Here is a 144,179-nt window from a genome sequence, read left to right as displayed (position 1 = left end):
ATCTATATATATATACACACACACTACCATAAAATTGGGAAAAGACAAAAAGATTGCACATTTTAGTGTGTTAATTCAGAGTTTTTCATACTTCTCCTAACTGTGGAGATAAGAATCTGGAAGGCCTTCATAATCTTGAAACTTCTTTGTTTAAGTCCTATGTTTGAACCAAAAAATCATGAGAATTTTGCATTGCACCCATAACTTTACTTTTAATGCAAAATGAAGTTTAAATGTATTTATCCTAGAGTGAAAATGACGCTCCATGAAAAAACTGATCAGGTTTTTTCTTGCAGTTTTTGTGCCTGGGGGCTGAGGGGGTGGGATAACTCATTCTAGTAGAGAAGAAAGTCAGTCTAGAGAGTGTGCAGTTCCTAAAATCAGTATAACTGACCGGCTGGCTGCTCTTGTGAAATAAGGCTCCAACTTTGCCCAAGATGTCTCAGCGCTTGATGGAAATCACAGAACAGGAAAGAGAACACGTGATGAGAATGTCATAGAATGCATTGGCTTCTACCATTATTTAAAAAAATACTGTTCATTTTACCAGTTGTCTTTAACATTCAAGTCCTAAAAACAAAAACAGTATTTTAAAAAGTAAAATATGAACTAGTAATAAAATAAGACATATTGACTGAGTACTCATTTTAGCACATCAAAACATCAGGTAAGACAGAAATAAAGTTTTTATTACAAAAGATTTTGTATATGTAATAATCTTTCTGATATTCTGATAATATTATACCTTTACTGCAAATGCTTTGTAAAATTTAAAATATTTACAAATGATTGTTAGAAAATGAATAAGCCCCAGATATTCATAAATCACTCAGGATGTCAAATTTAATTTTAAAATAAAGTGTTTCTTTTTTTTTTCTCCTCTTTAAGGACAACAAAACAAAATTTATAATACATACTTATCCTCTGGATAATAATGTTTTCCTTTAAAACATAATACTGTTCTCTTTTTACTGTTCTCTTTTAAGAAAACTGTTCTGACAATCCTTGAACTTAAGAAAAACTTTTAGTAAGCACTTAATAGTTCCAAATTTATTTATCACTCTGCTTTTTACAAAGAAAAATATAATTATCCAGTGTAAGAGGGAGGCACGGAGTAATAAAGATACCAACTGGTGAAATGAAATTAAAACCATGTGGAAACTTGGCAAGAAGTTCAGGGCAACCAAATTACAATTTAACAATTAATCTGGGTAACTGAGCAATCAAGAAAAATAAATTCTATGTTGTTCTAAACCAGTTACTGTTAAAAACTCTAAAATAATATCTTTTTTTGCAAGAGAATGTTGCTAGAGATGACAAGGTCTGGGAAGGTTTTCAGTGTTAAATGAAACCTTAAAAGGCTTCTTTTTCTTTTGCAATTATTCATTTCTTGGGTTCAGTGTAATGTGTTAGGTCACAAAGAATGATCTTATTTTATTTTCCTTTTCCCCTCAAAACATTTAGAGTTATAAAATAAAAATTATAGGAAAAAACTAACCTACTTCTAACCAAAGTGGCATTTTTAAAAGAACAAGTAGTTTTTTTACATTACAAAGTAACACAGTGTAGTAAATTACTGTATCTGAATATCTTATTTTTGTGCCACATTTAAATTATTGGAGCCAGGAAAAGTAAAAGCCAATGCTTGATTCAAAGAGATATTTATCACATTCTCTAAACTGATGGGAAGAATACAGAGAAACAATAGGGATTACAACTCTCTTTGATGAAGTCTCCCTGATTTGAACCTGTTTTTACCTCTTTCATAGAATAAGAGATAATCCCTCTGAAATAAATATTTCCCCGATTTAAACAAAAGATAATTGGGCAAAGTAAGGTACTAAACACATAATTAATGTGGGAAATAATAAATAAATATAAACAGATAAAACACTAAGATTATATCTCTCTTTTTTTTTCAAAAGAAAAAAGGTAATGAGCAGACAACCACTTGTAGTTTAGGAGCTGAAGTCTTCCTTTGACAGCCCACAGATCAATTAAATCCTCTTCAAATTAGTTTTGATGTGTTAATGTGTGAGTTCCCCATCCCCAAGTTTCCAAGGACCATTACTGGGGTTTTACGCTGGCTTTCCACTGAATCGTTTCTAGTGTTTTGTTGCATGTTAATGCGAGGTCATTTAAAGCTATGTCATTTAAAGCTATGTAAATACAGAAAAAAACAACTCTAAAGCAGAGCATTCCCTACTTTGCTTATTTTCTCACACCGCCTTCTGTCCTTCTAGTTAAGAAAAGATAGAAAATATTTGAGTCTTGCTTAATTGTTCTCTTTGATGGCTGGATGTGTAATCTTTAGCAATACTTAGATTATCAAAATATAGCAGGTGGTCATATCCTGATTTCCATAACCTGCTCAAAAACACCTAGATTCTCAAAATTGTTAACCTGTCATAGATCCTTAACTTTAATACGGAGTGACTAACAGGTAAAGAAAGAATATTTTAAATTTATGACTGGGTAATTCCTTTCACATATGATGGAATCCAAAACAATACCTCAGTTTTATCTGACAGGGAATTACTGTCACGTTCGCCTCCCCAGTGCTTCCTGTTGGGGGTGAGTGGTCTATTCTTGAGCATGACAAAGTCTGATTTCTGAATGGCTGGTAGTGTCAAAGGGCCATTAGTATGCTAAGCCTTTTAGTGGCATGGGATAGCTCCATCCTGCTTTCCTCAATTGTTGCAATTGGGCCACGTGACAAACTGATGATTTCAAGGCAAGCTTTGGAGTCTTGCTGTCTTCCAGAAATTAATATTCCTTCTGGTAATATAATCTATTGACACTTCTTGCCTAATTCTTTAGTGCCTGCATGGACGTACAGTCCTGGTGAAACCAGAGCAATGAGAAAAAATTTTTTAAAAAGATTCAGCAAACAAAATTGGTAAATTCCCTTATGATTAGATTCTAAGAGTTTTCCTAACAGTGTTTGGAAAAACTGTTGACAGTTTTTATCATCCCTATTTTAAAAAATTCTACAAATAATGGTGACATATTTTGAAAACAATTTTTCAAAACCAAATTTAATACAAAAATGTTTATAGATCTTTTTATTTTGTTTAGTCAACTCAATTGCTCAGCACTGACATATTTTTTGCATTTCTTGAAAATATTCTTTTCAGGCTTACTAACTGGTAGCACCCACAAAGAGTAGAATAAACATAAAATAATCATTTGAAAATTAAAAGAAGTGGACCAGATGATCTTTTTCTATATTGACTAGTTACTTATTATGTCTTATTCTGCAGTTAGCCGGCAGACCAATAAGAAAGTTTAGTGAAATACTACCTTTAGCTTCAAAGCAGATTTGGCAGATAGAACACTAGATTCATCTTTCGATTGTTCCAAAGGAAGAGCCAAGCAGAGGAGACTGGATAACAAAATTGATCAGTTTCTTGGCCTTGCAAGAGTGAAATCTATATAATGCATGTTATTTGGTTAGAGGGTTTTTCCAAGAATATCAGCCACATACATAGTCAAATACAAAGAGAAAATACCTACCAAACTGCAATGCAAAATGTGTTTTAGCTAATCTATAAATCTGCCTTTATTCCTAAAGGGTGAAAAACTGAAAATTATGAATATCTTGTCACTCTGAGACCTGGGATAGCAGAGACTGGCTGGCTTTTCAAAACAACTTATTTCTGGGAACTTCCCTAGTGGTCCAGTGATTAAGAATCCACCTTGCAATGAAGAGGACGTGGGTTTGATCCTTGGTCAGGGAACTAAAGATCCCACATGTTGAGAGGCAACTGAATCCATGTGCCACAAATAATAAACAGCCAAAAATAAATAAGTAAAAGCAAACAAAACACCTTCTTTTTTTTTTTCTAGGGCACTTGGCTAGGCCACACATTCCTGCCTTCCTTGCAGTTAGCTGTAATTATTTGACTGTGTTTCAGCTGTAGGGTATATTTACTTAATAGGATGTGCTTTACCACCAGACCTGGCCCATAAAAGTCTCCCATGTGTACTCTTTCATGCCCTTTCTCGGCCTGCCAGCCTGACTCAGAGCATGGTGACTTTGAAAACTTATGATAAAGAGGGCAGACCCACAAGAATTCCAGAAATGCTACTTACAGTAGTGCTTTACCTACAGTTTTACTTACAGTAAGTGAAGTGAAGTCGCTCAGTCACGTCCGACTCTTTGTGACCCCATGGACTGTAGCCTACCAGGATCCTCAGTTCATGGGATTTTCCAGGCAAGAGTACTGGAGTGGGTTGCCATTTCCTACAGTAAAACTCCCCACTAATCAAGAATACTTTCACTGGACTTTTGACTGAGAAATAAACTTTTATTATTTTTTTAAGCCATTGCACATTTCATACTGGAAGTGGAGTGCAGCTGAAAATGACAACTCCACAACTTGTGACGTTGGTTTAGTGGTTGGGCATCAAGCAGTGAGGATACTGATATTGGAAGCTGGAAAGATAGAGAACCCTGACACCTAGAAGCAAAACGTGACACCTAGAAGCAAAATAAACACCTAGAATGTGTTTGGAGACAAACAAACATATTGTTTGTCTCCAATGATAGCTTATTTTTTCTTTTTTAGGAGCTAGGGGAAGGATGAAGAGCAGTGCTGAGGCCAGGGAGTGGAAAACTCAGGGGAAACCTACCATTCCAATGATAGCTTAAAATGTTACTGAATCCAAGTTCCTACAACTCCCCACATGCACGATAGGCCAGTAAATCGAGAGAATTGTTGGAATAGTGACTTTTCTGAAAGAGAGCAAATGGAGAAGATGGTGGACTTGTGCCCCAAAGAAACATCTTGTCTGAGTTAGAATTCAGGCTTAGTCAGGCTTCTTACTGTTTGTTTGCTTTAATATTTATTTATTTGGCTGAGCTAGGTCTTGGTTGAGGCACACAGGCTCTTCAAATTTTGCTGAAGCATGTGGGATCTTCAGTTGCAGCATGCGAACTCTTAGTTGCAGCTTGTGGGATCTAGTCCCCTGACCTGGGATTGAATCTGGGCCCCCTACATTGGAAGTGCTGAGTCCTAGGCACTGTAGCATCAAGGAAGTCCTCAGACTTATTTTATACTAAAAAGGGAAGAAGTGAAGTCAAACATTTTCTAGTTCTGGGCCTGGTCAGCCTCCGGAGGGGATGTGGTACCTTCTTCCTCCCTGTAGTCATTCTCAGGTGGGGCTGGCCAGGATGTTTCCTGTGAATTAAACAAAGGTGGGTGTGGGCTACATCCCTTCAGTCCTGTCAGACTCTTTGTGACCCCGTGGACTGTAGCCCGCCAGGCTCCTCTGTCCATGGGATTCTCCAGGCAAGAATATTGGAGTGGGTTGCCATGTCTTTCTCCAGGGGATCTTCCTGACCCACGGATCTCCTATGTCTCCTGTATTAGCAGACAGATTCTTTACTACTAGCACCACCTGGAAAGTCCTAAACAAAGGTATTTTAGCTTAATGCTCATTACGTGGGAGGCAGGGTTCCCAGACATAGGTTATTAGGTATAATTCAAACTTATAGGCAACATCCCTTTAGTGATTAACTTGTAATAGGATACAAAACGCTCTTCTCTATTACAAGAGAAAGACTGTATAACCTCTGAATCTGTAGTACTAGTGGAAGTGACTGGAAAAAGTAAGCATAAGTACTTTCAGCAAGCTATCACAAGGAAACTGATGAACTTGGAAAAAAGAATATCATAGTTTCCAAACAGAGATGAAAGGGATGAAGAGAGTCCAGATATTTAGTTCCTCAAAGGACCGGAAAATTCAACTATTTCTAAGCCCATTGGAAGAGGACAAAAAGACTGACAAAAAGGGCTATATGGTAACTATATGTTTTAGTTTGCCTGGGATATTCATGGTTTATGCTTCTTATTTCTGCCAAATATTAATAGCATTAATATGACTCATTCTGGTAAATATCAGATTATAGATGCAGTTTCCTAACCTGGACCTTGAAGGTAGCTGGCTAGATGAGTGAGTTATAAGTCACTTCTGTCGTGTTCAACTCTTTGCAACCCTATAGACTTATAGCCTACCAGGTTCCTCTGTCCATGGGATTCTCCAGGTAAGAATACTGAAGTGGGTTGCCGTTGTCCTCCTTCAGGGGATCTTCCCAACCCAGGGGTCAAACCTATGTCTCCTGAATTGGCAGGCAGATTCTTTACCTCTAGCAGCATGTGGGAAGCTGGCTAGTTAAGGGGAGTGTGGCGGGAGGAGCCTGGCAGGTTGTAGTCCATGGGGTTGCAAGAGTCATACACAACTTAGTGACTAAACTACTAGGCTTCATACCTTGTTTTTGTCACTTTCTAGCAATATCCATGTTTTTCAAGTTAGTTTGTCCTCTGTAAAGTGCAATATTCTCACATGCAGCACAGCAGAAACATTAGTACATCCTAGGGATGATTAAGGAGAAGACAATGGCACCCCACTCCAGTACTCTTGCCTGGAAAATCCCATGGATGGAGGAGCCTGGTGGGCTGCAGTCCATGGGGTCGCTAAGAGTCGGACACAACTGAGCGACTTCACTTTCACTTTTCACTTTCATGCCTTGGAGAAGGAAATGGCAACCCACTCCAGTGTTCTCGCCTGGAGAATCCCAGGGACGGGAGAGCCTGGTGGGCTGCCATCTGTGGGGTTGCACAGAGTCAGATACAACTGAAGTGACTTAGCAGCAGCAGCAGCAGCAGCAGGGATGATTAAATGAAACTGTAAAGCACTTAACCTATTACCCAGCACATAGTAGGTATGTAAGATTTACTTTTTAATTTTTAATAGTGTCATAATAGGGGCTTCCCCTGTGCCCAGTGATAATGAATCTACCTGCTAATGCAGGAGACACAGGAGACATGGGCTTGACCCCTGGTTTGGGAAGATCCCAAAGATATAAAAGAGTGTAAAGGGAGTCCAGGATAGAAAAGTTACAGTATTTTTTAATACAGGCAAAGATGTTGTAAATGTAATTTTTTGGCCCAGCATGTAAGTCTCCTTTGTGTGTTTGTGAAATTATCACTTTCTGAATATTGATGAGTCATGCAGACTGCCTCTCACCAAGAAATCTGAGAATATCACCTGTTCCCAGCCCTCCTTTGCAGCTAGGATATAAGTATGTGATTCAGGCTCAGGCATTCAGACACATTTGCCCTGGATTCCAGATAGGAAGTCATTGATACCAAGGGCCCAGGGCAGTGGAGAAACTGTTATGGAGACAGGTGGCAGTAGCAAGAGCAGTGACACCCAGTTTTCATGAATAGTCGTAACCATGGTTCCAGCAGTGGGGTCTAGTCTCCAGTGATGCACAAACCTGCTGTGCATCTGGTTTTAACGTGGCCATAATAGGGTCTTCGGTGGGCTAGTTTCTGTGGCACATTTTGCTTTGATCTTGCTTTCTGCCTAGCTTCTTGTGCTATTGCCCCCTTTTTAATTTTTTATTTATTTATTTTTTTAACTTTTTTTTTTTTTAATTAGTTGGAGGCTAATTACTTCACAACATTTCAGTGGGTTTTGTCATACACTGATATGAATCAGCCATAGAGTTACACGTATTCCCCATCCCGATCCCCCCTCCCACCTCCCTCTCCACCCGATTCCTCTGGGTCTTCCCAGTGCACCAGGTCCGAGCACTTGTCTCATGCATCCCACCTGGGCTGGTGATCTGTTTCACCATAGATAATATACATGCTGTTCTTTCGAAACATCCCACCCTCACCTTCTCCCACAGAGTTCAAAAGTCTGTTCTGTACTTCTGTGTCTCTTTTTCTGTTTTGTATATAGGGTTATCGTTACCATCTTTCTAAATTCCATATATATGTGTTAGTATGCTGTAATGTTCTTTATCTTTCTGGCTTACTTCACTCTGTATAATGGGCTCCAGTTTCATCCATCTCATTAGAACAGATTCAAATGAATTCTTTTTAACGGCTGGGTAATATTCCATGGTGTATATGTACCACAGCTTCCTTATCCATTCATCTGCTGATGGGCATCTAGGTTGCTTCCATGTCCTGGCTATTATAAACAGTGCTGAGATGAACATTGGGGTGCACGTGTCTCTTTCAGATCTGGTTTCCTCAGTGTGTATGCCCAGAAGTGGGATTGCTGGGTCATATGGCAGTTCTATTTCCAGTTTTTTAAGAAATCTCCACACTGTTCTCCACAGTGGCTATACTAGTTTGCATTCCCACCAACAGTGTAAGAGGGTTCCCTTTTCTCCACACCCTCTCCAGCATTTATTGCTTGTAGACTTTTGGATAGCAGCCATCCTGACTGTATTGCCCTCTTTTTAATTGAGTTCAGTTCTCCAGACCTCCTGTGACTCTATTTGCTACTCAATACATTTTCAACACAGCTTCCCTCATGGCTCAGACGGTAAAGAATCTGCCTGCAATGCAGATCTGAGTTTGATCACTGGGCCGGGAAGATCCCCTGGAGAAGAGAATGGCTACTTATTCCTGTATTCTTGCCTGGAGAATCCCATGGACAGAGGAGTCTGGCAAGCTACAGCCCACGAGGTTGCAAAGAATCCGACACAACTGATGGACTAAGCACACACACTCTTCAACAATTTTGCTTTTCAAAAGTCACAATAGGTTTCTGATCCTTCCAACTAGGAATCCTGATAGATAAGAACACAGAGCAGGGTAAGAGGGAGTGTGTGGTAGATGTGGCGTTTTGGATCTTGCAGTTTTAGGTAGGGTGGTAGGCTGAATTTTTGCCAGTTTCTCTTAGATCCTTTCCTTAACTGCCCGGCTCTGCCATTTCATAAGGAACAACCTCTCCCAGGTTCTCTTGACTTCGAACTTTCGGGTGAGCTCAATTAATGGGAGGTACTGGCAGACTGGAAGGCAAGTTGGGTCTTTGTCCGCTTCCCCTCTCCCCTTGTGGGGTGACGTCTGACACTTTTCCCATCATTCTGTTCCAGTTCCTATTGGATTATCTCTCCCTCCATGACCCCAGCTCTGGCTCAGCCTCCTTTGCTAGGACTTCAGAGCCCATGGATCACCCCAGCTTTGGAATTCTATTCACACCACTTACTCCCTGTGGTGCTTAGCCCTAGGGGGGACAGCAGCTCCTGCTGATTCTGATATCTGAGTTGCCTCTTAATCCTCCTTGTTTGGCTCCTCAGCAACTCCATCACCTGTGTAAACAATTCCCTGAATTAAATTTCCTCTGTAGGAAACAGTGGTTTCTGTTTTCCTGGCAGGACATTGACTGATATGTGTGTCGAGGAAAGCCTCCTTGAAAGGTGACATTTGATCAAAGACTTAAGAGAGGAGGGAGTTACCCCTGTTGATATGTGTGCGGAAGTGTATTCCAGGCAGCAGGAATAGCGCAAAGACCCTATGGTGAGAAAATGCCTGGTATGTTGAAGAAAACAGCAGAGTGAAAGAAAGAATAATAGCAGTTAAGATAGGAGAGATCATGGAGCCTGATCATCTGATGGAGGGTTTTGATCAAGGGGGTATCATGAATTGTCTTATATTTCAAAAGGACCATTGTGGCAACTGTGTTGAGAATATATGATAGGGGACAAAGGAAAAAGAAGAAAGTCATGTTCAAAGACTCTAGCAGCATTCTAGGCAAGAGATGATAGTAGCTTGGACCTATGAGCTAGTAATAGAGGTAGTAAGAAGTGGTTCTGTTATAGCTATAATTTGAAGGCAGAACCAAAGGAATTTACTGGGGTGGGAAAGAGAAGACTGAAGGAGGATTGTAGTGATGTTGTCGATGTCTAACTAGGGATACACAAAATGACCAGAAGTCTTCAGGCATGGCGTGAGAAGCCATGGGCATGTGCTTTTCATATAGCTACACAAGCAGTTTTTCCCTTATGTTCTTCTGGACCTCTTCCAGGGTCAATGGTTGAACATCATTAATGCGGTTTCTGGGAACTGTTTTTAGGTCTTTGACTGATTGTTGTTGAATCTCATGTAGAGGGACCTTAGGGTCACTCCTTAGTATAGAATCATTTTTCAGAAATATTCCAAGATGTTTTTAGAACTAGTGTCCCAAAGAGAGAGAAGGGGTTTAAGGATAACTAGAAAGTTTTTAGCTTGAACAACTGGAAGGGTAAGATTGCCGTTGGCTAAGATGGGGAAGGCTGCAATTAAACAGATTTGGGGGAGATCAAGAATTCAGCTTTGAACATTTTAAGTTGGTAATATCTATTAAATACCCAAGTGAGAAAAAACAAGTAATAAGTGGAAATATAAATCTTTAATTCATGATAAAAGACTAAGCTGGAGATAAAGTTTTGGGAGCTATTGGTAAATAGATGATATTTAAAAGCTATGTGTCTGAATGAGGTTGTCAAGGGAGAAAAAAGAAGGCCAAGGATTGAGTCCTAGAACACTCCAGCATTAACAAGTTTGGGAGAGAAGGAGGAATCAGGAAGTGGAGTTTGAGAAGGAGTATTTACATGAAATGGTAGGTGTTCAGTATGGTGTCCTAGAAACCAAATGAAGCAAGTATATTGAGGACTTAGTAATGAATTTTGTCAAATGACATAAAGTCTTAGAATTGATCGCTGGCTTTAGCAACACAGAGGATAGTCAGTTCAGTTCAGTTACTCAGTCGTATCTGACTCTTTGAGACCCCATGGACTGCCTCATGCCCGGCTTCCCTGTCCATCACCAACTCCCGAGTTTATTCAAACTTATGTCCGTTGAGTTGGTGATGCCATCCAACCATGTCATTCTCTGTTGTCCCATTCTCCTCCTGCCTTCAATCTTTCCCAGCATCAGGGTCTTTTCAAATGAATCTGTTCTTCGCATCACGTGGCCAAAGTATTGGAGTTTCAACTTCAGCGTCAGTCCTTCCAATGAATATTCAGGACTGATTTCCTTTAGGATTAACTGGTTGGATCTCCTTGCTGTCCAAAAGGATATTGGTGATCTTGAAAAAACAGTTTAAGTGGAATCAAAGCATGACTGGGGTGGGTTGAATTGGGAATAGAATTGGAGACTGTGTATGGAGACAACTATTTAGAAAATTGTTATTGCAAAGAGATATGGCAGTAGTTGGTGGGATACATTGAGTCAAGATAAGTGTTTTTCTTTTTTAATTAATCAATTTTGGCTGTGCTGGGTCTTTGTTGCTGTCTGGGCTTTTCTCTAGTTGCAGTAAGTGGGGGCTACTCTGTAGTTTCAGTGAGTAGGCTTCTCATTGCAGTGGCTTCTTCTGGTGAGGAACATGATTTAGGGCATGTGGGCTTCAGTAGTTGGGGCACCCAGGCTCCAGAGTGCAGGCTCAATAGTTGTGGCACACAGACTTAGCTGCTTTATGGCATGTGGGATCTTCTCTGACCAGGGATGGAGCCTGTGTCTCCTGCATTGGCAGGAGGATTCTTTACCGTTGAGTCACCATGGAACCATCCAGTGTTGTTTTTCAAAATGGAAAAAAATGGCAGCATGCTTGTGAACTGAGGAGAATGTTCCAGGAAATAGTGAAAGATTTATGGTGCAGATGAAACAGAATTAAGGGGGCAATGTTCTCAGGAAGGTGATTCAGGATGGGATGGGATCTAGTGCACAAGTTGAGGGATCAGGTTTAGATAGGGGTGGGAATAGTTCATCCAAGGGAAGGCAGAGTATGTAGGTGCAGCTGCTGGTCAGTGAAATGGTGATGGGTATCTGGAAAAAAGTTCTTCTTCTTTTAATTTTTTCCCAAAACTTGTAAATTTTATTTTATTTATTTTTTATTAATCATCACATTTATCCATCCAAGGTGGACAAAAAACAAATTATTTCAACAGCTGTTTGAAAAAAAGTTTAGAAATAATTCAATAACAAGGGTGATTACATAATTAGTATATGAAAATCCCTATGTTTCCAATATCATTGGGAAGGGTTCTTTCAGCAGGATATAAACACAGATGATAAAAGAAAAACATAATAAACTTGACTACACAAAATTATTTTTAAAACTTTTCTGCAGTAAAAAAGAACAGCTCAAAACAGCTCAAAAGACAATTTAAAACTGTGTTACAAAATGTTTGTGACATACAAAAACTCATTATCTTATTTTCAATAAATATTGCATAAAAAAAGATAATTTAATATATCGCTTTCATGCAAATTAGAAAGAGAATTTCCTTCCTTAAGATATTTTAAACTATCACACTATTCTAGCTTTTGTTAGGACAAGACACTTCACTGCCATCTGTCAGAAAAATAGCATAACAAATATCAAAATTTACGATTTATTTTTAATTAAAAATTTTTTATTGGCATATAGTTGATTTGCAATGTGTTAGTTTCAGGTATATAGCAAAGTGAATTGGTTATACATATATATATATATATATATATATATCCTCTTTTTTCTTTTTCTTTTAAGATTCTTTTCCCATATAGGCCATTACAGAGTACTGAGTAGAGTTCCCTATACTAGACAGCAGGATCTCATTAGAATTGTTACCTATTTTATCTATAGTAGTGTGTATATGTCAATCCAGATCTCACTATCCCCCTTGCCCTTTATCCACTTGTAACTGTAAATTTGTTTTCTACATCTATGACTACTTTTTGTAGATAAGTTCATTGGAACCCCTCTTTTTTAGATTCTACATATAAGCAATATCATGTATTTGTCTTTCTGTGTCTGACTTACTTCATTCAGTATGACAATCTCTAGGTACGTCTATGTTACTGCAAATGGCAGTATTTTGTCCTTTTTTATTGATGAGTAATACTCCATTGTATATATGTGGGCTTCTGTGGTGGCTCAGTGGTAAAAAATCCACCTGCCAATGTGGGACATGTGGGTTTGATCCCTGGGTCAGGAAGATCCCTTCGAGAAGGACATGGCAATCCACACCAGTATTATTGTCTGGAAAATCCCATGGATAGTGGAGCCTAGCAGGCTACAGTTCATGGGGTTGCAAGAGTCAGACACAACTTAATGACTAAACAACAATATTCAATTGTGTGTGTGTGTGTGTGTGTGTGTGTGTGTGTGTGTATCTCACATCTTTTAAAATCTATTCCTCTGTTGATGGACATTTAGCTTACTTCCATATCCTGGCTATTGTAAACAGTGCTGCCATGAACATTGGAGTGCATATATTTTTTTTTTAATTATGCTTTCCTCTGGGTATAAGCCCAGTAGTGGGATTTCTGGGTCATATGGTAATTCTATTTTTAGTTTTTTAAGAAACCTCCATTCAAATGGGTATCTTTCTTTTTCTCCTTTGCCTTTAGCTTTCTTCTTTTCTTAGCTATTTGTAAGGCCTCCTCAGACAACCATTTTGCATCTTTGTATTTCTTTTTCTTGGGGATGGTCTTGATCCCTGTCTCCTGTACAATGTCACAAACCTCCGTCCATAGTTCATCAGGTACTCTGTCTATCAGATCGAATCCCTTGAATCTATTTGTTATCTCCACTGTATAATCATAAGGGATTTGATTTAGGTCGTACCTGAATGGTCCAGTGGTTTTCCCTATTTTCTTCAATTTCAGTCTGAATTTGGCAGCAAGGAGTTCACGATCTGAGCCACAGTCAGCTCCCGGTCTTGTTTTTGCTGAGTGTATAGAGCTTCTTCATCTTTGGCTGCAAAGAATATAATCAGTCTGATTTCAGTATTGGCCATCTGGTGATGTCTATGTGTAGAGTCTTCTCTTGTGTTGTTGGAAGAGGGTATTTGCTATGACCAGTGCCTAGAGAAGTTTGCATTCTCTTGGCAAAACTCTGTTAGCCTTTGACCTGCTTTGTTTTGTACTCCAAGGCCAAATTGGCCTGTCACTCCAGGTATGTCTTGAATTCCTACTTTTGCATTCCAGTCCCCTGTAATGAAAAGGATATCTTTTTGGGGTGTTAGTTCTAGAAGGTCTTGTAGGTCTTCATAGAACCGTTCAGCTTCTTCAGCATTACTGGTCAGGGCATAGACTTGTATTACTATAATATTGAATGGTTTTTCTTAGAAACGAACAGAGATCACACTATGGATGCGAGAGTTGGACTATAAAGAAATCTGAGTGCTGACAAATTGATGCTTTTGAACTGTGGTGTTGAAGAAGACTCTTGAGAGTCCCTTGGGCTGCAAGGAGATCCAACCAGTCAATCCTAAAGGAAATCAGTCCTGAATATTCATTGGAAGGACTGATGCTGAAGCTGAAACTATAATACTTTGGCCACTTGATGCAAAGTACTGACTCATTTGAAAAGACTCTGATCCTGGGAAAGATTGAAGGCAGGAGGAGAAGGGGATAACAGAGGATGAGATGGTTAGATGGCATCACTGACTCAATGGACATGAGTTTGAGTAAGCTCCGGGAGTTGGTGATGGACAGGGAAGCCTGGCGTGAGGCAGTTTATGGGGTCTCAAAGAGTCAGACACGACTGAGCGACTGAACTGAACTGAAAGAAAACTCCATACTGTTCTCCATAGTGGCTATACCAATTTATATTCTTACCAATAGTGTAGGAGGATTTGAGAAAAATTCTTCTCATTAATGAAATTTCTCAAGGAAGTAGAAGAGTTACCAGCAAGGAGTAAGGATAGGAGAAGAGGAAACAGAAGTTTGAGGAGAAAGGAGAATGTGTAAAAAAGTAAATGGGTTAAGAATAGATGAATATAGAACATAGGAAAGTTGGGATTCCCAGATGGCACTAGTGGTAAAGAACCTTCCTGCCAATGCAGGAGACACAGCAGACATGGGTTTGTTCCCTGGGCCAGGAAGATCCCCTAGAGGAGAGCATGGCAACCCACTCCAGTATTCTTGCCTGGAGAATCCCATGGACAGAGGAGCCTGGCAGGCTACAGTGCATGGGATTGCAAAGAGTCGGATATGACTGAAGCAACTAAGCATGCACACGCAATATGTTTGGTAAGTAGCATTAAAGGCCAACTTGAGGGTTGTGGTAAAGTGAGACAAGTCAGTATAATTTGGTGTTTTTCCCAGTTGTGTTTAGCGACATAGGTGAAGGTGCAGGATAGAAAGACAGGTGAATTTAACCTAGGTGGCAATTTCACTGAATACAAGAAAGAGAGAGGGACAAGGGAATCACAAGTGTAAGCAAGAAAATGACCATAATAACCATCCATGGAATTTAATCTGGATCAGTGGGGAGTGACAGAGCCCACACAAATACCCCAACACACGACACACAGTGAGGAGAGCCATCATCAAGAAAGTGAAGAACAGGGAAACCATGGTAGGATCAATACAGCGCTTCTGAAATCAAAAGATGGTTGGAGTATCCAGTCTCCTTCACCTTATTATTTGCTCATCACAGAGCTCTCGTTTACATGGTCTGAGGCTTCACATTCGCATCTTCATAGCAGGGTGATAGAAGAAATGGAAAAGGGGGGAGGGCAGGACAAAGAGGTACAATTACTGTCTATGTTTACAGGAGGTTTCCCAGAAAGTGTCACATGATACTTTTTTGTTACATTTCTTTGGTCAGAACTTGTTACATGGTTATTCCTAGCAATAAAATATTTATTCCAGAGACCAGTAAATAATGACTTCTATTCCTTACGATAAAGGGGAGGACATAGATTAGGTAATTACTATGTTTCTTTGCTTCTAAAATGTGAATTTTCCCCACATTTTACCTCTCTGAAAGCAGGATATATAATAGAGTTGGTATTGTGTCATGGTTTAATTGCTGGCATTTTTTATACTTAGTAGTACAGAAAAACAATACATTTTACAGTTGATGACATCTTATATTGGAAGAAAGATGACAGTATTTTGCCAAGCCAGAAAGACTGAATGTGAGGAACAGATTTGCTCTAGGTAAGAGAAAGGGAAAAAATATAATTAATTTGGTTTTTCACTTGTCAAGTTTGAGAATGACCCATAAACACTGAAAATTTAGGACTAGAACTCCAGGTTGTGATGGGGCATGTGATCAAATTTATGTGGGAAAATTCTTTGAGCTTTTAGGAATTTTGATTGTTTGCACACTTTGATTTCCAAAAATAATTTCAAGCAGTATTCCTTCACTATCGGTAGAAATTATTTTGTTTGTTGCCAAAGCCTCAGCAACCCTGCCAGATGTCATAATAATTTTATAAGATGATAAGGTATTAATTCAAGGTTTTCAATTAAATTAACTGTGAAAAATAAGATGCGATTTAAAATATTAGTTTGTAGCCAATAAGTGATGGTGGAATTTTTTCATGTCTATAGTGATTGCATGTGAAACTTCTGATAGAAATGTCTGGTTTTAATTTATTTTCTTCTGGATGCTTTATTGAAGACCCATGTGCAAAGGGAAAAAATTAAAACCAGACAACTTCAAATCCACTGTAAATTTCACATGGCATTAGAAAAACTAAACTAAATGTTTCTTTTGGCCACCATGCTTGAAATGCAAGCAAGAAGCAAAACAAATTCATATTTTAATACTCGTATCTGAAATAAGAAAATAGTATCTGTACCTAAACGTTTATTAAACCTAGTGGTAGAAACTAGTTTGGGTGAAATTGTTAAAAAAATAAATGCACACAGCAAATTATTTGCGTTCCATTTTCAGGCTTATATCCTGTATTTGAAATGTGAGAAATGAGGAAATGAAAAGGGTTATTAAATTTTTTTTTAAAAATGCAGGCCTAGTAAAAAGTAGATGTATGGTTTCAGGTCTTTTGCCAGTAACATTGACCCCTATCCCTAGTATCCCACCAAGGTCTTCATGAAATGGTACTTGATCAAAGATGAAATAATAGAAACCAATAAGATCTGTAGACCTGAGGCAAAAAGCACCTTGAAAACAACTTGTATCTACTTTTTATGAGCAAAAGTAGCAAAAAGGAAAGGCTCTTTCTCCTTATTTTTGATATTTTTAAAGTTCTAATTAGCTTCATTCATTCCTTTGTTCATGGATTCTACACTTTCTTTGGGTCCTGATATGTGTCCGGTATAGGCAAAATGATCTGCAAAAACAGATATGATCCCTGTCCTCAGAGAACTTACTTTACATTCTGGAGAAAGAGATGACTACATTGCATTATTGAAATTGCAGCATAGGAGGTGCTCTGAAGGGAAAGATATGCTAGGTGGGGCTATAAAAAGAGGAATTGACATGGTCGGGGAAGTCAGAGAAGTAATTCTTGCATGTGAAACTTCTGATAAAAAGAACATCAGTAACAAACATTTCCTGATAGCTCAGTTGGTAAAGAATCCGCCTGCAATGCAGGAGACCCCGGTTTGATTCCTGGGTTGGGAAGATCCGCTGGAGAAGGGATAGGCTACCCACTCCAGTATTCTTGGGCTTCCCTTGTGGCTCAGCTGGTAAAGAATCTGCCTGCAGTGCAGGAGACCTGGGTTAGGTTCCTGGGTTGGGAAGATCCTCCAAAGGAGGAAAAGGCTACTCACTCTAGTATTCTGGTCTGGAGAATTCCATGGACTGTGTAGTCCACGGGTTGCAAAGAGTCAGACATGACTTAGCGACTTTTACTTTCAACAATCTTTTCCACTACAGGGTATCTAACAAATGGAGGCTTCAACACTTAAGCCACTTATAACAAGTCTAGAGGTGTTTTGTTCAGGGTAGATTCAGAAGTTCAACAATGCCATAAAAGCCCTAGGCTCTTACCCTCTCTCTGCTCTCCCATCCTTTCTTGTTGGCTAGGTTCTCTTTTTTTCAGAACCCTGTTTTCTCAGAAGGAGCGTCAGATCTCTTGGCCTGGCCCATGTCCATGCGCTAGCTGCAAGCTGATGGAAAAGCAAGAATACAACATTTTCTTTAATCCTCTTTAGTAGGATTCAGGCTCTGTCATCAAGGAAGGGGGAGGTGGGAAATGCTTATAAGATACCTACATTTTCTACCACAGGGAGGGACTCGCATGCTGTGATCTGAAAGGCAAGGAGGGTGACTAGAGAAGAGGCAAAGAAGACCATTTGTGGCAAAGGTGACCATTTGTGAAAGGTTCAGTGCAGGACAGTCAGTAGGTAGACAGGAAAGAAGGTGGGGACAGATCGTATGGAGCCTGTCAGATCAGGTGAAGGGGTTTTTGTCTTTATCCTGAGGACACTGGTAAGCCAGTGGAGGGATTTATACAGGTGACATGATTATGTGTTCCATTTATATCCAAAGTGGATATAAATGCAGATTTCCTGCAGATTTCCAGGTACAGGGAGAGTAGAATTATATAGTTCACTAATTGTTGTAACTAAGTAAAATATCTTCATTTGGTTAATTGCAGAAATAGAATAATTATTCCTGGCAACATTCCTGGTTAGGAAAAGTTTACATCCATAAGTAGAAGATTGATCTTAACTACTGGACAATTTTCTCCCTCGTTTTATAATTCACATTTATTGTAGAAAGTTCATAAAGTGCTAAAACTTACAAAAATGCTAAGGAGGAAAAATAAAGCAGGGATGATGAATAGAAAGTGCTGTGGTGGGGTCAAAAGTTTAGACAGGGTAGTCAGAAAAGACATCATTGAAAAGGTGATTTGTGTGAGAGAGAGAAAGGTGAGAGATTATTCCAGACACAAGGAATAGCATTCTAGCCACAGAGAACAGCTAGCACAAAGGTCCTGATCAGATAAGGTTAGATAGTGAGTAATTGTTGGTAGTAAATTAAGTATCTTAGGTTGCTATTTTATTTAGCCATCATGAGCGGCTCAGGAGGAGTATTCTGGGAACCATGCAAGAAATGCAAGCAAAAGTTAAAGTCCACTCATATTTTAATACTCCTATTGAGATACTAAAATGGTATTTGGACCTAGACATTCTATTAAGCTTAGTGGTAGAATCTATAGTTTAGGTGAAATTGCTGGGAAAAAAAAAAAAGCACACAGCAAGTTATTTATGTTTCATTCTCGGGCTTACATTGTGTATGTGAGGTCAGAAAGCAACTCATGTATGGGTGGGTGAGGAAATCCAGCAGAAGGTCAGGAGAACCAGAGATCGATTCTATAGGAGTGTATTATTGGCAATGCTAGTTTGGGGTCATGAGTTGTGGGTATGGAGAAAAGGAAACCTTTGTGCACTGTTTGTGGGAGTGTAAATTAGAAAGCCATGATGGAAAACAGTAGGGAGGTTCCTCAAGAAACTGAAAATAGAGCTACCTTATGATCCCGGCTTCCTACATGGCTCAGTGATAAAGTATCCACCTGCCAACACAGAAGACACAGGTCAAGGCAAAAAAAACTGGAGAGTGAAGGTTTTGCTGGGATTGCAAACTCATAGAAGGAAGGTACTACAGTAGGTGGAAGTAGGTGGAAAGGTTGGGTTTAGGCCAATAGGACTAGAAACATGGCTATAGTAAGTTGCTCTTATGAATATTTGGACAGATCATATGTTACTCCTTAAAAAAGAAAACATATTTATAAAAATTTAATCTAAAATCAAAGTCACCCTTAGCCTTAAAATTCTCCTGAAATAGAGAACCCAGAAATAGCCACACACAAGTATGGCTAACTGTTTTTTTGACAAAGGTACAAAACCAATTCAATGAGAGAAGGACAATCTTTTCAATGCATAGCGCTAAAACAATTGGGTATCCACAGGTAAAAAACTGAACTTTGACCTATACCTCACACCTTATTAACTTATAACTTAACTCAAAAACTAACTCAAGAGTGGGTCATAGAATTAAATGTAAAAGGTGAGGCAAAAAAAAACCCTTAGAAGAAAACAGAAAATCTTTAGGACCTAGGGTTGGTAAACAGTACTTGGACAAGATACCAAAAGCAACAGGATGGGGGTTCAAGAAACTAAAAATAGAACTACCACATGATCCAGCAAATCAACTTCTGGGTATGTATCCGAAGAAAATGAAAACACTGATTTGAAAAGATATATGCTCCACTATGTTTATTACTGAAAGATTTAAAATAGACAAGACATGAAAGCAACCTAAGTATCAATCAATAGATGAATGAATAAAGAAGGAGTGGTCTATATATAAAATGGGATATTACTCAGCCACAAGTAATAATGAAATCAGGTCATTTGCAATAACATAGATGGATCTGGAGGGTATTATGCTAAGTGAAATAAGTCAAACGGAGAAAAACAGATAGTGTACGATTTCACTTACATGTGGAATGTAAAATATAAAACAAATGGGCAAACAAAACAAAATAGAAACAGACCCATAGATACAGAGAACAAACTGGTGGCTGCCAGATGGGAGTGGGGTAGGGAGACAGACAAAATAGGTGAAAGGGATTAAGAGGCAGAAACTTCTAGCTATAAAATAAAGAAGTCACAAGGATATAATGTACACATAAGGAATACAGTCAATAATATCATAACGACTTTGTATGGTGATAGATGGCAAATGGTCTTACTGCCATATTCATTTAATAAAGTACAAAAATATTGAATTACTGTTAAACACTTGAAACTACTACAATATTGCATGTTAATTATAATGCAACAAAAATAAATAAGTAAAACATGGAAGCAAAAGAAAGCATAATTCATAAATTTAAAAACGACTAAACTGGACTTCATCAAAATTAAAAATATTTACTGAGCAACACATCCTGTTAAGAGGATGAAAAGACAAGCTACAGATAGGAGAAAATATTCGTGAATCACATATCTGATAAAAGACTCATATCTGGACTACATAAAACCTCTCAAAATGTAACAGCAAAAAACTAATAATGTAATTAGAAAATGGGCAAAACGAGAGATTGAACTGAATGGAATACTCATAATGGCAAATAAACACATGAAAAGATATTCCACATCATGGGAATATAAATTAAGATCTTGATGAACTCTCATTACACACCTTTATTTATGTTAGCTGAACTGAAATTTAAAAATACCAAATATTGGTGGGGACACGGAGAATCTGGTTCTCATACAGTGGTAGTGGGAATGAAAAATGGTACAGGTTTTCTGGAAAATAGTTTAGCAGTTTTATTAAAAAAACAAAATATACATTGCACATTTGAGCATTTATCCCAGAGAAATGAAAATTTTTGTCCACACAAAAACCTGTACATGATTGTTCATAGCAGTTTTATCTGTAATAGTCCTAACCAAAACAAAATGTTCTGCAGCAGGTGAATGGTTAATCAAACTGTGATAATCCAGAGATATATATATCCTATTCAGTTTGTTTTTCTAGAGAATTTAGACTAATAACCTACAGAATACTACCCAGCAATAAAAAGAGATGAACTATTGTTAAACACGGTAACCTGAATGGATCTCAAAGGCACAATGAAGAGTGAAAGAAGCCAATGTCAAAAAGTTATATATATGAGTCTATTTACATGCATTCTTGAAGTATGAAATTATACAGTTGGAAACAGTAGTAGTGGCCAGGGGTTGGGAGGTGGGTATATAAAGAGTAGCACCAGGGGAAATCTTTGGGGTGATGGAACAGTTCTGTATCTTGATTCTGTTAAGGGTTTCATGAATTGACACATGTGATAGAATGACAAAGGAATGCATAAACACTTTATATCAAACTCAGTTTCCTGGCTTCCATACTGTACAACAATTATATAAGACATAATCAATGGGGGAAACTGGATTAAGTTTGTATAAGAGCTCTCTGTACTGTTTTTGCCACTTCCTGTGAAATCTATTTCAAAATTAAAAGTTTAAAAGAAAATTCTCTGTGAGATATCTCTTCCTCCATCCTTCTGTGTATTTCCTCTTTCCCTGGACAAGGCTTTCTCTCTGGTACTGGGTGCTGTGGTGCTCAATCTTTTTTTAAAATTAATTTATTTTTAATTGAAGGCTAATTGCTTTACAGCATTGTGTTGGTTTCTGCCAAAGAGCAACATGAATCAGCCATAGGTATACCTATGTCCCCTTCCCTCTTAAACACCCATCCCATTTCCCTCCCCACTCAATCTCTTTCTTAACCCCTTTCCCTTACGTATTTCGTTTTCTTTTAATTGGCCTTAATGCAGAACCAAGGCATTCCCCATCCACCTGTTAATACTATTCTTTTAATAAAGATTGTTTTCACCTGCTTAATTTTAAAAGCAGGGCATTCTAACTTAAAAAAAGTTCTCTAAAGTAGCACACCCCACCAATGAACCTGCTTTTTATTTTATAATCCACAGTTAATCATTGTTCTTAAGGTTAGTAGCCCAAAATACAAATATGTTTCTAACAATTGCCTCAGAAGATAATTTTTGTTTTGGATGTCTAGTATCCATGGATTACGATTACACGTTCAGGATCTACTGGGAAAAGACTGATATAAAATAGTATGTTTCATAAGTTTTTCATATGAAAACACACGTCAAAAAAAAAAAAAAACTTCTGCCAGGCCATGTGTCTAGGTTTTTCATTTGGAAAATATGATCATTATAACTATCAACTGCAGAACATCAAACTGAATACAGTCTTTCCTGAGGGCTTGCAAACTGAATCTGGCAACATTTTGGAAAAGTACTACTTGAGGTTCTCAAGAACCAACGAGCCCTCTGGCTCTTCTAGTGGGCTCAGCCCCTTATATTGAGTCCTTTGAAAAAAATTATGAGTTGCAGGTGTTGAAATTCTCAAGCATTTTCTTTCGGTCTCTTCATTAACCGGTATGTAAACCAGTCCTAACAACAGACAAGGATTTTATTTTATGAGGCTGATATTTACACTTAATGCACTTCTTGCATTTTTCTTCCGTCCATTTTCCTTCTTATCTCTTGCAACCAAACGTTTCACCTCTTTAAAAAACTCCATTATTTAACAAAACACCTAACAAGAATCAAATTAACCACCCCCGCCCCCGCCCCCGCCACTCTTTTGCGTTGCGGTTTCATGGGCTTGAAAACGAAGGAAGCTTGTCCCTTGCGGTGATCCGTCCTAGTGTCTGCCTGTAGCAAGATGGCGGCGATCTCAATGTCAGTGGCGCTGAGGCAAGCGTTGTGGGGGAGAAGGGTAGCGACTGTAGCTGCCGTTTCTGTTTCCAAGGTTTCGACCAGGTAACAGGATTGTGAGGCTTCTTCTTCAAGCTTCTCGGGTCTCCCCACCTTTGCGGAGGTCTCTGCTAGCTGGGTCCCGGAGAAGGCCTCGGGAAAACGTCCTTTGCTGACCCTTTCCTCGGGAAAGGGCGGGCGGATTTGGGGCGATCTAGGGGAGCTTGGCCAGGCGAGTGGGGGCGTGCATGCGGGGAGAGGGAAGGAGGACCCCTGGTTTCTTAGAACCTTGCAATGCTGCTATGGGAGAGGGTCTGGGGTATGGGGTTGTCTCCGAAGCTGTGAACCGAGTCTGAGCCCCCAGAGAGGAGGCGGAGTCTCATTTTTCTTCCCCCCTTTCCGAAACCGTCCATTTTTCACCTGTTTTCCCATCACTCCAGTTTTTACTGGAGGGTTGAATCTCTCTTTCCCTTACACGACTTTAAGTGGTATTGACTGGGTTTCTGAACTGAAACATTTTGTCAGGCTGCTTGGGAGGAAAACTTGGTTGGAATTCAATGTTAGTAAAAATACCGCTGCTAGTAATACTGGAAAGTAATGTTAAAAAGGCTGGTGGTAATGCCGAGATGTTTCCCATCCAGAATTTTATTAAAGCCTCACTAATTCAGAGATTATTGTTCATTGTTTTGCACTGAAGCATTTTTGTGGTGGTGTTTTCTTTTTTGACTGCATTACTTAATCCTCCATTTCCCTATTTTTCTGAATTTTCCTGATTTTAGTATAACACAACAGCGCACGTACCCACACACCTATTATCGAGCATTTTTATCTGCAAAAAATTTATTATTTTGTTAAATTGCTATTTTCATAGCTTGTTAGTATAAATATAAACCAGGGTTTTTGTTAATTGCCCTCTGCAGAAGTGCTTAGAACAGCGATGGAAAGACTGGATGGACAGAACTGAAGGGCGTGTGAGGAATGGGAGTGGTTAAAAATTGAAAAGAGAGTCTATTGAAATTAGTTTAGTGTTATATTAAATATAAAGGGAATACAGAGAGTTGGAAAGAGTTAATTAGAAAGGATTTTTGGAGATAAGTTTTATTTAGGTTTTAAATAGTGGATGATGGATGGCAAAGATGCCCTAGGTATGGTCATTGACTTATTGCTCAATGTCTTGAGCGGAATATATGCATAGTACTGTTATTGTTGTTGTTTAGTTGCTAAGTCGTGTCCAACTCTTGCGATCCCATGGACTGTAGCGCCCCCCCCCCCCCCAGCTCCTCTGTGCACGGAATTCTCCAGGCAAGAATACTGCAGTGGGTTGCCTTTTCCTTCTCTGGGGATCTTCCCGACCCAGGGATGGAAACCGCATCTCTTGTGTTTCTACGTTGGCAGGCGAATTCTTTACCTTTGAGCCATCAGAGAAGCTCATATAACACAGTGTCATTGAAAAAAAAAAATTGTAATTAACTGGTCTACTTACGGGGATCTTAAAGAATGGAAAGTATTTCTCTAAGATACTCCACTGGTTAACCTAGGTCTAGAATAGAGGTGACCCAGGTTAGCTATTCTCCTAGATACTATGGAGATTAATTTTGCATTTCCAAGTAATTCACAGTAGCCCTAGAACTGAGAGCAAATTTGAAGGGTCTATGGCCAGTCAAAACGTGGCTATAGGGAATTCCCTGGTAGTCTGGGAGTTACAAGGATTTCCATGTAGCTCAAATCTGCCCGAGATGCAGGAGACCAGGGTTCGATCCCTGGGTCGGGAAGATCTTCTGGAGCAGGGAACGGCAATCCACTCCAGTATTCTTGCCTGGAGAATCCTATGGACAGAGAAGCCTAGTGAGCTACAGTCCGTGGGGTCATAAAGAGTCTGACATGACTGAGCAGCTAGCACACACTAGTGCTTAGAACTCTGCCCTTTCACTGGGGAGGGCCCAGCTTCAATCCCAGGGGTGAACTAAGATCCCACAAGCTTCTGGGGCGTGGCCAAAGATAAACAAATGAAACGTCGCTGTGCTATATGTCTAAGTCACAGCCATTTTATTAGCAGTTTATAGTAGTTGAAGATTTTGGAGACTCTGGTAATTAATTAGTCCTACTTATCCACATTTAAAGAGTTTCTGCTTGCAAATGTGTTTGTTAGAAGAGATTTGAAAATAAAACTTGAAATCATATAAGATGAAATTTGTTTCAGATATTAAAATTCTTAAAAGTCAAAGCAAATTTTAAACACAAGTCAAATGATACACTTGTTTGCTTTCTTTACCTTTTTTTTTTTTTCTTTTTTTACCTAAAGAGCTTATGTTGTTAATTTCGTCTTGAGGGAAATATATGGCACTTCTCTCTTACATACTATTTGCTTTTTATCCTTAAACTCTCTTTACATTATGACTTGAGAGTAATGAAGACTTGGAAAGGTGGAGTGTGGAAAGAGATCCAATTAATGGGGAAATAGACATCTAAAATTCATTGTATTTTATTACTTCATTTGCAAATGATGTGACATTTCAGATCACTTGAGTAAAATGAGAGGGGAGAATCAGTAAGGCCCTTGATAAGGAAGGGAGTAGTGATCAAATACTGAAAAGAAAAAAAAAATGTTAGCAGAAGGAAAGAAGCAGTTAACTGCTACATTAACTTATTAATGTATGAATTTAACTGTAGTATATCTGTAAAAATAACCAAAGAGACCAAAAAACCAGACAACATGTACACATAAGAAAGAGGCAAAAACTAAATGGTGTAGTGGATTTCAGCTGATCCAGTTACTGAGCACATGCTCTAGAGTGAGTGTGTTTCCAGGTGCTTCTTATTTCCCTGTGCTGAAGGAGAGGGGAGAAAACTCTGGATATATGGTCTACATTTTTCCTGACTTTCCTAAGGAATTGTCCAGAGTAAGTTTAGCTATTTAGATATTACTCTTCTCCAGAGGATCTTCCTGGGTTCTCCAGGGATCGAACCCAGGTCTCTTGCATTGTGGGTGGATTCTTTACCAGCTGAGCCACCAGGGAAACCCAAGAATACTGGAGTGGGTAGCCTATCCCTTCTCCAGCGGATCATCCCGACCCAGGAATCAAACCGGGGTCTCCTGTATTGCAGGCAGATTCTTTACCAGCTGAGCTATTAGGGTGGCCCAGAGAAAAATGGCATTTTATTTCAAAATAGCAGTATTTAGGACTCGGGACATTTGATACAGTGTTTTTTTGTTTTCTTTAATCGGTTTATGTATACTCATCTCATCTAACCCTGTTCTATCACTTCTCTCTATTGGACTGTCTTGTGTTTACCTCAAATATAGCTCCTTAGGTTCTTCAGAGGGTGTGCTGTTAATACTGGTGGGAGCTAAGTGTATGGGACCTTTTTGTGAGGCCTGTTTTGTATTGTATTCTTTTTCAGCGTTAGATAAGCCGGTATGAAATTGTGAGTTTGCAGGAACTTTCAATGAGTAAGAGGTATTAAGTTTGATAAGAGTTCTCTGTATACTACACCTTGCTGAGAAACTGTCTCAGCCCAAATTTGAGAAACACTTGTTGTTTTTCAGTTGCTGTCATATCTGACTCTTTGGGACCCATGGACTGCAGAACGCCAGGCTTCCCTGTCCTTCACTATCTCCTGGAGTTTGCTCAAACTCACGTGCATTGAGTTGGTGATGCTATCCAACCATCTCATCCTCTGTCATCCCCTTCTCCTCCTGCTTTCAATCTTTCCCAGCATCTGGGTCTTTTCCAGTGAGTCGGCTCTTTGCATCAGTTAACCAAAGTATTGGAGCTTCAGCTATTAGGACATTTAAAATCAGTAGATTGGCTTCTGCCTCAGATAAGCTGGATAAACAAATTCCTCTCTGAAGGGCAGCTACTTTTTGCTGTCTGGAACATATCAAAACCAAGTTTTGTGAGCTTGCAGTGTTTCTAATGTGATTTCTAATAGGTGTCATTGTTTTGACTATTTTCCTCATTAAAAATACCCTTAATTAGTGGGTCTGTTTTCATCAGTAGCAGACATATTTGTTGAATTCCTCTTAGGAGATTTAAACACTAGTTAAATATTTTAACACTCTGAGTTCCTGCTCTAGAGTGAGTCTAGAGCACTCTCAGTTCAGTTCAGTCACTCAGTCGTGTCCAACTCTTTTCGACCCCATGGATAGCAGCACTCCAGGCTTCCCTGTCCATCACCAACTCCCAGAGCTTGCTCAAACTTGTGTCCATTGAGTTGGTGATGCCATCCAACCATCTCATCCTCTGCTGTCCCCTTCTCCTCCTGCCTTCTATCTTTCCTAGCATCAGGGTCTTTTCTAGTGAATCAGTTCTTCACATCAGGTGGCCAAAGTATTGGAATTTCATCTTCGGCATCAGTCCTTCCAATGAATATTCAGGACTGGTTTCCTTTATGATGGACTGGTTGGATCTCCTTGCAGTCCAAGGGACTCTCAGGAGTCTTCTCCAACACCACAGTTCAAAAGCATCAATTCGTCAGCGCTCAGCTTTCTTTATAGTCCAACTCTCACATCCATACGTGACTTCTGGAAAAATCATAGCTTTGACTACATGGACCTTTGTTGGCAAAGTAATGTCTCTGCTTTTTAATATGCTGTCTAGGTTGATCATAACTTTCCTTCTAAGGAATAAGCATCTTTTAATTTCATGGCTGCAGTCACCATCTGCAGTGATTTTGGAGTCTAAAGTCTGCCACTCTTTCCACTGTTTCCCCATCTATTTGCCATGAAGTGATGGGACCAGATGCCATCATCTTAGTTTTCTGAATGTTGAGTTTTAAGCCAGCTTTTTTACTCTCCTCTTTCATTTTCTTCAAGAGGCTCTTTAGTTCTGCCGTAAGGGTGGTGTCATCTGCATATCTGAGGTTATCGATATTTCTCCCTGCAACCTTGATTCCAGTTTGTGCTTCATCCAGCTTGGCATTTCACATGATGTAGTCTGCATGTAAATTGAATAAGCAGGGTGACAATATACAGCCTTGACGTACTCCTTTCCCATTGGAACCTGCCCATTGTTCCATGTCCGGTTCTAACTGTTGCTTCCTGATCTGCATACAGATTTCTCAGGAGGCAGGTAAGGTGGTCTGGTATTCCCATCTCTTTAGAATTTTCCACAAGTTTGTTGTGATCAACACAGTCAAAGACTTTGCTGTAGTCAGTAAAGCAGAAGTATATGTTTTTCTGGAACTCTTTTGCTTTATTGATGATCCAGTGGATGTTGGCAATTTGATCTGTTGCTCCTCTGCCTTTTCTAAATCCAGCTTGAACATTTGGAAGCTCTTGGTTCATGTACTGTTGAAGCCTAGCTTGGAGAATTTTGAGCACTACTTTGCTAGACTGTGAGATGAGTGCAATTGTGCAGAGACTAATTCTAATTAGTCTTAATATTAGAATTATGTCTCGGCACATAGTAAATTTTACCTAAATATATGCTGATTTTATTATTGGTTTGAATAGGCCAAATATTTTTCTTTTCTTTAATCTTATTGATGGATATCGTGGTAGCTGATATTGTTATTTACAATATTTCCATTCCCTGTGACAGGATTATGCATCACTGCCCTATTGGCCAAATGACTTGTTTTGACCAATGAAATCTTAACCAGAAATGGTTAGGTTACGTCAGACACTAGCTCCAGGAACTTTCCCATGTTTTGCCATGTTGTTTTTTCCTCTGCTGTCCCAGGTGGGCTTTTTTCTTTCAGCCTAGATCCTGGAATAAAGATAACATGGGGGAAAGCAGAGCTGATTATTATAGGTTATATAAAATATAAAGAGACTAAGAAATAAAATTTGTTATAAGCCACATAGATGTTTGGATTGTTGACTACCTCAGCATAACAGCCTATAATGACTCTTACACATACACATGAAAATAAGCAGGTTTTGGTAGATGCACTGATATATCAGTAATTAGGCCACAGGCTTTTGGAGGGATGGAAAAAGTTATAATTTATTTTTCTATACTTCATAGTACCTAGTGTAATGGGTCTTATAGTAACAAGTCAACACTTATCACATAGATGAGTAAATACATATTCAGAGATGGTAAGGAAAAACAGGAAGCCATAGGTAGTATTTCTGCTAATAGCGTCATCAGTGAAAGCCAGGTAGGCAATAACCTACATACATGTGGATATAAAATATCTACAACACACATTCTTTTCTCATCATTTGCAGTGGTCTGAGTTTAGGATATTCACGTAAAACCCTGTTAACTTCTGGATTGAAGTTGTCTCATGAATAGATCTTTTTTGTATTCATACATTTCTTTGAGAAGTGTCCTGATTTCTCTTTTGTTTTCAAATTTAAAAAAGATGTGGAAATAAATTTATTTGAGAAAGTGTCCTCACAGAACATCTGAGCTCTTTAGGAATAATAGTAACTAAAGGTGATTAATTAGACTTGCTATCTGCAAGCTACTTGAAGTTCTTAAAAGTTAAGTACATGGGACTTAGTGAAGAAAAATGAGACAACTTGGTTCCTGTATAATAACATGTTTAGAAGAGGTCTCTGTTTGGGAATAGGGTGAATACAGGATAAGAGCATTTCAAATGAAAAAGCTTCTAAAATATATCCTTTGGTGAACATTGAGAATCATTTTATGATGTTTATTCTGAGTACAAATTAATAATAGCAGCTAACATTTCTCACTTAGTGTGTATTAGCCACTGTGCCAAGGACTTTACCTTCATTATCCCATTTCTCAAAGTAATCCTATGAATTTAGGTGTTTTTATTCTTATTTTTCAGATGGGGAAACATTTTTAAGTTTACATTACTAGGAAACAGTCTGACTTAGCTAAAGGAATATGTGACTTTTGCAGGAAGAAGTATTATGTCTGATAATAGTAACTTACAAGTTGTGTCTTCTCTGTTTTTTTCCTTTTAGCAAGGTATATTTTTTATTTGAAAGACTATCTGATGCTCTTTACTTTCACTCCACTGTTCCTTTTATACTATGAGAGTCTCCAATTGAGGAATTGGGGCTTTTTTTTTTTTTGTGGTAAGGATCTTCCCCCTAAAGTTTGTTATTATTTTTGATAAGAGACTGTAGGTAACTTCATGACTATATTGTTTTTCCCTCTTAAACAAAATACATGTAATGTATATTGAACATGGTATACTGAACATATTTTTCTTCCTTATCCTTGTGATCATTGGGAAAAAGTTATTGTATTCTGCTACCTTTAAAAACTATCAGGTGTCTGCTATGCTTTCTGAGTTCTTATGTCTGCTTTTTAATAGTGTTTTTATGTCCTTCCTTGACTGGTCTGCTCCCCTTTAGCATTTCCATTACTACTTTTCATTTATAATGGATTTGTATACCAAGCAAATAAACCTATTAGAATTTTGTATAAAATAAAATAGAATTAAAGTTTTGTTGGTGGCAGAAATTTACTTTATTGTGATTACAGCCTTGAACTTTTTAAACGTTGACAGATAATACATATAATTGTTGTTGAGTCACTAAGTTTATCTGACTTTTTTGTGACCCTATGGACTGCAGCCCATCAGGTTCCTCTGTCCTACGTGAGCTCTTTATTATAACTTTTTTTTCAGTTTGCAGTATCCAGACACCCTGATGGGATTTTTGCAGTGATCATATTCTTCGTAACAACTTTCATCCGAATCTCTGGATATTTTAGCAAACTATTCAAAGTCTTTTGTCCTTTAAGTAATGGCATGAGGACAATTCAGAATTTGTTTCAAATCCGTTACTGAGTATTTTAATAGATGAAATATTAAATTTAAGTTATATTAAATATTTAAGGAAAATTAAATTGTATTAAATATTAAATAGTATTTAATAGATTAAAATACTAAGGCTCTTTAGAACCAGTTGCTCAAATGTGACCTTTTTTTCTTGACTTTACTGTCTAGACTTAAATTTTTTCCCTTATGGGATCATGCTGTAGTTCAGTTGTTTTTAAACTAACTCTTGGTATGCATCAAAATCACCTGTTGTGTGCATAAATAATTCAGATGTCTTGGTCCCAATATATATTGGTTCACTAAGTTTAGGTTGAGATCTAGTTCTGTAGTGATTCTGAAGGGAAGGTAAGGCTGAAAACTGCTGTTTTTGTTTAATACTTTCCATGCTATATCTTGAAGGACGTCAAAATGAATTTTACCTTAGGTGGAGTAAAAAAACAGCAAAAATTCTTCTGTTTTTGTATATTTTCCTAATCTAAGTTTTGTGTTTTCTACCCATGTGTTTTATAGAGGCTTTTTCTAGGAGATACTTTCCTTTGAGGCAAAGCAGGCATTTTGATAATTTTGGAGAAAGCAGGCCATGTTACTCACTCTCCAGAGACTCTTGTTCTTCCTTTTGGAAGGGCTCAGGTTTAATATAGCACAGCTGTTGAACTCTGCCCTTCAGAGTTTTAAGAAGAAAGTGTTTTATCCTTTAAAATGGAAATGACTTTTTTAGGGAGGTGGTCTTTGGCTGGATATAGTTCTCTAAGAAAGCTTTTCTAGAGTTCTTTTGTTTCAGTGATTTCTTAGAATTGTTTCAGATGTTTGAGAGCACTATCTCTGAGAGTAAAGATCTGGCTGCTTTTGTAATGTGTTTTGCTGTATCCTTAACAAAGCTAGATGAAGGATTTATTTCTTTGTGTTTTCTAGGACTCAAAAATATGTTCTTTTCTTTATTCAGCCACTCCATACATAAGTAAATGGTCCTTGAATAGCTTTACTAGACAAAAGATCCTGTTCTAGATGACTGTTCAGCAAGCCATATGCTTCTCCTAAAAATGTCAGTCTGTCCTGATGAGCTTTAAAGTGAATACAGATGTTTTGGCTCTTTTGAGGACTACCACCCTTTGTGTGGAAAGAGTACTTTTTCAAGAAATTTCTTCACTGTACTTACAGAAGTTTGCATGAAATTTATATTTGTAACTTTTGTCTTTTATGCCTAATGAAATTAGATTTAATTGGTCATTAATAATTTGAATTTAATGTCCTTAGTACAAATGAAATTTAGAGAAATAAAATAGGTCTTAATAAGGCTTTTGTTAAGGTTTTGTATTTATTTGGTCTTTTTAAAATTGGAAACTTAGAGTGCTATTAAATATTTTTGTGCAATGAAAGGTGATACAAAGGGATTTTTGTCAAAATTTTGACACAAAGGGATACCTTTTTGATTGGGATACCTTTTTGATTTTCAGTGTCTTCTACTTTGGTAGGTTAACTGTAGAAGTTATAGTTCATAGATTCATAGAATGTTTGAGGTGGAAGAAGACTCTTGGATCATCCTGTCTGATCCTTTATTTAATGCAGGAATCCCCAGAACTTTCTGCTTCTTGATTATCTAGCACTTGAGGAATATATGGTGAATTTCTGGTAGCCTTAAAAGCCCTCTGTACTTTTATTTAGACTTACTGGTAAATGAAGTTTCTCTTTAATACTATATGGAAAAATTGTAACCCTTATACATATGTCAGCCCTTCAGTTAATTGAAGACATTTGTCATCAGTCATTCTCCCTCTGAGTTTTTGCTCCAGGCTTAGCATGTCTACTTTGTTTACCCCTAATTAATGACAAAGTTTCCTAATGCTTTACTACTTCTTGGTACTCCTTAGGGTGTATTTCATTTTTCCGGTATCTATCTTTGAACTATATACTGTATTTTTAAGTAAATGAGGTGATCAAATGTGGTAGGTTAGTTAATTGAAATCATAAAAGAGTTGACTCTTGATTGGATTTAACATTTTTTTAATTTTTAAAATTATTAAGAAAAATTCACTGTCTTCCTTTGGTGAACAGTTTTTAGAATTTTAACACATGTATGGATTTGTGTGATTACCTCAGTCATCAGGATACAGAATAACAAAATATTTTACCCCAAAAGAGTCCTTCTCAACCCCTGTAATCTCTGGCAACAGATAATCTTTTCTTCATCTCCTTAGTTTTTTGATTTTGAGACTGTAATATTAATGGAACCATATGGTATACAGCCTTGTGAAAATTGGTTTCTTTCATTCACCATAATGCCTTCGAGAATCTTCTAAGTTGTGTGTGTCAATAACTCATTCTTCTTATTGCTAAATAATATTCCATTGTTTGAATGTACCACAGTTTATCCATTTATCCCCGGAAGGTCGTTTGAATTATTTCTAGTTTTTGGCAGTTGTAAATAGAGCCACTTTCAAACATTTGTATACAAGATTTTGTGTACACATTCCATTTCTCTAGCATATATATCTAGGAGGGAGATTCCTGGGCCATAGGTAGCCACACTTTTTGGGGAGCTGTTCTCGGTCTTCATTGCTGTGCATAGGCTTTTTCTCATTGCAGTGAGTGGGGATTTCTCTCTAATTTTGGTGTATGAGCTTCTCATTGAGGTGGCCTCCGTCTGTGGGGTCACACAGAGTTGGACGCGACTGAGGCAACCTGGCAGCAGCTCTCATTGCAGAGCATGGGCTCTAGACGAGGGGGCGTCCGGGGCTGCAGTGCGTGGCCTCAGCAGTTGCAGTCCCTGGGCCTCAGAGCACAGGCTCCACAGTTGTGGCAGATGGGCTTAGTTGCTCCACGGCATGTAGGATCTTCTGGACCAGGGATTGAACCAGCATCTCCTGCGTTGACAGGTGGATTCTCTACCGCTGAGCCATTAGGGAAGCCTCAGGTAATATACTTTTACTTTATAAGATACTGCAAAACCATTGTCCAGAGTAGTTGTACCATTTTGCTTTTCCAGCAGCAATGTATAAAATTTAGTTGCTTTATATCCTTATTAACATTGGTATTATCAATATTTTTAAGATTTAACCATTTTAATTGGTGTATAATAATTCATTGTATTTTTTTTAAACAACTTTATTGAGACATAATTACCATATAATTCACTCATATAAAATGTATGATTTGCTGGTTTGTAGTATATTTACGGGCTTCCCTCATAGCTCAGTTGGTAAAGAATCTGCCTGCAGTGCAGGAGACCCAGGTTCGATTCCTGGATTGGGAAGGTCCCCTGGAGAAGGAAATGGCAACCCACTCCAATATTCTTGCCAGGAGAATGCCATGCACAAAGGAGCCTAGCAGGCTACAGTCTATGGATTTGCAAGAGTCAGACACGACTTAGCGGAGTTGTACAACTGTTCACTGTCAGTTTTAGAACATCACTCCAAGAAGAAATCCTGTGCTCATTAGCCATCACTATGTGTTTTTTCCCTTTCCCTAGCCCTAGGCAGCCACGAGTCTGCTTTCTGTCTTTTAAGTTTGCCTACTCTGGGCATTTCATGCAAAGAGGATCACATGTTACTTTTTGTGACTGGCTTCTTTTAATGTTTTCAAGGTTTATCTGAATTGTAGCATGTATCAGTACTTTATTCCTTTTTATTGATGGATGATATTCTGTTGAATGGACATATCACACTCTGTTTATCCACAAGTTGATGGACATTGGGAGTGTCTACCTTTTGGTTAGTATGAATAATGTTCTATGAACATTGGCTTCCCAGGTGGCCCAGTGATAAAGAATCTGCCTACCAGTGCCGGAGATACCGGAAACATGGGTTCAGTCTTTGGCTCAGGAAGATTCCCCTAGAGGAGGAAGTGGCAACAACCTCCAGCATTCTTGCTGGGAAAATTGCATGGACAGAGAACCCTGGTGGGCTACAGTCTATGGGGTTGCAAAGGCACACAGCAATACTGTGAACATTTGTGTACAGGTTTTTGTGTGGCACAGGTTTTCCTTCTTTTGGGTATATCCAGATTAGTTGAATTGCTGGATAATATGATAACTTTGTGTTTAGCCCTCTGAATAATTGCCAGACTCTTTCCAAACTGGCTGCACCACTTTACATCCCCACCAGCATGTATGAATGAGGGTCTTCATAACCTTGCCAATACTTATTACCAATTTTATCATAGCTGTCGTAGTGAGTATGAGGTGGTTTTGATTTGCATTTCCATTATGGATAACTCATTGTGGTTTTAATATGTATTTCCTGATAGCTGATAATATTGAGGCCAAGTATCTGTAATATCTTTTGCCCATTTTTAAGTTTTGTCTATTTTCTTATTGTTGAGTTTTGAGAGTTCTTAAAATACTCTGGCTATAAGTCCTTTGTTGGATATGTGGTTTGCAAATATTTTCTGCTCATCTGCAGCTTTTCTTTACATTCTTTTTAACAGTATTTTTTAGAGATTAAAAGTTCTTAATACTGATAAAGTCCAGTTCACCAGCTTTTTTCTCTTATTTATTGTACTTTTGTTGTCGTATTTAAGAACTCTTGGCCTAACCCTAGGGCATGAGTATTTTTTACTGTTTTCTTATTGAGGCTTTGAAATGTTTTTATTCAGATCTATGATCATATTGAGTGAATTTTTATATAAAATGAGATTTAAGTTGAGGTTAATTTTTTTGCATACAGATGTTTGTTTGTTCCAACACCATTTATTGTAAAGACTATTCTTTTATAATTGAATTGTTTTTGGACCTTTATCAGTGTTCAGTAATATTTGTCGGGGTTTATTCCATTGATCTAAATCCCTTTGCCAATACCACACAGACTTTGATTACTGTAGCTTTATGGTTAATGTACTGTAATTGAGGAGTTGTGGTTCTTCCAGTTTCATTCTTCTTTTTCAAAAACTTTTTAGCTATTTGAGTTCCTTTGCTTGTCCATCTAAAATTTAGAATCATTTTATCCATATCTCTGAAAATTCCAGCTGGGATTTTGATTGGTATTGTTTTAAATCTATAGATTAATTTGAGGAGAGTTGGACCATAAAGAAGGCTGAGCACCAAATAATTGATGCTTTTGAATTGTGGTGCTGGAGAAGACTCTTGAGAGTCCCTCAAGATCCCTCCAGCAAGGAGATCAAACCAATCAATCCTAAAGGAAGTCAGTCCTGAATATTCATTGGATGGACTGATGTGAAAGTTGAAGCTCCAATACTTTGGCTGCCTGATGTGAAGAGCTGACTCACTGGAAAAGACCCTGATCCTGGGAGAAATTGAAGACAAAAGGAGAAGTGGGTGGCAGAGGATGAGATTGTTAGCATCACTGTCTCAATGGACATGAGTTTGAGCAAACTTTCGGAGACAGTGGAGGACAGGGAAGCCTGGTGTGCTACGGTCCATGGGGTTGCAAAGAATCAGACATGACTTAGCGACCGTACAACAACAAAATTGGAGGATAGTTGTCATTTCTAAAAATAAAATATTTATTTGGCTGCACTGGGTCTTGGTTGCATGCAAACTCTTAGTTGTGGTATGTAGGATATAGTCCCCTGACCAGAGAACGAACCAGGGAGCCATGCATTATGAAGTCGGAATCTTAACCACTGGGCCACCAGGGAAGTCCTGAGTTGTCATTTTTATTATGTTGGACCCTCCAATCCATATACATGGATGTGTCTTCATGTATTTATTGATTTCTTTCATTGCTGTTTCATAGTTTTGAATGTGCAGATCCTATATGTTCTATTTATGCCTATATATCTCAGTTTTGGGGAGCTGTGGTAAATAGCCTTGTTTTTAAGATTTCAGTTTCTTATTGAATGTTGTTATGTATAGAAATAGGATTGATTTTTGTGTGTTTGACTTTGCAGGCAACTTTGCTAAATTCATTTGTTAGTTCTTTATGTATTTTGTAGATTCTTTGGGATTTTTTTAAAGTAGGTAATCATGCATTCTGTGAATAGGGACAGTTTATTTCTTCTGTCCAATCTCTGTACCTCATTGAGGTTGTGATTGTATTAATAAGAAGGTAGGACCAACATCTCAATGAACGGAGAAAAAGATTTCATTGCTTCTAGTTTTTGGCTCTTTTAGGCTTCCATGTATACCACTTGGTACATGAGAAAACAAAGTAAATAGAAAAAAAATGGATGATTTACACACTCAAACATTTCTGTTAGTTCTCTTTCTAGCTTCTTGGGACAGAATACTTCTCCCGAAGTGCTCATTTCTAAGTTTGCAGTTCCATTAAGTTTAGGCAAGGGATCAATCAGTTCAGTTCAGTCACTCAGTGATGTCCAACCCTTTGCGACCCCATGGACTGCATGCAGCACACCAGGCTTCCCTGTCCATCACCAACTTCCAGAGCTTGCTCAAATTCGTGATGCCATCCAACCATCTCATCCTCTGTTGTCCCCTTCTCCTGCCTTCAGTCTTTCCCAGCATCAAGATCTTTTCCAATGAGTCAGTTCTTTGCATCAGGTGGCCAAATTATTGGAGCTTCAGCTTTCATATCAGTCCTTCCAATGAATATTCAGGACTGATTTCCTTTAGGATTGACTGGTTTGATCTCCTTGCAGTCCAAGGGATTCTCAAGAGTCTTCTCCAACACCACAGTTCAAAAGCATCAATTCTTCAGCATTCAGCTTTCTTTATGGTCCAACTCTCACATCCATACATGACTACTAGAAAAACCATAGCTTTGACTGTGTGGATCTTTGTTGGCAAAGTAATGTCTCTGTTTTTTAATATGCTGTCTAGGTTGGTTATAGCTCTTCTTCCAAGGAGCAAGCATCTTTTAATTTCATGGCTGCCATCACCATTTGCAGTGATTTTGGAGCCCATGAAAATCTTTGTTTTTTCAATGTTGAATTTTAAGCCAACTTTTCACTTTCCTCTTTCACCCTCATCAAGCGGCTCTTTAGTTCCTCTTTGCTTTCTGCCGTAAAGGTGGTGTCATTTCCATATCTGGGGTTATTGATATTTCTCCCTGCCAATCTTGATTCCATCTTGTGCTTCATTCAGCCTGGCATTTCACATGATGTAATCTGCATATAAGTTAAAGAAGCAGGGTGACGGTATACAGCCTTGATTTACTCCTTTCCCAATTTGGAACCAGTCTATTGTTCCATGTCCGGTTCTAACTATTGCTTCTTGACCTGCATACAGATTTCTCAGGAGGCAGGTAAGGTGGTCTGATATTCCCATCTCTTTAAGAATTTTCCACAGTTTGTTGTGATCCACACAGTCAAAGGCTTTAGCGTAATCAGTGAAGCAGAAGGCAAGGGATACTAGAGGGAAAAATAATATGGCAAACTCGTCTCTGGTTGAGTGATACTTTGAGTTCTGATCATCTTTCCCTAATCTGCTTGCTATTTACTTTACAGTGGTAAAATAACTTTTCGTGTATCATGTCCAGAGATTATGATTGCATTCAGTGGGAGAGACAGAATAGAGTGTGCTTATTACATTTTACCACAGCCAGCCAGCCTAGAATGAATTATCTAGTTCTAATATTGCTCACATTTTAGCACATCTGAATGAAAAATCCTGTGGACAGAGGAGCCTGGTAGGCTACAGTCCATGGAGTCACAAAGAGTCAGAAGTGACTGAGTGACTTCGCTTTCACTTTCACTTTAGCACATCTGAATAAATTTAAAAGATCTAAAGTGACTCCCAACAGTTCTTCATACAATCATACTCTAAACCATTGTTTCTCAACTGTGGTGGGAGAAAGAATCTTAGAAATGGGCCAGAGAAAGGGTTTCAAAGAAAATACATGTTCCCTTAGTAGAAAATTATGACATTTAATAAACGATGGAAGATTGTTACCCATGTTAATTGGCAGAAAAATACCTCAAGTCCTTGGTTTAGACCACCAACCAATAGATCTTAATTTCTTTGAGAGGGTATAGAAGTCAGAGTTTTATTTTGAGTAGCTGATGGAAGTTTTGCTGACTTTCTTCTAGAGATGTGTATATCTCTAGAAATACATAAAATTGAGAGTTGAGATTTCTAGGGGATTCATGGATCCCAGGCTTTGTAGCCCTCCATAGAGAGCATTAGATCTTAAGCAACATTTTCTTTATACTAGCTCTTGTTTTAGACTGTTCTCAGTTACAAGTTACAGAAACCTAAAAACTCAAACAACTAGCACAGTCAGGAAAAGGCAATTGACTTAGATCATCAAGCAATGGAAGGGGCAGGGTAACTAACTGGTCCCAGGGATCAGAGCTAGAAAGCTTCCAGACTCTCTAATTTGTCTCTGTCATTTGTCAACCACTATGTCAGGTTGTTTTTTCCTGATGTGGCAGATATAGCTGATGGAAGTGTTTTCAGGCTTATATCTCATTGTTTTATCATTAGAGAGGGACTAAAAATCCCTTTCTTTGGTACCAAGTTTAAAAATCTTGGGAATATTCAACTGAGTCAGATTAAACAGACTATGGGTTTACTATAATATAGCCATTGTAATTTTACTTAACCTGTTGTACCATACAACAGGATACATGTTGGTTATCCTACATGTATCATGCATGTAGATTATAGGAACTCTGGAAGTCAGTTGTAATGAAAGCTGGGCCTCTTGAAGAAAAATTAAAAAACCAGTAATATTTTATAGTATCCTTAGAGAACAAATAATGTCTGTATATATTGTGTAGACTGACCTCTTACCTTTTTCTTAAAGAAATCTGGCACTTTGCTTGCTAAAAGTTGGTTCACTCATTCAATAAATATTTGTAATTATTTTCTAGTCTCCAAGATTGCATTTCTGCACTTTGCTAGAATGTGTACCCTTAGAACATCTGCTTTGAGGATGAACATATTAGGATAGAAGTGTTCAAGCAGAGGCTAGAACACTTAGGGTCTTATGGGTGGGCTTTGTCTTAGATTGGCATTTCCCAGAGAAGAATATGAAACAAAAACATGGATATAGGTGGTTTATTTGAAAACTGACCTAGGAACTAGAAGTGAGGAGCTTTGGAGTGAGACAGGGAAGGAGGGAAAAAGGGAGATAAATGAGATTGCTTGCAGTGAGCAAGTAAGAGGTTCAATTTCAGTGGAATCTTAAGAATCATACAGAATGCCTTTCAGTATTATCCATTTGAAAGCTGGAAGGCTCGGACATTTACCCACTGGTTCTTGTTTGCTTTTGGTTGAAGGTGTTAGCTTTTTTTGTGCTTTTGAGTTATTATAGTGCTCCTTAAGACCCTGAGGCATAATGGGTTCCCTTCAGTTGGAATACTGGAAGATGACATGAGTCTGAGCTGCTGGGGCTGTGGCTGAAATGAAAAATAGGTCAAGGAAATGTAATGTGAACACCAAAAGTATTGGTTATAGGCTTCCTTATAACTCAAACGAGTCTTTGTAACCTGTTATTTTGAGGGTGCTAATAATAATTTTAATAGCTATAATTTATTGAACACAGACACTGTGGTAATTGCTTTATGTATGTTATTTCATAAAAGTGAATGATCTCATTTTAGATGATCTGTTGATAATTATTTTACAGTTTAATCTATTCCTGGGCTTCCCTGGTGACTCAGAAGATAAGGAATCTGCCTGCAGAGCTAGAGACCTGGGTTTGATCCCTGCGTTGGGAAGATCCCCTGGAGGAGGGCATGGCAACCCACTCCAGTATCCTTGCCCGGAGAATCCCCATGGATAGAGGAGCCTGGTGGGCTACAGTCCATAGGGTCGCAAAGAGTTGGACATGACTGAGTGACTAAGCACAGCACAGTCTATTCCTAGGGTTGTAAATAAGTCATATTTTTTAGAATTTGCTTTATTCACCAGTATTTTGAAGGACATGACAAAGGATCAGGAAACCGAAGTCTTACAACTCACTTAACTGTAAATAATAATAGAAGTTCTCCAGAGGCGAGGACACTTCCATGCTTAAAGAATTCATGATGGCACAATACTCCTGTATTATGTACCAGTTGACCAGTGACTTTATAACATCCCAGCAGACAAAGATAAACCTATAGAATTTTCTTTGAATTTGAGAATGTAACAGATACAGCTATTGGCCAGTAACCTGGGTGAATGAGCATATATTTTCCCTTCACTGATACTACCTAAATGATTTAATGATAGTTTTGAGAACTTTTTTCAGCTGCTACCTTTTAGGCTCATGTTCCTATCCCACTGTTGTCTGTGGCTGATTACTATGGTAATAGCCTTGTTGCCCATCTTATTAACTTGTTTTAGCATACCATAGTAGTGCATAGTTAGCTCTAGGATACATACAGTGCATCAGGGGTTATTTCACAAATTCCTTTTCCTTTAGTTGAGACTTAGAACATTGGTATTCTGCTGCTATTGAAATTACTGGTTTAAGTATTAATGCATCTTAATTACTGCTTGTAAAAGGCCCCTTTTAGGACTCGAGTTTTTATTTTGGTCCCAAATTTAATCTTTTGGCTTTAAGTTCAAACTGTTGATGTGGCCAACTCTCTAAATAGTCTCTTCGCTAAGTGTCCTTGACTCTAGTTTTGGGAAAAACTGCTTTCTAGAGACTTTCTGTTAACTGCTGATAGTAGCCATGCTGCCAGGCTATATTTTTAGCTTTTTCATACTTGAACTACTCTATTGGAGCCATCGCATCAGTTAATATAGTATTTAGAAGCACATGTTTTAGAGTCAACTCGACCTACATTTGAATTCCAACTCTGACACTGCTTAGCTCTGTCTTTGTGCTTGTTTTCTGTTGTGTAAATTGGACATAAAAACCTCTGTTTCATAAAGTATATGAAGTATTTAGGGCAGTGTGTGGCATATGCTAAGGCCTAATAATTTGTAACAACAGAATCATCATCGTCATTATTCTTGTAGCTTCTTTTAGTGTTTATTACTTTCTTCTCCTTTTCATCCCCTCCTTTTGTAAATCTTACCTAGATTCTAGTTCCTCTTCTTAGATTATTGGAGCATCTTGGATTTTGTGTTTATTTAGTTTTTTATTCACGAGTTTGTAAAAGATGTATCTGCACCTGGCTTTTTCCAGATTGTGACCTCCCAGGCACCCCTCAGCTCAGTGTAATCTATTTTTGGTATCCATCATTCTACTGAAATAGCTTTCGTCAAGGTCGATAGTGAACCTGCTGCTAAATGAAGAGACCTTTCTCCGTCCTTATCTTACATGGCCTTTGCAGTCCAAAAGGATGGCTTTCTCATTCTTGAAAGAGTCTTCCTTTCACTTCTATTTTGGCTTTTCTCACTTTTGACTGCCCATCATCTTTTGCCCTTTTCTTGAACTGGCAGTGTTTCTCAGAGTTTGATTTATAGTTCTTTACTCTTTTAAAAGTGTTTTATATTATATAATACTTTATATACACATGAATATATACATGTATATATATGTTTAGAAAGCACAACGGCAAAGTGAATTGATGTGAACTCACCATTCAATTTAAAAATTACCAATACCTTGTTTCTTTGCATACTCTGTGATAGGCTGAATAATACCCTTTCACTCTAAAATGTCCATGTGTTAATCCCCAGAACATATGAATCTTACCTTGAATGCAAAAGTGACTTTATAGATATGATTAAATTGAGGCTTATTTTAGAGGTGAGAATTTATCCTTTTGGGCCTGATGTAATAAAAACGGTTCTTATAAGAAGGACACAGGAAGAGTCGGAGGAGAAGGAAATACCGCCAACAGAAGCAGAGACTAGAGTGATGTGACCACATGGTAAGGCAGACTATGAAAGCTGGAAAAGACAAGGAAGCGCTTTTCCCTTGGTGCCTCCAGAAGGAACCAGCCTTGTGACACATTGCTTATTATTAGCCTGTGAGACTCATTTTGGATTTCTGACCTCCAGAACTGTAAGAGAGTAAATTTATATTGTTTTACTCCACCAGCTTTGTGGTAATTTGTTATGGCAGCAATAGGAAACTAGTATACTCTTCTATCTCATTATCTGCTGTGACTTCAGTTACCGTATGTTTACACTAAAGCTTAAATGTATGTAGTTCATTTGTACCATATACAAAACTTTTTACTCAAGGAATTCAACCTATGTTCATGGCAAATAAGAGTAGAAAATGTTTTAGTAACATTTAAAAATTCAAGTTGGATCTTTGATGTTTTACCTTAGTGATTGCTTACTTTTCAACCAAAGAAACAATATATTGTTCTACTGCTAGAGGATTGGCTTATTAAGATAAAACTGTATCTTTTTCTTGAATTCTAGACCCTTAGAACTAACCACTTGATTTTCCACAGGCATCTTAATCACAGTATGTCTGAAACAATTTGATAATGATCATCTCTTCCACTGCTCCTCTCATTTTTCCCTTAGTTATTGTTACCAGTACCCAGCCAGTTATCTGAGCCAGACACCTATGTATCATTCCTGTCTTCTCCCTCTCTTCGGCCTCCTATCAGTGTCATTCAGTTCTAGTATTCATTTTCCTAATTCTCATTCAATTTCCATCCTTACTGCAACTGTAGTTACTTTCATCCTTCCTCCTAACTGGTCTACTTGTCTTTGGTCTTAATTTGTTCTCTGTGTTGCCTGTAGGATAAAGTCCAAACTTCTCAACATGTCAGAAAGCCCTTCATATTCCCTGCCTGCATCTTCTTTTCATTCTTTGACATTCATCCTCTTCTCAGTTCCATTCTGGCCCAATCTCCAGCCATATGCAAACTATATTTTGGCTGTCATGAACTACTTACTATCCCTGACTGCTGGCACCTGTATGCTCTCTCTCCTATGTAATTAAGATTCTATCTGCCTAGACTGTTTCTTCTGCTTTCTCCTCTGTCCTTCCTGTCTCTTAGCCCACCTCAACACTCTTTGCATATTTAAGTACTATTTATCCTTCAGGTGGCATATTACCATCACTTTCTCTAAGGAGCATTATTTGAATTCACAAGCTTAGGTTAAATCCCAGTTCTTTGTGGTCTTAGAGTGCCTTATTCTTATGTCTTACCTTTTTCTGGTACTAGTTATAGTGATTGCCTATTTCTTTGTCTATGTTTCCCATTAGTCAAAAGTTCTTTGAGAGATGGAACTGTTTTCTTCACCTTTTGCCTTTCATAGCATAACACAGTACTTAACTACAGTAGCATCTGTGGGCTCATATGATTATACAATAGTATAGAAAATTTTAAATATTTCACAGCAGCATCTCCTTAAGCAAGATAGCATTTTAGATTTTTGTTTTCCTTATGAAATAAATATTTGGGTTTTAAATGTGTCATGGACAATGATGCTATAGATTACTGAAAAGTGACTTTTTTCCTTGTTAGGTTGTGTCCTGCTTCTTCCTTATATTGAATAATAGTATTGCGTGTTGCAGACTTCATATTTTTAAACAATTCTTTAAAAAAAAGACTGTTGATTTACAGCATTTCAGGTGTACAGCAAAGTGAATCAGTTTTATATATATACATACAGCTGTATAGTAGGTCCTTGTTGTTTATCTGTTTTATATATAGTAGTGCATATATGTTGATCCCAAATTCCTAATTTATCCCTCCTTCCTTTTCCCCTTTGGCGACCATAAGTTTATTTTCTGTGTTTATTTCTATTTTGTATAAGTGATGTCATGTGATATTTGTTTTTCTTTGTCTGACTTACTTAATGTGATAATATCTAGGTCCATCCATGTTGTATTATTTCTTTCTTTTTTATGACTAATATTCCATAATATATATTCTGTAATAAGTTAATAGTAATATTTCATATTCTTTATCCATTCATCTGTTTGTGGACATTTAGATTGATTCTATTTTTTGCTGTTGTAAACAATGCTACTCTGAACCTTGGAGTGCATGTATCCTTTTGAATTAGAGTTTTCTTCAGATACATGCCCAGAAATGGGATTGCTGGATCATATGGTAACTCTGTTTTCAGCTTTTTAAGGAATCTCCATACTGTTCTCTGGTTTAGGAAGGTTCTCTTTTCTCCACATCCTCTCCAGTGTTTATTATTTGTGTACTTTTTTTTTTTTGGCCACTTAATTTTTTTAATTGAAGGATAATTGCTTTACAGAATTTTGTGGTTTTCTGTCATACATCAACAAGAATCAGCCATAGGTACACCAATGTCCCATCCCTCCCAAAACTCCCTCCTATCTCCCTCCCCACCCCACCCTTCTAGATTGTCACAGGGCCCCTGTTTGAGTTCCCTGAGTCATATAGCAAATTCCCATTGGCTGTCTATTTTCCATATGGTATTGTAAATTTCCCTGTTTCTCTCACCATATATCTCACCCTCTTCCTCCTTCCCTCCCCCTGTGTCCATAGGTCTGTTCTCTATGTTTCTCCATTGATATCCTGAAAATAAAATTCATCTTTTTAGTCCATATATATGCATCAGTATAAGATATTTATATTTCTCTTTCTGACTTACTTCACTCTGTATAATAAACTCTAGGTTCATCCACCTCATTAGAACTGTCTCAAATGCATTCCTCTTTATGACTGAGTAGTATTCCATTGTATATATGTAACAGCTTCTTGATCCATTCAACTACTGGTGGACATCTAGGTTTCTTCCATATTCTTGCTGTTGTAAATAGTGCTGCAGTGAACATTGGGGTACATGTGTCTTTCAGTTTTTGTTTCCTCAGGGTATATGCCTAGTAGTGGCATTGCTGGATCATATGGTGGCTCTATTCCTAGTTTTTAAGGAATCTCCTTACCATCTTCCATAGTGGTTGTATCAATTTACATTCCCACCAGCAATGCACGAGGGTTCCCTTTTCTCCACACCCTCTCCAGCATTTATTGTTTGTAGATTTTTTTAATGATGGCCATTCTGACTGGTGTGAGGTAGTATCTCATTGTAGTTTTGATTTGCATTTCTCTAATAATTAGCGGTGTTGAACATCTTTTCATGTGCCTGTTGGCCATCTGTATGTCTTCTCTGGAGAAATATTTAGGTCTTCTGTCCATTTTTTGGATTGTTTTTTGTTTTTTTTTTTATATTAAGCTGTATGAGCTGTTTGTATATTTTGGAATTAGTCCCTTGTTGATGCATTGTTTGCAGATATTTTCTCATATTCTATAGGTTGTCTTTTCATTTTGTTTATGGTTTCCTTTGCTGTGCAAAAGCATTTAATTAGGTTTCATTTGTTTATTTTTGCTTTTGTTTCCATTACTCTAGGAGACCAATCCAAAAAAATATGGTTTATGTCAGAGTGTTCTGCCTATGTTTTCCCCTGTGAGTTTTATAATATCCAGTCTTACATGTAGGTCTTTAACCCATTTTGAATTTTGTTTTTGTATTTGCTGTTAGGGAATGTTCTTACTCTTTTACAAATAGCTGTCCAGTTTTCCCAGCACCATTTATTGAAGAGACTGTCTTTCCTCCATTGTGTATTCTTGCCTCCTCTGTTGTGGATTAATTGACCATAAGTGCATGGGTATATCTCTGGGCTTTCTATCTTATTCCATTAATCTATGTTTCTGTTTTTGTGCTGGTACCATACTGTTTTGATTACTGTAGATTTGTATTGATAATATAGTCTGATGTCAGGGAGTGTGATTCCTTCAGCTCCATTCTTCTTTCTCAAGATTGTTTTGTCTATTTGGGGTCTTTTGTATTTCCATACATATGCCATTCGAAATTTGATAGGGGTTGCACTGAATCTGTAGATTGCCTTGGGTAGAATGGTCATTTTAATGATACTGAGTCTTCCAGTCCAAGAATGCAGGTATATCTTTCCATCTGTCTGTCATTTTCAATTTCTTTCATCAGGGTCTTACAGTTTTTGGAATACAAATCATTTGTCTCCTTAGGAAGGTTTATTGCTAGATATTTTATTCTTTTTGATGTAATCGTAAATGAGATTGTTTCCTGTTTTCTTAATTCCTCTTTCCAATATTTTGTTGTTAGTGTATAGAACTGCAACAGACTTATGTATTTTAATTTTCTGTTTAGCAACTTTTCACTAATGGGCTCTGGTAGTTTTCTGGTGGCATCTTTAGGATTTTCTCTGTATAGTATTTTTAGTCATCTGCAAACAGTGACAGTTTTACTTCTTCCTTTCCAATTAAGATTCCTTTTGTTTTTATTCTCTGATTGCTGCTAGGATCCAAAACTATGTTGAATAAAAGTGGCAAGAGTAGGCATTCTTGTCTTTTTCCTGATTTTAGAGGAAATGCTTTCAGCTTTTCACCATTGGGTGTGATATTAGCTGCAGATTTGTCCTATGTGACCTTTATTATACTGAGGTATGTTCCCCTCTGTGCCCATATTTCTGGAGAGTGTTTATCCTAATGGATGTTGAATTTTATCAAAAACTTTTCCTGCATCTGTTGAGATGATATGTTTTTTTTTTCTTCAGTTTGTTACTGTGGTGTATCACAACTGATTGATTTGCAGATATTGAAAAATCCTTGTATCTATGGGATGATTCCCACTTGATCAAGGTGTATGAGCCTTTTAATGTATTGTTGGACTCAGTTTGCTAGTGTTTTGCTGATGATTTTTGCACCTGTATTCATTGCTGATACCTGTAATTTTCTTGGGTGTGTGTGTGTGGTATCCATGTTGTGAGCTTTCTCTTATGGCAGTATTTACTAAAATGAATACGTATAATTCTGTCAGCCAGCTTTTTTTGGTGAATTGAGTCTTCACTATGACTCCAAAGTTTTCCATCAAAGACAGAATGATTAAGATGGGAATGTATTGCAACTTTAAATAATTGCCATTTTTTTCTATAATGATAGCTCTGTAGCTATTATACTATAGATTTTGTAATTACAGAGTGCTCAATACACAGAATAAATCCTGATTTGAGATTGAGAATTACTTTCCGCTGTTACAGTCTGCATTAAGCAAACCATATGATTTTACTTAGTTCTGATCATTCAGTTTTGTTTATCTTAGAAGTAAAAGCAAGTAAAAATGGAATCTATTAGTTTTTCAAGGATTTTAGAGTATTTTAGATATTGTTAAATGTTACCATTTCATTCAGTTTACTGGGAGGAAGTTGGGAGGAGGTAAAATAAGAAGCATTGGAGGAAAAATAAGCATTTTTTGGAAAATAAAGATCATGATCTTTCTACCACAATTTAAACTCCTGACTTTGTGGGATTATACCTAATTTAAAAATAAACTATGAATTTATTTGTCAAGATTGTACAACACACGACAGGCACTAGATGTGTGAATAAATTAAAGTAACGTGCTAAACCTTTTGTAGTTCCCTTCTCAATCCTATAGCATTGGATGCTCAATAAAAGCAAATGGATCTAGACAGCATGGGCAGCATTGTTGTTTTTCCTGACAGTCCTGCCATATCCCACTACATCTGCCACTCCACAGTGTATAGTTTTTCCTTCTGTATCAAGAAAAGCACCATGATATAGCTTTATTATAGAAATTACCACTAGCATTTAGAACAGTGACATTAAAATTACTGTTTACATGTTTGCTTTCCTACCAATAAAACCTTTAAAGCCAATTACTGGATCTAGTATTGTGCATAAGACATAGTAGATGTTTCAGTATATGTTTGATGAATTGAGAATGAGAGTTAGAATTTTGGTATACTTTCTTAAGTATATATGGTCAATAGAGTTCAACTGAACACAGATACACTATTTTGTAGTTGACAAGTATTAACTCTCAGGTGATGTTTAAGCTTCTCTCCAAAGTATTTTGTTGTCTGCATATTGGTCAGTGCAACCAAAAATATTTAAAGTTAAAACCTCTTTGGGAATTCCCTGGCAGTCCAGTGGTTAGGACTCTGCACTTTCGTTGCTAGGGGCCCAGGTTCGGTCCAGAGTCAGGGAACTAAGATCTTGCAAGCCTTGGGCCATAGCAGTGTGACTACAGTCTATGACTATAGTCTATGACTATAGTTGATACTGTATTGCATATTTCAAAGCTAAGAGAGTAAAACTTAAAAAGTTACTATAAGAAAAAGAATTTATAACTATGCTGATGGCATTGACTTATTTCTGCTGATCATTTTGTAATATATGCTGATCATTTTGTAATATATGCAAATAGTGAATCATGTACATCTGAGACTAATACACGGTTCACTTCAAAAAATTTTAGGTGAATGTTTATTGTTGTTCAATTACTAAAACATGTGGAAGTGAAATCTATGTCAACATTAACACAAAAGACTAAAGTGACAGATGGAAGTACTGTTGCAAGAATCTTTTGTAAAATGATATATTATTATTTGTTGTTGTTTTTTCAGTCGCTAAGTCACGTCTGACTCTTTGCAACCCCATGGACTGCATGCATCACACTAGGTGCCCCTGTTCTTCACTGTCTCCCACAGTTTGTTCAAATTCATGTTCATTTAGTTGATGATGTTATCCTACAATCTCATCCTCTGGTGCTCCCTTCTCCTTTTGCCTTTGATCTTTCCTAGCATCAGGGTCTTTTCCATTGAATTGACTCTTTGCATCAGGTGGCCAAAGTACTGGAGCCTCCTCTTCAGTCCTTCCGATGAATATTCAGGATTGGTTTCCTTTAGGATTGACTGGTTTGATCTTCTTGCTGTCCAAGAGGTTCTCAAGAGTCTTCTCCAACACCACCGTTCAAAAGCATCAATTCTTCAGTGCTCAACCTTCATTATGGTTCAACCCTCATATCCATACATGACTCCTGGAAAAACCATAGCTTTGACTAGACAGACCTTTGTCGGCAGAGTGATGTCTCCGTCTTTTAATATGTTGTCTAGGTCTGTCATAGCTTTCTTTCCAAAGGGCAAATGTCTTTTAATTTATGGCTGCAGTCACCATCTGTGGTGATTTTGGAGCCCAAGAAAATAAAATCTGTCATTGTTTGCACTTTTTCCTTATCTGTTTGCCATGAAGTGATGGGACCGGATGGCATGATGTTCGTTTTTGAATGTTGTTTTAAGCCAGCTTTTTCACCATCCTGTTTCACTCCCATCAAGAGGCTCTTTAGTTCCTCTTCACTTTCTGCACTTAGAGTGATATTATCTACCTATCTGAGGTTGTTGATATTTCTTCCTGCAATCTTGATTCCAGCTTGTGCTTCATCCAGCCCAACATTTCACATGATATACTCTGCACAGAAGTTAAATAAGCAGGGTGACAACAAACAGCCTTGTCATACTCCTTTCCCAGTTTTGAACCAACCAGTTGTTCCATTTAAGGTTTTAACTGTTGCTTCTTAACCTGCATACAAGTTTCTCAGGAGGCAGGAAAGATGATATGGTATTCCCATCCCTTGGCTTCCCTGGTGACTCAGATAGTAGAGAATTCGCCTGCAATGTGGGAGACCTGGGTTCGATTCCTGGCTTGGGAAGATCCCCTGGAGGAGGGCATGGCAACCCACTCCAGTATTCTTGCCTGGAGAATCCCCATGGACAGAGGAGCCTGGCAGGCTATAGTCTATGGAGTCACAAAGAGTCAGACACGACTGAGTGACTAAGCACAAAAATTTTCCATAATTTGTTGTGATCCACACAATCAAAGGCTTTAGCATAGTCAGTGAAGCAGAAATAGATGTTTTTCTGAAATTCCCTTGCTTTCTCTATTTAAAAGAGAGACTATTATTATGAAAAGTCAGTGGAAAAGTTCATGTCTCATTTTCTTACTGATTATTATAGTTTTTTGATTGAAATCAAATTTTGAAAATACTTATTTAAAAGTCATAAACTTAACATATTTAGTTAAGTAATTTACTTAGGAAAGTCTAATTATTCTATTCATGTCTAGTCAACAGTTTTACTGGATTTGGATAAATTAAAATTTTTTCTTTTTTTTAACAAGTATAATTGACTTACAATATTATATTTCAGATGTACAGCATAATGACTTCAATATTTTTATACATTACAAAATGGTTAGTACAGTAAATCTAGTTGTCTGTCACCATACAAAGTTATTACAGTATTACTGACTATACTCCCTAAACTGAACATTATTTCCCTATGACTTGTTTATTTTATAACTGTACCTCTTAAATCTCCCTTACCTAATTAACTCATCCTCCCTATCCTTTCCCCTTTGGAAACCACTCTTGTTTTCTTTGTCTATTAATCTCTTTCTGTTATGTTTGTTCATTTGTTTTATTTTTTAGATTCTACATACAAGTAAAATTATACAGTATTTGTCTTTCTCTGTCTTAGCATAGTACCCTCTAGATTCATCTATATTGTCACAATGGCCAGATTTGATTCTTATTTATGGTTGAGTAATATTCCATATACCACATCTTTTACACACACACACACACCCCCACACCCACACACACCCACACACACACACCCACACATCTTTTTTTATTCATTCATCTATGAATGGGTACTTGGTTTGGTTCCATATCTCAGCGGTTGTAAATATTGCTGTGGTGAACATAGGAGTTTGTATATCCTTTTTGAATTAGTGTTTTTGTTTTCTTCAGAAAATTATCCAGAAGTGGAATTCCTGGATCATATGGTAGTTCTGTTTTTTTAATTTGTGGGGAAACCTCCATACTGTTCTCTATAGTGACTAACAGTTTACCTTCCTCCTAACAGTGCGCAAGCATTCCCTTTTCTCAACATCCTCCTGAACACTTGTTATTTGTTATCTTTTTGATAATAGCTATTCTGAAATTTGTGAGGTGATTTCTCATTGTGGTTTTGACTTGCATTTCCCTGATGATTAGTGATATTGGAGCATGTTTCCATGTTTCATTTGACCATCCGTGTATCTTTAGAAAAACGCCTATTTAGGCCCTCTGTCCACTTTTTAATTGGGTCGTTTGTTTGATGTTGAGTTGTGTGAATTCTTTGTATATAGTTGGATATTAACCCCTTATCAGATATGTTGTAGCAAATATCTTCTCCCATTCAGGAGGCTGCCTCCTCAGTTTGTTGACAGTATCCTTTCTGTGCAGAAGCTTTTTGGTTTAATTCCATTTGTTTATTTTTGCTTTTGTTTTCCTTGCCTGAGGGGAGATACCCCCCAAAATATTGCTAAGACCAGTGTTAAACAACATACTGCTTATGTTTTCTTTGAGGGTTTTTATGGTGCCTGGTTTTACATTTAAGCCTTTAATTTATTTTGAGTTTATTTTTGTATATGGTGTGAGAAAGTCCAGTTTGATTATTTTGCATGTGGCTGTCCAGTTTTCCCAACATCATTTATTGAAGAGGCTGTCTTTCCTCCATGGTATATTCTTGCCTCTTTTTTTGTAGAATCCAGTCCAATCCTTGTGCTCAGTGATGTCTGACTCTTTGCAGCCCTGTGGACTGTAGGCTGTCAGGCTCCACTGTCCATGGGATTTTCCAGGCAATAGTACTGGAGTGGGTTACCATTTCCTACTCCAGGACATTTTTCTAATCCATGGATCAAACCCGTGTCTCCCATGTAGGCAGACAGATGCTTTACTAATGTGCTTCCTGGCCATAAAAATGTCATTTTCTTTCTGGGCCCTCTATTCTGTTCCATTGATCTGTTTTTATGCCAGTACCATACTGTTTTGATTACTGTAGCTTTGTAATATGGTTAAATCTAACTTTGTTCTTCTTTTTCAAGATTGTTTTGGACTTTTGAGGTCTTTTATGTTTCCCTATGAATTTTAGGATTATTTGTTCTAGTTCTGTGAAAAATGTCATTAGTATTTTGATAGAGATTGCATTGAATCTGTATTGTTTTTTAAATATCTCTTTCTGATTGCTTTTAGGGTATAGAAACAGAGCAGATTACTATATATTAATTTTGTATCCTGCAACTTTATTAATTCATTTATTTTATTAGTGTTTGGTATTATCTTTAGGATTGTCTATTTACAGTATCATGTCATTTTCAGAAACTGTCAGTTCTACACTTCCTTTCTGATTTGGATTCCTTTTATTCTTTTTGTTGCCTGATTGGTATAGCTAGGACGTCCAGAACTCTGTTGAATTATAATGGCAAGAGTTGGCATCTTTTTCATGTTTCTGATTTTAGAGGAAATGCTTTCAGGTTTTCATTGTTGAGTATGTTATGGGCAGAAGGTTTATCAAATATGGCTTTTATTATGTTGAGGAATATTCCCTCTACACCCAATTTGTTGAGGAGTCTTATCATAAATGGATGTTGATTTTGTCAAATGCTTTTTTCTCCAATTTTTCTTCTTCAGTTTGTTAATACGGTATATCGTGCTGATTGACTTTCAGATACTGAACCATTCTTGCGTCCCTGGAGTAAGTCCCACTTGATTATGGTATATGATACTTCTAATGTATCATTGAATTCTGTTTGCTAATATTCTGCTAAGGATTTTTTCATCTATTTTATCAACGAGTTGGGCCTGTAGTTTTCCTTTTTTGTGATGTTTCTGTTGGTTTTGATAGTAGGGTGATTTTGCTTAATGAATGGGTTTGGCTGTATTCCCTTCTCTATTTTTAAAATAGTTTCAGAAGTTCGAGTGTTAACTTTGCTTTAAATGGTAGGATTCACTTGTGAAGTTGTCTGGTCATGCACTTTGTTGAGAATGTTTTTTACTGATTCAGTTCCATTATTGTTATTTGGCTTGTCCGTATTTTCTTTCTCATTCAGTTTTGGAAGACTGTATGTTTGCAGGCATTTATTCATTTCTTCCAGGTTATTCATTTTATTGGAGTTCAGTTGTTCATAGTAATCTTTTATGATCTTTTTTTTTTCATGATCCTTTTTTAATTTTTGTGGTGTCAGTTGTAGCTTCTCTTTCATTTGATTTTCTTTATTTATGCCTAGTCTTTTTTTTTTTTTTTTTTTTGAGTCTAGCTATAGGTTTATCAAATTTACTTATATTTTCAAAGAAGCAGATTTTAGTTTCAGTGATCTATTTGTTTTTTAAAGTCTTTATTTCCTTTATTCCTGCCCTGATTTTTATTCTTTCTTTCTACTAACTTTAGATTTTGTTTGGTTTGTTTTTTCTAGTTCATTTATTTGTAAAGTTAGATTGTTTATTTGAAGTGTTTTTTTCTTGTGGTAGGTTTGTGTTGCTGTAAATTTCCCTCTTAATATTGCTTTTGCTGCATTCCATAGGCTTTGGATCATTGTGCTTCATTTTTCATATTTTTTTTTTATTTTCTCTTTGATTCTTTCGTGAACCTTTTGTTGTTTAGTGACATGATTATTTGTCATCCATGTATTTCTATTTTTTTGCAGGTTTTTTTGCTGCAGTGGATTTCTAATCTCATAGCATTGTGATTGGAAATGATGCTTGATATTGATATGATTTATGTCTTCTTAAATTTATTGAGGTGGCAAGAATACAAAGGTCCAACAAAGGTCCGTCTAATCAAGGTTTTGGTTTTTCCCATAGTCATGTACAGATGTGAGAGTTGGACTATCAAGAAAGCTGAGCACCAAAGAATTGATGCTTTTGAATCATGGTGTTGGAGAAGACTCTTGAGAGTCCCTTGGACTGCAAGGAGATCCAACCAGTCAATCCTAAAGGAAATCAGTCTTGAATAGTCATTGGAAGGACTGATGCTGAAGCTGAAACTCCAGTATGTTGGCCACCTGATGCAAAGAACTGACTCATTTGAAAAAACCCTGATGCTGGGAAAGATTGAAGGCAGGAGGAGAGGGGGACGACAGAAGATGAGATGGTTGGATGGCATCACTGACTCAATGGACATGAGTTTGAGCAAGCTTGGGGAGTTGGTGATGGACAGGGAAGCCTGGTGTGCTGCAGTCCATGGGGTCCCAAAGAGTCAGACACGACTGAACGACTGAATAGAACTGAACTGAAATTTATTGAGACTTGTTTTGTGGCCTAGTATGTGAAAGTTCCATGTGTACTTGAAAAGAATGTGTATCCTGCCTCTTGGATGGAGTGTGTTAAGTCCATTTGTCTCAAGAGTTGTTTAAGACCATTGTTTCTTTATTGATTTTTCTGTCTGGATTTTCTCTCCATTGATGTAAGTGAGGTGTTTAAGTCACCTACTACTATTGCATTACTGTCAGTTTCTTTATGTTTGTTAACATTTTCTTTATATATTTGTGTGTACCTGTCTTAGATGTATGTGTGTATGTATGTGTGTGTGTGTGTGTGTATATATATATATATATATATATATATATTTACAATTGTTTTATCTTCTTGCTGCATTGATTTCTTGATCATTGTACACAAATGTCCTTTTTTGTCTCTTGTAACGGTTTTTCTTTTAAAGTCTGTTTTGTCTGAATCAAGTATTGCTACCCTAGCTTTCTTTTCACTTTTGTTCACATGGAATATGTTTTCCATCCACCTTTCCATCCTTTAACACTTATTATGAAGTCAGTTTGTTGGTGCTGAAACCTTTAGCTTTTCTTTGTCTGTAAAACTCTGTCTCTCTTTCATAACAGAATGATAGCCTTGCTATGTAGAGTATTCTTGGTTGTAGATTTTTTTCTTTCATCAGTTTGAATGTATCATGCTGTTGTTTCTAGCCTATAAAGTTTCTGCTGAAAAGCTAGCTCATAGTCTTATGGGAATTCTATTGTACCTACCTACTTTTCTCTTGCTGCTTTTAAGATTCCTTAGTTTTGGTTTTTGCTATTCAATTATAAGGTGTTTTGGTATGCATTTTGGGGGGTTTATCTTGTTTGGGACTTTTTGTGCTTCCTGGACCTGCACGTCTGTTTCCTTTTCCAGCTTAGGGAATGTTTCTTTTATTTCTTCAAATAAATTCTCAGCCTATTACTCTCTCTTCTTGCTCTGGGACCCCTATAGTGTGAGCATGCTTTATATTGTCCCTGAGGTCTCAAACTATCTCTTTTTTAAAATTCTTTTTTCCTGGTCAGCTTGGGTTAATTTTAATTCTCTTTCATTTCCATGCTGTGTTCTTTTGTATCATCTGTTAATTCTTTCTAGTGATTTTTAATTTCAGGTACTGTATTCTTCAGCTCTGTTTGGTTGTTCTTTATGTTATCTCTTTGTTAAGCACTTCACTATTTTCTTTCATTCTTTTCATACATTTGTTGAACAGCTTTATGATCAATACCTTGAACTCGAGGTAGATTGCTGATCTCTACTTCATTTAGTTCTTCTGGGGTTTTGTTGTTCTGTTGTTTGAAATGCATTCACCTTCCTCCTCATTTTGTCTAAAAACTTCTGTGTTTATTTCTATGTGTTAGATAGGTAGAGTACATTTCCTGAGCTTTAAGAACTCAGCTTATAGGACACATCCTATGGGGCCTAGCAGCACACCCCACTCTGGTCATGAGATGTGAATCTAGGGCTGCCTTCTGTGTGGGTGGTGTGGGCCCTTCTGCTGTGGTAGGACCAACTACTATGCATGCACTGGTAGGTAGGGTTTGCCCCCAGCCTAGCTGGCTGCCAGGTCCTGGGTTTTGTGGTGGCTACTGGCCTGCTGATGGCCTGGGCTGTGCTGGGTTCCAGTATAATTGGCTGTATGACTTACTGGGGACTTCCAGAGCTGATGCTAGCAGCTCCCAGGACTAAATGGCTAGAGGGACAACTCCAAAATTTTACTTGAAGACATCAGTGTCCTCGTGGTAGAATGAGCTTCTCAAAATGACTGCTGCCAGCCTCTCTATTCTCCAGGGAGGAAATCTCAGTGCTTCCTGCCTTTCTAGAAGGATCTCCAAAATTAGTAAGCATGTCTGACCCATGCTTCTTTCAAATTATTGCCTCTACGTTTGGACTTGAAGTGTGTGGGATTTTCTTTGTGCCATTAAAAAAAAGAAAAAAAGAGTGGAATCTGTTTCCTAGAGCCCTCTGTCTCCTTTATGGAAGCCCTTGTGACCGTCACAGCCTGCTGTTCTGGGAGCTCCTATTCCTGGTATAAGACCTCTCGGCTGGGGAGTGCCACATGAGGCTTGGACCCCTTGCTCCTTGGGGGAACCTCTGCAGTTGTGATTGTCCTCCCATTTGTAGGTTGCCTATCTGTGAGTGTAGGTCTTGACTATTCAGCATCTCTACCCTTCTTACCCATCTCATTGTATTTTTAGCTATGGAAAATCTTTTCTGCTAGTCTTCAACCATCAATAGATGGTTGCTGTGACCATGGGAGGAAGTGGTTCAACGTCATCCTACTTTGCCATCTTGACCACACCAAAATTTATACCAGGTCTTTTGCGTGAATATTATAGTGAATGCTGAATTTTTCTTAAATGGTATGGAGGCCTGTAAACCTATTAATTGAGTACTAGACAGGCTATTTATTTTCATTAAGCTAACCACTGTGAAGTTTAGTGTCTCTGTGTGTGTATCTTTTATGTGACCTTTTGTGTTCTTGTGCATATATATTTTGCTGTGTTATGTTTATGAGGTGATAAAGTCTAGATTATATAATATTTTTTTAAATTCTATGAATTTTTAAACAAGTTAGGTCTATTAAAATTACAGACATGCATTATTTTAAAAATGTATGTGTGTTTCAAACTATTATGACATTGCTAAAAAGATATTTTCAGGTTTTCTTTTATTAACAACTCACCTCTTATTATTAATACAATACTTTATTACTAAATTTTTCCTTGGTTTGTGCCTGATCTCAAAAAATGATTGCTCTGAAACAGGTCATGGGAAGCATGTAGCAGTTTAGGACAATGTACTGTTGTTACTTTTAAATCTGAACTTTTTTGGTAGTTGAGTCTATATCTTAGAATTAGCCTGGATTTCAGGGTTGAGCTAATTAAAACTTCTAACAGGAATTTAATTTTTAATTAAAAAACTTTAGTTCAAAAACAGTAGTATTGATTGTGAATAGTTTTTCTTGGAATATATCAGTAACTGCTGTGTTTATATCATTTATATCTTATTGTATCTTTTTAGTATCTCTGTGAGGTTGTACATTGGTTGACTTAAGGTAGATGGTAACAAAGTCTTATCATAGGAATGGTCTGCGGTCCAGTCAGCTTAGGTAGTAGGGTCCTCCATCAAGAGGTAATCCACAGGCCTTATGATGAGCATCTTGGTTTACTAAAGATAAGCAATAGCAGAAGTCTGATGGCAGGACTGGTCAGGTAGGCAGTAGTGGGAGATCCTAGACCCAAATGGAGCTCTAGACCTTGAGTGGTGTTCTAAAATTCTAGACTACCAAGCTTGCTAAATTGCTATTCTTATTCAGTGGTATACATGCAGTTTTTCTAGACAGTCATATATTTCAAGTACCACTCATTTCATCAAAGAAAAATAAATTCAGTCTTGATTAATGCCCACCAAAAATTCCTGTTATGAATTTTGATAATCATTTTTGAAATTCATGTCTATAAGAAGATACTTCTGGAGAATGTAACTAACCAAGCGTAGGGTGTAGATTATGAGCAAAATGCACACACACATATTTTTATTACCTAAGCTATTTGAAAGTAAATTATAAATATCATGGTACTCCATCTCTAAATACTTCCATTTTTAAAAGTAAACTCTTTTTTTTTTTTTTTTTCTGTTGATGGGTGGAGCTGTGTTCCCTCCCGGCTATTTATTTATTTATTTATTTATTTTTTATTAGTTAGTAAACTGGTAGTAGTAAACACCAGTAAACTACCAGTGAATGACAGATTTTAAGTAAAGGAGTGAAATGATAGGATGTAATTGACTGATGGGGAAGATGCATTTGAGGAAGAAAAGACTAGTTATTTAAAACGTTACTTAATTCTGATGGTCATCCTGTGAGGTATTATTATCCTTATTTTTGCAGATGAGAAAATTGAAGTGCAGAGTTATGAAGTAATTTGTTCAAGATTGTATTGCTCTTAAGTGGCAGATAGGAAATTTTACCACGGCTCTGGTCAACTCTGAAGTCACTGCTTGACCATTTTCCAAATTGTTTCATGAAGTTAAAAAATTGAAGCAAATGTGAATGTTAGTGATTCTTTCCTTCTCATTGTATCTGTAATTATTCTTAATCATGTAATCATCAACTTTTAAGAAATAGTATTTCCAAGAATGCCAGATTTCTTGATGGACATATGCTTCATCTTTGAAAAATCGAAGAGTAAGCAATACCCATGAACTAGCTTTCTCTTTTTTTAAAAAAAAATTATTTATTTGGCTGTGCCAGGTTAGTTGCAGCATGCAACTTTACTTGTGGCATGTGGGATCTAGTTTCCTGACCAGAGAGTGAACCTGGGCCCCCTGCATTGGGAGCATGGAGTCAGCCACTGGACTACCAGGGAAATCCCCCAACTAGCTTTTTTTGTTATCAGATTACTAGATAATGAATGCTGTGTTGTTTAGCTGTTATATCTTATAATTTCAGCATATTTTCTTTGAATGAATTTATTTTATTTTAAATATGTTCTCTATCAAATATAGTCCTGGTGGTTTTATGGCAGTTAAAAGTTTTAAAGTAAAAGATTCTTAAATTGAAGCAAATAAGCAACAGGCTGCGATAGTTAAAAGTGAAGATAAATGAAGATTAAATACATTGTTGTTCTTCAGTTGATCAGTTGTGTCCAACTCTTTGCAACCCATGGGCTGCAGCATCCCAGGCTTCCCTGTCCTTCACCATCTCCCAAAGTTTGCTTAAACTCATGTCCATTGAGTTGATGATGCCATCCAACCATCTCATCCTCTGTCATCTCCTTTTTCTCCTGCCTTCAATCTTTCCCAGCATCAGGGTCTTTTCTAATGAGTTAGTTCTTCACATCAGGTGGTCAAAGTATTGGAGCTTCAGCATCAGTCCTTCCAATGAGTATTCAGGGTTGATTTCCTTTAGGATTGACTGGTTTGATCCCCTTGCAGTCCAAGGGACTCTCAAGAGTCTTCTCCAACACCACAGTTCAAAACCATTACTACTTCAGTGCTCAGCCTTCTTTATGGTCCAACTCTCACATCCCTACATGACTACTGGAAAAACTGTAGCTTTGACTAGACAGACCTTTGTCAGCAAAGTCAAGTCTCTGCTTTTTAATACATGGTCTAGGTTTGTCATAGCTTTTCTTCCAAGGAAGCAAGTCTTTTAATTTCATGGCTGCAGTCACCATCTGTAGTGATTTTGGAGCCCAAGAAAATAAAGTCTGTCAGTTTCCATTGTTTCCCCATCTCTTTGTCATGAAGTGATGGAACCAGATGCCATGATCTGTTTTTGGCATGTTGAGCTTTAAGCCATCTTTTTCACTCTCTTCTTTACCGTCATCAAGAGGCTGTTTAGTTCCTCTTCACTTTCTGCCATAAGGGTGGTGTTATCTGCATATCTGAGGTTATTGATATTTCTCCCAGCAGTCTTGATTCCAGCTAGAGCTTTATCCAGCCTGGCATTTCTCATGATGTACTCTGCATATAAGTTAAATAAGTAGGGTGACATACAGCCTTGACGTACTCCTTTTCCAATTTTGAACCAGTCTGTTGTTCCGTGTCTGGTTTGAACTGTTGTTTCTTGACCTGCATTCAGGTTTCTCAGGAGGAAGGTAAGGTGGTCTGGTATACCCATCTCTAAGAATTTTTGATAGTTTTGTGATCCACACAGTTAAGGACTGGATGCCATGATCTTCATTTTTTGAATGTTGAGTTTTAAGCCAGCTTTTTCACTCTCTTTTACCTTCATCAAGAGACTTTAGTTCCTCTTTGCTTTCTGCCATTAGAGTGGTGTCATCTGCATACCTGAGGTTATTGATAAAATACATAGCCTTTTTTAAAATAAGGTGAACTCTTCATGATTAAACAGCATTAAAGCTGGTGTGAAGCAAATCATATAATGATTTTTTTTTTACCCCTTCTGAGCTTTGGAGGCACAAGAAAATAAATCATGCTGCCCTGAAACACCAAAAATGTAGTTTTTAAAGTGACATCTTGATTCAGTTGAAAATAGTAAAGTCTTCTTCTATAACATTTCTAACCTCAAACAGGCAATGTAAGAAGACACTCTGTAATTTAAGTTCTCATATGGCATTCCTTAGGAAATTATTTGACTTATCAAGCTGTCAGTATCCTAAACCCTAACATTTCTGTGGCTTATAATGATAAAGATTGGTTTCTTATTCATGGTGCATGTCCCTAGTGGGACAGCTGGGAACTCTGTTCCTCCATTTGTCCTCACTTGGGGACCCAAACTCACCATCATTCTGACAGAAAAGAGACAGGTAATAGCACACCGATTTTTAAAGCTTCTGTGGGATACTGCCCCTTTCAGTCTGATGGCTACAGTAAGTCACATGCCCATACCAAGTTCAGAGATGGCTGTGAAGTGTGCTCTCACCATGTGTTTGGATGGAGAACTGGAATGTTGGTGCACTGCCATGATAGCTAACACAGTCTTTAGAGGAACATAGAGAATTATGCATGGTTGATTCTTAGAATCCAATTTTTTCCCCCTCAAAGGATACTAAGTACCTTTGAAGTAATATTACTGTGATTAAATTAAGGATCTTGATGCTAAAAGATGAGCTAGGTAAATAAATGAAAATGTTCAGTAGTTTACTTACTTTGGTGGAGGAGTCAGGGAGTTCATCTGGGCTTGCTTTTCCTTGTATTTTGTCCATTAAATTTTCATAAATATATTTTAAAACATTTGCTATTATTTGCTTATTTGTAACATAAATCTATTAATGAAATAATTCTAAACTACCAACTATTTTAATGGAAAACATGTTGAATAGTGGTGCCAGTGCAATGGGCTGAAAAAATCACAAAGATGGTTATTGTAATTAAGTATGGCACCAGAATATTACTTAATTTGTATTCTGTAGACCCAAGCTAGAAGTTTTTAAAAACTTTAATTTTGGAAAATACATTATGTGAGGCAGTATCAATATTGACACTAAAGTTCAGCGGCTTCAATTTGGTCTTCTAAGCATTTGTGAAGACACAAGTAATTGTTATATACAGAGTACTTTGGCATACATACATGAAGAGGCTTGCTTTCTCTAGGCAGAGCTATGAATCTTTGGTGTTGACACACTTTCTTTGTGTTTCTCTTTATTGGTAGCATAAACCAGGGTCTAGCAGTTTCTTCACAAGGCATATATAGTTTTTTAAATTATTAAAATATATATAACAAAATTTACCATTTGAATCATTTTACAGTGTAGTTTGGTGGCATTACCTGGAGGAGGGCGTGGCAGCCCACTCCAGTATTCTCATCTGGAAAATGCCATGGACAGAGGAGCCTGGTGGGCTACAGTCCACGGGGTCACAAAGAGTCGGACATGACTGAAGCACCTTAGCAGCAGCAGTGACATTAAGTACTTTCATATTGTTGTGAAACCATCATAAAGCTCTAGAACTGTTTTTCATCTTACAGAACTGAAACTTTGTACCCATTGAATAATAACTCTCCATCATTCCTCCCACTAGCCCCTGGCACTCACCATTCTATTTTCTTCTGTGCATTTGACTACTTGGATAATTTGTATGAATGGAACCATGCACCATTTGTCCTTCTCTGACTTATTTCACTTAGCATTTCTTCAGGTTTCATAATCCTGTTGTAGCATATGTCAGAACTTTCTTGCTTTTCAAGGCTGAATAAAAATTTTTTTGTACATACATACCACATTACTTTTAATCCGCTTATCCACCAATGGACACCTGATTTTTTTTTTTTTCCTTTGTTGGCTACTGTCAGTAATGCTTCTATTAACATTTGGTGAACAAATACCAAGTTGTGTACCTGCTTTCAGTTATTTTGGATAAATATCCAAAGTATAATTGTTGGATGATCTGGTAATTCTGTTTTAAATTTTTTGAGGAATTGTCATACTGTTTTCCATAACACCTGCACCATTTTACATTCTAACCAGTGGTTCCAGTTTCTCTGTATCCTTGCCAACCCTTGCTCCTTCCCTTCCTCTGCTTTGTCATCCTAATGAGTATGATACAGTATCTTTTGGTTTTAATTTGCATTTTCTAATAACTAGTTATGTTGAAGATCTTTTCATGTGCTTATTGGCCATTTGTATACCTCCTTTGGAGAAATGTCTATTTAAGTCTTCTGTTCATTTTCGGATTGAGTTGGTGGTTGTTTTGTTGTTGAGTTTAAGTAGTTTTCTTTATGTTCTGCATAAAGGTGGTCATATAAGTGATTTGTAAATGTTTTCTCCAACCCATTTCTTTTTTTTCCCCACTAAATTACATTCCATTGTGTGGCTCCACCACAGTTTACCAGTTTACCTATTTAAGGACATTTGGTTGCTTCCGATTTTGGGCAATTATGAGTAAAGCTGTGATAAACATTATTGTGCAGATTTTGTGTGGACATATAATTTCAGTTCATTTAGGTAAACCCTAGTAGCACAGTTGCTGATTGTATGTTGAGACTTTGTTTAGCTTTGTACAGATCTGCCAGACTATCTTTTAAATTTTTATACCATTTTGCATTTCTACCACTGTGAATGAGACTTCTTGCTCCACATGCTCAACAGTATTTGGTGTTGTCAGTTTTTTTGGATTTTAGTCTTTCTAATAAGTGAAGTGGAAGTGTTAGTTACTCAGTTGTGTCTTTTTGTGACCCCATGGACTGTAACCCACCAGGCTCCTCTGTCCATGGAACTCTCCAAACAATAATACAGGAAGGGGAGCCATTCCCTTCTTCCCAACCCAGGAATTGAACCTGGGTCTCTTGCCTTGCAGGCAGATTCTTTACCATTTGAGCCACCAGGGAAGCCCATTCTAATTCATGTATGTAGTAGCATCTCATTGTTACCTTAATTTTCAATTCCCAAATGACATGATGTTGAAACACCTTTCATATATCTTCTTTGGTGAGGTGTCTGTTCAGATCTTTTGTCCACTTAAAAAAAAAATTTTTTTTTTTTTTTTGACTGCACTAGGTCTTCGTTTCTGCATGAACTTTCTCTAGTTGCCCCAAACAGGGGCTGCTGTCTAGTTGTGATATGTGGCTTTCTCATTGTGGCGGCTTCTCTTGTTGTGGAGCATGGGCTCTAGGGCATATGGGCTTCAGGAGCTGTGGCTCATGGGCTTAGTTGCCCTGTGTCATATGGGATCTTCCTGGACCAGGGATTGAACCCATGTCCTCTGCATTGGCAGTCAGATTCTTAACCACTGGACCACTACAAAAGTCCCCTTTTGCCCATTTTTTAATTGGGTTGTTTTCTTACTGTTGGAATTTTAAGGCTTTTTATATTGTAAATAAAAGTTCTTTATCAGATATGTGTTTTGCAAATATTTTCTCCTACTCTGTGCTTTTCATTCTCTTAAAGTGTTTTTCACAAAGCAAAAGCTTTTAATTTTGGTAAAGTCAAACTCATCTAGTTTTTTCTTTAATATGTGCTTTCATTATGGTGTCTAAAAACTCAGCACCAACTGAAAGTCACCTAGACTTTTACATTATGTTCTAGAAGTTTGATAGTTTTGTTTCTTACATTCAGAGCTATGATCTGTTTTTTGAATTAATTTTTGTAAAAGATGTAAGGTTAGATGTAGATTCATTCTTTTGCAGGAGCTATGTTCTAGTTCCTCATATTAAATAGATTATCTTTTTTCACTTGCCTTTGCTTCTTTCCCAAAGATCAGTTGACTCTATTTGAGTAGTGTGTTTCTTGGCTATCAATTGTATGTCATTGATCTATTTGTCTATTCTTTTGTCAGTGCTACATTGTCTTAATTACTGATGTGTAGTGAGTCTGAAGTCAGTGTTAGTCCTCTGATTTTGTTATTCTTTCATGAAAGTGAAAGTGAAGTCGCTCAGTCATGTCTGACTCTTTGCGACCCCATGGACTGTAGCCTACCAGGCTCCTTCCTCCATGGGATTCTCCAGGCAAGAATACTGGAGTGGGTTGCCGTTTCTTCTCCAGGGGATCTTCCTGACCCAGGGATCGAACCCATGTCTCCTGCATTGCAGGTAGACGCTTTAACCTCTGAGCTGCCAGGCAAGCCCTTCTTTCATAGTATCATGCTATTTTGGATCTTTTGTCCTTCTATTTGAATTTGGAATCAGTTTGCTGATATCCACAAAATAACTTTTTGGAATCTTGATTTGGATGTGATGGTCTATAGAGTAACTTGGGGAGGGCTGGCACCTTAACAATATTAAGTCAGGAAGAGCATGGGTGAACTTGGAATAGCCCCTTCATTTTATTAGATGTTTGTGATTTCTTTCATCAGAGTTTTCTAGTATTCTTCATATAGATGCTTTCTTAGACTTACTCCTAAATATTATTTATTTTTTGGTGATAATGTAAATGATACTGTATGTTTTGCTGGTTATATGGTGGGTGTATCAATTTACATTCCCACCAACAGTGTTCCCTTTTCTCCACACCCTCTCCAGAACTCATTGCTTGTAGATTTTTTGATGGTCATTCTTTTTGGTGTAAGTTATTTCTCTAATAATTATTGATATTGAGCATCTTTTCATGTGTTTGTTGTCCCTCTACATGTATTCTTTAGAGAAATGTCTATTTAGGTCTTCTGCCTATTTAGGTCTTCTGCCATTTGTTGATTGGGTTGTTTTTTTGATATTGAGGTACATGAGCTTTTATATATTTTGGAGATTAATCCTTATGCTAGTTGCTTCATTTGCAAATACTTTTCTTTCACATTCTCAGGGTTGTCTTTTCACCTGGTTTATGGTTTCCTTTAGTGTGCAAAAGCTTTTGAATGTAAGTAGGTTTCATTGGTTTAATTTTAGTTTTATTTTCATTACTCTCAGAGGTGAGTCAAAAAAGATCTTGCTGAGATTTATGTCAGAGTGTTCTGCCTATGTTTTTGTCTGACAGTTTTATAATGTCTAGCCTTACATTTAGGTCTTTAATGCATTTTGAGGTTTGGGGGTTTTTTGGTATGTGGCATTAGGGGGTGTTCTAATTTCATCCTTAAAGAGTTTTTCTAGCACCACATATTGGAAAAAAATGTCTGCACTCTATATTTTTGCCTCTTTTGTCATAGATTAGGAGTTCATAGGTGCATGGGTATATCACTGGGCTTTCTATTGTTTCATTGATCTATATTTCTTTTTTTGTTCCAGTACTGTAGTGTTTTGATGACTGTAGGTTTTTAGTATAGTCTGAAGTCAGAAAGCCTGATTCCTCCAGCTCCGTTTTTCTTTTTTAAGATTGCTTTGGCTGTTTGAGCCACCAAGGAATCCCCTTTTAACGTATTGTTGGATTCAGTTTGCTGGTGTTTTGTGTGTTGATGACTTTCTGCATCTATGTTCATTGGTGATATTGTCCTGTAATTTTTTGTGATACTTTTGTTTGGTTTTGGTATCAGAGTAATGGTGACTTCATAGAATGAGCTTACGAGTATTCCTCCCTCTAATTTTTTTTGATAAAATTGAAAAGTTTAGCTCTTACTTAAATGTTGGATAGAATTCACCTGTGAAGCCACCTGGTCCTAGATTTTTGTTTTTTGGAAGACTTATTAAAGCCAGAGTTTCAGTTTCATTACTGGTCATTGCTCTGTTCATATTTTATACTTCTCCATGGTTCAGTCTTAGAAGGTTATACTTTTTTAAGAATTTGTCTATTTTTGCCAGATTGTCCATTTCATTGGCATATAATTGCTTGTGATAGTCTATTATGATCCTTTGGTTTCTGCATTGTCCATTGTAACGTATCCTTTTCCATTTCTAATTTTATTGATTTGACTCCTCTACCTTTTTTCCTTGATGGAAGCTAAACGTTTAACTGGTGACTCAGATGGTAAAGAATCCGCTTGCAACATGGAGACCTGGGTTCGATCCCTGGGTTCCAAAGATCCCCTGAAGATGGGAGCAGCTACCCACTCTAGTATTCTGGCCTGGAGAATTCCATGGAGAGAAGCCTGGTGTGCTACAGTCCATGGGTCACAAAGAGTCAGACATGACTGAGCAACTTTCACTTCACTTTATCTGGTTTATCTTCTCAAAAAACCCATTTTTAGTTTCTCTGATCTTTGCTATTGTTTTCTTCATTTCTATTTCATTTATTTCTCCTCTAATCTATATGATTTCTTTCCTTTAACTAACTTTGGTTTTATTTGTTTTTCTTTCTCTAGTTGCTCTAGATGAAAAGTTAGGTTGCTTATTTGAGATTTTTCTTGCTTCTTGAGGTAGAATTGTATTGCTATAAATTTCCCTCTGAGATTTGCTTTTGCTGTGTCTCAGAGGTTTTGGGTTTTTATGTTTTCATTGTCATTTGTTTCTAAGTATTTTTTAAATTTCTTCTTTGATTTCTTTACTGTGATGTCTTTGTTATGTAGTAACGTATTTTTTAGCCTTCATGTTTGTGATTTTTACAGTTTTCTTTTTTTCTGTAATTGATTTCTAACCTCATAGCATTGTGGTTGCAAAAGATGCTTGATAAGATTTCAGTTTTCATAAATTTACCATGGCTTGCTTTATGACCCAAAATGTGATCTATCATAGAGAATGTTATGTGTACACTTGAGAAAAAGTGTATTTTGCTTTTCTTGGCTGGAATGACCTATAAATGTTAAGTCTGTTTAGTTTAATGTGTCATTTAAGGGCTGTGTTTCCTTATCACTTTTCTGTCTGGATAATCTATCTATTGGTACAAGAGTAGTGTTAGAGTACCCTACTATTGTTGTGTTATTGCTGATTCTCCCTTTTATGGCTGTTAGCATTTGCCTTATACACTGAAGTGCTCCCGTGTTGGGCACATAAATATTTACGATTAATATCTTCTTGAAATGATCCTTAGATCATTATGTAGTATCCTTCACTGTCTCTTGTAATAGTCTTTATTTTAAAGTCTTTTTTGTCTGATATGAGTATTTCTACTCCAGCTTTCTTTTGATTTCTGTTTGCATAGAACGTATTTTTCATCCCCTCACTTTCAGTCTATGTGTCTTCTTAGACCTGAAGTGGGTCTCCTGTAGAAAGCATGTGTACAAGCCTTATTTTTGTATCCATTCAGCCAGTCAGTGTCATTTGGTTGGAACACTTAATGCATTTCCATTTAAGGTAATTATTGATAATCTGTGTTACCATTTTCTTAATTTTGTTTGGGTTTCTTTTTGTATGTTTTTTTCTTTTTTATGTTTTTCTTCTCATGTTTCTCACCTAGATAAGTTCTTGTAGTGTTTTTTGTAGAGCTAGTTTGGTAGTGCTGAATTCTCTTAGCTTTTGCTTGTCTGTAAAACTTTTGATTTCTCAGTTGAATTTGATTGAGATCCTTGCTGGGTAGAGTTATCTTGGTTGTTGGTTTTTCCCTTTCATCACTTTAAATATATCCTGCCACTGCCTCTGGCCTGCAGAGTTTCTGCTGAAAAATCAGCCAATATATTTATGGGAATTCCCTTGTATGTTGTTTGTTGTTTTCTCTTTCTGCTTTTAATATTTTTTCTTTGAATTTAATTTTTGCTACTTGGACAGATATGTGACGTGGTGCATTTCTCCTTGGGTTTACCCTGTATGGGACTCTCTGTGCTTCCTGGACTTGGGTGAGCGATTTCCTTTCCTATACTCTTGTTATTCATCACTAAGTCATGTCTGACTCTTTCCAGCTTCTTCAACTACAGCATGCCAGGCTTCCTGTCCTTCACCATCTCCCTGAGTTTGCTCAGACTCATGTCCATTGAGTCATTGATGCCATCCAACCATCTCATCTTCTGTTGCCCCCTTCTCCTCCTGCCCTCAATCTTTCCCAGCATCAGGGTCTTTTCCAGTGAGTCAGCTCTTCATATCTGGTGGCCTAAGTATTGGAGCTTCAGCTTCAGCATCAGTTGTTTCAGTGAATGTTCAAGGTTGATTTCCTTTAAGATTGACAGGTTTGATCTTCTTGCATTCCAAGGGACTCTCAAGAGTCTTCTCCAGCACCACAGTTTGAAAACATCAGTTCTTTGGCACTCAGCCTTCTTTATCGTCCAACTGTCACATTCGTACATGACTGCTGGTAACATGTTAGGGAAGTTTTCAACTATAATGTCTTCAAATATTTTTTCAAACCCTTTTTCTTCTCGTGGGACCCATATAGTTTGACTGTTGGTACATTTCAGTCAGTCCAGTTCAGTTGCTCAGTCGTGTCCAACTCTTTGCGACCCCACGGACTGCAGCATGCCAGGCTTCCCTGTCCATCACCAGCTCTGAAGCTTGCTCAAACTCATGTCCATCAAGTCAGTGATGCCATCCAACCATCTCATCCTCTGTCATCCCCCTTCTCCTCCTACCTTCAGTCTTTCCCATCATCGGGTCTTTTTCAGTGAGTCAGTTCTTCGCATCAGGTGGCTAAAGTATTGGAGTTTCAGCTTCAGCATCAGTCCTTTCACTGAATATTCAGGACTAATTTCCTTTAGGATGGACTGATTGGATCTCCTTACAGTCCAAGGGACTCTCAAGAGTCTTCTTTAAAACCAGTTCAAAGGCATCAGTTCTTTGACGCTCAGCTTTCTTTATAGTCCAACTCTCACATCCATACATGACTACTGGAAAAACCATAGTTTGACTAAATGGACCTTTGGTGGCAAAGTAATGTCTCTGCTTTTTAATATGCTGTCTAGGTTTATCAGAGCTTTTCTTCTAAGGAGCAAGCATCTTTTAATTTCATGGCTGCAGTCACCATCTGCAGTGATTTAGGAGCCCAAGAAAATAAAGTCTGTCACTGTTTCCATTGGTACATTTAATGCTGTCCTAAAAGTTTCTGAGACTGTCCTCATTTCTTTTTGTTCTTTATTCTGCTCCACAGCAGTTATTTTCACCATTTTATCTTCTAACTCACTTATCTGTTCTTCTTCCTCAGTTATTCTGTTATTGATTCCATCTAGTGTGTTTGCCACTTTAGTTGTGTTTATCACTGATTGTTTTTTAGTTCTGCTAGGTCTTTGTTAAACATTTCTTATATCTTCTCAGTCTATGCCTCCATTCTGAGTCTAAGTCATCTTTACTGTCATTACTGTGAATTATTTTCAAGTAGATTGCCTATTTTCTCTTCATTTATGTGATCTTGTGGGTTTTTACTTTGCTTCTTCCTCTGCAGCATATTTCTCTTTTGTATCATTTTGTTTAACTTAGTTTATGATCTCCTTTCTATCGACTGCAGGCTCCTTTCCACTTCTGTTGTTTGCCCCTTGGTTGGTGAGGTTGGTCCAGGGGATTGTACACCCTTCCTGGTGGGAGGGATAGTAATCTATACTCTGGTGGGTGATGCTGAGTGTTTATCCTCTTATGGGAAGGACGGTGTCAGGTGGTATGGTTTGAGGTGTCTGTGAGCTTAGTATGGCTGTAGGCATCCTTTCTTTTGATGAGGGGGGCTGTGTTACTGTCTTGCTGGTTGTTTGGTATGAGGTGTCCAGCACTCGGGCCTGCAGGCAGTTGGGTGTACCTAGGTCTTAGTGTTGAGTGGTTACCTGCCCTCGGGATACAAGAGGAGAAGCCTTCTGCAGGGACTGTTTCAAGGTGTTTCATGTCCACAAGTTCAGAGTGACGATTGGGAGGAACAGCCAATCATTTGGGTGAGAAGGTTCTTCAGACATGAAGGGGCTTTGGTCCAGTCCACACCGTAGCAGGTCTTTGAGGGCCCGAGTGGAGAATCTGACAGAAATGTGTGCTTTGTGACAGAGGCTGTTGTTTAGGTTCCTGTTGCTGTGGGAACAGCCTGTGGCCCAAACCCAGAATATAGAACAAAGCCCCAGTGGAAATGCCTGAGGTTTATATTGATTGCTCTCTTCTATAGTTTCTTATAGTGGAAACAGGTGGTTGAATATTCCTTTTTTTTTTTCTAATATATACATTCAGTGTTATAAATTTCTAAACACTGCATTTGGTGTATCCCACAAAATTTTGAAATGTATTTTCATTTTGTTCAAAATATTTTAAAATTTCTCTTGAGAATTCCTCTTTTGACACATAAGTTATTTAGAAGTATGTTGTTTAGTCTCCAAATACAAGTACCTCTTAAGTATCATGGGGGTTAGGGGTGCTTCCCTGTGACTTTGAAAATTTATGTATAATTTTGACTCCCTCCAAACCTGATATCTTACAAATAGCATACTGTTGGCCAAAAGCCTTACTGATGACATGAATAGTTGATTAAATTATTTTGTATGTTGTATATATTATATACTATATTCTTACAATAAAATAAGCTAGAGAAAAGAAACTGTTGAGGAAATCATAAGGAAGAGAAAACGCATTTATAGTACATGAATGTACTTAAAAAAAAATCTATGTGTAAGTGGACCTGTGCAGCTCAAATGCATGTCATTAGAGGGTCAACTGTAATTAGGGATTTTCTGGTTTTCTGTTGCTTATTTCTAGTTTAATTCCATTGTTGACTGAGCGTATACATGGTATGTTTTTTATTTTTTTTTAATTTGTTAATGTGTATTATGGCCCAGAAGGTGATTTATCTTTGTGACTGTTCCATGTATATTTCATGTATATATATTAATGTATATTCTGCTGTTGTTGAATGAAGCAAGCATTCCATAAATGTCTTAAATTCAGTTGATTGAATGGGCTCTTCAGTTCAACTCTATCCTTACTGATATGCTGCCTAGTGGCTCTGTCAAATTACTATTAAAAGAGTAGTGAAGTCTCCAGCTATACTAATGGATTTCTTTGTTTCTCCTCGCAGTTCTTTTCGTTTTCTTCCTCACATATTTTGACATGCTCTAAAGGTGGTATATACTTTAGAACTGTTAATGTTTTCTTGGAGAATCGACTCCTTTATGATGATGTAATGCCCTTTGGTTGTGATAATGTTCTTTTTGCTGAGATTTGCTTAGAGATTAATATAGCTACAGAAGTGACATTTAATTTCCGTAAGCATGGTGTGTCTTTCTCCATCTCTTTACTTTTTTGTTGTTGTTCATCTTTTTACTTTTAATGTCTGTCTGTATTTAAAATGGGGTTCTTTCAGGAAACATCACTGGGTCCTGGGTTTTTGTTTCCATCACTTGACACATTTTCTCTTCCCATTGGTGTAGTCTTTTCTCATTTAACACGTTGACTGGGGCATTATTGCAGAAACTAATGCCTGTGGCTGGTGATTTATTATGTAAGTGAATATGGAAACATCTCTGGTTAGTAATATAGGGGTAACAAAAGACGTATTAATATGTCTTTGGTCAATGAGTTGTTAAGGTGATTAGCAACATAGTTGGCATTAATGTCTACTGTGTTCATACCCTGCTTTATTCCTCCAATTTTGAGGGTGATTTTTTTCTTGATTCCTGAGTCCTTTATATATTCTAGGTATTAGTCTTTTATCTACTCTGTGTACCATACTTATTATCTCTGATTTTTCCTTTAATTTAGTCTGCAGTGCCTTCTGTTGTTCAGAAGTTATTTTGCTTTGTGGATAGTCTACAGTTCACAGATAGCCTTTTTTAAAAATTAATTGTTTTTGTCTGTGCCGGGTCTTTGCTGCACATGGGCTTTCTTTAGTTGGGCAGACGAGGTCTACTCTTTATTGTAGTGCACAGTCTCATTGCAATGGCTTCTCTTATTGTGGAACACAGGCTCTAGGTGTGTGAGCTCAGCAGTTGCAGTTCACAGGCTCTAGAGCACAGGCTTAGTAATTGTGCACAAGCTTAGTTGCTCTGTGGCATGTGGGACCTTCCTGGACCAGGGATCGAATCCATGTCTTTTGCATTGGCAGGTGGATTCTTAACCACTGAAGAAAGTGGTTAGCCACTTTCTTAACCACTAAGAAAGTCCAGTGGATATTGTATTTTGATTTTAAAAACTATTATGTTTTATCCCAGTAATTTATTCAAACAATACAGTGTGTATATGTATTACTCTATCTGGAATTCCTTGGTATATGATGTAACTATTTTATAAGAGGATTTAAATATTTTTCTTCCATGGAAGAATAGCTAGTTGTCTCAGTATCATTTACTGAATATTCTAGCTTTTCACCACAGAATTGAAATTGCACTTTTATCATATAATAAATTTACAGATCTAAGTAATTTGTTTCTGCACTTTGAACTATTTATTTGATCTATATGTCTGTGCCTGTGCTAACACCATGATATTTTAATTGCTATAGCATATTAATTGGTAAGGCAAATCATGCTTTATACAGGCATACCTTATTTTAGTATGCTTCGCAGATACAGTAATTGAAGGTTTGTGGAAGCCCTGCATTGAGCAAGTCTGTCAGCACCATTTCCCAACAGCATTTGGTCACTTGTGTGTGTCACATTTGGGGAATTCTCATTTTACTTCAAACTCTTTCATTATTATTACCACCTTTTTTTAAGACAGTGATCACTGATCCTTGATTTACTATCTCAGAAAGATTGTGACTTGTTGAAGTCTCAGTTGATGCTTTGCATTTTTTAGCAATAAAGTATTTTAAAATTAAAGAACATTTTTTAAAAAAAGATACAATGCTATTGCACACTTAATAGACTATAGTATAGTACAAATATAACTATTATGTGCTCCAGCAAACCAAAACATTTGTGACTTTCTTTATAGCTATATTTCCTTTATTGCAGTAGTTTGAAAGTGAACCTGCAACATCTACGAAATATGCCTCTGATTGTTTTTCAAAATTTTCTTGGCTGTTTTTGTGAGTTACTTTTCCCTAATGAGAATCATCTAACTTTATAAAAATTCTGTTAGAGGTTTCATAATTATTATATTTAATTTGTAAATTAATAACTGACATCTTTACGGTAAACTAGCTTCCATTATTTACAAGACATGCCAAAAGTATGTGTGTGTTCAATTCCTTTCTTTAAGGCATTCCAAACCAGTAAAGTTATTGCTTAATGACCAGTATAGCTCAATGATTTGGCCTTCATAAATATGAACTTTTCATATATTTGTTGTGTTTTCTAATATTATTACTGTCATCACCACAACATCTATATTTCTTATTCCCTTTGTTAAACTCATATATATTTATTTTGATACCCTGTTGGTATAAAGTTAAACGTATTTCTTTCTCCTTTATGATTTCTATTATGCCCTTCAGATTCTTTGTTACTACCTTCCAAAATTACCCTTGCCCACATTCTCCTCCTTATACTCTTCAGTTCCATTCCAAAGTCTGGTATGTGAGCATAATTACTCTTATCCCTCTTACACAGATCTTTCCTTAGTCTGTTGGATGACTCTCAAAGAATTAGTTTAAGGTTTTAGCTTGGGTTGTTCCCCCAGGCACAACAGCTGTTAGTTCCTGCTATGAGTTCTACCTGGCTCAGAAAAGCATAAGATATCTACTAGCAAGGTATTATAATTTTCACTTGATCAGCTGAACATTTTAAGATAATATTAATTGCTTAGGTGAAGATTAGACATTATTGGAATAAATTTAAACTAGAATTAAATAACTTATTTGTGAATATATTATAAATTATATTCTCTGTTGCTTCCACTGAATTTAACCAAATCTTTTGTAGATCTTTGCCTTTCCTTTTACTCTGCATATTTTCCCAGAATATTAAAATGATCTCTTGACCTCTGGTGTTTATTTTCCCTGTTAATAATTAGTTCTTTCTTGCTTCTGTCAGGTGAGTACAGTATGATGAAGACAGTTTAAATTTTCTCTGTAAGCTTGTTTAGGTGCTCAGTCATGTCTGACTCTGCGATCCTTTGTTGCCCACCAGGCTCCTCTGTCCTTGGGATTTTTCAGGCAAAAAGATTGCCTTTTAAAACAAACTAAAACTATGATCTGATCCACTTATTAGAATAGCACAGACTCATCATTGGAAAGAAAATAGAGCAACCAGCTTCATGTTACAAATATACAAAAATGAAATTGAGATGCAGAGGGGTTAAATGATTTGTTCATAGACACAATAGTAAGTAGTAAAATCAGAGTTAGAAATAATATCTCTTAATATCCATTTCCAGGATAACTCATTTTCTTTCAGGAAATTTATACAAAAAGCTAAATAAAATTGATCATCTGTACACTCTAATAATAACTGATAACATCACAGCCCTCATGGTTTATCCTTTGAACTCAGAATTTAGATTGACACTTAAGAAACTTGGAAATGTAAACAGGTCAGTTAATAAAAGAAATGAGTAGATAGCAAGGGAGGATCATGGAGCAAATTAAATTTCTAAGTTTCTCAAAAATAAGTACAGTAGCAAAATAAAATTGCCATTTGTTTACTAATCATTGCATATTAGTTATTTCTACATGTATACTTCCTAGTATTATGATACATGGTCAACTAAAATATGATTATTAATATTTGACAGTTTTTGCTTTTTGATCGTTGCTAATAATGCTGCTATGAATATTTGTGTACAAGTATCTATTTGAGTCTCTGTTTTCAATTATTTTGGGGATGTACCCATAAGTGGAATTGCTGGACCATATGTTAATTCTGAGTTTAATTTTTTTTTAGAAACTGCCATGCTGTTTTCCACAGCAACTGCATTTTACATTCTTACTAGCAGTGCACAAGGGTTCTTATTTCTCCATATTCTACCAATACTTATTATTATTTTTGTAACTATCCTCATGAGTATGAGGGCTTCCCTGGTAACTTTAGGTTTGATCCTTGGGTTGGGATCCCCTGGAGAAGGAAATGGCAACCCACTCTGGTATTCTTGCCTGGTGAATTCAGTGGACATTGAAACCTGGCAGGCTACAGTCCATGGGGTTGCAAGAATCGCTTGCCACTGAGCAGCTAATACTTTCTAATGGGTATGACCTGATAGAGTGCCTGAAGAAACTTTGGACGGAGGTTCATAATATTGTACAGGAAGTGGTGATCAAAACCATCTCCAAGAAAAAGAAATGCAAAATGGCAAATGGTTGTCTGAGGAAGCCTTACAAATAGTTAAGAAAAGAAGAGAAGCAAAAAGCAAGGGAGAAAAGGAAAGATATACCCATCTGAAGGCAGAGTTCCAAAGAATATCAGGTAGAGATAAAAAAGCCTTCTTAAGTGAACAGTGCAAAGAAATAGAGAAAGCAATAGAATGGGAAAGACTAGAGATCTCTTCAAGAAAATTAGAGAACATTTCATGCAAAGATGGGCACAATAAAGGACAGAAATGGTATAGACCTAACAGAAGCAGAGGATATTAAGAAGAGGTGAAAAGAATACACAGAAGAACTACACAAAAAAGCTTTTAATGACTTTGGATAACTACGATGGTGTGATCACTCACGTAGAGCCAGATATCCTGCAGTGCAAAGTCAAGTGGGCCTTAGGAAGCATCATTACAAAGAAAGCTAGTGGAGGTGATGGAATTCCAGCTGAGCTATTTCAAATCCTGAAAGTTGATGCTGTTAAAGTGATGCATTCAGTATGCCAGCAAATTTGGAAAACTCAGTAGTGGCCACAGGACTGGAAAAGGTCAGTTTTCCTTCTAATCCCAAAGAAAGGCAATGCCAAAGAATGTTCAAACTACTGCACAATTGCACTCATTTCACATGCTAGCATGGTAACGCTCAAAATCCTTCAAGCTAGGCTTCTACAGTACATGAACTGAGAACTTCCATGTGTATAAGCTGGAATTAGAAAAGGCAGAGGAACCAGAGATCAAATTTCCAACATCTGTTGGATCATAGAAAAAGCAAGAAAGTTCCAGAAAAACATCTCCTTCTGCTTCATTGACTATCCTAAAGCCCTTGATTGTGTGGATCACAACAAACTGTGGAAAATTCTTAAAGAGATAGGAATACCAGACCACCTTACCTGTCTCCTGAGAAACCTCTTATGCAGATCAAGAAGCAGCAGTTAGAACTGGACATGGAACAGCAGACTGGTTCATAATTGGGAAAGTGAAGTGGCTCAGTTGTGTCCAACTCTTTGCAACCCCATGGACTATATCCTGCTAGGCTCCTCCACCCGTGGGATTTTCCAGGCAAGAGTACTGGAGTGGGTTGCCATTTATTTCTTCAGAGAATGTTCCTGACCCGGGGATTGAACCTGGGTCTCCCGTGCTGCAGGCAGATTTTTTGCTGTCTGAGCCACCAGGGAAGCCCTATACATCAAGGCTGTATATTGTCACCATACTTATTTAACTTATATGCAAAGTACATCATGCGAAATGCTGGGCTGGATGAAGCACAATCTGGAATCAAGATTGCCAAGAGAAATATCAATAACCTCAGATATGCAGATAACACCACCCTAATGGCAGAAAGTGAAGAGGAACTAAGGAGCTTCTTGATGAATGTGAAAGAGGAGAGTGGAAAAAGCTAGCTTAAAACTTAACATTCAGAAAACAAAGATCTTGGCATCCAGTCCCATCACTTCATGGCAAATAGATGGGAAACAATGGAAACAGTGACAGACCTTGTTTTCTTGGGCTTCAAAATCACTGCACATGATGACTATAGTCATGAAATTAAAAGACGCTTGCTCCTTGGAAGAAAAACTATGACAAAACCTAGATAGTGTGTTAAAAAGCAGAGACATCACTTTGCCAAGAAAAGTCCATCTAGTCAAAGCTATGGTTTTTTCAGTAGTCATGTAAAGGTGTGAGAGTTGGATTATATGGAAGGCTGAGCGTTGAAGAATTGATACTTTCAAACTGGTGTTGGAGAAGACTCTTGAAGAGTCCGTTGAACTGCAAGGAGATCAAACCAATCAATCCTAAAGAAAATCCATGCTGAATATTCATTGTAAGGACTAATGCTGAAGCTGAAGCTCCAGTGTTTTGGCCACCTGGCACAAAGTTTCAACTCACTGGAAAAGACACTGATGCTGGGAACAATTGAAAGAAAGAGGAGAAGGGGTCAACAGAAGATGAGTTGGTTGGATGGCATCACCAATTCAATGGACATGAGTTTGAGCAAACTCCGGGAGATAGTGAAGGACAGGGAAGCCTTGCATGCTGCAGTCCGTAGGGTTGCAGAGTCAGACACGACTTAGTGACTAAACAACAAATCCTTAAAGTATGTATACTTTAGAAGTTTTTAAAAATTTATTTTGTGTTTTGACTAATTTACAATAAGATTTTATCATACAATTTAAAATTCTTTAAATCAGTCAAATCTACTGCACAGTTTAAAATTGCACAGTTCATGGATTATAGTTTTAATCTATCTAATTTGCACTATTTTGATCTAATACTTCTGTTCATTAGAGGAATTATGTAGTTTCATTTCCTTGTAATATAGCTACATTTTCTAATATTTCTAATATTTCAAGTTTTCCTGAGTACCCTTTTCATTGCCTCTTTTTTTTTTCCTTGCAGTATATGGATTTGGTTAAAAGTATTCAAAATGTGGTTATTGATCTTAGTGATTTCCAGAGTAAATAGATTTCAAAGGTGCTTAATTATACTTCTTTAGTATATTCTTTTGTGTGGATATATTTCTGAGCAGGGTATTTGCAGTGGAAATGAAAGGTGTTAATTTGGGAAAATAATGAACCCTTTTTAGAAAATATATGTTCATGAAATAAAACCTTTTGTATTATGAGTCATCTTTATATTGTTAGTAAGTAGATTTTTTTTATAAAACCATGTAGCTATTGAAAATTAAACATTGGCCTGAAGTTTTGCATCAATTATTGGTAGTTATGTTGTATCGTAAAACAGTTGGACATTACTTAGTGGCTGAACAACAACATCAAAATTATGTTGGTGATTATATTGCATTAAGTGAAATAATTGAACTTGAATACAGTGTATTGGGCTGGTTTAGGTCAATTTTATATATCAACTTACTTTCAAAAAAGAAATCTACATAGGATGGCTTAATATCTTGCAAAATTTTAAAAAGCTAAATTGTCACAATCATTGATGGCTGTTACATTCATTGGTGTAAACTACAATGTGTACATGAAATTTAAAAATCTGTTAGTAGTAGTAGTGTTAGTCGCTCAGTCGTGTCCAACTGTTTGTGATTGCATGGACTGTAGCCCACCAGGCTCCTCTGTCCATAGGATTTTCCAGGCAAGAATACCAGAGTGGGCTGCTATTTCCTCCTCCAGAGGATCTTCCCAACCCAGGGATGGAACACACTTTTCTTACATCTCCTGCATTGGTAGGCATGTTCTTTACCACTAGCGCCAGGCTTCTTTGGGTTGAGGGTGAGACCATACTAATGTAAAAGAGTTAGAGTCTGTCCTGATTTTATTGCTGACTTAATGTTTCTATTTTAACTATTCAGACTTTCTTCAATTCTGTGAACGGGATCCAGGATTAAAACAATAATATTAAATGATCATACAAATCATTCCTATTTAAGCTACTTTTGATTTGAAATTAGAGCAAAGAAACTTTTTCTTAATCTTGTGTTAATTGCACAGCTTTTTCTTTATTCCACTAAGAATTTGATTGAGATATTTGTTTCTTTCTGATGGCATCCTTTAGGAATCAGCCTTCTAGAAGGGTTGATACAGCTCTGCATTTTTCCTCCTCATAATGACAAACTAGCCAGTGTACATTTATAGAGAGCAGAACAGTTCTTGTTATTGGGGGCCTTCTATGACTGAGAGCCTATAGACTGCCATAAAGTGCAGCCTTTTGTGAACTGTCTAGTGAGACTCTGCCAAAATCTCAGCAGACAGAACTAATTGTGGAGAAAAAGGATTTTTTGTGCCCTCTTTCCTTCTGTTCTTTTTGTTTTATGAGACTGATACTGTTAAAGTAGCTGGTTTATGTAAGATTTGTCTGCCTCTCTTTTCTCATTGCATGGATCATTTTTTAACTTAAAGTCTCGCACTGCAGGTCGTTGAGCACTTCCACATGGAGGCTGGCACAGGACCAAACTCGAGACACGCAACTCATAACCGTTGATGAAAAATTGGTAAGAATTTTCTATTATACACTGTTAGGATTCTGCCTTCAGGGTTATTTTTGTACAACAGATTTTTCAGTATGGTGGTCAGGGTTCTTCTAGGATAGTGATTTCTTGATTGTATATAAATTTTAAGAAGAAATAATCATTATAAAAAGATAATTTGTGTTAAGCATTTTACACAAATATTAAGTCATACACAAACATCAAATTAAAATTACAAAAGGCTTCCATTTTTGTGATGTTTATAAGTAGACACCAGAAATTTTTTGTTTTGTTTTGTAATGAATATATTATTTGTGATTTTCTCAGTTAAATTGTAAGACACAGTAGGACCATGTAAAATTAAGTATATTGGGTTTTTCTGAAACCAATGATTGTTACTGTTTCTGTGCATATATATGTGTGTATACACACATACACATCCTATTTCTGCATTATGTATGAGTAACTACAACTGTCAACAAATGAATAATGTTCTTCTGTTAATCAGGAGCAGATTGAGTTTTGGTACTCATATTTTTCTGTATGTGGTGTTACTTTAGATGCAACTTGTTATTATGTTTATATTGTACAACAGTATACATTTTGTAAAAAGTTTCTAAGACTTCTAGTAAAAACATGCAATTGTATAGATGTATTTTTCATTCTATATTTGGTTTACAATTATCAGATATATGGGTATGTTTCTTAGCTACTCTCCTTCTGATTGTACATTCTTTTGCCAGGTTCATTTTGAACCTGTATAATAGGTCACATTTAAGTTTCTATTTGCATCTTAAAGATATAAACAGATAAAAAATAAACAGAGAAGTAAATGGACAGTTTGGAAGTCTGCTTATGCTTAAGACTGGTTGGTTTTGTCTTTAAATTCTCTATTAGATCTGTGTACTGGCCTTGCCATCATTCTGGTTAAGGCTACCGTCATTTTTCTCCTGGATTGCTGTGGTGTTTCTTAATTGATTTCCATAGATACTTTAATCTTCCTCTAATTCATTTTCCACAGGATGACCAGAATAGTCTTTCTAAAGTTCTGGTTGTGTCATCCTCTTGTCTAAAATTCTTTGGTGTTTCTTACTGACCTGAGAGTAAACATTAAAATCCTATCATGGCCTTTGAGGTCTTTCGTGATTTAACTCCTGCGTTTCTAAGTTTATCTTGTATCTCTGTCTTTTATTTAACTCTGTGCTTCAGCCGCACCAAGCCTGGCCCTTGCTGTTCTTCACTGCTTCAGGGCATTCAGATTTCAGTTAATTATGCCTAGCTGCTTTTTACCAATTCACTAGCTCTTCATTCAAGTACCATCTACCTATTCATCAAATGTTAATCAAATATCACTTGCTGGGAATTCTCTGATGATCCAGTAGTAAAGACTTCAAGCTTCCACCGCAGGGGAGCCCCGGGTTCCATCCATAGTTTGGAGAACTAAGATCTTGCACACTGTGAGGCGTAGTAAAAAAACAAACAAAAACTCCCCAAATATCATTTGCTTAGTCAAGGATAAAAGCAATGAGGCAGATATGTGTGTGAGAGGAAGAGGATTTACACATGCCACGTGTTCATTAATTAATGAGGATACTATTATTTTACTTTTTCCAATGACTGTCTCTTTTAAACCTCAAGAGATTACTCTCTCATTCCAGTATTATGAGGTTTACTGTCTACAGTAAAGTTTCAAATTTTAGAGTTTGTCAGTAGCGTTTCTTACTAGTTCATAAAATGAGTAAGTCTGACAACAATCTATTGCTCTAAAAAGGTGCTGTGAAGCATACCAGAGATATACAAACTGCTTTGAGTTTTGTGTTTTTAATTATATTCCCTAAAATCAGTTGTATACTTTTTAATGAGTTTTGTTCTTTTTAGATTTTCCCCAGCTTTGTTATGTTTTTCTTAAAGTATAGTGGTCAATATATCAATATGATTTTCCAGTTGAAATCAATTGAAGTCTTATGTATAATTATTCATAGTTCTTGAATTGATACTTAATATGGAAAACTAAAACCCACAGGTAATTTTCAAACTGAAGTTTTACCCATTCATTTAGCTTTATATTAAAATGGAAGTATTAAGTAATCAAATAGGTAAGGTAATGCCAGTAGGGGTTTTATGTCTTCTTGTTCCTACACACTGTTGAGTGGCAAACATGATAAGTAGCAAAATCATAAGACCAGGGGCTAAAGAGTACATCCAGAAATACTGAGCAGTTGAAGTTGATTATGTTTGCATTTTGAACAAAAATGATTCTAAAAATATGTATCATTAATTATAAAAATATTTCAAAATGTGAAGTAAATCCTCATGAGTGTCTTAAAAGATGTAGAAAGAAACAGCATTTTAATGTCACTGTTACATAAGGTAAACCCATTTATTAACAATATACCATTTCTATTACTCAACACTAGACTACTATTGTATTTGTATCTGAAATTAGATAGAAGCTAGAATCTTAATTGGAAGGTAAGGGAAATAGTCATTATTATGATTTCTATTGAATATTGTTACATAATGTATTTTTTAAATTAATATAGGTGATGCTGTTTAAAGCCCAGTGATTAAGCATACAAACTAAACTTAGTTGGGGATCAATTTTAGTGGTTATTCTAGTTTTAGAAAATGGATCTTAGGAATTTAAAACCAAAGGATAACTGCAGATGTTACCTAGTTTGTTACTGCATCAGGTTTTTTTTTCATCTAAAAAATTATTTAACCTCTCATTCAAGAGAAATTTTATGTGAGAATTCAATTAATAGTAAACGATGAAAGCTGAACTGTTGGAGGGTGAGGATTAAGAGCATGAGGGAAGAAGACCTGTAAGTCTTTCCTTAAGACATCCCCCTCTGGGGACTTCATAGAGGGAGAGCTGGAAAGGTAATTTGGACAGAACGGCTGATTCTCATTTCTTTTGATGCTGCTCTTTATGTTACTGATCAGGCATAATTATTAGAAGCCTTTTTCTTATTGAGAAAAATAGTCTTTAAATCAAGATAAAATAATTGTGTATTGAAATGCAGGGGGGAAAAAAACCCCTTCATTCATGCCTGTGCCATACTTAAAAATTAACTCAAAGCCCTAGATGTAAACTCTAGTCCAAAATGTAAAACTGAAAATTGTTAAATTTTTAGAACAAAATGTAGGAGAAAATCTTGGTAACTTTGGATTGGATAAATATTTTTTAGCTATAACACTGGAGCATAATTCATCTAAAAAAAATTATAGTTAGACTTCCTCACAAATAGAATTTTCAACAAAATTTGAAAGACACTGTTAAAAGAATGGAAATACAAGCCATAGTTTGGGAGAAAATATTTGCAAAACACGTTTCTGATAAAGGAATTGTATCCAGAAAATAAAAACCACTTTAAATAATAAGATATTAACTGAAAAACAAGCAGGCCGTACCCAGAAGATATTCAGATGGGATATAAACACATGAAAAGATGCTTAACATCAATAGTGATTATGAAATTGCATATTAAAACTACAGTGAGATACCACTACACACTTATTTGAATGGCTTAAAAAAATTGACCATAACAGGGCTTCCCTGGTGGTACAATGGATAAGAATCCGCCTGCCAGTGCCAGGGACACGGGTTTGATCCCTGGTTTGGGAAGATTGCACATGCCCAGGAGCAACTAAGCTGGTACACCACTACTGAGTCCACTGTTCTAGAGCCCGTATGCTGCAACTACCGAAGCCCGTGTGCCTAGAAGGTGTGCTTTGTAACTAGAGAAAGCCCATGCATTGCAAGGAAGACCTGGCACAACCAAAAATAAAATAAACAAGTTATCAGAAAAATAAACTAACCATACCAAATGCTAGTGAGGATACAGAGCTACTAGAAACTCTTACAGGAGGAATCCAGAATGGTACAACTGTTAGCTGCTTTGGAAAATAGTGTGGCAGTTTCTTATAAAGTTAAACGTATGTTTACCGTATAATCCTGTAGTCTCACTTCTAAATATTTACCCAAGTGAAATGAAATCTATATTTACACAAAATCCTGCATGTAAATGTTTTTAATAGCTTTATTAATAATTCCAAAATCTGGAAACAATCTGTCAGTCAATTTATACACACTGATTAGGAACCACCATGGATGAACCTCAAGTGCTTTATGCTGATAAGCCAGACCCAGAGACTTTGTACATCCTGTGTGATTTCATTTATTTGACATTTTAGAATAGGCAAAACTCTCAGGACAGAAAAACTGATCAGTGGTTTTCGGGGTTGGATGTAGGAGGAGTTAGCTATAAAGGGCATTAGAAAATTTTAGGGGGTGATCAAACTGTTCTGTAGTTTGACTCTGGTGTTCATTTTTTTGGGTCAGAACCAAGGTTGGATTTTACTGTTCATAAATTATTAATCAATTTTTTTTAATGGAAAAGATTATTTCCAAATTTGGTGCTAAGATACTTTGTTTTAAAAATAATTTTATTCTTTTGGCTGTGTTGTGTCTTTGCCCCTGCACAGGCTTCTCTCTCGATGCAGCGAGCAGGGGCTGCTCTAGTTCCCTTGGGCACGTGGGCTTCAGTAACGTTGATGTTCTTGGTTCCTGTGCCCTAGAGCGCAGCTTCAGTAGTTGTGGCTCACAGGCTTAGTTGCTCTGAGGCATGTGGGGTCCTCTGGGACCAGTCATCAAACTAGTGTCTCCTGCATTAGTAGGCAGATTCTTTACCACTGAGCCACTAAGGAAGCCCTAAGCTACTTCTTTATAAATAATATCCAGTGGTTCAAGATATGGCCTAATAGTATACATGGCTTGCCATTTTCTACATGGTAGCCTTCTGTATATTTGAAAACAGTTCTTTGGTCCTAAATCAGTGGTTCTCAAAAGAATAGTGGGGTGGGGCTGAGGGAGCACGACTTTTGTAGAAGGTATACAAAGTCAAACTATTTTCGTAATTATACAAAGACTTAAGTTGCCCTTTCACTGTGTTGACATTGACACTTGTTATAAAAACAATTGTGGCAAAACTGTTCGCACCTTAGCCTAAATCAAGGCAGTGGCCCTGTGTATCCTGTCTTTCCTTCACTTCCTTGCATTTGAGGCTTTAAAAAAAAAAGGAAAAAAGCTAGTTTCACTTAATGTCTTTGATAAAGCAGTGAAAATTATTAATTTTTCAAAAAAATCTCAATTGTGCATATACTTTTTTTAATGTTCCATGTAGCAGAACAGAAGTATGCATAAAACTCTTCTGCATACAGGACAGTTGTCTCAAGGAAAAGCACTTGTTTGACTGAGTTGCTGTTGCAAACTGAATCTAGTCCTTTTTTTCATGGAAGAACTTTTAGGTGAAAAAACAGCCAACAGGCAAATTATGATTGTTATTCCGTTTTTGGTACATGGTAACCAAGCCATTTTTTCAAAAATAAACTTGTCATTTCCAGGAAGTGTTTTCCGTGATAAACTTTAAGCTTTCAAGTGAAAATGAGAATTTTTGAGGAACTTAACTTTGTCGCTGATCTGAATGAGCTTGACAGCTTCCCAGTACTTAAAGACTGTTCTAATGGGATTGGTAGTGATATTAATGAATGTGACTTTTAAAATATTGTGTAATGAAATATTTTAACATTTGGAAGATCTTCATACTTGTGTGAACCACTGTTTTCCATGTGACTTAACATATGTTATAAAATCATAAATGGATAAAACTTTCAATTAAAGTGCAAGAGCAAACAATAGATTTAATGTGAGAATGAGAATATTAAATTATTGCTCCCTTTTCTACACAGATATGTAATCTGTGTAATCAATTCTCTTCACATATTGCAAACAAAACAACTTGGCCAAACAGTTTGAATGTAAGAACAGAAGTTAGAATTCAGCTGTCTTCTATTAAACTAGACATTAGAGATTTTTAAAAGTGCTACTCTTCTCAATTTTTTAGTTTTTGAAACTGTATTTTTATAATATTATTTATGTTAGTATATAATCAGTTTATTATTATTTTAAGCTAAGTCTGTATCTAAGTTTTTCTCCATTTTCATTTCTTACATGATAAAATACCTATAGGTATATGAGATTTTGTATTATAGGTATATGAGATTTTGTAAAATCTCATAGGGGTCCCAATTGTATTTGAGAGTGTAAAGGAATCCTAAGACCAAAATCTTAGAGAATCATTCTCCTAAGTCTTCTCTTTTCTGGCTTATATATCCCCAGGGCTTTGATTCATTTTATGAGTTTCAGTTAATTCATCATCTTGATTACCTTCTAGTTTGACTGAATTTGTTTTAAAACATTATTGCCAGGATTTCTCATGATACTCCAGATGTATGGTGCAGGATAAGGTGGGGATTATTACCTCTGTTCCTTTTAATCTTAGCTGTCTAGTAAGTCAACTTAAAATTAGGTCCTCATACTTCTTCCTTATGTGGATTTCATGGAGAGGTAGAACCTCAGACCCTTTTTTATTTGTACGGTCGTGTTTCATTTCTTTCATCTTAGGTATATGCTGCTTATTATTTAAAACTGTTACTAGATTAGCTCAAAGGTCATGTCACCAAGTAAATTTCTTTCTTTTTTTTTTTTAACTGTTACTTCTGACAGGCTGAATTTAATATGTGTAACAATTTAAAAGATTAAAGGAATTTTTATAGCATTTTGTGGATGTCAATACCATACAAAGAAAAACTGTTTTATTCTGGGCGTCAGTTGTATATTGATAACTTGTATCCTATCCTTTTCTTTTTTAAGGTATAGAATGTAGAGGGGTAAAGTCCACTTGGCATTTCCTAATGTAATGAATTCTTTTCTGTCATTTTAGAACTATACACAATGTTGACATTGTTAGAAGACAGATCTCCAGAAAATAAAGTTGTAGTCATTCCTGGATTACTGCTAATAATGAATTTTATATTGTGCACATAGCAAATTTTTAATCATTCTTAAAATCTTCTCTGTTGTGTATAAACTGCTATCCTTTTCATTTACTCTTACAACTAATAAAATGTTAAATATTAAAAGAGCAGATGACAGTGTCTTAAAATAATCTTGTTGATATATATAGAAGCACAGTGTTTAAAAAGAAAAAACTTTTTGGGGTTGTACCATTATTATTTCCAAATATGTCCTACAGATAATAAGGAAAGCTTACAAATGGTTGTTTGCTGGGCCCTTGTGCTTCTGTTGCAGGAGTTGCTGTGCCATGGAGGTTGGGTGAAGAATGTCTTTGTCTTTGTGCTTTATTAAGAGAGTAACTTTTTTTCTTCATGCCACCCCACCCCAATCTCCTTTCAGTACATTTGATGAATACCCAAGTCCAGTGAACACATTGTCTTTTTATATTCACTTGTATTATACAAAAGAGAGAAGTTAAATTTTAGTACTCTTTGAAGATTTTGAGTAAAGGCTCCCCACAAAACAAAGCATAAATTAGACCTGCATAGGTGTATTCTTTATTTGCTTTTTAAACATTTGTATTAAGTATTTTTAAAATACTGATTCCTTGTTTTTCACAATTACCTATTTAAGTATCAACTGCTATAGTTAATATTTTAACACAAAAGATAAAAAAACTACCATGATAAAATACAAGAATTATTTCAGTTTATTAATAAAAATAATGTGAAGCAAGTCTCAGTGGTTTGACATTAGTATATTGCTTCCATAAAATTATTATATGCCGTCTCTCCTTCATGTATTTATTTAATAAATACTCACCAAGCACTAAGTGTGCCAGGCACTAGCCTTCGGTGTTTATATTTATACTTTCAGTGGCTTGTTTTCATTTAGGTACTTATTTTGTCTAAAAACTATTAAGCACCACCTGTTTTATATCTTATAAAGGTGTTATGCTTAGTAACACATGCGTTCTCAACATACATGCATGTGAGAAAGGAAATTTTCTCTTTTCAATCTGTGAATCTCAAATCTGTGGCTTGGGTTGTGAAGGATAGCTTTAATTTCTAAGCTTTTTTTTTTTTTTTGAAAAATTACTTGATAGTATATAGTATTAATCTAAAATCCTAATATTTTGGACATTTTAAATAGTCTGTATTAATGTCTTTATTTAAAAGTTAGGTGTGTGTGTAAAATTTCAGTAATTTGAATGTTGCCTATTTGTTGTGTTTTACTGTTTGACAATTACTTCCAAATAGCAATAACACAGTAATTAAAGCTTTGTGACTTGTTGATACTTACAATATGTAATTGCTATTTGATTAAGCACATGTTATTAACACATTCAGCCAATAGGGTGATGATATTGCTGTTTTAGAATGTCTGCAAACAACAAGTTATTTAATAGGAATTTATTGTCACTTATTATTAATAGGTTTTAAATTTCTTCCTTGCTTGAATTTCCTCTAGGAACTTTATAAAAATGAATGATTTTTGCAAGTCTTCAAAATAAAATCATATTTTATGCTGTATTTGCCTCCCACAATACTAAAAGTTTATAGATGAAAACTTTTTAGAGGTCTGCAAACTTGAATTAAAAATCGGTCATTAAGAGGTGACCTGCACAAAAAGATAAACCTAAGTTAAAGGCTTACATTTGCTTTGACTGCTTGCTTTTTTTGTTTTTTTTTTAAGGGGTCAGTTTTCTTTTGGTGAGATTACTTTCTTTTGGTGTGTGGCAGCGCTATCTCTGCTAGATTATTAGAAGGAGTAGTGTCTGCAATTGGGGTTATACAGCCTTCTAGCATCTCAAGTGTCTGTTTTGTCTGGACTTTGCTCACGCAGCATTCTTGTGCAAAAATTTCAAGGCTTTAGTCTGGAGCACTGGGTCAAAGGATATGTCTCTTTGAAGGGTAGACAGGAGTTTTTTATGTTTTATTCACTAAGTAGTATTTCATTTTACATCAAAGAATAGCAGCCTTTGAGAACCTTTCATGGTGGCAGTTTAGCATGAAAGTTTTTTTCTTAAAGACTCACTAAATATGGAATAATGTTTTTTACTTTGCAGTTGCTTATTTATATTCTTATATTTAGATGAGACTACTAAAAAGAGAGAAGTGTTGACGAAATGTAAGTGTTAGGTTGCAGTATAGTTTTAGGTTTTAAAAACAGCAATAGTTTTTTTTTTTTAACAATATATTATTGCTCCCTGTTGGTTTTACATTACCCATAAACTACTGAAAAAAATTGGTGAGTAGCTTTTAAGATTGCAGAAAATTGTAGCAATATGATTGCTTAAAATTATAAAGAAGAAGTAATGACTGATAATTTTGGTAGTGTAAATTTTATACTGAAATGGCCATTCTTTAATTGGCCTTTTTTCAAGTATTTGGTGGGGGCAGGGTACAGGAGGCAGTGTGTTGATTTTGGAAAACAAAAAATCCAAGTAATGAAAAGTGTTAAGACTTAGTATAGCTAGAAATAAATCTTTTTCTTTCTATACTTTTGGTATAGGTTAATCAGTAAATGTATTATGTACCAGTAGCATTAATCACATAGTGATTGCTTATGTTTAGAAGATCATTCAATTGCATATAATATTCCTATTACATGAGGTAATATACCTCAGTATATGAACTAATATTAACATAGCTTATTTTATGTTTATGGCAAAAAACATGCTCTTAAGTTACTGAATTCTATTAAATTAATAGCATTAATTGATCATTTAAATAGAAATATTTCTCCTCTTAATAATGACATGTCATTAGTTTTAACACAACTTCAGTTAACTCTTACATATAACACTGATTAAAACAAGTCAAATCAATTATCATATAGTTATTTTAAATAAAATTATATTGATAAATATAGAGCAGTGTATTCTAAAATATACTCCCAGTTAAAATAAATTATTTTCACATAGAGTTGAACTATATAAAAACTTGTACTAAATACAGAGAAAATGAATGTTATAATAGTTTTAATATGCAGACAAGAACCATTTAAACTTAAAATAGAGAATGATCTTTATTAAAATTGTTTAAGGAACAAAAGGTCTTTCCTCTACAGTATTCAGCCATCTCTATTTGTGATTCTTCAGCAATTAAAGCAGATTTATTTTCCTCTTTGTTCCTACTTGCAATACTTGAACAATGCTAGAGAATTGAACTGACTGGAATGTTTTATCTTTCAAAAGCTTTAAAGTTCTATGTACCAATTAGCAAAATACAGTAAAGGTTTAAACTGTTAATAGCCACAACATCTTTAATGCATAGATCTGTAGTATGTTAGTGCTGTATAACAGTTCTCCATTGTATGTCTCTTTTAAGGAGAGTAACTGTGTCAGTTCTTTTCTTGCTTTACTACCTGCTGTGTATGGAAATTGTGTATAGTACTTGACACTTGCTTTCAAGAATTTAAAATTCTTGCATGTTATGTAGGCACTTTGGTTCTCAATAAAGTAGAATTGATAATATTTTATTTGTTTGGATTTTATATCAGATTTTTTGGACATATTTTAGAGATTATTTTAGGTCATATTTTAGAGATTTATCTGTAAAAATACATCATCTTTTTAATGAAATCAAAGTACATAAGGTGCATATTATCTTCTTGGAAATTGGTTGTCTAACTTTATTTAACTGAATATAATTATAAACTAATTATGAAGGTTTATATCAGTATGTAGGTATGTAATACTTCATTTTATACTGTATTTGAATGTAGGTGGGATTTTGTTGTTGTTTTCTTTGGTAGTAGAAAGAGGATAATTTTGTTTTTAGAGTTATATAGCTTTTTTGATTGGTCAGCTTGTCAGATAATTTCAAAAATTAATTCCAGATACCCACATTAAACTTGTTAAAAGCCTCATGTCCATCATCTGATAGTAAGTTCTTAATGAAGGTAGGGGTAAGAGGAAGTGAAGAGAACAGTAACATCTTTTGGTGGCAATTATATCACCAAATATTTGGTGATATAGAAAGAAAATTGCCAATTTTTCTTTATATCGTGTATTTCTGGGACTAGAGCAAAGGAAATGCAGACCTCAGAATTTGAGAGTAGCAGTCATCGAATCTGTTTCTGGGTTCAGGCTTTCTGATCTCATTTGACTTAGTCTGTGCTCTGATTTTATTCTTCAGGATGCCACTTGCAAGCTTACAAGTATCACTTACATTATACAAGATAAGGAGGCTTAAAACATAGGGTAGTGATATGGAAGCTTTGCTGCTTGCAGTGTACTATGTGTTCATAAAACTCTTTAAAAGGCATACTTATCAAGATATGTGTGAATAGGCATTTTGTTCAGTTCCTGTTTCATGTTAAATGTTTTATTTGTTTCAACTTTGAATTTATTGCATATTATTTGGTGAAAGTCTTTTTTTAAAAATTTTTAATGCTTCCAATAAAATAGGTATTAAAAATGATCTTGGCTTTCTCTAAGCAATACATAGGACACAAATAAACTAAAATGTTGGGCTGAGAATGCTAATTTAAATTCAAGAGCTGAGGATTCAATTAGTGTACTGATTTGCATCTGTTATTTATAGTGACTACTGAATATGTATTGTTAGTTAAAATTTATCAATTAAAAGACATTAAGCATAGTTCACTAGTTAGAAATTTACATCCAAAAAATTAAAGTTCCTGTTTTAGTAAGCTTTATAATATATTAAACATTCACATGGTGACTGGAGTGGCATGTGCCTAGACTGAGGACTAAAGCTCCTCTCTGACTAGGAGTTTTCGACTACAACAGTCTGTAACTACAACAGTCAGTAACTGCAAAGATTCTGCAAGAAATTTTTTTTAACTCATATTTTATTTATAATATAAAAATCATATTGTACTTTTTCATTTGTTTATTCAGTTATTCGAACACCCACTATGTACCATATTCTTGGCCCTGGGGATATACCAGTAAATAAAGAACAGCATTGTTGCCCTTAGAGCTTATATTTTCATGTGTAAGCATATGGCAACTTTATTTCTACACGATTAAGATACTTTCATAGATTAATGAATGTTAGAGAAAAAAATCAAGCAAGGTGATAGAATAGAGAATAGCTGGGGGTTTAGGTAAAGCAGGTGTTATTAATAAGGCAATCAAAGAAAGACTCTTTGAGAAGATATGAAATGTGAACTAAGGTTTGGATGATGGAGGAGCCAGCTGTGTGAGAAGCCAAGGTAGGTAGAGGGAGAAGGTAAAGCCTTCAAGTGTGAGCCAGCTGGTGACAGCAGTCAGAGAAGAGAGGAAGAGCTGTGCACAGTGAGGAGGAGGGAGAGTGATGGTATAAAGCAAGGTCAGACAGACAGGAAGGCGGTGGGTTAGGTGAGATTTCAGTTCTGTGGTAGCAAGTTTAAATTGTTACCTTTTATCCTGATTTTAATGGGAAACCATTATAGGGTTTTAAGTAGGAAGGTGATTTGATCTGATTTACTTCTCAAAAAAGCTTGAGAATTACTTAGTTAATTATGGTTAAAGGTCATTCCAAGAAGTTCAGAGGAAGTGATTTGTTTGTTGGCATTTTTAACTCATATGCCTTTTTTTGACATTTCATGAAATTTTAATAGTTTTCATCAAGTTTTCTACAAGCGATTGAATTTTTAACAACTACTTTTTTTTAAAGGACCCCATTTTTTTAATCTTTGTATTTTAGATCTTATATATGGTATAACAATTCACTGATTCTTCTATTAAAGAATCTTCTGGATTTGAAATTGCTTTTTTGATAAAGATTTTATTGGGACCTGGAATAGTCAATTCATCTTCCCCGAATTTTCTACTCTCTGTGGCCCTCCTGTACTGATCCTGCTCCACCCCCAAATCAACACCCCACCCCCACCCCACCCCATCAAAAAAATAGTTGAGATTTGTCCTCAGGGTAAAAGAAGGTAAGACTTCTGAGGTGCTGTCCACCGTGTAGGTGCTGACAAAGCCCCAGATCCCAGATATGTTTGTATTGCCCACAGTTTGTATGACTTTTTTCCCTCTGTCTTTGTGACTCTTCCTCTTTTGCTGACTGTGTGGCTGATAATCATCTCTCTCTATCTTTCTGGCTACTTGTGTTTTCTCTTACCTCCTTTCAGTTTCCCTTTTCAAATGGCTGGCTATTTCTTTCTCCTCCTCTGCTTTTTTCCACCCCTGTCTCTGCCTGGTTTTGATTGTCTGGCCAGTTCCTTGCCTAACGTTGTTCTTTTCTTTTTTTCATTCTTCTGTGTCTCTTCTGCCCTCTTTGTTGTTCTGCCTGTCTTCATACTTTTGTTCCTTTTGCCCTTTTTCTTCAATCTTTGCTTCTTTTTTCCTCTTTTTGCAAAATGATAGGAGAGCTACATCAGATCCATAGAGGAGAGACAAAGATGACACCACCTTTTAATTACATTTTTCCTCTTTGTCTCATTTCCCCCTTTGGGAATATATGGGACTTGAAGACATTTACAAACTGTAAGAAGAAACTGTTGTAACTTGTACATTGTATTACTTGAAAATTTCAAACTAATGAGACACGTGCAATACTAGAAAGACCACGAGCTTATTTACAGATATAGCATTAGGTCTTTAAATCCCTTCTTTTAGTTGTGTGACCTTGAGTATGTTATTTAACCTCTGTGAGTATCCTCATAAAATGAAAACATTTTTTAGAGTTGTTTTGAAAGTTAGTTTAGAATACCCACATTAAACAACAGAACATAATATCTTGTTTATTTCATCATTCAAGAAAAATCTTCTTCCCCTGCCCCCTTGCACTTTTTTCCTATTTAGAATTGTTAATCTGAAAAGAAAGTCAAATGGATATTATAACCCTAGAATCTGAGTTAATTGAGACTGCCGTTCCAAGTCTGTTTGCTACTCAGATATTGAGTTCCTTGGGGATCTTGGAGCAAAATATTGATCTCAGTTACAGTGGTCTTATATTTGTGGTTTATTCATTTGTGTATGTCAGTGTATGTCAAGTTGGTATTCAGTGATTTTGTCATGTAACTTGCCTTTTCTTTCAGCCTATGGCACTTTACTAAATAATCTGTGATATTACTGCCTTTCTTTACATAGTTTTTGCCAATCAGTTGTGTAGATATATTTCTATATAATTATCATTCTCATGATAAATTTCTTTAGTCATTTTTAACTTGTTTTTCATGGTGTGAATTTTAAACTATTACTCTGAAGAAGTTTTGGAAGGCCTTATTCATATTATTAAACTTAATATTTGGTCATTAAACTGTATGTAACTTAAAAAAAATTTTTTTTACTTATTTAATAGTAAAACATATACATTGTAGAAACATTAACTTGGAAATATTATATCACCTTTAATGTCATAGTCTTGGTGAATTTACTTATTTTTTTGTATGAATATTTAAAAACAGAAAAAATAAAAATAAAAACAGCAACATCTAACATATGCAACACAAATTATGCTTTGTAGTTTGATGTCCTGGCTTTTTTTTTTTTTACTTTATTTGCATTATGTTGTGACTATCTTTAAATTTATTCAAAAGAATGATTGTAAGTTGATATACAATGTCCCATTATATGGCTATCCCGTAATAATATCTTTTGTTATAATGCAAGTTGTTTCCAATTTTTTGCAGTTATACACAATGCTAGAATGAACATCTGTATTTCTAAGTCTAATCTTTGATAAAAGTGAAAGTGTTAGTTGCTCTGTTGTGTCCAGCTCTTTGTGACTCTGTGGTCTGTAGCACTTGAGGCACCCCCATTCATGGAATTCTCCAGGCAAGAATGCTGAAGTGGGTAGCCATTCCCTTCTCCAGAGGATCTTCCCAGCCCAGGAATTGAACCCAGGTCTCCTGCATTGCAGGCAGATTCTTTACCATCAGAGCCACCAGGGAAGCCCAATCTTTTTGATAACGTTTCAATTTTAGGATTGATTCTTAGAAGTGGGATTACTAATTTAAATGGCTTATTGTAAATATTTTAATTTTTTGATACCTAAACATGATTAATAACCTTCTTGAGAGGTTTTTCTTTCTTTTTCTTTTTTTTTTTTACTTTTTTAACTGTATAATTTTAGAGATATGGCTCTTCATGGCCTGTATTTTTTTCTAGTATACATTATCCAGTTCTAAAGATGCCTTTCAGACGCTGACACATAGGGTATTACATGTTCTATCTAATGGGTAAATACTGTACATCTAAAAATTAAAAAACAATAAAAACATAGAATACCTAAATGACGTAGCATTGAATTAGAAAATACTTCAAAGCTTAGTATATCCTGAGGATCAGCATTATGAACTTAGCTATCATTGTACTATCAAGTTGTGTGTGTGTAGTTGATATAGTTACATCATAAATAAATGTAAAATATTAGGTCACTGCATAGCAATTAGTACTATTATTGCTATTACTATTCTTTTATAATGCATTGTAACAGGGTTTGATATGTAAAGAATGTATCTGAGTGATATTCTGCATATCTTATGTGTCAGTTTGTATTCTTTACTATAGAGCCTTTCCAGAACAATGCAAGGTGATCATCCACTAATATATCTATAGTACTTATCTTCATTATTTATTGGTGAACTACGTTATTTTTTATTTCTAATTTAATTTTATTGTAATCAACAACACAGTATTTATGATTTCAGTTTTGAAATTTTCCCAGACTTTTTTATGGCTCAGGATATAGTGTATTTTTATTAATATTTCATGTACATTTGGAAAGAATGTGCATTTTTTCTTTTGGGGTTTGGTGATCTATAAATTTCAATTAAGTTTTTGATTGGTTAATAGCATTGTTCAGGTTTTCCTTATCCTTACTACTATTTTTGTCTGTCTTCTGTCAGTTACTGAGAGAGAAGTGTTAACATCTCAAAAAATAATTTGTTTCTTCTGTTGGATCACTTTTTGCTTCAGTTATTTTGAAGCTCTACTTTTAGATGCATAGACATTGATTGAAGAGTCTTACATGTTCGTGATGAATTGACGTTTTTATCCTTATGAAACATCTCTCTTTATCCTGGTGCTAATCCTTGTTCTGAAGTCTACTTTGATGATGTTAGTATAGCTTCCATTTTCTTATTCTTAGTTTTACATGGTGCGTCTTATTCTACTTTTTACTTTTAACCTATTTGTGAGCTTACATTTAAAGTTTGTACCTTGTACATATATTTTGCTCTTGCTTTATTTTATGTAGTTTGACAGTCTCTGCCTTTTAATTTCCATTTGGTTTGTTTTCACCTCCTCCTTACCTTTCTCATTTTCATTTTGGATTGAGTACATTTTTGGAAACCCATTTTTTCTTCTCTATTAATGTCTTAGATCTACGTCCTTTTTTTAGTGGTTGCTTTATGGATTACAACATGCATTCTTTGTACAGTCTACTGTGAACTGTTAGGTTGATGCAAATGTAATTGTGGTTCAGACTATAAATTTTAAATCATTATAACAAGGGTCAAACACATCATTATTCATCAAAGTAGGAACGATTACAATCAACACATTTTTGCCAACGAGAAATAAGTTTGTTTATTCCTGTAGTGTAAAAATCCAAGCTTCAGGATTCAGCAAACTCTTGGAAAGCCTTTTCTGCCTCCTGCTGGTTGGGGAAGCATTTACCTTACAAAAAGTTGTCGAGATGCTTGAAGAAGTGGTAGGTGGTTGGTGAGAGGTCAGGTGAATATGGTGGATGAGGCAAAACTTTGTAGCCCAATTTGTTTAAGTTTTGAAGCTTTGGTTGTGTGACATTCAGTCAGGTGTTGTCATGGAGAAGAATTGGGTCCTTTCTGTTGACCAGTCTTGGCTGCAGGCATTGCCCTTTTTGGTGCATCTCATCAGTTTGCCAAGCATACTTCTCAGATGTGTTGGTTTCAGTGGGATTCAGAAAGCTGTAGAGGATCAGACAGGCAACAGATAGTGACCATGACCTTTTTTTCATGCAGGTTTGGCTTTGGGGACTGCTTTGGAACTTCTTCTTGGTCTACCCACTGAGCTGGTTTCGCCAGTTTTATAAAGTCCACTTTGTGTTGCACATCACAATCCATTGTTTTTGCGTAGAATAAGAGATGACACTTAATAATGTTAATTTTTTTTTTATTTGCAGTCAGCTCACAAGGTACCCACTTATCTAGCTTTTTCACCTTTTCAGTTTGCTTCAAATGCCAAATGACCATAGAATGGTCAACATTGAGTTCTTCAGCAACTTCTTGTGTAGTTGTAAGAGGATCAGCTTTAGTGATCCTCTCAGTTGGTCTTCGTCAACTTCTGAGGGCCTGCCATTGTCATCTTCAAGGCTCTTGTCTCCTTTTGAAACTTTTTGAACCACCACCACACACTGTACATTCATTAAAAGTTCCTGGGCCAAATGTAGTGTTGATGCTATGGGCTCTCTCTGCTGCTTTACAACCCATTTTGAACTCAAATAAGAAAATCATTCGAATTTGCTTTTTGTCTAAACTAACATCATTCCCCTAGTCTAAAATAAATATAAAATAAGTAGCAAGTGATGAGTCCTTCACAGAAAACATAAAGTGAGAAATGTGCATTAACATGACCATATTTATTTAAGAATATATTCCAATATCAAATGGCAAAGTTGAACAGTGCAAAACTGCAATTACTTTTGCACCAACCAAGTGGCTGTCTGAGGAGGAGAAAAGGAAAGATATACCCAAATGAATGCAGCCTTCCAGAGAATAGCAGGGAGAGAGAAGAAGACCGTCTTCAAATGGACAATGCAAAGAAGTAGAGGAAAACAATAAAATTGGAAAGACTAGAGATCTTTTTAAGAAAATTGGCAATTTCAAGCCAACATTTTCATGTAGGGATGTGCATGATAAATAACAGAAATGGTAAGGACCTAACAGAGGCAGAAGAGATTAAGAAGTAGCAAAAATACATAAAAGAAGTATACAAAAAAGATCTTAATGACCCAGATAACCATGATGGTGTGGTCACTCATCTAGAGTCAGACATCCTGGAGTGTGAAGTCCAGTGGGTCTTAGGAAAAATTACTACAAACAAAGCTAGCAGAGGTGATGGAATGCCAGCTGAGCTATTTCAGATCCTAAAAGATGATGCTGTGAAAGTGCTGCACTCAATATGCCAGCAAATTTGGAAAACTCAGCAGTGGCCACAGGGCTGGAAAAGTTTGGTTTTCATTCTAATCTCAAAGAAGGGCAGTGCTAAAGAATGTTCAAACTACCACACAATTGCTCTCATTTCACATGGTAGTAAGGTAACGCTCAAAATCCTTCAAGCTAGGCTTCTACAGTACATGAACTGAGAACTTCCAGATGTACAAGCTGAATGTAGAAAAGGCAGAGGAACCAGAGATCAAATTTCCAACATCTGTTGGATCATAGAAAAAGCAAGAGAATTCCAGAAAAACATGTACTTCTGCCTCATTGACAATGCTAAAGCCTTTGACTGTGTGGACCTCAACAATCTGTGGGAAATTCTTAAAGGGATGAGAATACCAGTCCACCTTACCTGCTCCCTGAGGAGCCTGTGTGCAGGTTAAGAAGCGACACTTTAAGTCAGATATGAAACAATGGACTGGTTCCAGACTGGGAAAGGAGTACAAGGCTATATATTGTCACCTTTCTTATTTAAGCAGAAAAAACTTTATATTTACTCAGAAATTTACCATTTCTGATGTTCTTTCCATCTGGTATCTTTCCTTCAGCCTACAGAACTTTATTTAACATTCCTTATTGTGCAGATCTTTTGGGACAAAATCTCAGCTTTTGTTTATTTGGAAATGCCTTTATTTTGCCTCTGCTTTTGAAAGGTTTTTTCTTTGCTCAGGCTACCATAACAAAATACCATAGACTGAATGGCTTAAACAACAAAAATTTATTTTCCCATAGTTCTAGAGGCTAGAAGTTCAAGATTGTGGTGCCTCTATGGTTAGTTTCTGATTAGGACTGTCTCTCTGGCTTGTAGGTGGCTGTATCTCACATGGCATAGAAAAGAAAGCAAGCACCCTGCAGTCTCTTTTTACAAAGGCACTAATCCCATCATAAGGACGCCACATCATGACCCGTCTAACCCTAATTACCTCCCAAAGTCCCTGTCTCCGAATATCTCATATTTGGGCTTAAGGGTTCACTCTATGCATTTGACAGGGCAGGGGGACTCTGAATGTTATGGGTATTCAGTCCATAACCACCTCTTCATTGGATATAGAATTCTAGATTGAAAGTTTTTAGCACTTTAAAGATGTCATCCCACTTTCTTTTTAAAAAAATTGTAAATATGCATAACACAGAATTTACAATTTTAACCACTTTATAGTGTATAATTCAGGGGCACTACGCACACTTACAAGGTTGTGCAGCCATCACCACCATCCGTTTCCAGAACGTTTCTGTGATTCCAGACAGAAACTCTGAGCCCTTTAAACAGTAACTCCAGAGGGATGGGATGGGGAGGGAGGTGGGAGGGGGGATCGGGATGGGGAACACATGTAAATCCATGGCTGATTCATGTCAATGTATGGCAAAAACCACTACAATATTGTAATTAGCCTCCAACTAATAAAAATAAATGAAAAAAAAAATTTTTTAAATAAATAAACAGTAACTCCCCATTATCACCTTCTTTTAGTCTCTAGTAACCTTTTTTATACCTTCTGGCTATATTAATTTGCCAGATAATATATGATATAAGCAGAAACCATATAATATTTGCCCTTTTGTGACTGGCTTATTTCATTTAGCATGATATTTTCAAGGTTCATCCATGTTATATAGCATGTGTCAGAATTTCATTCCTTTTTGAGCTTATGTTGTATATATGTGCCGTATTGTTTATCCATTCATCTGTTGATGGACATTTGGATAGTTTCCATCTTTGCCTGTTGTAAATAATGCTGCTATATGCATGGATGTACAAATATCTGTTGTATAGTTCCTGCTTTAAGTGGAATTGTTTGGATTATACAGTAATTCTATGTTCAACAGTTTGAAGAACTACCAGACTGTTTTCCACAGTGGCTGTACCATTTTCACATTCCCACCAGCAACACACAAGGGTTCCAATTTCTCTACATCCTTCCTCATCAGCAACTTACTTTCCGTGGTTTTAGATAATAGCCATCCTAATGGGTGTCAAAAGGTACTCACTGTGGTTTTGATCTTCATTTTCTTAATGACTAATGCTATTGAGCATTTTTTCATGTGCTGGTTGGTCATTTGCATATCTTTGGAGAAACGTCTATTCAAGTACTTTGCACATTTTTTATGTGGTTTTTTTTTTTGTTGAGTTGTAGGAGTTCTTTATATGTTCTGGGCTTCTCTGGTAGCTCAGCTGGTAAGGAATCTGCCTGCAATGCGGGAGACCTGGGTTCAGTCCCTGGGTTGGGAAGATCCCCTGGAGAAGGGAAAGGCTATCCACTCCAGTATTCTTGCCTGGAGAATTCCATGAATGGGGTTGCCTTGAGCGCTACAGAATAGTGTCTCAAAGAGCCAGACACAACTGAGCAACTTTCGCTTCACTTCACTTTATATATTCTGGATATTTATCCATTATTATGTATGTGTCCTTTGGTGCACAAAACTTAGGAGTTTTATAGTTTTAAGTATTTACATTTAGGTTTTTGATCCATTTTGAGCTAACTTTTGTGTATGATATTAGGTAAAGAATTCAGTTTTATTCTTTAGCATTTGGGTACACAGTTTTCCCAGCACCATTTGTTGGTGCTTTCCCCATTGAAATGGTCTTGGCATTTTTTATCATGCTTTTTTTATCACGATAAATCTAGTTACTATTTGTTGAAAAAAGTGGTAAGTGAAAAAAATGTTAGTTGCTCAGTTGTGTCTGACTCTTTGCAAACCCATGGACTGTAGCCTTCCAGGCTCCCATGTCCATGGAATTCTCCAGGAAAGAATACTGGAGTGAGTAACCATTCCCTTCTCTCGGGGATCATCCCAACCCAGGGACTGAACCCAGGTCTCCTGCATTGCAGACAGATTCTTTACCATCTGAACCACCAGGGAAGCCCTTACAGTTATAGCAATATTATTAATTATATTTCATATGGTATATTAATATATTACATCCCCATGACCTATTTATTTTATATGTGGGAGTTTGTACCTCTTAATCCTCTTCACCTATTTTGTTAACCTTCCAACCACTCCTCCCTCTGTTAACCTCTAGTTTATTTCCTGTATCTATAAGTCTGTTTTGTTTTTTAGATTCTACATGTAAGTGAAATCATAGGTTTGTCTTTTCTAACTTACTTCACTTTGTGTAATACCCCCTAGGTCTGTCCATATTGTTGCAAATGGCAAGATTTCTTTTTTAGGGCCAAATAATATTCCATTATATTTATATATACATCTTGTTTATCCATTCATCCATCAGTAGGTGCTTAGATTGTTTTTATATCCTGGCTATTATAAATAATGCTGCAGTGAACATAGAGGTGCATATATCTTTTAAATGGGAATTGTTTTCTGAATTTCCTTTTCCTGTTGTTCATTGTTAGTGTATAGAAGCACAACTGGTGGTGGTGTGTGTTGAGGTGGTCCAGTGGCAAAGAATCTGTCTGCCAATGCAGGAGGCACCGGTGATGTAGGTTCTATCCGTGGGTTGGGAAGATACCTGGAGAAGGAAATGGCAACCCACTCCAATAATCTTGCCAGGGAAACCCCAAGGACAGAGGAGCATCCGTGGGGTCACAAAGAGCCAGATACGACTTAGCGGTAGAGCATGCATGATTTTTTTTTCATCCTGCCACTTTGTTGAACTTGTTCGTTAGCTCTAATAAGTTTTGTGATTGTGTGTAGTAGCCTATAAATCTGTGAGCAGAGATAATTTTACGACTTCCTTTTCAATTTGGATGCCTTTAATTTCTTTTCTTCAGAACTCTGCCTCACAGCAAATGTCAGTAGCCCTGCGCTCTAATCACCATACTGCCTCTGCCCCTTGAGGCTGTGGTGTTCTGCTTGGGCTCTGTCGTGGTCTGCAGTGTGCCTCGAGATAAAACTGGGACAATTGTAAGACTTCATCATGAATCTTCCTTCTTTCAGGGATAACAGTATGATGCTGCCTGTCATCCAGTTGTCTAATGTCTGAAAAAAATTGCTTTCCCAATTTTATAATTTTACAAGGCTGCAATGGTAGTCTGATATGTGTTACTCTATCATGCATCCAAATAAAAATCCATATACTGCATTGTGACAACCTTTTACAATAATGGCTTTAATGAATCTTTAATTTTTTAAACCAGCCTTTTAACAATTTGCTCCATTATTGATGCTCTCAGTTATTTCTGTAAAACATCCTTACCAATGCACTGCATATTACGTCTTAATTTAAATACACTATCACACTCCAGCGCTCAGTAATGAGTCATGTTTACCAGGACTCAGCTGTGCTTGCTTCCATATCTTTCTATGCCAGTTTTACTTGCCATTGTAATTACATAATTTAATTGGATACTACAGTCTGAATGCTGCTATATGGGGGACAAAGAGTTCTTTATAATGATCATTCTTTTGAATACTTTGAAAAGATAATAAAGGTGAATTTCTAACATGATTTTTGTCAAATTAGGTGGTGGTGAAACAGTTATATAAAAGGTTGTGCTACAAAAGGAAATCTAGACTGATTTTGGACTTAATGTTTCACAAATCTCTTTGTATTCTTCACATTTTTAAAAAACAAAACTGTAAATTGTAGATATGCATTATCTTGGTAGTTTCTGGCAGAAACAACACTTGGAATTCTAACCACTGGATCTAAACTCAAAGGAAGGGTACTGGCCCTATATCCGAAGATTATTGAAAGGATGTACATGTGTACCTTTTAAGTTATAATACAATATTTAAAGTGTGGCTGTGTATGCATAAATGTGTGCATTCACTTAATAATCTTCTATTTTCACCAATATTTTCAGTTAACAATGATCTGTTCCTAAGTCAGAAAAGAGACTTCTATCCATAGCTTAACTTTTATTTTTATGCTAAATTAATGAGGGATTGTCTTATATTTTTTTGTCTCCTTAAAGTTTGACTTTCACACATTGCCTCTTGAATGTTGTTTTGCTAAACTAGAAACATTCAGCTTGAGATTATTTTCAGTTCCTTTCCAGATATAACTAATTTCATTTACTGTTTAAACCACCACTTGTTTTTCAGTTGTTTATTCACCTTCTGTCCCTTTGCCCTGATGTTTGTTTATTTAGAGGTTATTTCATATTTAGTTCTCTGCTGGTGTGGCTTTTGTTTTCGTAATTCTTAATTTACGTGCGTGTATGTCAGCTTTTTAACTTATTACCAGGGTATGAGGAGGACTGTTTGATTATGAAATAACAGATTGGATCTTTTAAAAATGTAATATGTTATAGAAGTTCCAAGTGTTTTGTGGCCATTTTCTTCCCCTTTATTTCAGCTTCTGAAAAAACTATTATGTGACCTACTGTAGCTACATGAATTAGTAATTTAAAAATCAAAAAAATTCTGAATCATTGGATTAAAAAGCAAACAAGGAGGGGTTTAGGTATTAAGTTGATCATTATTAATATGCTGTATCTTACAAGTTTAAAACAGTTACTTAATAACTTTCAGAATGCTTCATTGAAGCATACTGGTTTTCACTGAGGCAGTATTGACCAATTTATTTATTAAGCATTTTTTTCCCTAAGTAATTTTCACTTCTTTCAAAGTTAATAGAAAATGATTGTTTCCAGTGTTTCCTTGTAAAAATGAAGTCTTCCAATGGATTTTCCTGATTGGGAGAGAAAGTTTATTTCTATATTATTTAAAACAATTACAGCTTTCCAGGGGAGTTCCCTTGTTCCCTAGTGATAAGGATTCCAGCTGGGCTTTCACTGCTGTGGCCTGGGTTCAATCCCTGGTGAGGGAACTGAGAATTCCTCAAGCTGTGAAGTGTGGCCAAAAAAAAAAAAAACTTACAGCATTCTGTCTTAAAATGTCTGTTTAGTAAACTTGATTTGACTATGCCATATGTCAGATCATATACTATGATATAACCATACAGTAAGAATCTGAACATACATCCTTATACCATTACAAAAAAATTATGCATTTGTAGTATGTTCCAGAGTTACATTTTGAACAGTTAATTAGATTTTAGGTAAAGTGTTACCTTTTCCCACCTGTTTCTACTGGTAGCAGCTCCTATAAAGTAATATCATTTGAGTCAATTTTGAGGAAATTTTGTTAATTTTTAAAAATACTCTTACAAGTCAAAAATCAAATTCATCTTCTCCTTTATAGGTTTGTAAGGTAGAATATACAAAATAAATTTAGTCCAATTAATATATACTATTTCTCTGTGCCTTTAAAGCATAAATAGAAACTGACCCATATTGTGAGTAGCAATATAAAATTTTACCACTCCTTGAAAAGCAATTTGATAACATGTCAGAAACCATGAAAATTTATCATAACCTTGACCTAGTTAATATTACCCTTAGTGACTAACCTTAAAGAATTAGGGTACTGAGATTTTCATTGCAGTAACCTATACTGTAAAAGAAATAATAATTTGATTTTTCAGTAATAAGGGATTGGCTAAGAAATTGTGGCATATCAACTTCATAGATTATTAATGAGGCCATTAAAAAAAGAAATATCAAAACAGGGTAACTACATGGGAAAAAAAGTAAGTGATGTGATACTTGAAAATAGTACAAAATAACTATTATCACTGTATAAAGTGGACTTGTATATAGATCATTATTGTGTAATATACATAAGAAAAGCAGTTGCTAAGATTTTAAATATTTGGATATATTTTTATTTTATTTATTTATTTTTATATTTCTGTTGTTTGGTTGTACCAGGTCTTCATTGCTGCTCATGGGCTTTCGTTGGTTGCAGAGGGCAGGGCCAGTTGTGTCCTGCAGGCTTCTTACTGCAGTGGCTTCTCTTGTTGCTGAGCACAGACTCTAGGGTGCACGGACTTCAGCAGCTGCAAAACATGGGCTCAGTAGTTGTGGCTTGCAGGTCTTAGAGCACAAGCTCAGTAGCTATGGCCCACAAACTCAGTTGCTCCTTGACATGTGGAGTCTTCCCAGACCAGGTATTAAACCCATGTCCCTTGCATCAGCAGGCTGATTCTTATCCACTATACCACTAGGGAAGTCCGAATATACGAATATATTTTTAAAATTTTTCTTTAATTTTTTAATAATGTTTTAACAGTGTCATCTTAAAATCATAACTATCCTGAAAGAGTCATCTTCTGTCTCTTTCTTCAGTTAGAAACAGTAACTGAAGAAGGAGATAGCTATTTCTGCCTTTAAAACCAAATGCAATCTCTCTTTTATTTGACCCCATGGCATTTATCTCATTTTACTTTGTATTTGACTTAATCCTTCCAAACATTACTATGAGGTATGTTTTGTAGTACCTGGATGGGGGGCACTTACCACACAGCTTGCAGGATCTTAGTTCCCTGACTAGGAATTGAACCTGTGCTCTTGGCAGTGAAAGCATGGAGTCCTAACCACTGAAATACTAGCGAATTCTCTATAGTACATTTTTTAAATGAGGAAACTGACAGAATTCAAGTAACTTGTCAGTATTGCATAGGTAGCAAATGGTGGGGCTTGGGTTCCTTGAGATTTATCTGAGTCTTAACTAATACTATATTTTATAGTAATGATTATTTAGTTATCCCCCCTCCTTCTTATGGGTGCATAGATTATAGACTTTCGTAAGTTCAGGAATAAAGTCTTATTTTTATTTTGACACATACAAAAATGGAATATCTAGCCTTGAAGAAGAAAACTAGGCTTTTCTCTAGACTTGAAGCAACTTAATTGACTTTAATTACAAAATCTTTTGTTGTATTTTATTTACTAACACATATTATCCCATCCCAAGAAGATGGGAATTTTTTTGCATCTCACCAGCAACCTCCCATTACTTGTTCACTCTGTCTTTTTTAAGAAGTCAGATAGTAATTTTCATGAGAATAGAGATCATGTCTTTACCTTTGAGCGTTGTGTCTAGGTTCTAATACATAATATGCACTAAAAATAATGGAACATTTTTTTTTATTGCCCAGGCACTTTATATACATTATTTAGTCCTCATTTTACCTTGTTTAATTGATCCTTATACATAATATTTTAGGAGAAATCTATTAATTTGCCCAACAAAAGCTGGGATTCTAACCCAGTTTTGACTCAGCCCTTTGCTTTCAGCCATTGCTGTACCTTATCCTGCTCAGAAGGATATAGGAGTAATGAAAATAGTTTGAGAATGAGACATAAATATCTCTAATTCTTAGGATTTTTTTTTTTTTTTACTCATTATATGATTAGGTGTATCATTTGCTTGATCTATTGTTAGTATCGTAACAACATTCCATTTAAAATTTAACTTTTGGTTTCCTGATGTGTGCCAAGTCTCTTCAGTCATGTTTGACTCTGCGACCCCATGAACTGTAGCCCAGCAGGCTCCTCTGTCCATGGGATTCTCCAGGCAAGAACACTGGAGTGGGTTGCCACTTCCTTCGGCAGGGGATCTTCCCGACCCAGGGACTGAACCTGTGTTTCTTATGGCTCCTGCATTGGCAAGCAAATTCTTTATCACTAGTGCCACTGCCCAGGTTTGGTTTCATGACAGCTTTGCTCGATATGCAAGATAAAATGGATGATAACGTTTCAACGCTTGTTTCATTACCTGGTTAGACTCCTACATCAATGTCTTGCTTTAGCAAACAAAAATGCTTCTACTGGCACACTTCTCATTTATAGTTTTGATTGTATCTTGAATCGCTATGGCCACTAACTTTTTAGAAGTGTTTCAAGTTCTTCCATGATAAATAAAATACATATGGTTATGCTATCTGCCAAATCTATTATTTTTCAAACTAGTATTTATTTAGTATAGTGTCCTTCATTATTTATTAGACCACTTAATGAGTTTCTTGTATTAAGTATCTGTAGAATACTTGAAGTTTTTATTATAGATCCAAGATTGTTTTCCTTTTAACATCTTTCATTGTTGAAGTAGGATATAAACAGAATCATCAAATTTAGATGGAGTTTAGTCCCCAAACAAATTTAAACACATAATTGGTAACTAATAGCCTACGGTAGAACAAGTTTCTGTAAGCAGTATTTGTACTTAATGTTCCAATATGTACTGTATTAAAACTTTTCAACATTGATCCACAAATAACATTCAGTGTTAGTGAACTTATTACCAAAAAGCCTGTTAAAAATTTTGACTCTTCTCTGTGTACTGGGAGATCTATCAGAAATTCATCCAAAGTGGTGAAAGCGCTTTTCATTAATTTCTCTTTATGACAGGTGTAAAGTATTAAGGTTAAGTGGGTGGGGCAACCGGAAGTAATTACTAAGGCCAGTGGCATTTTTGTGGTTTAATAAAGGCAGAAGCTAATTATTCAGTTTTTATTTAAGTGAAATGGTGCCAAAAAGGAGGTTCCTGCAGAGCAGCTGCACTCCTTCAGTGTTACCCTAATTTACCAAAGACACAACTGTCACAAACAAAACTTTTAAACTTGATATATAGCCACAAAAGTAAGGAGGCTTTTGTTTGGAGTGCATGCAGAAGAACTCCTTTATACAAATCAACCGGCAGATGACAGACAATGATGAAAATTTGATTCTTTGAAGTCATAATAGTCATTGAAATGTGTGAAATTCTGGTATTGAAAAGAGAGCGGCCAGCAAGACTCTAAATCCTGGGTGGTTGCAAGAAGCTTGCTGGGAGGTTTTTCTGCATTTTGACACCAACTTCCCATTGCTTGTTCCCTGCTTCCTTTGTTTAAAAAAAGTTGAATTCACACAAGATAAATGGGGACAGTTGATAACCGAATCATACAGTTTTTATATGGAAAACTAATATTTTATAATGGAAATTGGTATTTGAAAGAGTAAAGTTCATTTACATATACTGGCATATACTTTCTTAATGATTTTTAAAATTCCTATTCAATTTAAACTAGACTTGTGAAATGGAAAGTCAGTGTATCAGCTCTTATAGAATTTAAAATTGTGAAAAAGATCGTACTGAAAGAGTAGAACTTTCAAATTATGATATGCTTGTTTTCAGTAGCAAATTTTTAAGTATGAATGCCCTTTAATCTGTGAATCATGATTAGGTAACTAGTTACTATTTCTTAAATAGCATATTGTATACAAGTTCATATTTATGAAACTTTATGAAGATACTTAGTTTAATAATATAAACATAGGTGTCATGCTTGATCCAATTGTTAAAAATTAAAAAGTTTTAAAATTCAGTAAGTGTATATATTATGTATAGGGTTGTTTTATTAGAATTTATAAATACTAACTGGTGAGTCTTGAGATTCTTCAGGTGCCAACTTGCAGCCTTCTCCTATCTTACATGTTTTAACGTTTTTGTAGACATAGAAAATCTATGAATTATTATTTATAAATAACCTATTTTACCAATCAAATGAGAAATCTGTGAAAGGCAACATTGACATCTTTTATGTTTTTTAAAAATAATCACATATGATCCATACTGCAGTAGAAAAGTAGAAATCTAAAAAGAGTATCATTAAAGTAGAAATCTAAAGAGTATCATTAGTTCAGTATAGTTTCAGTAGTTTGCAGATCATTTATTTTCAAAAGTTGAGTCACAGATAGGTCAGTGAGAACTTTGAGGAAAAGCAAAGCATTGAAGACACGGAAAAAGTTCATAGTGCCTCATAGTTCTTTTCAAGTATTACATTGTTTTAATGGAATCTTGGAATGAGAGCTTTAGCCCATTGAAATGTCGCTTAAAGGACATGTTCTTCTGTCACTTGCTGAAGCTGTGTGCATGAAATGATAACAATAGAGTGTTGTGATGCGTTTTAAAAGTGTGAGAAATCAGTTTGTCTAGACTGAGTGTGTGCCTACAAGGACTAGGAATTTTAGAGCTTCTGTGCCCTTTAGGTGTCAAGTATGTGAGAGATGCCAAGCCTTTTTATTCTGTCTTTGGCAGCAGTTCAGCTCTCCAGTACCTTACATGTCTTCTGCAGGCAAAGGCAGGGATTCTATGTCAGAACAACTTGGACTTCAAAATTCAGAAACTCATTTGTTTGAATGCCAGTTTTATTGGAAGAAGATGCCAAACAATTGCCATAATTTGAGAAGGCATGGAAGCACTTACAGCTAGGAGCTTAGCAACTTTTGTAGCCACTGATTTTAAAGTGGTTTTCCATCCTTAAAAAATCATGCTGTGCCTTTCTGCTTTGATAGTACAAATCAAAAAATACTCTTTCCATTTTACTAAAGCCTTATTGGTTTTTAAGTTACTTTGGCATATGCATACAATATAGACATTTATTAAGAAAAAGTGAGTCTGTTTCCTGAACTGGTATTAAGAGATTAATATGCTATCTTTTCTGTAAGTCTTAGTTAAAAGAATAGCCAACTTATAGCTTCAGCTTTTATGAGCTCAGCTCAGAATGGAGGTGTTGCTAGGGAATTTGACAAGGATGCCTCATCCCGTAATTTTGTAATATACTTACTGTTCGTTTATACTTTGCTTCAGCTATAACTAAATAGATTTTTAATATGAAAATATATAATATTAAATACTAAGTTAATGTGAAAGATTACCAACACTGTAGTGAATTCAAAGGGGGAAATAAACATTAAGGACTTTCCAGGAGCTGAGTTTCTTTCAAGCTCTTGAGTAGAGGAATATTCTTTAGAAAGTTATTGAATGTAATAATAACCTGAAATTACTTTTCTTTGAAGATGAACTTGACAGTTTGTAATAACTTGACATATTGATGCCTTTAAAAATTATGTATTAGTTGTGTTCATTTACCTTTTATTTTATCCTATAAACTTTAAAAATGTAGGCATATACTAGAAGTACATTTTTGTGTATATATTTATATGGATCATTTTAATAGTTTCTCCAAATAGACAAACTATGACAAAGTAACCACACCTAATTATTGGTATAGGTGAGAAAGTATAGTTGTCAGCTAAAATAACTCTAAGGAATTGTTTCTTTAATCTGTGTGTAGAAAGATTAGTTGAGTCAGAAATACATTTAGTTTTTTCCCAGTACATATTGCAACTAAGAACTCCTAGTATTTCTTGGGTCTAAAGCATTGATTAGAGTGGAACTACAAATAAACATGAAATTAAAATTAACAAAATGTGCTAAGTTTTCTAGTTTTCACAAGTTTGATATAATCATTTAAATGTTAAACCTGTTGTTTTTAACCAGCTTTTTAAAGTTTACCTTAGTAAGGAACCATAATGTTAAAATGCTTTATGAGCATAATACAGTTGACCGTAATATGATTTTACATTGCTAGAATGAAGTATTTTACCATTACTAAGTGGAGACTTAAACTCTAAATTACTTTGTTATTTTGTGTCCTAATTGCTACTATAGTTTGAAATATATTTAATCAGGGAATCAAAGTTGTATGTATTCATCAGTTGACCTTTTGTTATTGGGTAGAAATATAGAAAAAGATAGTCAAGTTATTGTTTTCCTCTAACATTTCCGCAAAAATTGTGCAGAATTTTTTATCTTTGCAGAATAAGTTTGACACCTATTTGATATCATTTTCTCTTCAGTAGGTTTCATTAAGGGGAGATAAATCAAAATGGTAATTAAAGTTGTTAATTGATTTTAATTGTTTACAAAAAGGGTCAGGCCTTTCTCTGAAAAGAATGCCTTGTAAGCAGCATGACACAGAAACCACTGGTAATAGATATTTTTTTCTATTTAAAATTTAGTCGCTTTTTATATTTGTTTACTCGTAATATCCTTTTACATTCTTTCTCTGTTAATTATACCAGCTTATGACATCAGAGTCTACTTAGTACAGGCTTTTCTGCCAGCAGACTCTTCAAAAATTACCAGTACCTTGTTGTACAAAATGGGCCTAAATTTTTTTATGAGCCCTTTCCCACTATACTTTAACATTCCCCCAATATATCTTCTCCAAATATCAAAGTAGTAGTTTACATGGTAAAGTAACAAAGAAGTGAAATCTTAAAAAAAATTATAAATAAGTATATATTGTAAGATACAGAAAGCAACAAAAATACATTAGGGTGTAAGTGGGCTGTTATCAACACATTTGCTTGTTTTTCTGTAGGATATTACTACTTTAACTGGTGTTCCCGAAGAGCATATCAAAACTAGAAAAGCCAGGATCTTTGTTCCTGCTCGCAATAACATGCAGTCTGGAGTAAACAACACAAAGAAATGGAAGATGGAGTTTGATACCAGAGAGAGATGGGAAAATCCTTTGATGGGTTGGGCGTCAACGTGAGTATTTTGGTTTAATTTGAATATTATTTTTGGCTCTTTTTCTGTGTAGATTTTCCTTTTAAATGCACTGATTTTCAGGCTCTTTTTTATACAGGATGCCTTATGACAATACTTTTTGAAACAGTTTTACATAGATATCACTATGTTTAATGGTATAGACATATACATTCCACATAGGTGACATATATATATATATATATATATAAATAAAATAATATTTATATAAGTGTGGTCCTGCAAAATATACTATAAGAACAGTGTTTTTCAGAGAACTATTTACTGGATAAAAATGGCTGACATTGTGAGCACTCTTAACATGGTCCCTAAGCTATAGGTATTAGTTTAAAATATACTGTGAATAGTGTTAATAATTTAATGACACTTATTTTTAAAATAAAACTTCTTTATATTTTTTGTTTATTAGAGGAGATTAGATGAGTTTGGAAATTTTGATAATCATTGTTAGTGTATACAAATGCAATAGATTTTTTTATATTAATTTTGTATCTTGCAGCTTTACCAGATTCAGCTCTTATAGTTTTCTGGTGGTATCTTGAGGATTTTCTGTAGATGGTATCATGTCATCTGCAAACAGTGACAGCATTTCCTTTTCAGCTTGAATTCATTTTATTCCTCCTTCCAGTCTGATTGCTGTAGTCAGGAATTTCAGCACTACGTTGAATACGAGTGATGAGTGCTGGTGTCAGCCTCCTGGTGTATTGGCTGGATGCTGATAAGGCAGGCTGTGGGGCTGCAATGGGCCTGGGATTGGTGACCACCTGTTGGTGGACAGGGTCTGGTCCTGGAACATATTGAGGCTAATTCTTCCCACCCCTCCCAACTGTTGCATGAAGCCAAGTCTCATGGCCTCTTGCTTCAGGGCCCAGGGGTTCTAGTTCACTTCAGTTCAGTCGCTCAGTCATGTCCGACTCTTTGGCGACCCCAAGCACGCCAGGCCTCCCTGTCCATCACACACTCCCAGAGTTCACTCAAACTCATGTCCATCGAGTCGGTGATGCCATCCAACCATCTCATCCTCTGTCGTCCCCTTCTCCTCCTGCCCCCAATCCATCCCAGCGTCAGGGTCTTTTCCAGTGAGTCAACTCTTTGCATGAGGTGGCCAAAGTATTGGAGTTTCAGCTTCAGCATCAGTCCTTCCAATGAACACCCAGGACTGATCTCCTTTAGGATAGACTGGTTGGATCTCCTTGCAGTCCAAGGGGGCTCTCAAGAGTCTTCTCCAACACCACAGTTCAAAAGCATCAATTCTTCGGTGCTCAGCTTTCTTTATAGTCCACCTCTTACATCCACACATGACCGCTGGAAAAACCATAGCCTTGACTAGATGGACCTTTGTTGGCAAAGTAATGTCTCTGCTTTTTAATATGCTATCTAGGTTGGTCATAACTTTCCTTCCAAGGAGTAAGCATCTTTTAATTTCATGGCTGCAGTCACCATCTACAGTGATTTTGGAGCCCCCCCCAAAAAAGTTTGACACTGTTTCCACTGTTTCCCCATCTATTTCCCATGAAGTGATGGGACCAGATGCCATGATCTTAGTTTTCTGAATGTTGAGCTTTAAGCCAACTTTTGCACTCTCCTCTTTCACTTTCATCAAGAGGCTTTTTAGTTCCTCTTCACTTTCTGCCATAAGGGTGGTGTCATCTGCATATCTGAGGTTATTGATATTTCTCCTGGCAATCTTGATTCCAGCTTGTGCTTCTTCCAGCCCAGCGTTTCTCATGATGTACACTGCATATAAGTTAAATAAGCAGGATGACAGTATACAGCCTTGACGTACTCCTTTTCCTATTTGGAACCAGTCTGTTGTTCCATGTCCAGTTCTAACTGTTGCTTCCTGACCTGCATACAGGTTTCTCAAGAGGCAGGTCAGGTGGTCTGGTATTCCCATCTCTTTCAGAATTTTCCAGTTTATTGTGATCCATACAGTCAAAGGCTTTGGCATAGTCAATAAAGAAGAAATAGATGTTTTTCTGGAACTATCTTGCTTTTTTGATGATCCAGCGGATGTTGGCAATTTAATCTCTGGTTCCTCTGCCTTTTCTAAAACCAGCTTGAACATCTGGAAGTTCACGGTTCACGTATTGCTGAAGCCTGGCTTGGAGAATTTTGAGCATTACTTTACCAGCATGTTGTAGAGCTGGTGTCTAACCACTGGTGGGTAGGGCCAAGGGGTTCTGGGCCTAGTGATGGTTCACTGCTTGGCAGAGGTAAATCGTGAGACCTCTGTCTACAGAACCCTGGTAGTCCTTGAGCTCCTGTGTTGGCCCACTGATTTGCGATGCCTGCAGTGTCTCAGAGCTGGGTTTGTACAGCTGGTTGGCAGAGCCAGGGCCCACGAGGTCTTGGCTAGTGCTAGCGTGTTGGCAAGTAAGTTGGGTTCTCTGTGGCAGCCTGCCTTCTGGTGGGTAGAGCTGTGTTCCCATCCTGCTAATGGCTTAGCCTGAGATATCTCAGGAATGGTGCTTATAACCTGGTTAGAAGCAATTGAGAAGATTCCAAAATGGCACCTCATGGTGGAATGAGCTCCCCCAAATGGCTCTTGCCAGTTTTCTACATCCCTGGGCTTCACTTGTCTCCTGCCTTTCCAGGAGACTCTCAGAGATCAGGAGGTGCGTCTGACCCACGCTTCCTTCAAATTACTGCTTCTGCTCTGGGTCCTGAAGTACATGAGATTTTTTGTGAGCCTTTTAAGAGATGGTCTCTGTTTCTCACAGCCCTCTGGGTCTCCTGAAACTAAGCCCCATTGGCCTTTAAAGCCAATATTGTGGGGGCTTCTCTTCCCAGTCCAGGATTCGGGGACTTGGGAGCTCAATGTGGGGCTTGAACATATTGCTTCTTGGGGATAACCTCTGCAGTTGTTGGAGAAAGTAATGGGAACCCACTCCACTATTCTTGCCTGCAGAATCCCATGGACAGGGAAGCCGGGTGGGCTACAGTCCCTGGGGTCTCAAAGAGTCAGACACGACTGAGTAACTGACTTTCTGCAGTTGTACTTACCCTCCTGTTTGTGGGTTGCCCAACTTGGTATGGGTCTCTGCCTCCTGTCTCATTGTGGTTCCTCCTTTATACCTTTGATTATAGAAGATCTTTTCTGCTTGATTCTAGGTTTTATAAGGTAAGTTTAAAGAATAAAAACAAACCTAAGACGATTCTCATTCATTTTGTTTTTTTTTAAGCTTAATAAATGATTTTTATTAGAGACTAAAGATTGCTGGATGTCTTTATAAAGTTTTTAATTTGACATGTTAGAAAATCGCCCTAATTTAACACTGCTGCTGCTTCTAAGTCGCTTCAGTTGTGTCCAACTGTGCGACCCCATAGGCGGCAGCCCACCAGGCTCCCCCTTCCCTGGGATTCTCCAGGCAAGAACACTGGAGTGGATTACCATTTCCTTCTCCAGTGCATGAAAGTGAAAAGTGAAAGTGAAGTCGCTCAGTCATGTCCGACTTTTAGCAACCCCATGGACAGCAGCCTACCAGGCTCCTCCGTCCATTGGATTTTCCAGGCAAGAGTACTGGAGTGGGTTGCCATTGCCTTCTCCGTAATTTAACACAGAAAAACATATTCAGATAGTGAACAGTTTTAAAGAAATTATTCAAAATAAGTAATTTTCAGTCACAGATTAATGTTAAATCCTGGGAAAAAAATTGTTTCTTACAGGGCTGATCCCTTATCCAATCTGGTTCTGACTTTCAGTACTAAAGAGGATGCAATTGCCTTTGCAGAAAAAAATGGTAAGTGTGATTTGCTTTTGTTTTGACAAGTAAGGTATGATTTTATGTTCTTAACCTATATTCTATAATTAAGTTGAACAAAATCAATGTATCTAGTCCAGTGGTTTTAGATTTTTTTTCTTTTTATGCCATGAGAACATACCCCTCCCCAAAATAAAAAATCTGAAAAATAAATACACATGTAACATGTGAAAGTTAAACTGCTGTAAATTTGAAGTCAAGGCTTGGAATAAAACTACTTGTCTAACTCCTATCTTATTTATGAATGCCTCTGTAAAATCATTAACATTAAGTTTAAAACATTAAACATCTCATAAGGCAACCTATTCCAGTTTTGACATCTGTTTATTATTTTCTTACTTTGAAACAAAGTCTCATGTCTGTTACTCTACCTAATAGCTTTTCAGTTATTACAAATTGGTTATCATGTTTCCTCTAAAATGTCATGTGAACATAAATGTCTATGTTTACCACTTCTATTGATATGTTGGGTCTGTAATTATATTAATACAACCTAAGAGTATATTAGTAGCTACCTAAAACTCTTGACCTGTGTTAGGTTTTCTTTCAACTGAAACAGAGACTAGAATGTCTTTTCCCCCCCCTCATTTTCTGCTGTTAAACCATGCAACACAGTAGTGAAAGGAGCCTTTGGAGGCAGATCATGATGGATTCTAATCCCTATTATGCCACTCAAAGCTACCTGATTTTGGATTAATTTCATCATGGACTTAATGTTTTTTCATTGTTCAAATAATGGTAGTTACCTGAAGGTGTACCTAGGCAAGTACTTGAAACATAATGGGCTTCCCAGGTGGCATAGTGATAAAGAATCTGCCTGTCAGTGCAAGAGGTGTAAGAGACTTAGGTTCAATCCCTGGGTCAGGAAATGGCAACCCACTCCAGTATTCTTGCTTGGGAAATTCCATGGACAGAGGAGCCTGGAGGACTACAGTCCACGGGGTTGTAAAGAGTCAGACACGACTGAACATGCACACACACACACAACTGGCCCCTTGGAAACTATTAGTCCTTTCCATTACCTCCCTCCATCTGTTATTTCTTCTGTTTCTCTCAGGTTTAAATGCAATACTGTGCATTTGTACCTGATGTATTCTATTGTTCTAGTTGATCAAATTGAATTTGAATCTAATTCAGCTATTTGAATGATATCATGTCCATTTAAGTATGTTATTACTATAAGGCAATATAAGTTTAAAAGATTATTAGTGTTTTTTCAACATATTTGACATAAATGTAAAAGCACCATAAAGATTATTATTATCTGAAATATTTGATTTTTCATCCTAAGTTCACATTATATTACACCTTAAGAATCTGAAGCCAGACTGTCAGATTTGAGTCCATGTCGGATCTCTATTTGTCTGGGTTTGTACAAGGAGAAAATGCAAATACAATGGGAATCGTTACGAGGATTGAATAAGTTTATAAAAGTAAAGTACTTAGGATGTAGCTAAGTATATAATAGTATATCAGTTTATCTTATTAGTAGACTTTAAAAATAAAAAAAAATTTAAGTATTATATATTACCAAATTTCCAAATTACGTATTTGTTCTCAAAGTGATCATAATCTTTAAAATATTATTTTGATGTAACATTTACATTGCTGTTTTTAAAATTAAACTGTAATGTAGCTCATCAACAACAGTTCTGTTAATGTTTTTCATCTTTGTAGCCTACCATATTTCATGTCTGACACCTCAAATAGTCTATCATGTGAGTTTAATGACAGGAAGGCTAATTAAACTGTTAAACCTCTGACTACTTCCTGAGTGGGCACAAGGACTGTATGACTGTAGTTGCCATGTGAATTGCAGATATACAAACTAACCACTGCTACTCTTATTAATAAAATCAAGTGCCTTTCCGATCTGATTTCTACTCCCCACACCAGAATGAAAATTGAGGAGCATTACCAAAGTCAATAGACAGTATAATTTGAAAAAGCTTAGAGAATATTACCGTATAAATCTGTAAGCTAACTGTGGATCTGGGGACTTACCTGGTGATCGAATAGTTAAGATTTGGCGCTTTCACTGCCATGGCCCGGATTCCTTCTCTGGTTGGGGAACTGAGATCTCAGAACCATCTGGCGCAGCCAAGATAAAACAAAAAACAGAGAAAAACAGGGAATCAGGAATTCTTTCTTTTAAGTGCTTGCGTGCTGAGTTGCTTTAGTCGTGACCGTGTGGACTGTATCTTGTCAGGCTCCTCTGGGGGCTTCTCCAGGCAAGAAAACTGGAGTGGATTACCATGCTGCCCTCCAGGGGATCTTCCAAACCCAAGAATTGAACTCCCGTCTCTTTCATCTCCTGCATTGGCAGGTGGGTTCTTTACCACTAGCATCACCTGGGAAGCCCAAAGGACTTATAGAAGTATGGACAAGGTATAGGAAAACCACAGCACATAGTGGGGCAGTGAGATGGTGTTACCAAACCTGCAAGACCTGCTTGGGAAGGATCGTATGTTAGGATGAAGTATGACTTACAGGGAGAGAACAAACTGACCAGAAAACTGAGGTTATCTATTGTGCCCAGGCTTCTCGGTTCACGGGATTCTCCAGGCAAGCATACTGGAGTGAGTCACCATTTCCTTCTCCAGGGGATCCTCCCAACCCAGGGACCGAACTTACCTCCTGCATTGGCAGGTGAGTTTTTTTACTGTTGTGCCGCCTGAGAAGCCCTGACAGCCTTTAAGGCAGTAGGTATTCTGTTGCTCTGATTCACTGCTGTGTTTCCAGTTGTTGCTCAGCCGCTAAGTTGTGTCCAACTCTTTTTATTTCCAGTGCCTGACACAAAACCTATATAGTGGACACTGGCTATCTGGTGAAATTATTGCCTTCCTAAAATATTTTCCCTACTCAGGAATTTGAAGGCACTTTCATCTCCTAGGGAAGAGGTTATTTCTCATTCTTCACTTATTTAACATTTAGTATTATATATCTTGGCTCCTTGGTGGCCCAGTGGTTAAGAATTCACCTTCCAATGCAAGAGACACAAGTTCAATCCCTGTACAGTCAGTGATAACTTTGCAGCTCTACTAGTAAAAGTAAATAGTTGTAATAGAGACGATATGTCCCCCAAAGTCTAAAAATATTTTGTATTTGGCCATTTACAGTAAATATTTACTGACCTCTGGTCTAACCAATTATGTACTCCTTCAATACTTGTGACCCTTTCTCCTCTGACATTTTTGTTAATCTGAAATGTTCTTTATTCAAACACTTCAAAAGGCCTATGCTTAATATACTCCTCAGCTGATAATTCAAGTTCTTCACATATAAGCACTAACTTATCACTCAAATAGTAACCTGTCACTCAAATAGTAACCTAACTTTATCTTACTGTGCCTCAGCATTTCCTCCTGCCCTTATCTCTGCTTTAGTTTCTTCCTTCTGCAATCTCTTCCTCATTATGTTCCCTTTCTCCTCTTTTTCCCTGCCTACGAACTCCAGCCTACTTTTCAGAATACATTTTAAATGTTATCTCCTTTCTGATCACTTTTCTTATTTCCCTTTCCAATCTCCAAAAATAGATGTGCTCTCTCTTCCTTTTAGCTTCCACATTGATGTTTTCCTTTTTTATAACTCTTCTACCTGTGGTATTGTATTTTACTTTTTTTGTATTGCATTCAGTCATACATATGTTGAGCACCCTGTCATATGCCAACACTCCTGGCTTAGGTTCTGGGGATCATTATTTAAATAAGACGTAGTCCTCTTACTAAAACTATAATACTTTATTTGCTGAATTATAAGCACCTTCCTGGTGGCTCAGATGATAAAGAATCTGCGTGCAGTGCGGGAGACCCAACTTTGATCCCTGGCTGGGTAGGTAAGATGATCTGGAAAAAGGAATGGCTACCCAATCCAGTATTCTTGCCTGGAGAACCCCATCGATAGAGAAGCCTGGCAGGCTACAGTCCATGGGGTTGCGAAGAGTGCCAAATGATTGAGTGACTAACACTTTCATATTTTCACTTTCACCAGGGAAACCACCCAGTCATCTTAATCTTTTTATATGCTCAATAAAAATTGGTAAATTTGAACAGTAGATTTAGTGATGCTGTAAATTATTCTCCAGGTTATGTTTTAAACTCTTCCTTGCTGCTGCTGCTGCTAAGTCACTTCAGTCGTGTCCGACTCTGTGCGACCCCACAGATGGCAGCCCACCAGGCTTCGCCATCCCTGGGATTCTCCAGGCAAGAACACTGGAGTGGGTTGCCATTTCCTTCTCCAGTGCATGAAAGTGAAAAGTGAAAGTGAAGTCGCTCAGTCGTGTCTGACTCTTCGCGACGCCATGGACGGCAGCCTACCAGGCTCCTCCGTCCATGGGATTTTCCAGGCAAGAGTACTGGAGTGGGCTGCCATTGCCTTCTCCAAACTTCTCCTTAAATCATTTTAAATTTATTTGGCTACTTGTTTTTTCTTTTAGAAGAACTGTTAACTCCTATAAGACCAGTGTCAATCACATAGCTCCCAGCTGATAGGGCCCAAGTTTCTAGGTTCCAAGTCCAGTGTTTTTTCCCATGATACTACTGTGCTGCTGTAGATGTTATATCCGTCATCTCGATCTGCATGGTCCATTACGGTAGGCACAGATGGCCGTGCAGCACTTGAAATGTATTTAGTTAGAATTGGGGTATGCTGTTAAGTGTAAAATACACACTGGGTTTCTGAGACTTAGTGTTAAGAAAAAGAAGCATTAAATATCTCTAATACATTTTATATTGATTACATTTTAAAATGATAATATTTAAGATGTGTATTAGGCTAGGAATCTAAATGATTAAAGGCTTACTTTTTCGTTTTAGACATTTATGAAAATGTTGCTTCTAGATAATTAAAACTTGTCTGGTTCACATTATGTGTCTTTTGGGTAGCACTAATCTAGAATACTTCAAGCTATATAAGACATACATTACATACATATTCTAGATATATCATTTCTATATATTCTGTAGTGAATATAAGAAATAGGAAAACCTTACCTAACTTTGAAAAGTTACATTACTTGAGAAATGCAGAGAGTTCCTTGATAGTCCAGTGGTTAGGACTGTGCACATTCACTGCTGGGGCTCCAAGTCAGTTCCTGGTTGGGGAACTAAGATCCCACAAGCTGCGTTGCATGGCCAAAAAAAAATAAAAAGAAATTTTTAAAAAAAGAAATGCAAAAAAAAAAAAAAAGAAATGCAGTTCTGTTCTTCAGACACTTACCTAGGATCAAGGATAAGTGTAAATTTTTACATTACATACAATAATGAAATAAAATAGCTTAAAAATCTGTGTGTGTGCTTAGTCATTCAGTTGTGTCCGGCTCTTTGTGACCCCATGAACTGTAGCCCACCAGGCTTGTCTGCCCGTGGGGATTCTCCAGGCAAGCATGTTGGAGTGGATTGCCATGCCCTTCTCCAGGGGATCTTCCCAATTCAGGGATCATTGCAGGCAGGTTCTTTACCATCTGAACCAAACAGGGAAGCCCAAAAGATCTACATTACATCACAAAATCCCTATTTAACACTTATTTTCAATTTCTTAAATAAGGCACTATGTAAATCAATATCTTTACATAAGAATGCCCTCATGTCTGAGACTAAACGTTTTCTTCTTCCTGCTATTGATAATTTTGCTTCTGGTCTCTTCTCACCATACCTCACTTCCTGTGGAAGCCTGGTTCTATCACCTGCTGAGTGGGATAGAAGAAAGACTGAATGCTCTTCCTTGGCTTCTTTTTCCCCTGCTCACCTCTCACTTCTCTCTTGAGTAGCATACACTAAGTAAGTTATAAATACCCTTGTGTCTCTTTATCACCAGAGCCTCATCTTAAAGATCTCCCTTTGAACTCAGCATATATTCCAGGAGAACTCTTCAAAGATGCTTTGTCTTTTTATAAAGAAAGTTTATCTGAGGTTTTCTCAAATGTTGATGAACCTTTTTTCTTTGCATACAGGAAAGACCCACCTCTCACTGATGTGGCTTTTGTCTTTTCTTGTAGTGGGCTAGGATGCTTACATTTATATGCTAATGAAACTAGAAGTGGTTTTACCCCTTTCCCTTTTGATCTGATTTGAAACTTTGTGACTTCCCTTTGGTATGTCATTTTACCCCTTGTGTTTTTCTCATTGCTGTTAGCAGTAACAACTTACTAAAATTCTCCAATAGAGGAGGGTTTTCTTCAGGAGTAAACAGGATGACAGAGAATAAGCAGTGAAACTGCTATGGAGATGTAGTGGGGAGGAAAACCCAACTCTAAAGTTACAGACGGTGGAAGCACTGATTCAGGAAAATATAGAGATAATTGGGAGTTGCAAACCAGAACTTAGAATTGTCTCAGAAGTGGACACCATCATCAAGGTCTGGATTTCCACCTATCTTAAACCTTCTCATGAGGGTCTCAACCTTATATCCATCAATCTATTTTTTTTTTTTGAAAGATTACAAGTATTTTATTTTATTTTTTCCATTTATTTTTATTAGTTGGAGGCTAATTACTTTACAATATTCTAGTGGGTTTTGTCATACATTGACATGAATCAGCCATGGATTTACATGTATTCCCCATCCCGATGCCCCCTCCCACCTCCCTCTCTACCCGATCCCTCTGGGTCTTCCCAGTGCACCAGGCCCGAGCACTTGTCTCATGCCTCCAACCTGGGCTGGTGATCTGTTTCACCCTAGATAATATACATGTTTCAATGCTGTTCTCTTGAAACATCCCACCCTCGCCTTCTCCCACAGAGTACAAAATTCTGTTCTGTACATCTGTGTCTCTTTTTCGGTTTTGCGTATAGGGTTATCGTTACCATCTTTCTAAATTCCATATATATGTGTTAGTATGCTGTAATGTTCTTTATCTTTCTGGCTTACTTCACTCTGTATAATGGGCTCCAGTTTCATCCATCTCATTAGAACTGGTTCAAATGAATTCTTTTTAATGGCTGAGTAATATTCCATGGTGTATATGTACCACAGCTTCCTTATCCATTCGTCGGCTGATGGGCATCTAGGTTGCTTCCATGTCCTGGCCATTATAAACAGTGCTGCAATGAACATTGGGGTGCACGTGTCTCTTTCAGATCTGGTTTCCTCAGTGTGTATGCCCAGAAGTGGGATTGCTGGGTCATATGGCAGTTCTATTTCCAGTTTTTTAAGAAATCTCCACGCTGTTCTCCATAGTGGCTGTACTAGTTTGCATTCCCATCAACAGTGTAAGAGGGTTCCCTTTTCTCCACACCCTCTCCAGCATTTATTGCTTGTAGACTTTTGGATAGCAGCCATCCTGACTGGCATGTAATGGTACCTCATTGTGGTTTTGATTTGCATTTCTCTGATTGAGTGATGTTGAGCATCTTTTCATGTGTTTGTTAGCCATCTGTATGTCTTCTTTGGAGAAATGTCTGTTTAGTTCTTTGGCCCATTTTTTGATTGGGTCATTTATTTTTCTGGAATTGAGCTGCAGGAGTTGCTTGTATATTTTTTGAGATAAATCCTTTGTCTGTTTCTTCATTTGCTATTATTTTCTCCCAATCTGAGGGCTGTCTTTTTACCTTATTTATAGTTTCCTTCGTTGTGAAAAAGCTTTTAAGTTTCATTAGGTCCCATTTGTTTAGTTTTGCTTTCATTTCCAATATTCTGGGAGGTGGGTCATAGAGAATCCTGCTGTGATTCATGTTGGAGAGTGTTTTGCCTATGTTCCCCTCTAGGAGTTTTATAGTTTCTGGTCTTACATTTAGATCTGTAATCCATTTTGAGTTTATTTTTGTGTATGGTGTTAGAAAGTGTTCTAGTTTCATTCTTTTACAAGTGGTTGACCAACTTTCCCAGCACCACTTGTTAAAGAGGTTGTCTTTTTTCCATTGTATATCCTTGCCTCCTTTGTCAAAGATAAGGTGTCCATAGGTTCGTGGATTTATCTCTGGGCTTTCTATTCTGTTCCATTGATCTATATTTCTGTCTTTGTGCCAGTACCATACTGTCTTGATGACTGTGGCTTTGTAGTAGAGTCTGAAGTCAGGCAGGTTGATTCCTCCAGTTCCATTCTTCTTTCTCAAGATTACTTTGGCTATTCGAGGTTTTTTGTATTTCCATACAAATTGTGAAATTATTTGTTCTAGTTCTGTGAAAAATACCGTTGGTAGCTTGATAGGGATTGCACTGAATCTATAGATTGCTTTGGGTAGAATAGCCATTTTGACAATATTGATTCTTCCAATCCATGAACATGGTATGTTTCTCCGTCTGTTTGTGTCCTCTTTGATTTCTTTCATCAGTGTTTTATAGTTTTCTATGTATAGGTCTTTTGTTTCTTTAGGTAGATATACTCCTAAGTATTTTATTCTTTTTGTTGCAATGGTGAATGATATTGTTTCCTTAATTTCTCTTTCTGTTTTCTCCCTGTATAGGCATGCAAGGATTTCTGTGTGTTAATTTTATATCCTGCGACTTTACTATATTTGTTGATTAGCTCTAGTAATTTTCTGGTAGAGTCTTTAGGGTTTTCTATGTAGAGGATCATGTCATCTGCAAACAGTGAGAGTTTCACTTCTTCTTTTCCTATCTGGATTCCTTTTACTTCTTTTTCTGCTCTGATTGCTGTGGCCAGAACTTCCAACACTATGTTGAATAGTAGTGGTGAGAGTGGGCACCCTTGTCTTGTTCCTGATTTCAGGGGAAATGATTTCAGTTTTTCACCACTGAGGGTAATGCTTGCTGTGGGTTTGTCATATATAGCTTTTATTATGTTGAGGTATGTTCCTTTTATTCCTGCTTTCTGGAGAGTTTTAATCATAAATGGGTGTTGAATTTTGTCAAAGGCTTTCTCTGCATGTATTGAGATAATCATATGCTTTTTATCTTTCAATTTGTTAATGTGGTGTATTACATTGATTGATTTGCAGATATTAAAGAATCCTTGCATTCCTGGGATAAAGCCCACTTGGTCGTGGTGTATGATTTTTTTAATATGTTGTTGGATTCTGTTTGCTAGAATTTTGTTAAGGATTTTTGCATCTATGTTCATCAGTGATATTGGTCAGTAGTTTTCTTTTTTTGTGGCATCTTTGTCTGGTTTTGGAATTAGGGTGATGGTGGCCTCATAGAATGAGTTTGGAAGTTTACCTTCTGCAATTTTCTGGAAGAGTTTGAGTAAGATAGGTGTTAGCTCTTCTCTAAATTTTTGGTAGAATTCAGCTGTGAAGCCATCTGGTCCTGGGCTTTTGTTTGCTGGAAGATTTCTGATTACAGTTTCGATTTCCTTGCTTGTGATGGGTCTGTTAAGATCTCCTATTTCTTCCTGGTTCAGTTTTGGAAGGTTATACTTTTCTAAGAATTTGTCCATTTCATCCAAGTTGCCCATTTTATTGGCATACAGCTGCTGGTAGTAGTCTCTTATGATCCTTTGTATTTCAGTGTTGTCTGTTGTGATCTCTCCATTTTCATTTCTAATTTTGTTAATTTGGTTCCCTTTGTTTCTTAATGAGTCTTGCTAATGGTTTGTCAATTTGTTTATTTTTCAAAAAACCAGCTTTTAGCTTTGTTGATTTTTGCTATGGTCACTTTGGTTTCTTTTGCATTTATTTCTGCCCTAATTTTTAAGATTTCTTTCCTTCTACTAACCCTGGGGTTTTTCATTTCTTCCTTCTCTAGTTGCTTTAGGTGTAGAGTTAGGTTATTTATTTGACTTTTTTCTTGTTTCTTGAGGTAAGCCTGTAATGCTATGAACCTTCCCCTTAGCACTGCTTTTACAGGGTCCCATAGGTTTTGGGTTGTTGTGTTTTCATTTTCATTCATTTCTATGCATATTTTGATTTCTTTTTTGATTTCTTCTATGATTTTTTGGTTATTCAGAAGCGTGTTATTTAGCCTCCATATGTTTGAATTTTTAACAATTTTTTTTCCTGTAATTGAGATCTACTCTTACTGCACTGTGGTCAGAAAAGATGACTGGAATGATTTCAATTTTTATGAATTTACCAAGACTAGATTTATGGCCCTGGATGTGATCTATTCTGGAGAAGGTTCCGTGTGCACTTGAGAAAAAGGTGAAGTTGATTGTTTTGGGGTGAAATGTCCTATAGATATCAATTAGGTCTAGCTGGTCCATTGTGTCATTTAAAGTTTGTGTTTCCTTGTTAATTTTCTGTTTAGTTGATCTATCCATAGTTGTGAGTGGGGTATTAAAGTCTCCCACTATTATTGTGTTACTATTAATTTCCTCTTTCATATTCGTTAGCGTTTGCCTTACATATTGCGGTGCTCCTATGTTGGGTGCATATATATTTATAATTGTTATATCTTCTCCTTGGATTGATCCTTTGATCATTATGTAGTGTCCTTCTTTGTCTCTTTTCACAGCCTTTATTTGAAAGTCTATTTTATCTGATATGAGTATTGTGACTCCTGCTTTCTTTTGGTCTCCGTTTGCATGAAATATTTTTTTCCAGCCCTTCACTTTTAGTCTGTATGTGTCTGTTATTTTGAGGTGGGTCTCTTGTAGACAGCATATATAGGGGTCTTGTTTTTGTATCCATTCAGCCAGTCTTTGTCTTTTGGTTGGGGCATTCAACCCATTTACATTTAAGGTAATTATTGATAGGTGTGGTCCTGTTGCCATTTACTTTGTTGTTTTGGGTTCACGTTTATACAACCTTTCTGTGTTTCCTGTCTAGAGAAGATCCTTTAGCATTTGTTGAAGAGCTGGTTTGGTGGTGCTGAATTCTCTCAGCTTTTGCTTGTCTGTAAAGCTTTTGAATTCTCCTTCATATCTGAATGAGATCCTTGCTGGGTACAGTAATGTAGGTTGTAGGTTATTCTCTTTCATTACTTTCAGTATGTCCTGCCATTCCCTTCTGGCCTGGAGGGTTTCTATTGATAGATCAGCTGTTATCCTTATGGGAATCCCTTTGTGTGTTATTTGTTGTTTTTCCCTTGCTGCTTTTAATATTTGTTCTTTGTGTTTGATCTTTGTTAATTTGATTAACATGTGTCTTGGGGTGTTTCGCCTTGGGTTTATCCTGTTTGGGACTCTCTGGGTTTCTTGGACTTGGGTGGGTATTTCCTTCCCCATTTTAGGGAAGTTTTCAGCTATTATCTCCTTGAGTATTTTCTCATGGCCTTTCTTTTTGTCTTCTTCTTCTGGGACTCCTATGATTCGAATGTTGGGGCATTTCACATTGTCCCAGAGGTCCCTGAGGTTGTCCTCATTTCTTTTGATTCTTTTTTCCTCTCTGCTTCATTTATTTCCACCATTTTATCTTCTGCCTCACTTATCCTACCTTCTGTCTCCGTTATTCTACTTTTGGTTCCCTCCAGAGTGTTTTTGATCTCATTCTTTGCATTATTCATTTTTAATTGACTCTTTTTTATTTCTTCTAGGTCTTTATTAAACATTTCTTGCATCTTCTCAATCTTTGTCTCCAGGCTATTTATCTGTAACTCCATTTTGTTTTCAAGATTTTGGATCATTTTTATTATCATTATTCTAAATTCTTTTTCAGGTAGATTCCCTATCTCCTCCTCTTTTGTTTGACTTGGTGGGCATTTTTCATGTTCCTTTACCTGTTGGGTATTTCTCTGCCTTTTCATCATGTTTAGATTGCTGTGTCTGGAGTGGGCTTTCTGTATTCTGGAGGTCTGTGGTTCTTTTTTATTGTGGAGGATTTACCCAGTGGGTGGGGTTGGACGATTGGCTTGTCAAGGTTTCCTGGTTAGGGAAGCTCGCATCGGTGTTCTGGTGCGTGGAACTGGGTTTCTTTTCTCTGGTGTGTAATGGATTGCCCAGTAATGAGTTTTGAGATGGGTCTATGTGTTAGGTGTTACTTTGGGCAGCCTGTATGTTGATGCTCAGGGCTATGTACCTGCGTTGCTGGAGAATTTGCGTGATATGTCTTGCTCTGAAACTTAATGGCTCTTGGGTGGTGGTTGGTTTCAGTGTAGGCATGGAGGCTTTTGGATGGTCCCTTATTACTTAATGTTCCGTGTAGTGGAGTTTTCTGGTGTTCTCAGGTTTTGGGCTTAAGTCTCCTGCCTCTGGATTTCAGTTTTATTCGTCCAGTAGTCTCAAGACTTCTCCAACTATACAGCACTGATAATAAATCTTCTAGGTTAATGGTGAAAAGATTCTCCCCTGTTAGGGACACCCAGAGAGGTTCACAGAGTTATATGAAGAGGAGAGGGAGGAGGGAGATAGAGATGAGCAGGAGGAGAAAAAGGGGGACTCAAGAGGAGAGAGATCTACGCAGTTGTCTGTTCCCAGAGTGTTCTCCGTAGCCCAGTCACCTACAAAGATTCACAGAATTGGATTGGGAAGAGAACGGGAAAGGAGGAAATAGAGGTGTTCTGAGGTAGAAAACAGAGAGTCAAGATTGGGAGAGAGTAATCAACACACTCCTGAATAAAAATGGGAACGGAATACTGGATTCTTAAATGTCCAAAATTTATATCACATACTGAAAAACAAAGATTAAAAATCTAGAGTAGAGGTTAGACTCTTAAAAATACAATATTAAAAACAAAAACACAAAAAATTTTAGAAATATATGTGAAGTTCAGTTTAAAAATAGGGCTTCTTTTTTTTTTTTTGCAAGGTTATAGTGAAATGAAAATGAAAATTAAGGCATAGAAGAAGAGTAATAGAGGACTTTAAAAGAAAATAAGAGAAAAAGAAAAAAAAAGAAAAAAAATTTTTTTCCTAATTAAACATAAAAATATATGAAAATGAAAGTTAAGGAGTAATGGGGGAGTAATAGGGAATTTTAAAAGAAGATAAAAGAGAAAAAATATAAAAGAAAAAATATATATATATTTTTTTTTTTAATTAAAAAAAAAAAGGTAAAAATATATCTAGTAATTTCTCTGGAGCTGTTGCAGTCAGTGTGGGTTCGGTTCAGTTTCAGATAGCTCCTCGTTCCAGCTTACACTTCTCGATATCTATAGGCCCCTTGCGGTGTAGTCGGTGTTACCTACAGGGATTTTAATTTGTTGCACTGGTCCCTTCTGAAGCTGTTCCCTTTGTTTATTTGGCTTCTGTTTGCCAGTCTCTTCAGTGCCTCATTTCCGCCCTGACACAGGTGGGTGGAGGTGGTCTCTTGTTCAGGTTCGCTAGTTCCGTCGCGCTGCGGGAAGGGAGAGGCACTGCTTTCCCCGTCTACGCTGCTCAGTCTCCCGGCTGCTCTATATGGAGCGTGCCCTGCGTTGCATGCAGTTCCAGTTTGCGGGTACTCCACAAAAGCGCGGACTCGGTTGCGCCTGCGTTTTGTGCCTTCCCCGGCCCGAGCAGCTCAGGGAGCCAGGAGCTTGATGGGCGCACTCTCCCCAGGTGCGGTGCACCTTCTCCCCCTCCATGGCCCCAGCCTCAGTTTCCGCCCGCACCGGTTGGGTGCATGCGCCTTGTGTTTAGCCGTGACCCTCCCGGCAGATGTGGACAATCCAGAATCTCAGGAAGTCTTTGGTTAGAAACTGGAGGCCTGTTTGCAGTGTGGTAGGGGATGCCATCTTTGGGGCCAAGTTTGCCCCTTTCCCCTCCCCCCTGCCTCCTGCCTCTGGCGGAGCTGGGCCAGTCCACAGCTGGCTAGCTCTTCTGTGGACTTGCTCAGACCCTTTGTTCTGTGAACAGCCGGCAGTGTGTTCGGGCCGGTTAATTTTCTCTCTCTCTTTTGCTATCCCACAGTTTAAGTTGGTATCTCACAAAAGCTCCCTCTGATTGCCCTCAGGGCACTCAGGCCCGGTCCTTACCCTAAGCAATGCCGCCCACTTGCTGGTGGCGGATGCGGGTGTCTGGGGTACTTTTCTGCTGGGAGTTGCTTTTAGGCACGTAATCTGTGGGTTTTATTTTTCCTCCCAGTTAGGTTGCCCTCTGAGATTTAAAAACTTCCCCCAGACCCGCCACTGCGAGGGTTTCCTGGAGTTTGGAAACTTCCTCTATTAAGACTCCCTTCCCGGGATGGGTCTCCGTCCCTAGCTCTTTTGTCTCTCTTTTCATCTTTTATATTTTGTCCTACCTCCTTTCGAAGACAATGGGCTGCTTTTCTGGGCGCCTCATGTCCTCAGCTAGCGATCAGAAGTTGTTTTGTGAAGTTTGCTCTGCATTCAATTGTTCTTTCGATGAATTTGTAGGGGAGAAAGTGGTCTCCCCGTCCTATTCCTCTGCCATCTTGGCTCCTCCTCCCCATCTATCTATTAAAAAAGAACTTTCAGAAACTAAAATGAACAAAGACAAATTTCAAAGCAAAAGTATGTCATGACTTAATATATATAAAATTCTTAAAGAATTTATTTTACTCTGTAGGGGAGCAGAATTTTCCACCACAAAATGTTTCTTTGGCATATTAATTAAGCTGATTTTTTTTTTTTTTCCTAAGAAACTGCAGACTTGGGGAAAACTCAAAACAAAGTAGGAGTTTCCCTTTTGTGAGAAGCATCTACATACTTAAGGGAAATTTTCATTTGTAAGGGTATCTCTGGAAGTACCTGAAAGAGGATGACCTTATCTCTAGAAACTCTTATCAACTGAAAAGGAAGTGACTTAAATCTGCCTAATAATCTCACCCTTGTTTACTGTTCTTTTCCTGGTAATCTCACAGAATTTACTCCCTATCGTCAGTGTTCTCTTTTGTTTTTAGCTGAGGATAATATTGGATACTATTTCAGATGAGGGCTTTGGCAATTTTGGTGAATTACTTAGTTCTCCTGGGTCTCTCTCATGTATTTGGAGGAGGCAAAAATCAAAATCAGCCTCTTGGTGAAAGTGAAAGAGGACAGTGAAAAAGTTGGCTTAAAACTCAACCTTCAAAAAATGAAGATCATGGCATTCAGTCCCATCACGTCATGGCATATAGACAGGGAAACAATGGAAACACTGACTTTATTTTCTTGGGCTCCAAAATCACTGCAGATGGTGACTGCAGCCAAACTATGACCAAACTAGACAGCATATTAAAAAGCAGAGACATTACTTTGCCAACAAAGGTCTGTGTAGTCAAAGCTATGGTTTTTCCAGTAGACTTGTGTGGATGTGAGAGTTGGACCATAAAGAAAGCAGAGCACCAAAGAATTGATGCTTCTGAACTGTGGTGTTGGAGAAAACTCTTGAGAGTCCCTTGGACTACAGGGAGACCCAACCAGTCCATCCTAAAGGAAATCAGTCCTGAATATTCATTGTAAGGACTGATGCTGAAGCTGAAACTCCAATACTTTGGCCACCTGATGCAAAGAACTGACTCATTGGAAAAGACCCTGATGCTGGGAAAGATTGAGGGCAGGAGGAGAAGGGGATGACAGAGGATGAGATGGTTGGATGGCATCACTGACTCAATGGACATGAGTTTGAGCAAGCTCCGGGAGTTGGTGGTGGACAGGGAAGCCTGGCGTGCTGCAGCCACTGGGGTTGCAAAGAGTCAGAGACGACTGACCGACTGAACTGAACATGTATAACATTAGGTAAATTTCAAAAATGAAATATGATTAGGAGTTCATAACAATAATAATGCAACTTAAAGACATTCCAACAAGTGTTACAAAATATCTGTACTCAACTTGTTAATAAGCCTATTTTCAAAGAAGATAGCAAATGTTCACCTAATTTATAAAAATAAACATACTCTTTACAGAGGAAAAAAAATCTTACAGTAATCCTGAGACATAATATACTGTGAATATACCAAACATATGTAAGAATATACCCCAAAAAATCAAGTTAAAAGATTCTGTTTTCTAGGGTAGGTCCTGTATGTATATATATTAATAAATCTTCATAGATGTGTAATATGAATTTCTAGTTGACATATACTGCCCTAGAAGATACAAGATACAAACTAAAGAACTAAAGATGCAACCAAGTTAATATTTTTTAAAATAACTGAAATTCTGAAAGATAAACTATACTATTTTCTGATATCAGGCACCAGAGCTGAGATAAATAAAACCTATCAAACAGTGAAGGTATTGACAAATCTCTAAGCTTAGCATATAGCTTGTAATTTGAGAAATATTATTAACATTTTATCCAAACAAAATAAACTCAGGATGGTTAAGCATCTATTCCAAATTGGCTGCTCTTCCCATGTAGCTCATCAGTTGTAACACATCAAATAAATCTATTTCTAGCACTTATTTTTACAAAGTTGAAAGAATATATCTTTAAGATTTCCCAGAGGGCCTGTGGAATATCACAAAGACAGTTTTAGGTGCACAGATACTCTGTTTTATTTTACATTTAAGATTTGATTTGGAGGAGGCAAAAATCAAAATTTTTTAAAAGATTTGAACATTTAGGAAAGAATAGGATCAGAAGTGGCTGATAAACAGTATTTGACTGCTCAGCTTGGTGATACAACATACAAACTAAAGTTCTTTAGCCTAACTAAAGAACTTGAGCTCTTAGATAAGTTATCAAATACTTAAAGTCAATATAAAGCATATAAAGTTATTCTGCTTAGCCACAGAATCTTTGTAGTCTAGGCAAATTAGATGGAAAGTAGAACCCTTCTTATTGTAGGTAAAGGCAATAAACAGTAACGTAATGAAACAAGCCCATCAAAATGGAACAAACTTTGGTAAGATTTTAACACATTTCATAGCTTCTTAGATGATGCTGTTAAAGTGGTGCACTCAATATGCCAGCAAATTTGGAAAACTCAGCAGTGGCAATAGAACTGGGAAAGGTCAGTTTTCATTCCAATCCCAACAAAGGGCAGTGCCAAAGAATCTTCAAACTACTGCACAATTGCCCTCGTTTCACATGCTAGCAAAGTAATGCTCAAAATCCTTCAAGCTAGGCTTCTATAGTACATAACTGAGAACTTCCAGATGTACAAGCTGGATTTAGAAAAGGCAGAGGAACCAAAAAACAAATTGCCAGCATCCATCCCATCATAGAAAAAGCAAAAGAATTCCAGAAAAACATCTGCTTAATTGACTATGCTAAAGCCTTGTGTGGATCACAACAAACTATGGAAAATTCTTCAAGAGATGGGAACACCAAACCACCTTAACCTTCCTCCTGTGAAACCTGTATGCAGGTCAACGAGCAACAGACTGGACATGGAACAATGGACTGGTTCCAAATTGGGAAAGGAGTACATCAAGGCTGTATATTGTCACCCTGCTTATTTAACTTATATGCAGAGTACATCACGCAGAATGCCAGGCTGGATGAAGCACAAGTTGTCAAGATTGCAAGGAGAATTATCAGTAACCTCAGATATGCCGATGATACCACCGTTATGGCAGAAAGTGAAGAAGAAGTAAAGAGCCTCTTGATGAAGGTGAAAGAGGAGAGTTTAAAAGCTGGCTTAAAACTCAATATTCGAAACACTAAGAGCATGGCATCCGGTCCCATGACTTCATGGCAAATAGATGGAACAATGGAAACAGTGACAGACTTTATTTTCTTGGTCTCCAAAATCACTGTGGACAATGACTGCAGCCATGAAATTAAAAGACCTTTGCTCCTTCAAAGAAAAGCAGTGACAGACCTTGACAGCGTATTAAAAAGCAGAGACATTACTTTGCCGACAAAGGTCTATATAGTCCTAGCTATGGTTTTTCCAGGAGCCATGTATCGGATGTGAGAGCTAGACAGTAAAAAAGGCTAAGGACTGAAGATGGCTTTCCAATTGTGGTGCTAGAGAAGACCCTTGAGACACCCTTGGATGGCAAGTAGATCAAACCAGTCACTCCTAAAGGAAATCAACCCTAAATTGGAAGGACTGATGCTGAAACTCCAATACTTTGGCCACCTGATGTGAAGAGCTGACTCATTGGAAAAGACCCTGCTCTTTGGAAAGATTGAAGGCAGGAGAAGGAAGGGATGACAGAGGATGAAATGGTTGGATGGCTTCACCAACTCTATGGACATGAGCTTGAACAAACTCCGGGAGATGGTGAAGTATTGGGGAGCCTGGCATGTTGCAGTCCTTGAGTCGCAAAGAGTCGGACACAACTGAGTGACTTTGAACAACAGCAACATATCTTTTCAGACTTATTTTCCAGATACACTGTAATCTAAGGCACATAAAGTTTCCTTTTTATAAATCTTACATAACTTTCTGTACCCATTCAGGTTTTGTCCTTCACCATTCCCTTTCTCATTCTGGAATAGACTTTTTACTTTAGAACTATTCTCTTTTCCCCTTCTTCTGAGTATGCTAAGTCGCTTCAGTCATGTTCAACTCTTTGTGACCCTATTGACTATAGCCCACCAGGCTCCTCTGTCCATGGGATTTCTCAGGCATGAATACTGGAGTGGGTTGCCATGCCCTCCTCCAGGGGATCTTCTGGACCTAGGGATCGAACTGACAACTTTTATGTCTCCTGCATTGGCAGGCGAGTTCTTTACCACTATCACCACCTTTAGTAAACCAAAAACACAACTCATTACTTTGTATACAAGGTTACACCCCTTTTCCACCATCACTCCCAATAGTGTTTCATTTATGTACATTATATCTTTTGGCCAAAGTTACTTTGATTTCATTGAAAAAGTAGAGATGAAAACTGTTACACACCAGCATTTTAGTAAACTGGCAAAGTTCATAAATATACAAAACAAAACTTGCCACAACTGTGTGTAGTCTTTATAGTCCAGCTTATCTAAATGGCAAAAATGAACATGTCCATTAACAGACCCAAAGATGCAGCCTCCCTGTAGCATTAAAAAAAAAGAAGCAAAAGTAAGTTTGAATTTTTGCTTAGTAATCAATGGTTCAGTATTTTATTGTAAAAATTTTTTAGGTATTAAGTATCCATTAATACCATTTAGGGTTTTAAGTTACCTAAAGATCATGGAAATTAATTTTCAAGGTGACATATTACAAAATGTAATTAGTATTGAAATAAAATTGTCAAAACAGGGAATCATTGTGGATAAACAAAAATTTGCATCTTGCAGGACTATAAAACATTAAACAGAAGTAATGTTAGCTCATTTGATCAGAAAACATACTAATTTAGAAGGAACATGGCCATGTAGAATAAAAATCTATGCTTGTGTTTTAACACTGATAAATTAGAGAAAACGTAATTGTTTTTGTTAAAAAAAAATTAAATTTTCCATTTGCCAAACATTTACCTATACTACCTGAATTTAAATTCTTAAATGTTTGTTAGATCCTATAAGAATACTTTTTAAATTTAGCATATTCAAAGTATTAGAAACTCCATTTTCCTGTTTTAGGAATATTCCACTTATACAAGCATGTATTTTCTCTGTAAGAGAATCAAAACAGAACCCATTCAAAGTATTTTATAATCTAATTCATTAATTATACTTGGATGTAGAAAAAGCATTACCTATACACAGAAGGAGCAGTAAATGCATTTCTGAATTAATAGGTGTGTAGACAGACAGAATTGTCACAGTGGTAAAGAATCTGCGTGCTTGTGTAGCAAACACAAGCTATGCGAGTTTTATCTTTGGGTCGGGAAGATCCCCTGGAGTAGGGCATGGCAACCCACTCCACTATTTCTTGCCTGCAAAATCCCATGGACAGAGGATCCTGGTGGGCCAGAGTCTCTGGGGTCACAGTAAGTCGGATTTGACTGAGCATACATGCAAACAGACAGGAACTTATTTCACTTCTACAATTTAAGTCATGGGTTACTGGTCACAGAATTGTAACATTCACTGGCCCATATCATACTAAAGAGCTGTTTTCTACTCAGGAAGTACTTCATTAGACCTTAAATACAGAAAAAGACAAACCAGATTTTCTGTCTTTTTTCCTCTGAGAATGGATTTCTAAAACCATTAATCCATTTTAAAAGAATCTTAAATGATCAGACCTTTAAAAATCAATTCCCCAGATTGGTGGAGAACAAAATTGAAATTTGATAAACAAGAGATTCAGCAACGTTCTGACATTCAGAAGCCAAGAAAAGATAATCTTGGGCTTAAAATAACATAAACCATTTCTGGTAAAGAAGTTTTCCTGACTTTGGTTGCTGAACCTATTAGCCATCTCAGTAGCACCTCCAAAATTATTAAAAGAACATCCTGAAAAAGATAAGATCATGACTTAATATAGATATAAATAAACACATATTGAAGAATTTATTTTACTAAAGAAACAAGGGACCCATGCTGGTGTTATAACCAGTTCAAAGGAAAAGTCAGCCCAAAATTATATAAAGTGAAAGAATGTTGAGATGAATTGCAAATTGGAGACAAACAGGTTTTTCTGAGGCCTGGGGAGTCACCAGGCAGGACAGAATTTCAATACCCCTCAAGTACAGTTGATTCTCATTACTCATGGTAGTTATGTTCTGTAAAGTCACCAAAAACACTAAACTAGTGAATACTGAAAAAATTGCTCCTAGGGAAAAAGATTCCTGTGGGCCTCTGATCACAAAATTTTGTCAGCTGATCAATACATCATCTTGTTTTTTATGTGTGTTTCTGTTTAAATTAATGTATATTGTTGATTCATGAACATTGAACTTCATGGCCAGCAGTGTTATGGATGATGCTTATCTAACCCAAGTTGGCATATCACAGCCTTCTTGAACTAGGAACACTAAACAGTACTAAATCGCTCCTCTTGGGGGTCACTTCAAACAGTGAAATTACCAACAAAAGGCCAAAAAATGAAAACAATGTGCTGTTAATAGACTACAAAAAGGACACTTGTTTGCAGTGTGAGAGCTGAAACAAGAAGGCATAGCATTACCTTGTTTGACCTCAGCTGGAGCATGTGTGCTGGTGACTCAGAATTCACGGCTTTGTGCGTGTCGTGGATGACCATGGAAGCATCACCCACAGGCACCGTTGCAGCCCCCAAAGAGTCTGAAAGAGATGCCAGCTTCAGAGTTCCTAGGTCAGAGGAACCCTTGGAGAATTTTGGATTTATAAATGAATTTTAGTGAGTAGGCGAATCACAAATACAGGATCAGCAAATAAGATTATTTTGTGCATACAACTTTTGGAATTGCAAAATAACTCAAAGAAAACAAACAGAGCTATGATCTGGTGTTCTGTAAATACTGCATAGTCTCTATTGAAGCAGAAAATTTTTTTTCTACATAACTGTCTTCCCAATCCCCAGTCCTGGTACTGCCTGTTTTTTGGCTGGGGAAATGTTCAACTTGACTATTAAGGAGACAGACATGAATTCCTTAGATTCCCAGTCAGAAGTCTGAAATAATTTTTCTCATAGTGTTATATATACATGGCGGCTTAGAAAGCTTCTACTATATTATGGGTTACATAGGATTGTGGAAATCCCTATGCACAGACCACACCCAGCTCAATTATGTCAAAATCTCAGTGATTTTTGGATCTCTACCATTGCTGTATAGTTTCGTTTTCTAGAAAAATGTGTTCTAAATTTCTATGACTAATTTTCAATTGTACTTTTGAAACACAAACCAGTTTGTTTTGTGGCAAATTCTGAATAATGTGCAGGTGTGGCAGGTATAGGGTGTTACTAATCCATTTTACATAATTTTCATGGAAAGAATTGTTTTGCCAATGTTTCCAAAATACACCTACCCTCCATAATGTTTTCTATAAGATGATATATTTTTTAATTATTCTGATCTGAACCTCTCCTATCTCCCAAAACAAAATACATGAGAATTTCAAATAGAAGTACTTTTTAAAAATGAATGCTTATAAAGCTACTTTTCTTTGTCATTACCTTCCCTCCTTAAAATATAACTTGTGTTTATGCTGTGTTTTCACCTAGACATATTGTGAGCACATAGCCTGGTGAGGAATCTTGAAACTTTGCAAGTGCTAACAAACATCAGTGTGGCCTCCCAAAGCCTTTGCTATCCTTAGCAGTGCCTGCCAGTTATGTCAGTCTGTGCCAAATTATGTGGTCGTTCTTGCTTTGTACATAAATGCACAGTAGGAAAAATCATTAAACCATTCACTTCTGAGTATTATCAGAGCTTGCCGTTAGGTTACTGGAGGGGACAGACCTTTAACAGGACTTGAACCAAGGTTACTAAAGGTAACATATTTCACAAACAGTAAAATTACCGATGAATGTTTCTCTGTATTTCAGCATTACTGAACATAAGTGAAATGGTTCTGAATTTAAATGAATGGGATTTTCTTTTATCTCATACAATACTTGGAATTCATAAATTATTGGGATCTAGTTTTGTTCAGGGGCTTTTGTTTTTGTATTTTAGTATTATTTGAAGAGATTACACCAGACATTCGTGTTATAGGAAGTAGAATATCCCAGCCACAATCTGGAGAACAGCAAAATAAATGGGTGAATTTCTGAAAAAGAAATTGAGCATGGGATATTACAGATCACATTTTAACTTTATTGGCACATTTGCCAGAGGTATTTCTCTGATACTAGGGCTTAAAATTCAAAATATCTTTGTGAAAGCATTCCAATGTGTGAAACAGCCAAGGGAGTCAGCTTCTCATCATGTAGGTGCCAGTGGTTGGATTTGTGGCTAATCCATGCCATATGGCTGCTCTCCTCAGTGGGAAGTGACGGCAGCCCTAGGAGCTTTACCCCATCCCTGGGGCAGCTGCCTTGGACTCAGTTGCTTTGATCATCTTCTGTTGCACAGCTGGGAGGAACATGGGCTGGTTTTCAGTGTCGCAGAAGAACAACACATGAAACCATTGTCATAGACTACACCTTGATTTTATACAAGCATTCTTCAGAGGATGTGTTTTTCACTTTCCTAATCTCATTCAAAAGCTCTCAAGTTGGAGTTATTTCTTTAAAAAAAAAACAAACAACTTTCAGGCTGAAAAAGAAATTCCTATGGAAATTTAAACATTTCACAAATAGGATTGCATTCTTAAATGTCTGTGTTTTATTCCCTGCAAGTTATATTATCTGTCTTTTTAAGAAGTTTCAAATAGGATATAAAAGATGAGTACAATTCATGTAACATGCTCATTAAGTACAAATGTTTGATGTCCTTTCAAGTACTATTACTCTAACAATCATTTTGTCTTTTTAGCTAAAGCTCACCGCTTCTTCCAATAGCCTTTATATTGCCACAATATCACAAAAAATGTGGGGGAGACTGTGGTAGGAGGATTTTAGTGGGACCAGTAAATTTGTTCATCCAGGCACTATAGGTAAACACTTTGGAGCAGGATGATTGGAAATGTGGTCAGATTCTTAACAGGGTTCCAGAAAAGAGCAAATTTTCATTGTAACATCCGTCCTATATAGTAGAAAATTTTGCTAAAAATCCAAAGGGAGATTTATGTAGACTCTGACTTGAGTTTTAGTCTCTATTATGAATTGTTATTAGACTTCCTTATACCCTTCTTTGCTTTTACTTAATCAGAGAAACACAGGTGCATGTCTAGTTTTGGGAACACAGTTGTTTTCCACAGAAAAATGTGAGGGAAAGAAACTTTCCCCCCATACGTCCTTAAAATCTTGGATGGCTGTGGTAAATTAATGCAGAGATGGATACTATTAGCAAATGCAGGTTTCTTCTATGTGTGTTTTTGTTTGTTTTCACAGGGTGTTTTGCCCATCCACATTCCAATCCCTATAATGATACTTCTATTTATTGTTGTTATCACCATCAACAGCAGCTATAATCTGGCTCACAATTCCCAAGTCAGTTCACTCCTTAGTTACCAGGAGAAAACTCAAGCCAGTTGTTCTTTTATGTGTACAAAACCCCAGTCTTCTCACATTGCAGTGACCCCGACAACATTTTTAGACTTTCACAGACAGAAGAGATAATAGAGCTAATGTCTGCATTCTGATGCAGTTTAAAAAACTGCTTTTTCTCCCTTGTGATTGAAAGATTAACTGTGTAAATGAGTGATTACCAGGTATGTGTGTGTTATAATAGCAATTCCTAAATATTTCTCATTTCTTCTTCAGTTCCTCTTACGATGTCTTTCTTGTCTGGAGAGTTTGGGGTGGGAGGCTGAGGGGAAGGGAAGATAAGTTATCCACCCATCATTTGGCAATAAAAGTTTACAGAGGTCTCAGGTAACTTACCAGTAACCATTGTAGCCAGACATAGAATTGACACTAGAAACCATTTACCTGCTTCATAACTAGGGGAGGAACGTATGGAGGGATTCTTAAAACAGTCTTTTCAACTCATTTACAAAAATAAACAGGAAAAATGGTTAGGAAATCACACAGATTGAAAGGACGTGGGTGAAATAGATTTTTTTTAATGCAGTTACCGGACTTTTTTAAAAATAAATGCAGTTTTATTATGATGTGGTTATGTGCATAGACTTAACCTGAGTTAAAATCCAAGTTTTGCCACTTATTAACAATGTGGCTTTAGGCTGCTTATCTCCTCTATTTTTCCTTATAATTAGATATAAAATAAGGATATTTATAATGCCTAACCCATAAACCAAGAAACCTATGAGCTTAATTTTAAAACTCATTGCAATTACATTTAAAGCACTTAGCACAGGAACTAGAACGTGGAATACCAGGCACATTCTCGGCTGGAGGTCTTTGTACTTGTGTTCTCTGCCTGCAAGCTCTCTTTCCAGACATCCACATGACTAACTCTGACCTTTACATCTTCACTCAAATGTGATCTTCTCAGATGCAAGATGCCCCGTCTGCCCTCTCTAAGTGTGTGTGTGTGTGTGTGTGTGTGTGTGTGTGTTTAGTTGGATGTTTTACTATGTGTGGGTGCCTGGTCGTTTCAGTCATGTCTGACTCTGCGACCCTATGGACTATAGGTTGCCAGGCTCCTCTGTCCGTGGGATTCTCCAGGCAAGAATACTAGAGTGGATCTAGAATACTAGATTGCCATGACCTCCTCCACGTGATCTTCCCAAGTCAGGGATGGAACTCACATCTCTTATGTCTCCTGCATTGGAAGGCAGGTTCTTTACCACTAGCGCCACCTGGGAAGCCCTGTTTTACTATAACAACACCTAATATACTATTCATTTACTAGTTAACTTCTCCTTCCCATAAATACTTGAAGAAACTTGGGGATTTTTTGTTTACCGCTTCACCTCTGGTTTCCATAGAGTTCCTGACACAGAGAAAGTAATTGATAATATTTATTAAATGTATAACAAATGTACAGTAAATAGTTATATCTGCTTTATTAAATATTTTTTATAATTATCAGCACCATTTGCTGATTAATGTAGAAAATGCTTGAGGAGTTTATAGTGTAAAAATTATACTCAGTTCATAATATTAGTTTGCTTATCAAAACCTCTTTCTGTAGACCAACTTATACCTAACTATATTCAAAGCATCATAAATTTAAAACTAATGGGTTACAATGTGACAGAAATTTTATTTACATTAATACTTTTGAAGTTAAGTAAGTAAAGTATAGAAAGTAAGCTGCTAATAAGTTGAAAATCAAACTTGAGGGAGAAATAATAGCTTTAACATTTATCAAGAGCTTACTATAATCCACAAGAACAATATAGTGTACTTAAGGCACAGGCTCCAGAATTAGGCTGTGTGTATTCAGATTCTGCTTGTGCCCTTCCCCAGCTGAGAGACCTTGCGCTAGGTAGTTCCCTAGTCATTCTGGGCCACAGTTTCCTCATTTATATAAAGGAACTCATATGGATTCACATAAAGGTTTTAGAAAAATGCTTGTCTCATAGAACTTAAATACCAGGTGCTAAGCACTTTAATAAATTAGTTTGTTTAATCCTCATGACAACCTATAAAGGAGATACTATTCTTACGCTCTTTAGTAAATTTTTTGAAATTCAAATAACTACTTGTTAATATCTTATAATAAGTTCAGGGTCTGTGGAAGGTATTTTAAGACATTTGTTTCATTTTCTTTCCTCCTCCATTTCCTTATAGCAAATGGGCTTTCTTCAAAGAGTTCCAGCAGTGGAGTTATTGTTTTCCCTTTTTGAACACTGAAATAGGCACACTAGCAGTATACTTTGATTTGAGTTTCTTAAGTTTCACTTTTATGGCAAAGTTGAATTCTAACTAAGAAGCTTGTTGAAACGTAAGCTTTGTGGTTGCAAATACTATACTCACCTAGAGGCGCTAGAATTCATGACAACTCCTAAGATCAAGAAAGTTACTTAATTAGACTATGATTTTCAGTTTGGACATTTTATATATGACTACATGATTCAGCCATGAATCAAATGTCTCAAGATGAGTTATTTGAAGAAAGTTCTGGGAGAGAAGAATGATAAATTACAGGGATGGAAAATGGATCTAATGAAGAAAAGTGAGTTATATAGATAGGTTGCTTGGACTGGGGAATAGAAGGATGATGTAATTATATTTTCAAGGAGGAGTGTTTATTTAGTTTATAGAATACGGTATACTTCTGCTTTAAGTATAGTTCTTCAAAGATATGGAGGAAAACCCAAGGCAGAAAGTATAGACATATATGGGGCTTCCCAGATGGCACTAGTAGTAAAGAACCCACCTGCTAATACAGGAGATATAAGAGATGTTTGATCCCTGGGTCAGGAAGATTCCGTGGAGGAGGGCATGGCAACCCACTGCAGTATTCTTGCCTGGAGAATCCCATGGAAGGAGGAGCCTGGCGGGCTGCAGTCCACGGGGTCACAAAGCGTTGTATATGACTGAAGCCACTGAGCATAGCATAGACATATATAAATCCAGTTTTCAAAATTGTAAAACACTGAGAAGGACTTTGCAGAGAAGGTATGACTCTCAGAAGAGAATGAACAGATTATACTAGAGTAGGGCTTCCCAGGTGGCTCAGTGGTAAAGAATCCACCTACCAGTGCAGGAGATGCATGTTCGATCCCTGGGTCAGGTAGATACCCTGGAGAAGGAAATGGCAGCCCACTCCAGTATTCTCACCTGGTAAGTCCCAAGACAAAGGAGCCTGGCAGACTACGGTACATGGGGTCACTGAGAGTTGGACACAAGTTAGGGACTAAGCAGAAACAACTCAAATTTCTATGCATAACAGTCTCCTAGAATCAATTAAGTGCAGATTCCCAGGTCCCCTCAGGAGCTGATCCAGTGGACCTCCGGTCAGGCCTAAGAATTTGTATTGTTACCAGATACTTAAATGGGATTCTAATGTTGACAGCCCTTGAAACAAATGTTGAAAAACTTCTTGAGTTTAATCAGTAGCCTATCATAGTCCAGGGAGCTGACCAAGTAATCTCTTATGGTCTCTTCCAACTCTGATTTATATAGTTGTGTACATGTTTTTCTATAATCACTTCAAGTGAGCTCCAAACTGTCTTCAAGGCACCGGCTCTTAGAAAGCATGAGATGGGTTGTGTGGTTCAGTGCTCCTCATTTCAGTTACTGAAGTCACATATTAAACCACAGGAGGAATGTGAATTTTTACATAAGATATAACCATCGATGTTTGAACAATATTCAGCAGACAGAAATTAAGTCATGGCTTGCACCTTTAAGATATGGTAAATCATCTTCAGGCAATAGTTAAGACCCTCTTGTCACATAGGATTAGAAAGGAACACATTACTAAGTATTTATACTTAAGATGTGTTGACACATACTCCTGATATATGAACATTAAATTTATGAAAGTTAGCCTCTGCTTGCTGTGTTCTTCAGGGATCCTCTTTTAATTGTGTTCTTGTGGGTTTATTATTGTCTTTGTTTTCTAGGATGGAGCTATGACGTTGAGGAGAGAAAGGTTCCGAAACCTAAGTCCAAGTCTTATGGCGCAAACTTTTCTTGGAATAAAAGAACAAGAGTATCCACAAAATAGGTTGGCACGGACTGTATCTCTGTGCTTGACTGTGAATAAAGTCAGCTGTGCAGTATTTATAGTCTGTGTATAATACACCTCTTAATCTCCTAATAAATTTGACCTTTAAACTACAGAAACATTTTTGTGGTGTCTATTTTAAATGTTTTTTGATGTCCCAAATTAAACATGTTATAATTTCCTTTACAGGTGATCATACCTCTAGGAAATTTCAGCACTTAAAAAATCTATTAAAAGAAATGTTTGAAATCAGCTGCAACATTGAAGTTTTACACTTGTTTTTTATGGCCATCCTCAAGTTCATAGTGTTTATAAACTGACAGCCATCATTATCAAAATACTGTCTCAAATTTTCCTGTTATCATAGGTAAAGAAATTCATGATTACGTTGCAGACTGATAAACCTAAGCCCAAATCTCCTTATTATTGAAATTTGCTTCTTTATTTAGAACTATTTCTCTAAACTTCTTTGAACCTGAATGAATTGTGTTCCATACTAAACTTTGCCTACTAATCAGTACTTCATGCTTCTGATGGTTTAGGTAAAGATTTTATATTCTTGTGAATTAAAAGACTCAGAAAATACAAACCAATTCTTTGTTAGATATGTCTAGTGTTCACTGTTTTTAGAAAACGTAAGTAAATACATGTTTTTGTTATGTGCTAATCATTTAGATCATACAATATGAGTTACCAAGCACATACTCTTGTCAGGTACTCAGTAAACACTATATACTAACCTTCATAATAATTCAGTTTTCCCCATTTTGCAAACACATAAATTAGGGCTTAAAATGACTAGATAACATGCTCAAAATCACACAAGTAAATAGCATTTGAACCCATTTCTATCTGTCTTCAAAACACATACTGTTAATTACTTTAGTTACAGAGAAATAGGTTTGATTAATGGCAGATAATTTCTTTGGATTGTTAATACATTCTTTGATGTGTCCAAAATTATATAGTAAATATACAGTTTCTTACCATCGCATTTCATAAAAACACTAACAGCACATTGACCTAGCCCAACAAAGAAAACATGTCAGAGTATAAATTTTTACGATATTATTTTGGAGAGCCTATTGGAAGCCTCTTTTTCAAAATGTTAACTGCATATTCCATTTAATTCTAAAAATTATCTTCCAGACAAATAGCCTGTGCATGTACACAGAAGTGAAAGTACCAAGGATATTACAGAATTGTTTCTAATAGCTAGTAAGTGGAAATAATCTAAATGTCTACTAAAATGGAATAAAGTTAAATGGAGAGTTAATACAGCTATTGTAAAGAACAAGAAATAATCTGTATGAGCTGTTTGGAATGACATTCAAGATACAGTGCTAAGTGAAAGAAAAGAGTAGTAAATAATATCTGGGGTGAGGTGGGCAGCACATGCTGTTATATATGCACATAGAATATTTTAGGAAAAATATATAAGAAACTAGTAACTTGATTTTACTGGTTACCACTGGTTGTGGGAGAAGGGAGTCGTGGGTCTTTCACATTTAACTTTCAATATGCTTTTTAAATACACTACTGTAAGGATGTGTATTATATGTATAAGTATACATAATTATAAATATCTTTTATACTACAGTTCATATCATGCCATCTTAACCTTTACTTGAAAAATTATACATTTTAATTACTACCAATTTAGGATTTTAAATAAGAGGTAAACTCTACAAAATGATAAAATATAGCTGTTAAGTTCCACAGATATTTCAGTGAGTATAAGGTTAAATTTCAGTTTTTAAAAAAACTACTTATATCCCATACAATAAGGCAATCCAAGCAAGTTTTCTTCAAAAAAATAATTTAGTATGCTACCTTAAGTTTGGTTTTTAACAAAATATAACCCTTTTTATTTCTGTTGTTACTCTGGTAGAACTAACTTCATGGGCCACCTTGTGCATCTGCTGAAAATTCAGTATACTTTTGTAATATCTGATCCTTATTTACATAATAAGTCAATGCCCAGCTCTTTCTGGGTTGTTTCCATCTTTCATCCTATAGGAGCTGCTGGTACAGTGATTGTATGTATGTTCATATTTCATATAAATTATAGTTTATTTAAGACTAGCATAAAGGAGTCCCCTTTTGTTTTGGGGGGTGTTAAGTATGACAGGTCCTAAAAGAAAGAAAATAAACTAGACAGCTCTCATTTTTATAGAATCTGTCTTATGCAATGCTAAGGGATCCTGTTATGTAAATTTTCTAAGTCAAAAAGCAGGTACTTTGCCAATAATCCTGAAATAGATGTTTTAGTGACTTTTAACATTATTTATTAATGTCTTGTTCTTTTACATTATTTTAATTTAAAAATTTTAGTACTATCATTTTGATTGCAGATACAAAGTTATTATCTTTATTGACTGATTCTGAATGCCAGTTTTAAGTTATCCAGTTACCTATAAACCATAATGACAAGACTGACAAGGTCCCCCTGCCTCTCTGTTACAGACCTACAGAGGAAGCTTATATTCTGCTAGCAGTTGCTAATTTAATATGAGTAAAGACTGAGTTAGACAACTTGGACTTGAATGCTGGTTCAGCCATTTACTAGCTCGGTGATCTTTACAAAGTCAATTAAATTTCTGTTTCCTCATCTCCAGAATGGGGGTTATCGACTTAATGGGGTAGGTAAATATAGTCTGAGTGACTTTATTAAGCACTCACTCTGTCATGCACAGGGCACTGTTACACTTGTGTGGGCATTCTGTCTCTTCTAGGAAGATATCCTGGGGCACCCCAGCCCTATGAA

The 144,179-nt window shown here is 36.7% G+C and overlaps 1 protein-coding gene across 3 annotated transcripts; it reads left to right on the top strand.

Moving 5' to 3' along the window:
* The first annotated feature begins 22,719 nt into the window (after positions 1 to 22,719).
* NDUFS4 (NADH:ubiquinone oxidoreductase subunit S4) lies at positions 22,720 to 141,531 on the top strand. 3 transcript variants are annotated; one of them, XM_061129804.1, is made up of 6 exons: positions 22,720 to 22,840; positions 78,832 to 78,910; positions 109,810 to 109,982; positions 113,670 to 113,743; positions 115,974 to 116,090; positions 141,309 to 141,531. In XM_061129804.1, the coding sequence occupies exons 1-6, from the start codon at positions 22,743 to 22,745 to the stop codon at positions 141,410 to 141,412; spliced, it is 645 nt and encodes a 214-aa protein (XP_060985787.1). In that variant the 5' UTR covers positions 22,720 to 22,742; the 3' UTR covers positions 141,413 to 141,531. The 3 variants fall into 3 exon arrangements, with proteins under 3 accessions (XP_060985787.1, XP_060985788.1, XP_060985789.1); XM_061129805.1 differs by lacking the exon at positions 115,974 to 116,090; XM_061129806.1 differs by lacking the exons at positions 113,670 to 113,743; positions 115,974 to 116,090.
* Positions 141,532 to 144,179: the final 2,648 nt, after the last annotated feature.

Source organism: Dama dama, chromosome 25, assembly GCF_033118175.1.
Source record: "Dama dama isolate Ldn47 chromosome 25, ASM3311817v1, whole genome shotgun sequence".
Lineage (NCBI taxonomy): Eukaryota > Metazoa > Chordata > Mammalia > Artiodactyla > Cervidae > Dama > Dama dama.
The sequence above is the reverse complement of the archived record's forward strand: the minus strand, read 5'-3'. Positions and strand labels throughout refer to the sequence as shown.

Excerpts from the sequence above, each read along its gene's own strand:
- NDUFS4 (XM_061129804.1), top strand. The coding sequence starts at position 22,743 with ATGGCGGCGATCTCAATGTCAGTGGCGCTGAGGCAAGCGTTGTGGGGG. Across the intron at positions 78,911-109,809 it reads TAACCGTTGATGAAAAATTG|GATATTACTACTTTAACTGG; the intron begins GTAAGAATTTTC and ends GTTTTTCTGTAG. Across the intron at positions 116,091-141,308 it reads TTCATCTCCTGCATTGGCAG|GATGGAGCTATGACGTTGAG; the intron begins GTGGGTTCTTTA and ends TTTGTTTTCTAG.